The 139215-nt window shown below is 60.1% G+C and overlaps 1 protein-coding gene and 1 pseudogene across 1 annotated transcript; one reads left to right on the plus strand and one right to left on the minus strand.

Annotated features, from left to right (window-relative positions):
- Positions 1–4671: 4671 nt before the first annotated feature.
- On the minus strand, positions 4672–26067 carry LOC130046073 (kinesin-like protein KIF20B; annotated as a pseudogene).
- Positions 26068–30331: 4264 nt separating this feature from the next.
- LOC130046075 (WAS protein family homolog 6-like) lies at positions 30332–52041 on the plus strand. Its single transcript, XM_056138988.1, is given in 13 exon segments — positions 30332–30432; positions 31549–31701; positions 46567–46678; positions 46887–47033; positions 47176–47229; positions 47231–47313; positions 47499–47634; positions 49503–49704; positions 49793–49930; positions 50439–50597; positions 51485–51553; positions 51686–51835; positions 51935–52041. Coding segments are annotated over 13 exon segments (1611 nt in total).
- Positions 52042–139215: the final 87174 nt, after the last annotated feature.

Raw genomic sequence — 139215 nt, forward strand, 5'->3', positions numbered from 1 at the left:
GATAAATAATACAGTTAGGAGTTGGAGGGATAAAACAGTGTGTAAGGCGCTTACATAAGCCTCACTCAGGTTTGACCTCAGGGATTACATCAGGTTCCCTGAGCACAGAGCTAAGAGTAATTCCTTAGCACAGCTATGTATAGCCTTCAGCCCCCCAATAATCTAGTTTTATAATGCTTATAAATACTCTGCACTTATGCAACCTGGAATAAGCTCTGAACACCATCAGGTGAGCCTCTACCACTGGTCCCCCATTGCCCAAAGTACCTAAAATTCAAGTAAAACTTGATTTAACAAAAAACACTATGTCTTGGAGCCGGAGCAATAGTACAGTGGGTAGAGTATCTGTCTTGCATGTGGCTGACCTGGGTTCAATCCCTGGTGGTTCAATCCTCATCATCCTATATGGTCCCCTGAGCAACTCCAGGAGTAATTCCTGCGTGCAAAGCCAGGAGTAACCTCTGAGCACTGTCAGGTATGACCCAAAAAGAAAACAAACAAAAACCACTATGTCTTTAAAAAAAACCAAAGCAACCCAATCGATCTACATAACTCTTACATAAGGTGGTGTTGGTAGTTGAGGAGGTCATTCCTGGCAGTGTCTGGGAGGCCAGGGAGGTTCAGGGATTAAACTCAGGGCATTCTTGGTCCTTTTCCCACTTTTTGTTGTTTTATTTTTTATTTATTTAGTTTTTGGGTCACACCCGGCGATGCTCAGGGGTTACTCTTGACTCTGCACTTAGGAATCACCCTTGGCAATGCTCAGCGAACCATTCACAGTCTTGGGGATTGAACCCAGGTCAACAGCATGCAAGGCAAATGCCCTAGCCACTGTACTATCACTCTGGGGCTCCTCCATGTTTTAAAACTTTTTTTTGCCACACTCTGCAGTACTGAGGGGTTGATCCTGGCTCTGCACTCAGGAATTATACCTGGAGGTGTTAGGGGTGACCATATGATATGTTGGGGATCAAACCTAGGTTTGGCTATATGCAAGGCAAACACCCTACCCACTGTACTATTGCTCTGGCGCTGTTTTAAAACTTCTAAAATCACTGTTTTAGTTAAACTATGGCAGTTCATTCCAGGATTATAAAATATACTTCTAAGATATGTGATTTCATCATTTTAGAATAATGCTAAGTAGGAATGGAGGGGCTAGATCTATAGTACAGAGGGCAGGGTGTTTGCCTTGCACGTGGAAGACCTGGATTCGGTTCCCAGCATCCCATGTGATCCCCTGAGCACCACCAGGGGTGATTCCTGAGTGCAGAGGCAGGAGTAACCCCAGTGCATCGCCAGGTGTGACTCAAAAAAGAAAAAAAAAAGAAAAAAGAAAAAACAAAGTAGGAATGGAGCGACAGTACAGCAGATATGGCATTTGCTCTGCATAAGGTTGACCAGGGTTTGATCCCAAGTATCCCATATGGTCCCCCAAGCTCCACCAGGAGTAATTTCTGAGTGCAGAGCCAGGAGTAACCCCTGATTATTGCTGGATATGGCCTCCCAAGATTCCCCCACCAAAAAAGGAATAAGGAAAGGTATACTAATACTCCTTGTATGAACTCTCACAATTAGTATGTTTTCCCTGTACTAGTGATGTTCTAGCAGCTTTTGAGTTTTTCACAATAAAAAAGTAAATAAGCACATTACAAAAGAAAGTAGTTCTTTGTTTTTTTTCTTAATTTCTGACTCTAGAGACTGAATGTAGATTTAAATCCCCAATCTTTAAAAAACATTTTAAATGTTAATTAATGTTAATTAAAAACATTAATGTTTTAACTAAAAATTAGTTAGAATGTACTTTTAACAAAATGTATAAAAACTTATGTAGTATTTTGTAAATCCCATGAAAAAAAGAGAACCCCATGTTATATTCTATACAGTACGATGAAGCAGAACATGAAAAAGACAAAGATAGTCTTCTTTATAGTCTCGAATATATTATTGTATTTTCATATGTTATATTCTTTTCTTGCTTAAAATTTGAAAAATTTATAATAGTCAAGATGATTTCCTAATGCTCATCTTCTCCATAGCAGTGTTTGATGAGGACGCAGTAAAAAATAGATATACATTCCTAGGCATCTGCTTGAAGAAAATGGAAACTCTAATTTGAAAAGATATATCCATTCTTCTATGTACAGCAGCATTATTCACCATAGTTACCAACATGGAATCAACTGAGATGCCTAATGTCAGATGGCTGGACAAAGAATCTAAAGTACATACATTAAGAATTCCACTGTCATTAGAAAAGATGAAATTGTGCCATTTGGAATAAAATAGCTAGATACTGAGTACAATCAATGAAATAGGAAGTGATAAACAATTATTACATGGTTACACCTGTATGTGAAAAATGAATAAATAAAACAAAGAAGTTGGCAAACAATACCAGACGCACAGAAACCAATCTCGTAATTATCTGGCTCTTGGCAGAAATCCCTCCAGACTTACCTAGTAAAATATCAGAAATCCAAAATCTCAATAGTGGCCGCGTGACATCATATGGTTCTCATAACCAGCTATAGAAAACAAAGTATTTCACAATGCCTTTTCAGCAGTTCTGATTGTTGGGGGGAAATTCTAAACAATAATGGTGCATCTTTTGTTGAAATAATGAATGTAATCAAAGTAGAGAATTAAGTAGAAATCATCTGCCTCACAGGCATTGGGAAGGGTGGGAGGGGGGTATACTGGGGTTCTTGGTGGCGAAAAACGAGTACTGGTGAAGGGAAAGGTGTTTGATCATTGTATGACCGAGACTTAATCTTGAAAGCTTTGTAACTTTTCTTACAGTGATTCAATAAAGGCCCTCCCGTTGATCATCGATTTGCTCGAGCGGGCCCAGTAACATCTCCACTGGAGACTTTGTTGTTACTGTATTTGGCATATCGAATACGTCATGGGGAGCTTGCCAGGCTCTGCCTCGCAGGTGAGATACTCTCGGTAGCTTGCCGGGCTCTCCAAGAGGGGCAGAGGAATCGAACTCGGGTCGGCCATGTTGGCTGCGTGCAAGGCAAACACCCTACCGCTGTGCTATCGCTCTAGCCCTGATTCAATAAATAAATATAACAAAAATAAATGAATAAATAATTAAAAAAAGAAGGGAAATGGGGGGAAAAGTCAGAGGTCTCTTTTTTGATTGTGTGACAGCACTATGGTGAAATGGATGAGGGAAATACTTGTGTGGAGTGTCAATAAAAAAAGAAATGATAATGAAGAACAGGCAATAAGAGAAAAAAAGGTAATTAAAGGATTAATACTGAAATTATGGAAAAAAGACCCAATCATTATGTTTACGTTGACGTTTTGTCACTGTATCTTGAAAATTTCTTCTCCATATTATTTCAATATCTATTACTAACAATTTCTGGCTTTTAACTCACCCATATGTAAGTTAATAATAAAACATACACTGAATTTTCCTCTAATGGAAATACAATCGTCAGATACAGATAAATTTCATACCTGTAACTCATCTTGAAGCTTACTGAGCTTTTTACTAAGTGAATCTTCATTATCCTTAAGTTCTTTATTTGACCTTTGATCTTTTTTGGTTTCCAGATCTTTGTACCTTTCTTTCAATTTCTCCAATTCTGATTTAAAAACAAAATTGTTTTAAAATACACATGGGATACAGACAAGAAATCACCAAAGCCCAGAAGAAGAGACCAAGGAGAACTGATGCAACTGATACAACTCCCAGAGCTACATGTTAAGTTTTTAGGGAAGAACAACTACTACAAGGAACTTTCAGGTACCCACTACATAGTGTTCAGGTATATTATATTTTAAAATATGCCAATCTTAAAAAAATTGTTACTTTTTTGTCTTTGCGCACTACTTGGTAGTGCTGAGGGATGATTTCTGACTGTGTCCAGGGATCACTGCTGGTGGGGCTTGGGGGTACCATATGGGATGGCTGGGGATCAAACCCAGGTCAGCTGTGTACATGGCAAGAGCCCTACACACTATAGACATATTGCTCCAGCTCCCAATATACATGCCAATATTATAAAAAACAGCCTGTAATTCTCAAAAAAAAGTGATGCATTGAGTGATATGATCATACTATTGATTGATCTAAACATTTAAGATGATATAAAGAATGGGACAGAGGTGAGACTTAGTTGAAAAATAATTCTTATTGACAGAAACACTGCAACTTAACATTGTATCTTGAAAATTTCCTCTCCAGTTGCTGGAGCGATAGCACAGCGGGCAGGGCGTTTGCCTTGCATGGGGCCAACCCGGGTTCGATTCCCAGCATCCCAATGGTCCCCTGAGCACCGCCAGGAGTAATTCCTGAGTGCAGAGCCAAGAGTAATCACCGGTGCATTGCCGGGTGGGACCCCCCCCAAAAAAAGCAAATACATAAATTAATTAAATTGAATTTTAAAAAAGCCAAACTTAAAAAAAAAAGTCCAAATCTTGATTGAGGAACCCACTTCGGGGAAACCTCCCTGAGAAATTAACCCAAGATGTATAGAAAGCCCTAATGAGAGATGTTTGGTTGGCCCTGTGATATTTAAGCCAGTGAAAAAAATAAATAAATTAAAAAAAATTTTCTCTTCATATTATTTCAATATATATTAAATATTTGTAACTATATACTAACAATTTCTACCTCTTAAATCACCCACATTTAAGTTAATAATAAAACATTCACTGAATTTTTCTCTAATAGTCAAATACAGATAAAAAAAATCATACCTATAACTCATTTTGAAGCTTACTGAGCTTTTGACACTTATTGTGTCTGTGTCCTCATCTTTTTTTTTAATATACAATTTTACTTAGATAAAACTATTTTTGGGCTGGAGCGATAGCACAGCGGGTAGGGCGTTCGCCTTACAAGCGGCCAACATGGCTGACCCGAGTTCGATTCCTCTGCCCCTCTTGGAGAGCCCGGCAAGCTACCGAGAGTATTCGATATGCCAGACACAGTAACAACAAAGTCTCCAATGGAGACGTTACTGGGCCCGCTCGAGCAAATCGACGATCAACGGGAGGGCCTTTACCTTACCTTTACCTAAAACTATTTTAGGGGCAAAAGTGATACTACAGCAAGTAGGGTGCTTGCCTTGCATGTGGCTGACCTAGGTTCAAAAAAATTAGGGGAGAATATTTTTTAGAAACAGTACTAATACATACTATCCAGATAATTGACTTTTTGAGTTCTAAAGTTAAAACGTAATTTGATTAACTATAAAAAATGTGAATTCCATATAGGTAGAAACTTTGAGTTGTTCGTTACTGAATCCTCAATACTGACAAATGCCGAAAACAATAGATCAAATAAATATCAGCTGTACAGATAGATACAAGAATGATGGCAAAAATAAAAAGGAAAACAAATTTTTAAACAAAAAAAAACTGAGCATAAATCATGAAACTTAGAAAAACTGTTACTTTTGACAGGATTAATTTGACAAAGCTATTATTTTTAATACTAACATTAAAAAACTAAGACTTTTTCCTCCTAAAAACACTTTTAGCCCCAATCTTAAAAAAATCACAGGAATATTTTTCCTTTAAATTTGTTCAATTTTTGGTATTTTTTGCCAGACCTGGTGGTGCTATTTGTGGCTCTATGCATGGGGAACCATGTGTTGCCAGACTGAACTGGGGCAAGCCCCTTTAGCCATTTCCCTGACATGTAATTATTTCTTCTTGAAAATTGTCATTGCTGAATACTTATTACTTTTATAGTTTCTACTTCTGCTCTTCTAGAATGACAGTGCCACAAGTCTTACTAAAGTTGTTTCTGGGGACAGGAGTGATAGTACAGGTAGGGTACTATCTATACTACCGCTGTACTAGAGGGTAGGGTGTTTGCCTGCACGCACTGACCTGGGTTTGATTCTCAGCATCCCCTATGGTTCCCTGAGCACCGCCTGTAGTAATCCTTAAGTGCAGAGCCAGGAGTAACCCCTGTGCATCACTGACTGTGACCCAAACAGTCAAAAAAAAGTTGTTTCTGGGTGCCAGAGTGGATAGGGTGCTTTCCAGGTTGACCCAGGTTGAATACCTGGTACCCCATTTAGTTTCCTCAGCTCTATCAGGAATAATTCCTGAGTGTAAAGCCAGGAGTAATCCCTAAGCATCACCAGTGTAGCTGAACTCCTACCCCCTGAAAAAAAAGTGACATTAAAATGACACAAATCTTCAAATATGATTCCCTTAATTAAGGGCACATAAAGAAGTTAAAACAAAAGAATTACAACAAATCGTATACAAGATTTGCTGTGCCTCATTCCATTGACACCAGACTGCCAGGATGCTAATAAAACAGAATTCCTTTAAGGATTATTAAAGAAGTCTTAATTTTATGTAATTCATTTCCTTCATAAGCATGATTTACAAACAGATTCATACTATGTTACTAATCATAAATTTATTCAAAGACACTCCTTTATTTTTTAAATTATTTTTTGGTGCAAGGCAAATGCTCTACCCACTGTGCTATCACTCCAGGGCTGGAGCGATAGCACAGCGGGTAGGGCGTTCGCCTTACAAGTGGCCAACATGGCCAACCCGAGTTCGATTCCTCTGCCCCTCTCGGAGAGCCCGGCAAGCTACCGAGAGTATTCGATATGCCAGACACAGTAACAACCAAGTCTCCAATGGAGACGTTACTGGGCCCGCTCGAGCAAATCGACGATCAACGGGAGGGCCTTTACCTTTACCTTTTATTTTTTGGTACTGGGGCCACACACCAAAATTGGGATTTACTCCTGACTCTGTGATCAGAAAGCACTACTTGCGAAGTTTGAGGAACATATAGAATGCTGAGGATTGAACCGGAGTCAGCTGCATGCAAAACAAATGCCCTCCCCACTCTGGCCCCCGAACCCTTTCTTTATCTTTACATTTCACACTCAATTAGAAGCACAGACTTTATATTTCACTTCAAATTAATAAAGTGGCAATACTAACTAATGACCATCACCTAAAATTTTATTTATTTATTTAGCTTTTTGGGTCATGCCCGGCGATGCTCAGGGGTTACTCCTGGCTCTGAACTCAGGAATTACTCCTGGCAGTGCTCAGGGGACCATATGGGATGCTGGGAATCGAACCCGGGTCGGTGGTGCATGACAAACGCCCTGCCTGCTGTGCTATAGCTCCAGCCCCACCTATAATTTTAAATGTAGGGTCAGTAAAGGGGGAAAAAAAGATAATGTTATTGCCTCCAAATAACATATCACAAAACAATTCAGAAATATGCAACAAATCAAACAACTTCAATACATTTAAGAGGTAGATATCTTGGGCTGGAGACATAGTATAGAAGGTAAGGTCCTCTGCCTTGTAAGAAGCTGACAAGGATTTGATCTCCAGCATGGAAGATAGTCTTCTAGTATCACCAGGAGTGAGTCAGGAGCACACCAGGGTGTGGCCCAAAAACAAAAACAAAAGTGAAAAAGAAAAAGAGATAGCTATCCCTATGTGTTATCACAGTAGAATAAATGACTGTCAAATGGACAATCAATTATTTACCATCAGAAAGAGAATCACTTAGAACAATAATGTTCTGGAATACTTTCAAGGAGGAAAGGTTTAGAGAATAAATGTTCTTGAGAGAACATATGAGAATAAGTGGTAAGTGGAAAGAAGAACATCACACACTAGAGACAAAAATGTCACATAAACGTCAGGCAAAACAATGGATGAGAAATATTTCGTGATAGTTTGCACTTATTTCCTATCTGTATACCAGTTACATTTAAGACAGTACAGGACAGGAAAGACAGAACAGGGGTTAATGTGCTTGCTTCGCATGTGGCTAATTCTGATTTGGTCCCCGGTACCTCATATAGTCCCGGAAGTCCCTCCAGGAGGGATTCCTGAGCACAGTCAGGTGTAAGTCCTGAGCACAGCCACGGATGGCTCCCAAGTTTTTTTTTTTCTTTAAAAACAAAACAAAACTATAACGGATTAGGGAGGACCATAATCCAACAGGCAATGTCCTTTTAAGAAGGGGTAGGGGCCATGGCCCAGTGGTGCTCAGGGCTATTGCTGGCTATGCGCACAGGAGCTCACCTGGGGGTGTTCAGGGGATCATTGTGGTGCTGGGGATTGGACCAGGATTGGCCAGATGCTATGCAAGTGCCTTAACCCCTATACTCTCTCTCTCTCTGGCTCCTTAAAAGAAGAAAATTTGGGAATAAATATATATTTTTAGTGAAGCAAGATAGTTTTTATTTTTTTGGCTTTTTGGGTCACACCAGCAATGCTCAGGGGATCGATAATGGGACCATATGGGATCAAACCCAGGTTGGCTGCGTGCAAAGCAAATGTACGCTTCACTGTGCTATCCCTCTGGCCCTACAAGGTGATTTTTACTGAACAAAACTTACTTAGAACAAAGGAGAAATATTTCCTCTCCAGAGTGAGTGGGGGAAAAAAAAACTAAGACGCACTGACACAAGCAAGCAAGATGTGTACATATTCAAGGGAGAATATGGGCTTGAAGGAGAAAGGATAAATGCATTTTATTATTGGAATCAGGGATTTGTTTCTGACCTCTGCATACTTTCTCGTACTGTTGAATAGCTTCTTCTGCTTTTTGGTTATTTAACTGCTCCTGAAAAATGAAGCAATATGAATTAAATTAAAATATAACTTAAAACACACAGAAATACTTAACAATGGGACTTTCACTTTGGTAAAAAGGGAGAATGGGAAGTGTAATGGGAAGAAACCCGTTATACTTTATGGATAGGAGACAACTCAGGGCTGAGCATATGCTTTGCATACAGGAGGTCCACACCACCCTGATACCACATAGGGGATTGCCAGTGATCAAACCAGGTTTGGCCGCATTCAAGCCAAGTGCCCTAATGCTATACTACTATTGCAGCCCACAAGACAGTTTTTATTGAAACTTATTTAGAAAGATGTGAGGGGAGGAAAAGCGGTGTGTTTTTAGAATACAGCTTCCCCAGATGGGAAACAAGGAAGCAAAGAGGCAGAGATGTGTTTCAGGGCAAACACGGTCTTGAAGAGCAAGCCAACAGAATCTTTTCAAGCCATTCTTTTTTTTTTTTAACTCTTTTTTTTAAATTTATTTATTTTTTTACAGTTGTAGATTTACAATTTTTTTTGTGCTTGGGTTTCAATTATACAATGATCAGATACCCATCCCTCCACCAGTGCCCGTTTTTCACCACCATGGATAATATCCCTCCCACCCCCATCCCTCCATCCCCCCTGCCTCTGTGGCAGGGCAATCCCCTGTGTTCTCTCTCTCCGTTTGGGTGTTGTGGTCTGCAAAAGAGGCGTTGAGTGGCAAACAAGCCATTCTTAAAAGCAAAATTTACCGTAAGTTGCTGAATGGTTCGCTGTTTCATATCTATTTCCTGGGAACCCTGGTTTTTCTTTTTCTCCAGTTCATTAATTTTAACCCTCATTAATTTCTCTTCATCACGCATTACAGATACCTAGAAAGTAAGATTTATAAGAGATTAAGTATTTTTATTATGAACAAAAATATTCATTATAAAAATTAATAAACGCAACAAGTAGAACTTTTGCGGTAGGTTTTTTTCCCTCTTGGGGTACACCCTGCTCAGGGCTTACTCCTGGCTCTGTGCTGAGCAATCAATCCTGGCAGGCTCTGGAGGCCCTATGGGATGCCAGAGATCAAATCCAGACTGGCCACATACAAAGCAAATGCCCTTCCCACTGTACTCTCTGTACAGCCCTGGCAACAAGTACTTTTATTTTTATATTGGCTTCCTCTACTGTTTTATCTAGATCGTCATCAGTTAGTTCAGTTTCCATACTTGGCTTTTCTTCATTTTTTTCTAGATCTTCAACCAAATCTTCATCTTTCAAGTATTAAATGTAAAAAGATCCACTATTGCATGGGAAAGTAACCTAGAAGATCTCATGCAATAGTGGATCTTTTTACATTTAATACTTTATTTTCTGAATTATTAATGTCTAGTGATACATCTTGAGAAGATCTGATAGATCCAAAATATTTCTCTTGAGAGGAATTTAAAGACTCTGGAACACAAACCTGTCAAAAATTCAAAGGTGATTTTTAATAAATGGAAAGAATTGTCCACTAATAATTAAAAATTTTAAGTAAAATGACAAGTTGATTGCCTTAAAAAAAACCCACAGAACACATAAGGATCAACCCTTGAGAAGGGCAACTAAAAAAAAAGTGAACTACACATGCAAAGTTATGCTCAGAAATATGTACTTTCTTCAGTTAAGTTCTCATCCTAACAGGACCTCCTAATTTATTACTAATGAACCAGAGAGATGGCTAAGTTGAAAATTAGTGTAAGAATATCCATCAATGGTCCCCTGCAGGTATTGCATTTTCCTTGCACGCATCTGTCCCGGGTTCGATTCCCAGCATCCCATATGCTCCCCCAAGCACCGCCAGTTGTAATTCCTGAGTGCAAAGCCAGGAATGACCCCTGAGCATTGCTGGGTATGACCCAAAAAGCAAAACAAACAACAACAAAAATTTCAATAATTTCCTAGGTTTACAATTAAAAGAACAATTTCTTTTTTTTTCCTACACAAAGAAAAACACAATGATATTCTATTAAGTTCTATGGAAACTTGAATATATTTACCTTTTGTGCAATGACTCAGAACTTCAACACATTGAGTGTTTAATCATAGGCAAAACAGCACTGACTGATGTTGACAATCATAGATATTTTCCCTTTACCATTAAAAAAGCTTTGAAAATAGTGAGTCAGTTTACTTTCCCTAAAAGGCACATGTTGAAACCTATGAAAAAAAAGTTTCACAAGAACTTTAAGTTAAAACAAATCAAGTGAGGGGCCGGAGTGATGGTACAGCAGGTAGGGCGTTTGCCTTGCATGCAGCCGACCTGGGTTCAACCCCCGGCATCCCATATGGTCCCCTAAAGCACCACCAGGAGTAATTCCTGACTGTAGAGCCAGGAGTAACCCCTGTGCATTGCCAGGGGTCACACACACACACACACACACACACACACACACACACACACACCCCAAAACATACTCTAGCGAAGTCAAGATTCTAATAAATTTTACAGGGAAGTAATTAATCTATTATAGATTTAAATTCTAGACTAGAAATTAGTTAGTCGTGTAATAATAATTTTTTGCTTACTTATATTTTTAAAAAACTACCACCACAATTAACCCACTAGGCAGAATGTTAAAAAAAAATACCTAACTGGGTTGTGTTCAGCAATGTAGAGCAATTTTATATATATATAATACATATCATTAAACACTTAGAAACAGGCCAGAGAGGTGGCTCAGGGGCCTAGAGCTCATGCCTTGTGGGCAGAACAGATTAAATCACTTGCACTATATGGTTCCCTGAGCACAAGACTGGTGTAATCCTCAAGCACAGCTGAGTGTAGTCCGAAAACTAGTGATGAAGACTAATTCATAATTTACTCAACCTAAAATGCTTAGGCAGAAATCAGTCAATCTAGAGCATAATTATAATGAACAAACCAGCATCATGAAAAGCTTATTAGCTACTGACATATTTTCTATGAAAACCTTTATTTACTTGGCAAATCACTAACATTGAGACTGTGTTCCTTTCTTCTTCTCCTTTTTTTTTTTTTGATTTTGGGCCATACCCATTGATTCTCAGGTTACTCCTGGCTCTATGCTCAGGAATCACCCCTATTGGTGCTAGGGGATACGGGATGTGGAGGATCAACCAGGTTGACTGCGTGAAAGGCAAGTGCCCAACTAGCTGTACATCTCTCTGGCTCTTGTGTTTTATTTCTATCATTAAAAAAAAGCAATCATAAGCCATTGTCATTACATGAAAAAAACAGGTTAAGAAAAAATACTTTCTGGGTTGGGGAGATAGCTCAAAGGGATAATGAATGTTCTGCATGTCCGGGCCCCAGTTTCCATATACTACTTGGTTCCGAGTAGTGCTTGAAGCTGGCAATGCTGGAAGTAGTCTCCAGCACTACCAGGTGTGACCCCCCATGTGAGCCCTCCACAAAGGAAAAAGAACTTCTTAAAAGCTTAAGTATTTTAATACTAAATATGCTAGTAACACTTATAACACTTACTTTGACTTTTCACTATTTTTCAAAACATTAATACACTTTCCCAGAGCCAATAAAGAAGTGTTGATGTTCCCAGTTTCTCTTAACCTTTCACCTTCATTTTGTGTCTTCATGCTTCTTTTTGAACCAGCAAGATCACACAATGACAGTCTGAGTGAACCAAAAAGAAAGAAAAAATAACAAAAATAACTTTAAAGTTGGCGAAGGACAGGCGGGCGTTACGAATACTTTTCCCGGCTTCTGCCGCATCTACCAGTACTTCTGCTCTTCTCTCTTTGAGGTCTTCCTTGATCGCATCTCTGCACTGCTTTGCAAGCTCGGACGTTAGCTTGCGGTTGCCTGAGGCATGCGCCAAACCACGCTGGCGAATTAGCTCAAGAGTTTTCGAAGATAGGCGACTTTTTGTGGCTATCTCTCTCTTGGCGTTCCTCGCACATTCATGGAGGTGCTGAACCAGTTGATCGTATTCCTCGTCAATGTTGTCAACAATGGCATCTTCCCATGTTGCCGCAATAGTACCAAAGAGTTCCCAGTTGGTGGTCGTTCTGGGAGTTCTCTTTTTGAACTTTGCAGCCCTTTCTCCCCGCTCTGTGAAGTAGAATTTTGCACGAAGGAGACGGTGGTCCGATCCCGTTCGAAATTTTGGGACAACAGCGACATCAGTCAGGCAAAACCGTTGATTGAATATGATGTGGTCTATTTCGTTGTGGAATCATCCACCGGGAGACTCCCATGTCCATCGTTTAGATTCTGCCTTCTGGAACTGTGAGTTACCATGAATGGTCTTGGTCGACATGATGAACTCAGACAGTCTCTCACCCTGTTCGTTCCATTCTAGGCCATGGGTTCCGATGTGAAGTTCTTCAGCTGATCTTCTCGGTCCTATCTTGGCATTAAAATCACCCACAATGATCTTGTAGAAGGTGTGGTCTTCTTTATAGAACTTCTCTAGCTCCATGTAGAACTTCTCGATTTCTCTTTCATCATAATGAGATGTTGGTGCGTAGACAACGAAGATAGAAACTGCAGGCAGTGAGCCACATCTATTCAAATGTAAACGTCCGATTCGGGTTGTTAGGCATTCGAATGAATCAATGCTCTTGGCCAAGTTTGTGTTGACAAGGACACCGACGCCTCCAACACCTCTTTTATCGCATGTTCCGAGGAACAATTCTTCTCCAGTGTCGAAAACGGCATGGTGAGATTCGTGTCTTCTTGTCTCGGTCAGACCAATGATGTCGTACTTGATCATTCGCGCTTGTACCATCAGGTCCTCGATGGATGCATCTGATGCTAGCGTACGTGCATTGAAAGTACAGACGATCATTTTTGTCTTCCTTCGTTGTGGCAGCCTAGGTCGGCCTTGAGATTTTGTCGGCCTCTCCTTTCTCATCCTTCTCAGTGCTGCCATGTCGGTGAAGCCTTCAGGGTCAGGTGAATGAGACCAGTTGTAGTTACTGGTTTTGGCATATCGAATACACAGCGGATAGCTTGGCAGGCTCTTCCGTGCGGGCGGAATACTCTCGGTAGCTTGCCAGTCTTTCCGAGAGGGATAGAGGCTTTTGGGGTGACCTCTAATCACCCTTGTAGGTGTTACCATATTTGAACCCTATCAAATATGGTACGACAATTCCAGAAGACGGGTATTTAGTGTCTTATGATGTGTCGCGCGGCCGCTTGCGGCCGCGCGGGTCCGGAAAGTGTCCTGGAGTGTGGCGACGGCTGGGTAGTGGAAGTAGTGTCGAGAGTGGAAGTCTGCCAGTGGGGTATTTATCTGGGTAGGGTGGGTCTCCTGTGCACAATTCGATCCCTGGGTGGTTGATGGAAGCAGACAGGGCAGGGTAGGGTGGGGCTCCTGATTAGAATCCCTTTGTCACCTGTGGTGGTGGGAGCAAGCAGAGAAGCTCTGTCCCTGGGTCCGCCGAGCCTGGAGTCCAAGGTCTCAGAGAGTTCCGCTTACCTTGTTCTGTGGGTCTTCAGTTGTGCGTGGGTCTCGGCCGGAGCTGCCGCGCGAGTCCGGAAAGCGTCCTGGAGTGTGGCGACGGCTTGTTCTGTGGGTCTTCAGTTGTGCGTGGGTCTCGGCCGGAGCTGCCGCGCGAGTCCGGAAAGCGTCCTGGAGTGTGGCGACGGCTGGGTAGTGGAAGTAGTGTCGGGAAAAGTATTCGTAACGCCCGCCTGTCCTTCGCCAACTATAAGACCAAGATGACTGCCCTCCGACGTCCTGATGGATCCATCACATCCTCCAGAACGGCAATGGAGAAGATTATCCATGACTTCTACTCAAATCTCTTCGATAGCCATGTCCACTTGCCGACATACCAAATTCCACAGGATGGGTATGTCGTTCCCAACGTTCTCCCTTCCGAAATCCGACACGCCATTTCGTCAGTAAAGAAGCAAACAGCACCCGGCCCAGACAAGGTCAGACCTGAACACCTGAAGAACCTGCCGTCAGTACTCATCAATACACTGGCTCGGCTCTTCACTCGCTACCTGTCTGAATGCAAGGTTCCATCTCAATGGAAAACCAGCAGGACCGTACTACTGTTCAAGAAGGGAGACATCCATGACATTGGCAACTATCGCCCGATCTGCCTATTGTCTGTCATCTACAAGTTGTTCACTCGAGTCATCCTGAATAGGATTGGCAGAACACTAGATGAAGGACAACCATGTGAGCAAGCAGGGTTCCGCAAAGGATTCAGCACCATCGACCATATCCACACGATAACCAAACTCATTGAGGTTTCTCGGGAGTTCAAGATGCCGCTCTGCTTAACGTTCATTGATTTAAAGAAGGCCTTTGATTCTGTTGAGACGGAAGCGGTCATTGAAGCCCTAGCCAATCAGGGCATTCAAGCCCAATACATCAGGATCCTCCGTGAGCTGTATTGCGGATTCACTACCAGGATCTCACCATTCTACAAAGAAGTGATCGTTGATGTCAAGAGAGGGGTGCGGCAGGGTGATACCATGTCACCAAAACTCTTCAGTGCCACCCTCGAGAACATCATGCGACGACTGGAATGGGAAGGAATGGGAGTGAAGATAGATGGTCGGCAACTACACCACCTCCGCTTTGCTGATGACATTGTTTTAATAACACCAAACATCAGCCAAGCGGCACAAATGCTGGCCGACTTTGACCGTGAGTGTGGAAAGGTAGGACTACAGCTGAATCTTACGAAGACAATGTTTATGAGAAACAGCCTTGTTCCTGACGCCCCATTCACTCTCAATGGAACGACCATCTCCGAATGGAACAGCTATGTGTACCTAGGTCGAGAGGTCAACATGACAAATGACCTGGCACCCGAGCTGCGCAGGAGGAAGAGAGCGGCTTGGAACGCCTTCAAGAACGTCGAAGAAATAGCTAAGAGGACGAAGAACCTCCGGCTCCGGGCACATCTCTTTGATTCCACTGTTCTTCCTGCATTAACATATGCCTCAGAGACCTGGGCCCTACGCAAACAAGATGAGAACGCCATTCAGGTCTCCCAAAGAAGAATAGAAAGAGCTATGCTTGGAATATCACGTTTCACTCAAATGAGAGAACGAATCCGGAGTTCTGACATCCGTCGACGATCAAGGATCAGGGACGCTGTCTCATTTGCCAAGGTGTCTAAAATCAGATGGGCTGGTCACGTAATGAGATTTAAAGACGACCGCTGGACTAGAGCTGTTACTGATTGGATTCCACGGCATGTCAAGAGACCACGTGGCCGCCCACCTACCAGATGGTCAGACTTCTTTGTCAAGGTCATGAACGATCGGTTTGAGGCCCTCCATGTTCCCGGAGCGAAGAGATGCCATTGGGCTACACTAGTACGCGACAGGGACAAATGGAGACGTTACTGGCGCCCGCTCGAGCAAATCGACGACTAACGGGAAGTTAAGTGATAAGTTAAGTGATAACTTTAAAGGCTTTTCAAACAGAACAACTCAAAATAATAAGAATTTAAAGTATGACCAACTTACTCACTGACTTGTGTTACATGAGGCATCTCAGAATCTTTGATCTGCAATATTCGTATAGTAAATATGCTGTGACTAAAAGAAAGATCAAATGTTATCTTTTATTCGTAATTTTGGCATTAAAATATTCTAGGAGGCAATTAACTAAATAAGAAATCTATTTATGTCCTGATACAAGTCATGGTTCCAGTAGTATATTTTCTAACTAGCTGCCAGAGAGCTCACTTCAGTACTTGGGTGTCACCTATAACATCCACCCGTATAAAATGAAATCTTTCATTTCACTTAGCCCACATGCCTTAAACTGAGTAACAATAAAATCTCAATTTGCTTGCAAAAGATCATACTCTTAGTTTAAATGGTATTTATTATATACAGTTCTCTTAGAATTATGCCATTTGACCTATATATATGCTTATCTGGATTATATATCCTCACGATGTACTGAGAAAAGAAGGACAGGATTATTTACATTTTAAGAGAAATCTGTTTGAAGTATCTCATTGCTGAAACTTGTTTTAACTTTGTCTCACATTCTAACTCCTTCCCTCTTTCCTTAACCTCAAGATCTGGGCAAATCCAGGTTGCAGAAAAGCTATGTTCATGGGATAACTGCAAAAAAAAATTCACCAATACTTGCAACTCTGAAAGGAATAAGCTTAGATATTAACATAAAGAAAAGCACCTGGGAGACAAATTAGTAAATCCAAGAATAAATGTTCCTGATAAGTTTTATTTTTAGAGTGCACTTCATGTTACAGTATTCTGCACATCTGTGAAAAAACTTAACAGCAGATAACCTCCTACTTACTTTAATCTTAATTAGTTTTATTTAAATTAGCATAGAATAGTCTAGGTGCTTTGGGTTTATGCCAAAGGATGCCTTCTTTACCTTCTACTTGAAGCACTGTTCAGTTTAGTAAAGGTAACACTCCGATTCTTTATTCCTAGTTTTAAAAGTTTGTATGCTTCTTTGGAATCACACACTTGAATCCAATGTAGATCTTGATAAAATAAAGAAGGTACAGATAAAAAAAAACACACACAGCATTTGTCATATAACATAAAGTCATATAAATATATGCCCTAGAGGTAGAATCAACTCAGCTTTTCACTATTTTATTAGAAGGTATAGAAAAGGAAGACATAATGTCACAGACATCAAGTCAAAGTTTTTTTTTTAATTTTTATTAGTGAGACATCATGAGGTACAGTTGTAGACTTACAAACTTTTGTGCTTGGGTTTCAATTAAACAATGATCAAATACCCATCCCTCCACCAGTGCCCATTTCCCACCACCATGGATCCCAGTATCCCTCCCACCCCCCATCCCCTCCATCCCACCCTGCCTCTGTGGCAGGGCATTTCCTTTTATTCTCTCTCTCCTATTGGGTGTTGTGGTTTGCAAAAGAAGCAATGGGTGACAAAGTTAAAGTTCTTAAATAGTCTGACAAACAGAAAATCTTTTCCTTAGAAGTAGAATCCAGAACATAAAAGAAAAATACAGTACAGCTTAAGCCTATAGCGGTGAGACAATGCAGATTCAAATTAGGCAGTCATAAAACAAAATTTACTCAGTCATAGTCAGTATTATGTAAAATTAAGTTAAAAAAGGTGGGGCTGGAGAGACAGCTGATGTGACAAAGAGCACAGGCTTTAAGCTCTAGCACCACCTGGTCCTTCAAGCACTGCAGAGTGACTCCTGAGCACTAGGCTGGGAGCAGTCCTTGAGCACTGCCCAGTATTGCCCCCAAATCAAAATTATTATATTACTACAAAGGTTATACTTTATCGTAAATAAAATCTGAGGCATAAATATACATGCATGTATTAGTGTGCATATTTATATAGATATATAGGTACTAAGTCATGACAGTATTGATACGTAGGTATTGACGCTGTGAGTAGGATTTTCTATCACCTCTCCTTCTCTCCCTCTCTCTAAGAGCCAAATCCAGGGCCTCACTATCAAAACATGCACTCGACCACTGCTTTGAAAACAGGTCACTTTATTTTTCTTTTTGTTTTTGGGCCATACCAGAGATGCTGAGGGCCTACTCCTGGCTCTGTGCTGGAGTAGGTGGGTGCTGTCCTCCCGGTGGGTGCTGGGACCACATGGGGCTCCTAGAATTGAACCCAGGTGGGCTGCATGCAAGGCAACCTACTATACTATCATTTTGGCCCCTATCTAAGCATTTAAAATGGCCTGTTCAGGGGCTGGAGCAGGTTGGGAGAATAGCATTTCGATAGTTGTCAATTTGGACACTGTTATAGGGCAGAATAATATGAAAACTCACAGCTTTTCCCACTTGTGAATCCAATTAGGGATATTTGGCAACGCTATGGCAACACTCAAGTAGAGCCCTTTATATTCAGGTTTAATTAACATACTTCCTAAACACAATCTTTTTATCTTGAATTTTAAAAGAATAAAATAATTTCAATTTCTGGTTTGATTTTTTTGAGGGGGATCATTATGATCGGGGTTACTAATGCGCTGCACTCAGGAATAACTATTGGCAGTGCTTGGGGGACCATATGGGGATGTCAGGGATCAAACTCAGGTTAGCTGCATGCAAGGAAAATTCCTTACCCACTGTACTATTGATCTATTCCTTGGTTTGATTTCTTATAGCTTTAACAAAATCTAGAAAGGAACTTTGAATCAATAAATAAAATAAAAAGTACTCATTACTATACCTTTTATAAAAGAATAGCCCTTTACATCCTGAGAAAGGCGTAGCATATTTCTCTTTAGGAGCTTAGAAGATACAGGAACAAACTAGTCATAAATACATTCATTGTAAATCTCAAAGAAAGAAATCCAAATAGAAAACTTTATGCTATCATCCATGTTCAAGCAGGACTGTTCACAGTCTTTCATAAATTCTTCAAACTCTGAAGTACTCAAAGAGTTCATCGAACTCCCTACAAAAATTTTTAAAAAGGATAATCACAACAATTCAGCAACTCATTAAAAACAAGATAACAGGATAGAACAAGCCTCCTAGACTTGAAAACTAAGTATTCTTAATCATTTAACAGCAGCTCATAGATTTCAGATGAAACAGATATCTGTTTGTCAACTAAAGTTTGGCTTATCTTTCTTTTCCTTTTGGAAATATTCTAATGAACCAAACTGAAACCAAAGTCAAAGGACAAAGAAAAAAAATTGTCTTGTGAATTTAAGATATTTGAACTAGTAAAGGGCTATTTATGCTCTAAATAAAACTTTAGATTGACATTTCATACTAAGTATCATTTTCTAGATTTGTACTGTCACTAAAGAAATTAAATCAATAGGAATGATTAAAATTTAAAAGCTTTTCATGTATTTCTTCAGACAATACACATTTTAAAGATTAGTGAAAAAGGACACCTTACAATGAAGAGCATCATAACTGTCATGATGCATAGCAGCCTGAAAATATAAGATTAAAAAAACTTTAAAACCATGTTAAGATAGTTGATCTATTAAATTTTCCAGCCAATCAAAAAAGTACATTCTCAGGCCAGAGAAACAATATAGGGGTTACAGAATGTACTTTGCGTTCTGCCAACACTGGTTCTAATTCTGGGCACCAAATAGGGTCTCCTGAGTATTGCTAGGAGTTACTCTTGCACACAGAGCCTTGGAAAGTCCTTGAGCACTGCAGGCTGTGGCCCAAGTCACTCCCAACCCCTCATAAAGGGAAAGCTGGAGAGACAGTACAGGAGATATGGCCAAAGCATCTCCTACTCCTCCCCCCCTCAAAAAAAGGGGGGGGCTGGAGAGATAGGACAGGACTAGGCACTTAGCCTTCCATACTGTTGCAGCAAAAAGTACTAAATTACTGGTTTGAATTCTTGATACTATGTGTGGTTCCCTGAGTAACACTTCTTAGCAGAGCCCAGAATAGCCTCTGAGTTACGATGGCTATGATCCCCACCCCCTAGAAAAGGGGTCCAGGGATAGTGCATTGGGTAAGGTGCCTGCCTTGCATGCAATTATTGGCACCCCATATGGTTCTGAGTGATCCCAGGAGTAAGCCCTGACTGCAGTTGGTAAAGGCCAGAAAACAAAGCAAAACAAAACTAAAAACCACCCAAAAATACAAACAAAAAAAGAAAATCTCTATCAATCCCAAGGCAAGTGTCCAACCCACTGTACTATCTATCGCCCTGGCCCTATAGAAAATATTCTGTTAAAGACTTTTACAAAACTAGATACACGGGGGCCGGAGAGGCAGTAGAGCAGAGAGAGCACATGCCTTGTATATAGCCAACATGGGTTTGACTCCAAACATTTTATATGGTCCCCAGAACACCTCCAGGGGTAACTCCTAAGTGCAGAATCAGGTGTAACCCTTAAGCATCACTGGGTATGGCCCCCCCAACCAAAAAAAAAAAACCAAAATAAAACACAAAAATACATACAAAAACTTTTTTGTAAGTTCTTTCTGTATAATATGAATAGTTTCTAGTCTGGTAACTTTGTTCTTTAGGAAGAGAAATGTTCACTTTATATTTTACACATACAAATTACTTCTACAATTAAGAAGTAATTTTAAGGGCACCAGAGCGATAGTACAGTGGGTAGGATGTTTGCTTTGTATATAGCTGACCTGGGTTTGATCCCCAGCATCCCATATGGTCCTCTGACCACTACCAGGAGTAATTCCTGAATGCAGAACCAGAAGTAAACCCTGAGCATGAATGGGTGTAGTCCAAAAACCAAACCAAACAACAAAACCTGCCCCCCCCCCCCAATAGCCCCGATTACCATCATACTTTCCACTATAGGCTAAAACAAATGATGGAACTTTAAAAAGGCTATAGTGTGTATATTATATACTAAGACAACTCCAAACCTCTTTAATTTGCCGAAGCAATGCACTTTTGCTAGTAACTTCTTCTTTCTCTTGATCTGGTGACAATTGTAAATATTCTCTGGCTCTATGTGGTTTAAGATTCATTTTCGTATATAGTCTTGCCCGAAGAGTGTCAAATAGTACATTCAAAGTCCGAGACAGGATGCCAACATTCTCTTTCGTGCCTGTGGAAAGAATTTTTGTCTTGTTTTCTCTCAGAGTACTGTGAAGGAAAAGAATTTCTGCACTATTGGGGTTCCTTTTATGTCACCAATAGGCACGGTAGCACTGTCCTTCCGTTGTTCATCAATTTGCTCGAGTGGGCCCAGTAATGTCTCCATTGTGAGACTTGTTACTGTGTTTGGCATATCGAATACATCACGGGTAGCTTGCCGGGCTTTGCCCTGTGGGCGAGATACTCTCAGTAGCTTGCTGAGCTCTCCGAGAGGGGCAGAGGAATCAAACCCAGCTTTGCCGGGCCGGTTGCGCACAAGGCAAATGCCTTACCGCTGTGCTATCGCTCCAGTCCAATAGCCAAAAAAACAAAAACAAAAACAAAAAACAAAGAAACAAAACCCTACAGCAAAAGCAAGGAGTTAAAGGATTACTAATTTTTCTTTCACTCTGGTCTCTGTTGTACAAACAACACTTTTAAAACTATTATTCTGATACAAAACCTGAAATTTTACATTCAGAGCAAGACTTAAAAAGTGCAACCACTCATAATTATAAAATATAAAATGTTTTTGCTTCTTTGCTCTGCTTAATTCACTATGTTGTATCAATCCTTTTACTGGTTTCTGTTTTTGATTTTTTTTCTGGTTTGGAAGTGTTTACCCGCTGCATAACACAGCAAGTAGGGTGTTTGCCTTGCACACTGCAGACCTGGGTTCGATTTCTCCTCCCCTCTCAGAGAGCTCGGCAAGCTACCGAGGGTATCTCGACCGCATGGCAAAGCCTGGCAAGCTACCTGTGACGTATTCGATATGCCAAAAACAGTACCAACAAGTCTCACAATTTGTTGTGAGATGTTACTGGTGCCCGCTGGATCAAATCAACGAACAACGGGAGGACAGTGTGACAGTGCTTGGAGGTGTTTAGGGTTTACTTCTGACACTGTGCTCAGGGATTACTCCTGGTGGTATTTAGAGGGATTTTATGTAGCGCTGAACTTCAAGTACTGTAAATCAAGTGTCTTACTGGCGTTACTACCTCTCTAGTTCCCTATTTTTAGTATTATCTACGTCTCTTTTTGGTTTTTTTTCAGGGCACACCCAGTCCTGACTTTGTTCTAAGAGATCATTCCTGGAGGTGCTCAAGAGATACAATCAGAGTCAGCTAAATGCTAGATAAGCAAGCACCTTATCTCTCTTCAACTCCCCTCATCATCAAACTCTTTCATATAGGTAGTTGTACTAATTAAAAAAAATCAAACTGGGGGCTGGAGCAACAGTACAGCGGGCAGGGCATTCGCCTTGCATGTGGCTGACCCAGGTTCGATTCCCAGCATCCCATATGGTCCCCCGAGCACCACCAGGAGTGATTCCTGAGTGCAAATCCAGGAGTAACCCCTGAGCATTGCTGGGTGTGAACCCCCCCCCAAAAAAAACCCCAAAAACCCAAACGGAATTAAAAGTCACTAGCAATACATATTCAATATACTTAAAAATGGAATATACTAGATAGTGAAAATATAATTATTAACAAGTATATAAAAATCTGTATTGGTTCTTCTTTATTCTTTCCTGAATAAATAAAACAATTACCCTGAAAAGTATATGTTTTTCCAGAAGTTGTTAGCCCATAAGTAAAAATCTCCTTTCTCCTTTCAAGAGGTCTTTTATTTGCTGCAGAGTACAATCTCGGAAGAATTCCTTCTGTGTAGTTTCTGGGCCAAAAACCTAAAAAATTTTTAAAAAGAAGACCTTTAAAGAAAATTTCAGGACTCACAAATGAATCTTAGAAAAGAGCAGCATGCTGCAGAGATAGATATCTCCCCACCACTCACCAGGCTGATTCCACCGGGTACATAGGAGGGGGGCAGGTGTGTCCATGTGCCTGCCCCAGATGAACCCGAGCAGCCTCAAACCTCCAGAACCTAATCCCCGCCATGCTCACAGCAGACCTTCACAGGTTCTTCCCTAGGGAGCTCCCTTTGCATGAGAATGAATCTGCTAATACCCAGGAATGCAGGAACTGTGACTGAAACCCCAGGCTTCATGAAGTCAGGAATGGGCAAACCCCCCCCCACCCACCCACCATATCCCTGCCCTTCTGGTTTCCTGGAAGGCACCACAGAGATGCCTCTGAATCCCAAATATTTAAAATTTTAGAATTCTAGGAGCACGAGGCCACTTTCGTGGCCATGCAACATCTCATACTATTCACAACAAGCAATACAAAATAAATTAAATTTAGCATCTGCCTGTGTGGCAGGCTTGGGTATTAGTGGGAAAATTCAAATAATGGGGGTGAGATTGGAGTTGAAATACTAAATGTCATCAATTATTGTGAATAGCTTTATGAAGATAAAAAATTTAAAAATTTAAAAAATAAAGAAAAATTTAATAGTTACTATTAACAATGGATTCCTCCCTATCCGTCACTCATACTTCAAAAATTAAAATAATTTGTTTTAGAAGATTCATTCTTAATATAGTACCGTATCCCTAACTCTTACAAATATACTTGATAAAATTGTTTAAGGACCACACACTGATTTGTTCACTACCATTATACATGTATTAAATTTGGCATTTGAGTCCAAGGCTTGAGAAAAAAAGTACTGGTGCTTAAGATCTAAGTTCCACAACCACATAATACACACACACACACACACACACAGAGCAGTCAATATACACAATTTTGTAATAAATCTGCCAAAGTTTCCCTCTATTAAAAGAAGACTTTTCAAGTTCACCTTTTCCAGTGTACCTACCTTAGAGAAACCGAATTTCTGTGCCATCTGCGTAGAACTTTTCTCACTTAACCTACCAGGGATGCTTTGAGGATCTTTCAGCATAATAGTCTGGGAGTCTAAACTATAAACACAACCCTAAATAGAACACAACACGTAAAATTAAACATAACAAATAAATGAAAATAATGGTATTTTGTCCATTCAATACAAAAAGTAAAAGAATAAACCCCAAGCAAACTCAACACAAACCTGAGTCTCATGTTCTTTTTCTTTTTTTTTCCTTTATTTTATTTTATTTTATTTTTTTTAAAGTTGTAGATTTACAATTTTTTGTGCTTTGGTTTCAATTATACAATGATCAGATACCCGTCCCTCCACCAGTGCCCATTTTCCACCACCATGGATAATATCCCTCCCACCCCCGTCCCCCCATCCCCCCTGTCTCTGTGGCAGGGCAATCCCCTGTGTTCTCTCTCTCCTTTTGGGTGTTGTGGTCTGCAAAAGAGGCATTGAGTGGCAAACATGTTCAGTCCATAGTCTACTTTCGACATGCATCTCCCCTCCTGGGAGGATCTTCCAAACATCCTTTATTTGGTGCTCCCTTCTCTATCTGAACTGCCCTTTCCTCTAGGATACCCGGCTGGCCTCTAAGTTATGGAGTAATCCTCCTGGTGCTGATCTCAGCTATTCTTGGGTATTAATCTCATACTTTGTTACTTTATATCCCCCAGATGAATGCAATCTTTCTATGTCTATCCCTCTCTTTCTGACTCATTTCGCTTAGCATGATACTTTCCATATTGTACCACTTGTATGTAAATTTCATGACTTCATCTTTTCTAAGAGCTACATAGTACTCCATTGTGTAGATGTACCAAAGTTTCTTTAACCAGTCCGAATGGCAAAAAAGCACATGAGAAAATGCTCTACATCATTAATCATCAGGGAGATGCAGATCAAAACCACAATGAGATACCATCTCACACCTCAGAGACTGGCCCACATTCAAAAGAACAAAAGCAACCGATGCTGGCGTGGATGTGGCGAGAAAGGGACACTCCTTCACTGTTGGTGGGAATGTCCACTGGTTCAGCCCTTCTGGAAAACAGTATGGACGATTCTCAAAAAATTAGAAATTGAGCCATTTGACCCAGCAATACCACTCCTGGGAATATATCCCAGAGAGGCAAAAATGTATAGTCGAAGTGACATCTGCACTTGTTTGTTCATTGCAGCACTCTTTACAATAGCCAGAAACTGGAAGAAATCATGTTCTTTTTCTGATTGTGTGAATGGTCTCACTCGAAGCTAAACTTGGAGATAATCTATGGGTTCCAAACTGCTTGTCTTAAAAAAAAAGGGAGCAAGATAACTTTATTTTAAAGATACAAAATAGGGCTTTTCATAGGTCATCTTTCTTTAAAGTGGGCTGTAAAGACATTATAGAGGGATAAGGCACTTGCCTGCATGTGACTAACCCTTTTTCAATCTATGGCACCACAATCCCATATTCCTAATTTGGAAAATGAATGGGTGGGGGAGGAGTAGAAGTGGGTAGTAAGAGACACTCATAACAGGATCTATAAAAAGTGTCTAGATCTATTAAGTGGAACACCTTTTCCTCCCCAGATGTCTAAAGATACACCACCTGATGTATCTGTTGAATGTAATCAATTATTGCGAATAGGTTTATGAAGATAAAATTTAAAAATTTAAAAAATAAAAAAATTTATAGTTACTATTAACAATGAACACATCAACAGGACTGTAAATCATGGTATCTCAATTGGGAGTAAACCATGAAAAAGTTACTAAAATGGAAGGTTGCCTCAAATCTACAGATTTTTTACTGTTATTTTTTGGGGAACGGTGGTGCTCAGGGGCTACATTCTGGTTTGTACTCTGGTGGTGCTTTGTGACCATGTCAGACCAGAGTTTAATCCAATTTTCCTGCATGCAAACGATGCATTCAGTCTGCTGAGCTACCTCTCCGACCCAAAATCCAGCCAGAAAAGCTCTATTCTAGATCTACCATATTTCCATGCAGACACACATTTCCACTCAACTAAGATACTCAAAACAGTGCTTTTCTTGTACTCACCTCATTGTTCGAAGCAACTAAGGAAAATTTATGTGAGAGATCAAGCTTAATGGCATCAAAATTTATTTCTGAAGGTCTTACCTCTGGGTCAGCACTAATAACATCAGATAGTCCAGGCAATTCATCTTGATTTAAATTGGACGCCATCCTGCAAGAGTAACAACCGTGTTAGTCGACTTTATTTATTTTTTGGTCACACCTGGCGATGCTCAGGGGTTACTCCTGGCTCTGCACTTAGGAATTACTCCTGAGTGCAGAGCCAGGAGTGCTTGGGGAACCATATGGGATGCTGGGAAATGAACCCGGGTCCGGCTGTGTGCAAAGCAAACGCCCTACCCACTGTACTATCACTCCAGTCCCTTGTTGGACAACTTTAAACCAACACGTATGCCACAATAATTTTGAAAGTCTGACTTGAGCAACCACTGCAAATGATATTCTAATGACATGCTGAACATTGGTGTGTTTTCGGAAGGCCAGCGGCACTCTATCTCTCCCACCGCCCATGTTCGGTAGCTCGAGCCATTTCCCCTACCCCAGGGAGGTCGATGGTGATGGGCAGGCGAGGGAACGAACGAGGGCCACGCTGGCCGGTCGTATTAATTGTTGTTTTTTCCAATCTTCACCCACCCCTCTCTCTCTTCTCTCTCTCAAGCCTAAGCCCCTCTCACCTCTGACTCTTTCCTCTGGGGCCCAGCCTCCTCCTCAGGCTGAGCTTTCTCCCGCCTGCCTGCACCTTCTAACTCCCCCCGCCCCCCCCCCCCCCGAGCTTACAGTCTTAGTTTATATAGCAATCATATGGGGTGGTGACACAAAGGTGGGTTGAACATTAACAAATCAGCAAAGGGAGGTAAGACCACTCCTCGAGGAGATTAACTCACGGATAAAATCTCATCTAAAGAGATTATTCCAGATTACTAGGAGATCTGCTCAAAGGTGGGATCCCAACAAGGGTGTGTTCTTTCCTCAGCTAGTACTTTCAATATTTCTAGCAATGTCATTCTGTATGAACACAGTAAGAGATATAAACTTACAGTTTGGTTCTTCCTGAGGACATCTCACCATATATTCCGCAGTCCTCAGGCCAGGTTAGTCTTCCTAGCCCCAGCAGGGTCCTATTCTCGTCATTACTTACTTTTGGATCATGACAGCATTTGTCCATAATCATGCCCTCAACTTATCTCACAACTTGCCCTGGGTCCCTCGTCAGGACCCTGCTTTAGGGGTGCTAGGAACTAAGGGAAACTGAGTATTATTCGGAGTCAATTAACTCCCAAGTTACAAAGCATAATATTAATTGTCTTCCTGTGTCCATACCGAAAGGACATTGCTTTAAGGTAAATTATAGGAAAGACATAATTTACAATACGAGTTCAGTGTCCTTAGAAGGATCTGATCTTACAAGCTAACATAATCTGATTAGGGAGAAAAGGTGATCAACTGGCTAGGGAGGAGAGCACAGAGAAGAGTTTACAGATAAACAAAGGAAAGGGAGTGACTTAGGAGCACTGTGATGGGTGCTACTTGTGGCAATGGAGAAAGGACAAGCCAAAGTTATCTTACAAACATTGTTTATAATTTTGATAGAAAAAAGCAATCTCCATGTGTCATGCTGAACAAAGGATGTTTTTGAAGATCTGCTTTTTTAATGTCATTTTCCATAAGTCAAAGTCTTTAAGAGCCTCCTGGCAACTTTGAGTGAAGAAGTACTGTTATTAGATCTTCAAAGGAAAACACAAGACGACTGATCTATAATGACCCATGGAAAAAGCAAAAGGTTAACTAATTTACAGATTTTAAGTCATATAATAACACCTACTAGTATTATTTATGTAATCTAATCTCTACATGTAAATTCATCTAGAGATTTAATGAATAATCTGTCAACAGAGGAAAACTCTGAATCCCTACATGCATGTCTCAAACATGGAGGTGGAAAATTCTCTCTAAATGAAATAGAAAGAAGATGGTTAAGAAAATTACGACACTGGTCCTTCACGTCCTACCGAGGTTACGAGTTGCCCCCCACAAGCGGCTCTCTGGCACGGCCATGACTCCAGAGGCAAAAGGACTTAATCCAGAGCCTGGAAGCTTGCGGCAGAAAAGTGAATGGACCATGCGTTAAATTACAGGCTCCATGCTCCCCCAGGAGGGAAAGGATGTTGCTCCCTTCCACCTCCCCCCCCCCACCGGCAGCAAGGTGGCCGCTACCTCAGAGTGTATTGGAAAGCCAGATATGAGCTGGCAGTGATGGGGCAACTGCAGTCTCATGGGAAGGGGGACAGTACCAGCACGTCCTTCACGCCCTACCGAGCTCATGAGTTACCTCCCACGAGCGGTTCTCTGGCATGGCCATAACACTGGACACACAGAAACCAATCTCATAATTATCTGGCTCCTTAAAGAAATCCAAAATCGTGGCCGCGTGATTATATGATTATATGATTCTCATAACCAGCTATAGAAAACAAAGTATTTCACAATGCCTTTTCAGCAATTCTGATTGGGTGGAAATTTTAAACAATAATGGTGCATCTTTTGTCGAAATAATGAATGTAATCAATGTAGAGAAGAGTTAAGTAGAAATCATCTGCCTCACAGGCATTTGGAGGGTTGGGAGGGGGGGTATACTGGGGTTCTTGGTGGTGAAAAATGAGTACTGGTGAAGGGAAAGGTGTTTGATCATTGTATGACTGAGACTTAAGCCTGAAAGCTTAGTAACTTTTCCCATAGTGATTCAATAAATAAATATAAAGAAAAAAATAAATAAAATAATTAAGGTGGAGTTCATGCCCAATTCAATCAGCTAATCAGTGGCTGAATAAATAGCAGTACTCCTACAAAAAAAATACAAAAAACAAAACCATTGTGGTTGAATTTGAAATCTTTAAAAAAAGAAAAGAAAATTACGACAATTGTGTGGTTATACTTATTCTGTCTTCTGAAGGATATTACAGATTTTGTGTGAAATTTGTTAGCACTTAACAGTTAAACTGTTTTTTTTTCTTCTTCTTTTTTTTTTTTTTTTTTTTTTTTTTGCTTTTTGGGTCATACCTGGCAATGCACAGGGGTTACTCTTGGCTCTGCACTCAAAAATTACTCCTGGTTGTGCTTGGGGGACCATATAAGATGCTGGGAATTGAACCGAGTTGGTAGCATGCAAGGCAAATGCCCTACCTGGTGTGCTATTGCTCCAGCTCCTTGGTTAACCTGGGTTTAAAGAGGTTAAGTGTTTAGACAGTTAAAAGTCTAGAGAATTACTTACAAGCAAATTCTTCTAAATAAGACATGCAAAATGTCAAACTTTATCAGTGTATTCAAAACAGGCCTAGAGGGGCCAGATAGAAAAGGGAGTAAGGCCTTATGAAGGGTCTTGCTTTCTGCAGCCAATTCCATCCCTGGCCCCTTATGGTTCCCAGAGCTTTGCAGAGAGTGACTAGATCTCAGGAGCTTAACAGGACCCTCCACATTCCAGGTCTTAAATCAAGGTGAATACATAACAGTGCATCAGTAAATTATTACAGCCTAATTAACACCCAAGTCACAAAACCTAAAGATAAATTTAGGGGTAAGCTTTAGTTTTAAAAAAAAAAAAGATAAGTACCAGGCGGATTACTCCATGGCTTTGAGGACAACTGCACATGCTAGGTGAAAAGGCAGCTCAGACAGAGAGGGGAGCACCAAATATCGAGTGTTGGGAGGTTCCTCTCAGGATGGGAAATGCATGATGAGAGTAGACTATAGTCTGAACAAGACTGCCACTCAATATCTCTTTCGCAAACCACAGCACTCAAAAGGAGAGAGATAACAAAAGGGAATGCCCTGCCACAGTGGTAGAGTGGGATGGGGGAAGGGGGGTGGGAGGGACACTGGGACCGTTGGTGGTGGAGAATGGGCCCTGGTGGAGGGATGGGTATTCGATCATTGTATAACTGAAACCCAAGCACAAACATTTGTAAGTCTACAACTGTACCTCATGGTGTTTCACTAATAAAAATTTAGGGAAAAAACCCCACAACACAGGCCCTCCCCTACCCCCCACCCCACCCTCTGCAAAAATCAAAAACACGTGATGGGGCTGGAGGGATAGTACAGCAGGTGAAGCAGTTAATTGCCTTGCATGTTACAGACCCCTTGGTATTCCATAAGGTCCATCGAGTACTGCCAGGAGTAACCCCTGAGTATCGTTCGGTGAGGACCGCCCCCACCCCCCAGCCTAAACATTCAAATATTGACTGAGAACCTACTTGTGGGCAAAGCCAAGGAGAAAGGGAGGGAACTCGCTGCAGTCTTTGACGTGATTTTAAAATATCCAGAACAGCGAGTTCTAAACTAAGGTTCCTGGTTCAGAAAGGTGGAAATGATGATACAAAGATGTTACTATGTAAAAGAGTCAAAGAGGGTACCTGAGATGGACCTGCGGTGCTGGGACTCCAACCTGGACCTCCTGCGAGCAGAGCAGGTGGAGCGCTTTGTCCTGCCCACGCTGCCTTGTTTGAAACACAAAAACGAGCCCGTGGTTTTATCACCTTAAGCAATGATTAAAACCGAGGCTAGTTCATAAACTGCGTCAATTAATCTTTCAAGCAGTCAATATTGGAATCACTGAATCAGGAAGCCAGACGACAGGGGAATCCTGTTAAAGGGGGAGGTGGCAGCAATCACTGCCTTCCCACACCGTGTCTCCACCCCGCTGCGTTCGCTGTGGCCAAGAACAAGGACAAGCCCCAGGCACCGTGACAGCCCGGTATTAAGTGCCTGGAGGGGTGGCAAACAGGGTCTCCCAACGTGAGAGCACGTCGCCTTTCAAGGGAACCTCATCTCAAGAATGCGGGCACAGGGGCTGGAGCGATCGCTTGACGGGGAGGGCGTTTGCCTTGCATGCGGCCTGACTCGGGTTCAATTCCCAGCATCCCATAGGGTCCCCCGAGCAGGGCCAGGAGTAATTCCTGAGTGCATGAACCAGGAGGAACTCCTGTGCATCGCGGGGTGTGACCCCCGAAAAAAGCAAACATAAATAAAGAATGCGGGCAGCTGGGCTCCCGTGACAGCGCCTCACCAACAGAGCAATTAACAAGAAAAACATTCAAGACTGCGAAGAGTGACTGCCGTACGCCGCACTTTATGACAGCCTCCTAGCGTTTTTTATTATTATAATCCTCGTCGGAGGGGCTGGAGCGATAGCACAGCGGGTAGGGCGTTCGCCTTACAAGCGGCCAACATGGTCGACCCGAGTTCGATTCCTCCGTCCCTCTCGGAGAGCCCGGCAAGCTACCGAGAGTATTCGATATGCCAGACACAGTAACAACAAAGTCTCCAATGGAGACGTTACTGGGCCCGCTCGAGCAAATCGACGATCAACGGGAGGGCCTTTACTTTACTCGTTTAACGTATCAACAAAATGAGACCCTCGAGGGATTTGGTTTTTTTTGGGGGGGCATACCCGGCGGGAGCTCAGAGCTTCCACCGGTGCGCTGGATCATTCCTGGCGGGGTGCGGGGGGCCCGGCGGAGGACCACAGCGGTGCCGAGGCTGACCCGGGGTCGGCGGGACACAACGGGAGACATTCAACACGGGGACTGCGTCATTCTGCTCGCGGACTGCGTCATTCTGCTCGTGTGTGTTCAGGGAGACACTCAAACCTCAGGCCGAGTCTTGGTCCAAGCAGCCCGAGCGCACACGAAGCCCCAGGCACCCCCAACGCGCCTCCGACAAGCCTCGTAAGAGCGCAGCCAGCACCTCCTCACCTCCGAATGCCCGCCTGCCCAGCCCGAGTAGCGGGTAGCCCCACGCTGTTTTGTTTTCAAATTCAAACAATGCCAGCCAGGGCGCCGCACGGAACGCTGAGAGGGAGCGGGGCTTCGCGAGCACGGCCAGGAGGTGTCCGCGGACGCGCTGAAGACACTTTCAAACCTGGGGGCGGAGCTCAGAGCGTGACTGGCCAATGGGCGTGGGCGGGTGGAGGGCGGTGGGCAGGTGCTCTACCTGAGTTTCCAGCTGGGCCGCGCAGCGTCGGGTAGGCTCTGGCTCTTTCGACGTGGTGGGAGCCACTCCCGGTCTCAGGATTCAAAAAAACCAACTTGGGTTATGCCGTTGTGCACTGCCGCCACACTTTGCTCCGTGCGACCCTAGAGACGGGCGGAGCTCTTGCGGGCTGGCAAGGGCCTGTCCCCTGGGCTGGCTAGGCACTGCGTCCCAGAGTCTCTGTGGCCCGCACGGATAAGATATTTAAAAAATTTCACTCATGAAATGAAAATTCTTTTTTTTTTTTTACTTTAAATACATATAAAGTAAATGTATTTAGCTGTTGTAAGGCGGGGAAGGATAGTGAAGTCAACATTTTAATGTCAATAGAAACATTCCTAGGAAGTTCTTTTGGTTCCCAGAGTTACCTAATTGTTTTTATTTATTTATTTATTTATTTATTTATTTATTTTTTGCTTTTTGGGTCACACAGGGGTTACTCCTGTCCCTGCACTCAGGAATTACTCCTGGTGGTGCTCAGGGGACCATATGGGATGCTGGTAATTAAACGCTGGTCAGCAAATACCCTATCCGCTGTGCTATCACTCCAGCTCCAACCTAATTTTTTTTTCATTTTTTTTATTAGTGAAACTCCATGAGGTACAGTTGTAGGCTTACAAATTTTGTGCTTGGGTTTCAATTATACAATGATCAAGTGCCCATCCCTTCACCAGTGCCCGTCATCCATCACCAGGATCCCAGCATCCCCCCCACCCCCCATCCCCCCCGTCCCATCCTGCCTCTGTGGCAGGGTATTCCCCCTTGTTCTCTCTCTCTTCTTTTGGGTACTGTGTTTTGCAAGAGAGGCATTGAGTGGCAATCATGTTTGGTCTATAGACTACTTTTAACATGCTTCTCCCACCCTGGGAGGGTCCTCACAACGCCCTTCATTTGGTGCTCTCTTCTCTATCTGAGCTTCCTTTTCACCTAGAGCGTGTGGCTGGCCTTCCATTCATGGAGCAAAATTCCTGGTACTAATCTCAGCCATTCCTGGGTGTTAGTCTCCCTTTTTGTTGCTTTATGTTTGTTCCCCAGATGAATGCAATTTTTCTGTGTCTATCCTGCTCTTTCTGACTCATTTCACTTAACATGATACTTTCCATGTAGTACCACTTGTATGTAAATTTCATAACTTCATCTTTTCTAACAGCTACATAGAACTCCATTGTGTAAATGTACCAAAGTTTCTTTAACCAGTCATCTGTTCTCGGGCACTCAGGTTTTTTTTTCAGATTCTGGCTATTGTAAAGAGTGCTGCAATGAACAAACAATTGCAGATGTCACTTCGACTATACCTTTTTGCCTCTCTGGGATATATTCCCAGGAGTGCTATAGCTGGGTCAAATGGCAGATCAAATTCTAATTTTTTGAGAATCGTCCATACTGTTTTCCAAAAGGGTTGGACCAGCCGGCATTCCCACCAGCAGTGAAGAAGGGTCCCTTTCTCGCCACATCCGCGCCAGCATTGGTTGCTTTTGTTCTTGTGGATGTGGGCCAGTCTCTGTGGTGTGAAATGATATCTCATTGTGGTTTTGATCTGCATCTCTCTGATGATTAGTGATGTAGAGCATTTTCTCATGTGCCTTTTTGCCATTTGAATTTCTTCTTTGCGAAAGTTTCTGTTCATTTCCTCATCCCATTTTTTGATGGGGTTGGGTGATTTCTTCTTGTGTAGTTTAACCAGTACCTTGTATATCCATGATATCAACCCCTTGTCGGATGTGTACTTGGTGAATATCCTTTCCCATTCTGTAGGCTGTCTTTGTATTTTGGTCACTGTTTCTTTTGAGGTGCAGAAGCTTCTTAGTTTAAGATAGTCCCATTTGTCTAACTCTGTTTTCACTTGCTCGGCCAGTGGCGTGACATCTTTGAAGATACCATTAGCTTCAATATCATGGAGAGTTTTGCCGACTTTGTCTTCAATAAACATTATGGATTCTGGTCTGATGTTGAGGTCATAAATCCATTTTGATCTTACTTTTGTGCATGGTATTAGGCAGAGATCTGAGCCCACTTTTTTGCATGTAGCCGTCCAATTTGGCCAGCACAGTTTATTGAAGAGGCTTTCCCTGCTCCATTTCACTTTTCTTTCCCCCTTATCAAAGATTAGATGATTATATGTTTGGGAGGAAATATCAGTATGTTCAACTCTGTTCCATTGGCCTGCAGTTCTGCTTTTGTTCCAGTACCATGCTGTTTTAATAATTACTGCCTTGTAGTAGAGTTTGAAGTTAGGGAGGTTGATTCCTCCCATTTTCTTTTTCCCGAGAATTGCTTTAGCTATTCGTGGGGACTTATTGTTCCATATAAATTTCAGGAGTGTTTGCTCCATTTCTTTGAAGAATGTCACGGGTATCCTTATAGGGATTGCATTGAATTTGTACAGTGCTTTGGGAAGTATTGCCATTTTGATGATGTTGATTCTCCCCATCCATGAACAGGGGATATTTTTCCATTTCCTCGTGTCCTCTTTTATTTCCTGAAGTAGCATTTTGTAGTTTTCTTTGTACAGGTCCTTTACTTCCTTAGTTAAGCTGATTCCTAGATACTTGATTTTCTGGGGCACAATTGTGAATGGGATTGTTTTTTTTTATGTGAAAGCCTTTTTATTTATTTATTTATTTTTTATTTAATCATTTTTTTATTAGTGAAAAACCATGAAGTACATTTATAGACTTATAAATTTTTGTGCTTGGGTTTCAGTTATACAATGATCAAGTACCCATCCCTCCACCAGGGCCCATCCTCCCCCACCACGGGTCCTAGCATCCCTCCCACCCCCCATACTCCCCCATCCCACCCTGCCGCTGTGGCAGGGCATTCCCCCTTGTTCTCTCTCTCTCTTCTTTTGGGTACTGTGTTTTGCCAGAGAGGCATTGAGTGGCAATCATGTTTGGTCTATAGACTACTTTTAGCATGTCTCTCCCACGCTGGGAGGGTCTTCACAACACCCTTTATTTGGTGCTCTCTTCTCTATCTGAGCTTCCTTTTCACCTAGCACATGTGGCTGGCCTTCAAGTCATGGAGCAAAATTCCTGGTACTAATCTGAGTCATTCCTGGGTGTTAGTCTCCCGTTTTGTTGCTTTATGTTCCCCAGATGAATGCAATCTTTCTGTGTCTATCCCGCTCTTTCTGACTCATTTCGCTTAGCATGATACTTTCCATGTAGTACCACTTGTATTTAAATTTCATAACTTCATCTTTTCTAACAGCTACATAGTACTCCATTGTGTAAATGTACCAAAGTTTCTTTAACCAGTCATCTGTTCTCGGGCACTCAGGTTTTTTCCAGATTCTGGCTATTGTAAAGAGTGCTGCAATGAACAAACAATTGCAGATGTCACTTCGACTATATCTTTTTGCCTCTCTGGGATATATTCCCAGGAGTGCTATAGCTGGGTCAAATGGCAGATCAAATTCTAATTTTTTGAGAATCGTCCATACTGTTTTCCAAAAGGGTTGGACCAGCCGGCATTCCCACCAGCAGTGAAGGAGGGTCCCTTTCTCGCCACATCCGCGCCAGCATTGGTTGCTTTTGTTCTTGTGGATGTGAGCCAGTTTCTGTGGTGTGAAATGATATCTCATTGTGGTTTTGATCTGCATCTCTCTGATGATTAGTGATGTAGAGCATTTTTTCATGTGCCTTTTTGCCATTCGGATTTCTTCTTTGCAAAAGTTTCTGTTCATTTCCTCACCCCATTTTTTGATGGGGTTGGGTGATTTCTTCTTGTGTAGTTTAACCAGTACCTTGTATATCCTTGATATCAACCCCTTGTCAGATGTGTATTTGGTGAATATTCTTTCCCATTCTGTAGGCTGTCTTTGTATTTTGGTCACTGTTTCTTTTGAGGTGCAGAAGCTTCTTAGTTTAAGATAGTCCCATTTGTCTATCTCTGTTTTCACTTGCTTGGCCAGTGGCGTGGCATCTTTGAAGATACCACTAACTTCAATATCATGGAGAGTTTTGCCAACTTTGTCTTCAATAAACATTATGGATTCCGTTCTGATGTTGAGGTCATAAATACATTTCGATCTTACTTTTGTGCATGGCGTAAGGCAGAGATCTGAGCCCACTTTTTTGCATGTAGCCGTCCAGTTTTGCCAGCACAATTTATTAAAGAGTCTTTCCCTGCTCCATTTCACTTTTCTTGCCCCCTTATCGAAGATTAGATGATTATATGTTTGGGAGGAGATGTCAGTATATTCAACTCTGTTCCATTGGTCTGCAGCTCTGCCTTTGTTCCAGTACCATGCTGTTTTGATTATTACTGCTTTGTAGTAGAGCTTGAAGTTAGGTAGGTTGATTCCTCCCATTTTCTTTTTCCCAAGAATTGCTTTAGCTATTCGTGGGGGCTTATTGTTCCATATAAATTTCAGGAGTGTTTGCTCCAATTCTTTGAAGAATGTCGTGGGTATCCTTATAGGGATTGCATTGAATTTGTACAGTGCCTTGGGAATTATTGCCATTTTGACAATGTTGATTCTCCCCATCCATGAACAGGGGATATTTTTCCATTTCCTCGTGTCCTCTTTTATTTCCCGAAGTAGCGTTTTGTAGTTTTCTTTGTACAGATCCTTTACTTCCTTAGTTAAGGCGATTCCTAGGTACTTGATTTTCTGGGGCACAATTGTGAATGGAATTGTTTTCTTCATGTCACTTTCTTCTCTTTCACTATTTGCATATAGGAAAGCCATGGATTTTTGGGTATTGATTTTATAGCCTGCCACTTTATTATAAAAGCCTATTGTTTCTAGGAGTTTCTTGGTAGAGGTTTTATGGTTCTCTAAGTATAGTATCATGTCATCTGCGAATAGTGAGAGCTTAATTTCTTCTTTCCCTATCTGGATGCCCTTAATATCTTTTTCTTGCCTAATCGCTATTGCAAGTACTTCCAGTACTATTTTGAACAGTAGTGGAGAGATTGGGCATCCTTGTCTCGTCCCTGACCTTAGGGGGAAGGGTCTCAGTTTTTCCCCATTGAGGATGATGTTTGCTGTAGGTTTGTGGTAGATGGCTTTAACTATATTGAGGAAAGTCCCCTCTATCCCCATTTTGGCAAGGGTTTTCATCATGAATGGGTGCTGGATCTTGTCAAAAGCTTTCTCTGCGTCTATTGATATGATCATATGATTTTTATCTTTTCTTTTGTTGATATGATGGATTATGTTGATTGATTTCCGAATGTTGAACCATCCTTGCATCCTTGCATCCTTGGTCATGATGTATGATCTTTTTGATGAGTTGTTGTATTCTATTGGCTAGTATTTTGTTGAGAATCTTTGCATCCGTGTTCATCAGGGATATTGGCCTGTAGTTTTCTTTTCTTGCGGTGTCTTTGTTTCCTTTTGGTATTAGAGAGATATGGGCTTCATAGAAGCTGTTTGGGAGAGTTTCTGTTTTTTCAATTTCCTGGAAAAGCTTGAGAAGAATTGGCAATAGGTCCTCTTTAAATGTTTGGAAAAATTCGCTAGTAAATCCATCTGGGCCTGGGCTTTTGTTTTTGGGAAGACTTTTGATTACAGTTTCAATTTCCTTGATGTGAATAGGTCTATTCAGGTACTCTATATCTTCTTGATTCAGCTTTGGGAGATGGTAGGAATCCAGGAATTTATCCATTTCTTCCAGGTTCTCGTGTTTCGTGGCATACAGACTTTCAAAGTAGTTTCTGATGATCTCTTGAATTTCTTTAGTTTCTGTTGTGATATCCCCATTCTTATTTCTGATTCGATTTATTAGGGTTCTCTCTCTCTGTTTCTTTGTGAGTGTTGCTAGTGGTTTATCTATCTTATTTATTTTCTCGAAGAACCAGCTCTTGGTTTCATTGATCTTTCGGATTGTTTCTTTGTTTTCCATGTCGTTGATTTCTGCTCTAAGTTTTATGATCTCTTTCCTTCTGCCTGATTTAGGCTCTTTCTGTTGATCCTTTTCTAAGGTCTTGAGCTGTGAGGTCAAATTGTTTATGTGCATCGTTTCTATCGACTTAAGATATGCTTGCAGAGCTATAAATTTTCCCCTTAATACAGCTTTCGCTGCATCCCATAAGTTCTGGTAGTTTGTGTCTTCATTCTCATTTGTTTCCAGGTATCTTTTGATTTCATCCTTGACTTCATTCCTGACCCACTCATTGTTCAGCATCGAGTTGTTTAATTTCCAGGTGTTTGATTTGGTTCTCCGTGTCTTTGTGTGATTCACTTCTATCCTTAGTGCATCATGGTCTGAAAAGATGGCTGATACTATTTCTATCTTCTTGATTCTGTTGAGGTATGTTTTGTGTCCTAGCACATGGTCTATTTTGGAAAATGTTCCGTGCGCACTGGGGAAGAATGTGTATTCTTTCTTTTTTGGGTGTAAAGCCCTGTATAAGTCCATAAGCCCTTTCTCTTCTATTACTTCTTTCAAAGCCAATAATTCCTTGCTGGGTTTTGTTCTTGTTGATCTATCCAGAGGTGATAAGGCGATGTTGAAGTCTCCAAGTACTATTGTGTTGGTAGTGATGTCCTCCTTAAAATCTGTTAGCAGTTGTTTTAAATATTTAGCTGTTCCCTCATTAGGTGCGTATACATTTAAGAGTGTGATTACTTCCTGTTGTACGTATCCCTTGATGAAGAGAAAATAGCCTTCACTGTCCCTTCTAATCTTTTTCAAAGTGAAATTAATGTTGTCGGATACTAATATGGCCACCCCAGCTTTTTTGAGGGAGTTGTGTGCTTGCAGGATTGTTTTCCATCCTTTGACTTTGAATCTGTGTTTGCTCTGGCTGTTGAGGCAGCAGAATGTTGGGTTCTGTCTCTGTATCCATTTTGCCACTCTGTGTCTCTTAACTGGTGAATTTAGACCATTGACATTGAGAGAGAGAATGGTTATGGGGTTTGTGTCATCTTTCTGTGCGGGTGTGTTGTGGTTGTAGGGTTTGTCTTTTCTTATAGTAGCCCCTTTAGGCCTTGCTTTAGGTTTGGTTTTGAGTCTATGAAGTTCCTGAGCTGCTGTTTATCTATAAAATAGTGTACAGTTCCTTCGGTTTTGAGGGAGAGTTTAGTCGGATAGAGTATTCTTGGCGAAGCATTCATTTCCGTGAGTTTTTTGACTATATCTCGCCACTGCCTTCGGGCTTGTAGGGTTTCCTCTGATAGGTCTGCTGTGAATCTAAGGGATGCTCCTTTGTATGTGATTTCCTTCTTTGCTCTTGCTGCTTGCAGTATTGTGTCTCTATTGGTAGTATCGATCATTCTAACTATGATATGTCTTGGAGTGTTTTTGTTGGGGTCTCTTTTAGCTGGCACCCTTCGGGCTCCTTGAACCTGAATGGCTGCATTGTGCAGCTCTGGGAAGTTTTCAGCAATGATTTGTTTGACGGTGTTTTTTTTTTTGTTGGGATTGTTTCCTTGAACTTCAGGTAGTCCCATGATTCTAATATTGTTCCTCCTGAACTCATCTGCTAGGACTCTGATTCTCTGTAGAGCCATTTTGAGGTCCCTTGCCACTGTTTGTTGTTGCATGTTGGCTTGTTGCAGCTGATCTTCCAGGTCACTGATTCTCTCTTCAGCTGTGGTCATTCTATTTTTAAGAGAAGAAACTGAGTTTCTCATTTCATCTATGGAATCTTTTAATCGTGACATTTCTGCTCTCATTTCTTCTCATAATTTGTCTATTTTTTCTGTGGTGTTACTGGCTGTCTGTCTGACTGTTTCATTGAGTTGATTGAACATCTTCATGACTTCGTATCTGAATTCTATGTCAGAGAGGTCCTTTAGGTGAGCTGTATTGACAGAATGTTCTAGATTGTTTTCGTTGTTCTCCCCTTGTGGTGGGGATTTTCTTTGTTTCTTCATATTGCTGAGTAGGTTGGGATCTAGATTCCTTGGGGAGTAGTTTCCTTAGTATGGGAAAACAACCTGCGTCCGCGTGAGCGGCCGCCCGCCAGAAATTAAGTCATGGCCACTTTTGAGGCCACGCCCACTTTTGAGGAGGCCACGCCTCTACAGATTCCTGGGTTTGGGATGAGATGGGTGCCGTGGTCAGGAGTGAAGAGGGCAGGGCAGATGCTCAAAACTGCTTCTTTTCAGGCATCTCGGGGGATATCTGGGGTCCTGCAGGGAAAGATGGAGGTCCCAGGGTCGTGAGCCGGTAGTTGTGCTGACCTGGATTTAAGATGAAATGGGCATCGTGGTCAGGAGTGAAGAGGGCAGGGCAGATGCTCAAAACTGCTTCTCTTCAGGCATCTCGGGGGACACCTGGGGTCCTGCAGGGAAAGATGGAGGTCCCAGGGTCGCGAGCCGGCAGTTGTGCTGACCTGGATTTAAGATGAAATGGGCGCCGCGGTCCATAAGTCTCTATTTAAAAGGCCTTGGTCAAAATCTCCTCAGGACATTTTAAATTCTAAATATTTCTATTCTGTTGCTGATGGAAAGAAGAGAAAGATCTCATCTGGAGGAGAGATCTAATCTAGAGGAATAGGGATTGCACCTTGGTAGTGGCTTTGGAGGGCAAGAAATGCTACTAGAGGGAAAACTGGATTTATGTGAACTAGAAAATTTTGCTCTTCCCAAGACACTCCCCCTTCATGATAGTACACTGTCATAATACATTGATTCTAACACAAAATATTTTGCTTTCATTTGAAGAAAATGGTGATAATGAGCAAACAAATGTATGCTATTTAAAGTCTAAAAGCTCCTCTTACTTCTGGCATCACTGAACATGGCACCTCCTACACCAAGGAATGTGGCAGCCTGATTAGAATACCCGGGTTCGATTCCCACCATCCTATATGGTCCCCCGAACACCGCCAGGAGTGATTCCTGAGTGCAAAGACAGGAGCCAGGAGTAACACCTGAGCATTGACGGGTGTGACCCAAAAAGAAAAAAAAGACAGAAAATATGCATATATTCTGTTTCTCATCAAAGTTTGTCTCAATAATTTTACCATTCACTGATGATTTCTTACCTATGATAATTATCACTCTTTGACAATGAGCAATAGTAAGACCAAGTTTGAGCTTTAAAATAAAGTTTTGTTTTGAAAGAGTGTCCAGAAGTCTGTGAGAAATGTCTTATAATTCAACAACATAAACTGATGACTTAGAACAGTTTTACTGTCAAACAGATCAAGATTCAAATATTGGTTATGTGAACCTTAAATAAATTTATTTCTCTGTACTCAGTTTCCTTATTGGTAATGTAGAGTGTGGAGTCTGCCTTATTAAGGTCTTTCTTTGTTTTGGTTTTGGGCTCACACCCAACGGTGCTTAGGGCTTCCTTTTGAGTCTGTTGCTCAGAATTACTGCAGATGATACTTGGGGAACCATATGCAGTGCTAGGGATCGAAACAAAGCTAACTGCATGCGAGAATCTTACTCCCTATACTATCTCTTTGGCCCCTTGTTTATTTACTTTTGATTTTTTTTGTGGCCATACTCAGTGGTGCACAGGGCTTAGTCCTGGCTCTGCACTCAGGGATCACTCCTAGCAGGGCTCAGGGTGTTGGGGATTGGATCCAGGTCAACTGCATGCAAGGCAAGCTTCCTGCTCACTCCTGCCCCCTCGATGATGATGATGATGATGATGATGATGATGATGATGATTTTTAGCAGTGGTTTCACTCCTGCTCTCAGTAGTAGATACCTCTGTTGTATTAGTACATGGGAATGTGCACAACTTGAAATGCAATCTTTATTTTTCAGGTTCTCTGGCAATCCATGTTAGCTAATATTGATGTAGGCAGGATAGGGAAGGCCCCCTCCCAAGGCAATGGCAGAAACCAACCTTGCAGAAAACGGGAAAAATAGGAACTAAGAAGGCCTGGCACATATGTTGCCTGCATCTCCCCTCTTGAGATGTGTACTTTCATGCTTTCATGTCTAATGCTGGGATGTGTGTGGGGGGGCTCTCTCTGGCCTTGGAGAAGACTGCGTTCTCTCTTGAGCACGTTTCTCTCTCTCTTTCACTGTCTCTCCCTCCACACCTTAAAACCCTCCAAATAAAAAACCTGTTTTACTTCACTGCTTGTCTACTCCTGAAATTATTTTCTGCGAGTGAGAAAAGAACTCCAAAAACATTGGATAAGACCTGGGTAAGGCCTGGAACTGTCCTGTGCTTTCCTGCAAAGAGCAAATCCTCGCTCCAGCCTGAGTCTGTGGCTCCAGGAGAAATTGGGTGGTTGGGCCTGGCAGATCAAGCGGACTTCAGGTGTGGACTGATGGCCACTTGGTGGGGTTGGAGGGGCTGAGGCCTACGCCAGAGCAGGGGCTCATTGCAGACTTTACCAGTCCTAGTCTTCCCAGTGGGACTCGGGTGGCAGAGGTGGAGTGGGAGAAGGTGACCGTCTTTTTCTCCTCAGGACTCACGTGAGCCACCCGTGGGGTTTAATGACATCAATATGACCAATAAGCAAAGATATAAAAATAATACCTCTAGGTTGCTGGAGCAATAGTACAGCAGGTAGGGTGTTTGCCTTGCATGTGGCTAACCCAGGTGCGATCTCCGTCATCTCATGTGGTCCTGCCCAAGCACTGCCAGGAGTAATTCCTGAGTGCCGAGCCAGGACTAACCCCTGAGCATCACTCGGTGACAACCAAAAAGTGAACAAAAAAAAAGAAAAGAAAATGTATGACCTCTAGACAAGCTATTAAATTGAATTTTGAAGAAAGATCCTAACTTGGCATGTCCCTTTTAGCTTATACTTTCCTTCCTTATTCTGATTGCAGTTCAGAAGTAATTCTTGTAGTGGTAGGGGCCATCTTGTAACTGGAGGGCTAAGAGCCACACAGTAAACATGGTAGAGCTGGAAAATGAAAGGAGCTTTGTTCCTTGTGACATTAAGCAAATTATTCATTTTCTCTTCAGCAATGCAGCTGGGATGCAAATCAATGTCTGCATGATTCTACTGAAGTATTTTCTACTATAGTACAAAGTTCCTGTGAGGACTGTGTGCTTAAAAATCCAGGAGGCAATTAAAAAAGCAAAACTTGCATGTTTGGGATCAAAGAATTGCAACGTGGGGAACACAGATTTACATTAAAAACTCAAAATGTGTCTCAAAGAGAAAATACAGGATGGTAGGAAGATTCGTATGGAGGGAAAAAGAGGAAAGTGGTCAGGTGAAGAATATAAAAATGAAAATGGTCAGGTGGAGGGATTGCAAAGCAGATGGAGGCATAAGTTCTTAACAATACTCTCACACAGCACGGGCTTCTTAGAATATTTTCAGTTTGACTTAGTCCAGGGGGTTGAAACTGGTAAAGCAACTTTTTCTGCAGTGGTTTGCTCTGGCCCTATTTTGTTTTAAAATGGTGCCAATAGTGTCAAAATTTCAGAGAATGAACATATTTCTAACTCTTTTTTCCACACACACATTGTGAAAGCAAAGTAGGATGGATAAATAAAGTAAGCTATACCCCTGATGACAGAGCTACAAACATAACTCACAACGCTGGCTGATCAGCGACAGGACCGGCAGGGTCTCCAGCCAAATCAGAAAAAAGAGGCTGCAAACAATGGGAAGTAACACATGATAAACAGCACCAACAAGTAGTTGGCATTCAGGCCTGGGCCGGGGAGACAGCTCACAGAGCCTGCTTTGAGTTAGATCCCCTGCACTTTATGGTCCTGTAATACCACGGGAAATAACCCCCAGAATACCACTCCAGGACTTTCCCCCAAGCCCTATTAACAAAACAAAACAAAATAACATGGACTAAAGCCCAGGTCAAAGAGCCCTCCCTAAAGAGATGGTAGATGTGTTCTGATTGGTGGCATAGATATTTAATAAACTGTTTAAACTAGTAACTAGCACGTTATAGTTGAGAGTGCTCACTGCTCATATAAAATTCTGAATTCTTGGGTGACAATAATTCACTGAATCTGTTCCCTTTAGAACACTATTATGCATGAGACAGAAGAATGGCTACTGTAAATGTGGACACAACTGACTCAGATAAGGAAGGAATCAGAAAGTTTTGAATTTTATGGAAAAAATTCCCCGCAAAGTTTCATAACTACAATATGTTATATCCTTATATCCATCTGTTTGTTTCTACAAAAACTGGTAACTACTCTACCCTATACTTGAACATGTCAATATTAATCTTAGCCCTTTCCATCTTTGATCATTTCCCATAATTGACCAGGTTTTTCTGGCAAGCATGAACACAAATCCCAGAAGACGAATATGATTCTGTCAATAGAGTTAATGAGCTACAAGTGCCCATCATCAAAGTGTGAACACATTTACAATATGAAGGTCACACTCATGTCATGACCTGGTGAGTTGCCTTTAATGAGAATGGTGCTTTGAAGGCAAGAAATCAATACCCCATAAATCTCCGTATTTTCTGAAATTCCACGTATTCTTCACTGTTTATGAATTTACTGCAATTCTGTAGGTATATACAACCTAAAGTTGGTGAAGAAATAGTGCTAATCTCTCTAGAATATGTCCATATTCTGACTCTTTCTGAATATACTATTTTTTCCCCCATAACATACAACTTTAAACTTATTTACTTAGGCTTTTGAACCACATCTTGCAATGATCAGGGGTGCCCAGCTCAGTGCTTGGGGCTTGCTTCTGGAGGTACACAGGAGACAATAGGGTAGACTGAACCTGAAAGCGAGTACTTCAGTCCTGCAGGGGGCCCCGATAACCACTCTCTGGCCCGCGGAGGTGGCCCGAGGATTGATCTGATGGTGCAAGGAGGAACCAACTGAATGAACACGAGACACAAGAGAGAGAGTACAGTTTAGAAACAGAGAGAAAAAGGGACAGGCTTTATTGAGGGATACAGGCTGTTTATATAGGGTCCGGGCAGCTCAATCAGGAGCAGAAGCAATATAACCATATATGGTAAGGTCAGCAACAAGAGCTTTACCTAACATTCAAGATAGACATTTGTACATCAAAGGGTCTGGTTGCACTCACGCCCCCCACCCCCCCATACACACATGGTGGTTTACGACCCCCTCTTCTTGCTGAAAAGGTGGTGCTTCTCATGTGGGGGCTCTATTCTCGCAGAGGTGGGAAACAGTTCCTTCTGTGCATTGGCCCCACCCAGGCCCATATGTCCAGGAGATTCCAGCTGCTTTGCAGGCCAAACCCACCTCATGGAGCCCCCTGCCTTGTGTGGAAGCAGGAAGTGATTGGGAGTGAAACCCCAGGGCTGGGAGATTGACTGGTTGGGAATGTTTGGGGGGTGCGGGTAGTTTGGGGAGGTTGCGCCAAGATGTTGACTGACCATTCCAACCTTGGTTGTTCTTGTGGGTTGTCACACAGGCAGCACCCAGGGGCTGCTCCTCATGCTGCACTCAGAGGTCTCTCCCAGCCATACTTTGTGCGTGGGGGTGGCGTCATGCAGTGCTAGGGACCAAACACGGGCCTCCTGTATACAAAGCATGCACATTAGCACTTTAAGCTCTCTCCCCCTCGTTTTGCCCTTTAAGGAAACCCTAGTCCCAGACCCTGTATTCTTCAGCCCCCTAAATATCATGGCCCCTTTGACCGAAATTCCCCCATCCCGTCCCTTTCCCCTTGAACTTGACATTCCATTTGGCTTCCCTTGTGCACAGGCGTATGCCACAGGAACGCAGAGCTGAAAGGCCCTGGGCATGGGGCCATTGGCGCTGGGGTTGGAGTGGCTGGGAGAATGCGCTCAGATGCGCGGATGCAGGGACCAGTCACTGTCGTCCCGTAAGCGCAGCCCCCCCCCCCCCCAGAAGCACCAGACTCTGCAGCACACCCTGGCAGTACAGGTGGGAGCAGAACCAAGCTAGAGAAAGAGCCCAGCGGGCAGGACGCTGGGCCTGGGGTTAGCATTCCATGTGGTCCCCCAAGTGCCACCAGGCGTAATTCCTGAGTGCAGTGCATCACTGGGTGTGGCCTCTAATCCCCGAAATAAGAAACAAATCCCACGAAAACCACACTGGAGCTGCTGGGCCCGAGAGACGCGTGGTCATGTGATCATGTGACCCACAGGACGAAAGGGGACAGGGCGGGAAGTGCAGGTGCATGTTCTTCCCACAGAGAGGAGGGGCTCAGCGAAGAAGGGTCCTGCAGATGTCTGGGGGGCTTGCATGTCTTTGACGCTCAGGCCACAAGCCAAGAACGCAGATGTCGCCTTCTGGGGATGGTGGGGGGGGGGGGTCCCTGGATCCCAGCGACCAGGGGCGTGGGCAAGGAAGCTGGTGAGGCATCTAGCCATGGAGGGCCCCAGGAAGGACTTCAGCTTTCCCCACACCAGCCTTTCCCGTGCACAGGGGCAGTGCTCACAGGATTTGGCTTTGGGCCCGGCATTGCAGGTCACCTGGCCCGGCCCAGCTCCGGTTTTCCCACTGGCAAACAGGCGAATCTGTCTGGGGAAGTACTGGCAATTCTCTCTCTGCTTGAGGGTGAGCTCGGGGTCATAGGAACCCTGTCCCTGTGGATGGGCACGTCCAGTGACACTTGGGACTAGAGTGGCTGACCATGTTTCCAGCTCACAGGAGTTGACTAAATATCATTCCTGCACCGTGCCATGGATCAACCCGGTCAAGGCTACTATGCAGTTCTGGAGTCCGATGGGCAGCCCCCTGTTAGCAGCACGGGGGGGGGGGGGACAGTCCCCAGCCTGTGGCCTTTCTCTCTATGCAGGATCTCCCAGCGTGTGGAGCAGAGCCGGAGCCAGCTTCAGGCCATTGAGGAAAGGGTCTCCTTGGCCCAGGCCAAGATAGAGAAGATCAATGGCAGTAAGAAGGCCATTAAGGTAGGCGTTTGGCCCCGTGGCCTCCACTCTGGCTCAGAGTCTGCCCTGCCCACATTCCTGTGCTATGGAACTTGCCTGCCCCCTGCCCTTGCTTACCGACCCCTCCCCAGGGTTCCCTCCCGCCCAGACTTCTCTGCAGCCAGTCCTTGGCCCACTGGGCTGTCTCAGGCTCCTGGACCACGGGACTCAGGTTCCCCCGTGCCTGCAGGTGTTCTCCAGTGCCAATTACCCAGCTCCCGAGCACCTGCGGGAGTATGGCTCCATCTTCACGGGGGCCCAGGACCCCGGCCTGCAGAGATGCCCCCGCCACAGGATCCTGAGCAAGCACCAGCCCCTGGACGAGTGGGCCCTGCAGGTCTGTGGGCACTCAGCTCCCGTGGGCTACTGTGCCCAGTGGCCCCCACGTTAGGATTCCAGTCCCCCAGAGCATGGACTGGGACGGGATGGAGGTTGCTGGGCCTAATGCAGAATTCAGCATCCCTCTGTCCCCCCTCCAGGAGAAGCTGAAATACTTCCTCGTGTGTGTGACCACCAGTCTGGAACCCAAGGATTGAGACCGAGGAGGACCTGGGGGGTCTTCCCAACAACATCAGCTCAGTCAGCTCCCTGCTGCTGTTCAACACCACCGAAAACCTGTACATCTGGTGGGGGGGGGCTGGGGCTCCCCTGCAGGGTCCCCATCGGTGGCTTAGCCCTGTGGGTGGCTTCGGAAGTCTGTGCTTTGGGAATCCATACACCAACTCGAGGGCGCTCCTGGAACAGCACAGGGGGGTCAGGGCCACGGACCTCCGCAGGTTGAGCCTGGCACCCACCTCCACAGGTACAAAAAGTACGTCTTCCTGGACCCCCTGGCCGGCGCGGTCACCAGGACCCACGTGTCGCTGGGCACCGAGCCGGAGGAGAAGCCTGTCGACGCGCTGCTCTCCATCAGCAAGAGGGAGCAGCTGGAGCGGCAGGTGGGCAGCGAGCTGTAGATGGCGGGCGGCGGGCGGGCCCAGGGCGCCGCTCACAGCTGGCCCTCCCCCCCCCCCCCCAGGCCCGCGAGAGCTACTCCTACGTGCCCGACCTGGGCCAGGTGCCCGAGATCGACGTGGCGTCCTGCCTGCCCGACCTGCCGGGCATGGCCAACGACTTTGATGATATGCACAGTAATACAGCATCCACAATCAATTTTATTATCTCCCAAGTAGCCAGTGGTGACATCAACACAAGCATCCAAGCTCTGACTCAGATTGATGAAGTCCTGAGACAAGAAGACAAAGCTGAAGCTATGTCTGGCCATATTGATCAGTTTCTCATAGCCACGTTCATGCAACTGAGACTCATTAACCACACACACATGGCAGATGAGAAATTGGAGAAGGATGAAATCATCAAATTGTACAGCTGTATCATTGGCAATATGATTTCGCTGTTTCAGATAGAGAGTCTAGCCTGGGAGGCCTCCACTGGAGTGCTAAAAGATCTGATGCATGGCCTCATCACCCTAATGCTGGACTCTCGAATTGAAGATCTGGAGGAAGGACAACAGTTGATCCGATCTGTGAACCTCTTGGTGGTGAAGGTTCTGGAGAAGTCAGATCAAACCAACATTTTGAGTGCCCTACTTATTTTGCTTCAAGACAGCCTACTAGCAACAGCCAGTTCTCCCAAATTTTCAGATCTTGTTATGAAGTGTCTCTGGAGAATGGTCCGATTGTTACCTGATACCATCAACAACATTAATCTAGACAGAATTCTTTTAGATATACACATTTTCATGAAGGTCTTTCCCAAAGAGAAATTGAAACAATGCAAAAGTGAATTTCCCATAAGGACCCTAAAAACATTGCTGCACACTCTATGCAAATTAAAAGGACCCAAGATCCTTGACCACCTCACAATGATCGACAACAAGAATGAGTCGGAGCTTGAGGACCACCTCTGCCGCATGATGAAGCACAGTATGGACCAGTCAGGGAGCAAGTCTGACAAGGAAACCGAAAAGGGAGCATCTCGAATAGATGAAAAATCATCAAAGGCCAATGTGAATGACTTCTTAGCTGAGATATTTAAGATTGGTTCTAAAGAGAACACGAAAGAGGGCCTAGCAGAGTTGTATGAATACAAGAAGAAATATTCAGATGCTGACATTGAGCCATTTTTGAAAAACTCCTCACAGTTCTTCCAGAGCTATGTTGAGAGAGGCCTCTGGGTGATCGAGATGGAGAGGGAGGGCAAAGACTGGATTCCCACTTCAACAGGCATCTCCCCGCAGATGGAGGTCTCATGCATGTCTACCACCACAGGCACAGTGTCCTCCATCGTGAACTCGAATGGAGAGGAAGTGGGGCCCTCCGTCTACCTGGAAAGGCTGAAAATCCTGTGGCAGCGCTGTGGTCTGGACAATACCAAGCAGCAAGATGACCGGCCTCTGCTCACTTCTCTGCTCTCCAAGCCAGCCGTCCCTCCCGGCGCCGGGCACCATCACCCCGAGCTGCCCGCCTTTGCCATGGAGCTGGCAGCGCCCGCCAAGCCCAGTGAGCCATACACCAACTCGAGGGCGCTCCTGGAACAGCACAGGGGGGTCAGGGCCTCCGCAGCTGGAGCCTGGCACCCACCTTCACAGGTACAAAAAGTACGTCTTCCTGGACCCCCTGGCCGGCGCGGTCACCAGGACCCACGTGTCGCTGGGCACCGAGCCGGAGGAGAAGCCTGTCGACGCGCTGCTCTCCATCAGCAAGAGGGAGCAGCTGGAGTGGCAGGTGGGCAGCGAGCTGTAGGCGGCAGGCGGCGAGCGGGCCCAGGGCGCCGCTCACAGCTGGCCCTCCCCCCCCGCCCCCAGGCCCGCGAGAGCTACTTCTACGTGCCCGACCTGGGCCAGGTGCCCGAGATCGACGTGGCATCCTGCCTGCCCGACCTGCCGGGCATGGCCGACGACCTCACCTACAGCGCCGACCTGGGCCCGGGCATCGCGCCGTCAGCGCCGGGCACCATCCCTGAGCTGCCCGCCTTCGCCATGGAGCTGGAGATGCCCGCCAAGGCTGGTGAGCCGGGGGCCGGGTGGGGATGGGCTCCTCGGCGCCCCCCCGCCCCCTTCCCGGGCACACTGGCCTTTCTGCCTTTCTGTTTCAGACCTAGATGGTGGCGTTCTTGCAGCGCTGCCGCGGCCTCCACCACCGCTGGCCCCGGCCGTGCTGGTCAGCAACCCCCCCGCCCCCGCTGCCCCCTCAGGAGGCCGCCGCCTCGATGCCGCCGCGTCGCGGGCAGCGCGGGGCCCCAGGCAGGTAGGAGCAGCGACCTTCGGCTCTCCCGCCCGCCCCTCTGTCTGCTTTCTGGCTCCAGGAAGGCCTCTCCTGGCCTGCTAAATGGCCTTTCGCTCCCGGTCTTGGGAGCAGTGCTGAGTCCAAATATCTTGTTCCACTGGAATCCTCAGAGGGGATGGTGGAGCCCCACAGGTACAACCCTGACTCCTGCAGGACTCCAGGGGGTCCCCCCTTCTGGTATACCCTGCAGGGAAAGGGGCTTCCTTAACAGCGGAAGCAGAGCTCCCACACCCAGAGGGCACACCTGTCTCAGGGGCACCTCTGGCACTGGCAGTACCTGGCCGCCTCTGCAGGGTGACACACCCCCCAGTTAGGACACGGAGGACACAGCTAGCACCCAGGTCCCCAAGTACCAGCTCCCTCACCCCAGAACCCCAGCGAGGCTGGGCAGCGCTGTCCCCCAGCCGAGTCCCTGCCCAGGCCACTTCTCTTCCTTACACCCTTGCCTACCCCAGCGCCGGTCCAGGGAGCCCCCAAGGAAGTCATGGACCCGTCTAGTGGCCGGGCCTCTCTGCTCGAGTCCATCCGCCAGGCTGGGGGTATTGGCAGGGCCAAGCTGCACAGCGTCAAGGAGCACAAGCTGGAGAAGAAGAATCAGAAAGAGCAGGAACAAGGTGAGGAGACGCTGAGGCAGCTCGTGGGGGTGCTGGGGGGAGGAGGGAAGGGTGTCTTCAGTCCCAGTCTCCTGCTGTCCCCGCGGATCAGTGGTCAGTGCCCCCTCTGCGGTGAGTCTAAGCCCTGGGGCTCCCCGCTTCACCCCCCACATCCTCCTACCTGATCCCATTTTTGGAACTTGCTTAGCTGAACTTGCCTCTCTGAGCTGGTAGGAGACAGCCTCATCAAAAGATGAGAGAATAGAAAATTTTTTTTTTTTTTTTTTTTTTTTTTTGGTTTTTGGGTCACACCTGGTGATGCTCAGGGGTTACTCCTGGCTTTTCACTCAGGAATTGCTCCAGGCGGTGCTGGGGGCAGTACTATGGGATGTGGGGAATCGGACCTGGGTTGGCTGCATGCAAGGTAAACGCCCTCCCCACTGTACTTTTGCTCCAGCCCCAAATGTTCTGTTTGAGATAGAGGACACAGAGGTTAGCTCCAGCGGCTTCTCACAGCTGCTTGCGGCCACAGCTCCTGTGCACTGCAACTCCCAGACCTATCGGGTCAACCTTGGGCACAGAGCTGCAGCCACAGGCCCAAATCCCAGAACCCCATGAGCTCTGCACGGGAACCCCTCCTGGGGCTAGTTTTGTGCCCAGGCAGGGGACAGCTCGACTTGCCCTTTTGGCACATGGAGGGCTATGATAGTGCCAGGAGAATCACATTTCAGGTGAGTTCCCTAGAGCTGAACCCAGGAGAGACCGAAGCTCCAGGAGCCTGGGGGAGCGAGCCCTGTGAGCAGAAAAAGCGGGTAGGGCCCTGAGGAAAGCTGAGCGACACGCGTAGGGCGCCTGGTACTTGGTGCCAACCCCTGACTTGTCATGGTGTTCCGGTGTTCCTGTTGCAGCGAGGGCCACCAGCCACGGTGGGGACCTGATGTCAGATCTCTTCAACAAGCTGGCCATGAGGCGCAAAGGTCAGAGGCAGCGTGAGGCGGTGTAGGGCCCACCCTGCCCTGCACTTCATGTTTTTCTGTCTCTAGCGGCTGGGGGAAGCGGGGCCCCCAACCAGCCCCCTCACCCCTCCCCCTCCCCCTTTTCCCTCCCAGGTATTTCCGGGAAAGGACCTGGGGCAGGGGCCAGCGAGGGGCCAGGTGGAACCTTCGCCCAAATGTCAGACTCCATCCCGCCTCTGCCACCCACACGGCCACCCCCAGGAGAGGGAGAGGAGGATGAGAATGACTGGGAAACCTACTCTGGTGCCCCACACCCAGGCTCAGGCTAGTGCCCTCTCGAGGGGCCGACAGCCAACACGGCGACTGTGCCTGCCGGACCCCTCGGCCCCTGTGTCCCTGGAGGAACTGCAGAGAACTGCCCAGGCCTGACCTTCGAGGAGCTCGGGCTGACAGCATGGGGTGGGGAGGAGGCCATGGCTCTGTCGCCGCACTTCGCCGAGGAGACTTGAAGACTCATTGCGGATTAATAAATGGCAAGAACACAGCCTCGACCCTTAGCAGTGCGCTTTGAATGAAGTGCAGAGTGCAAACATGCCACCTTGTCCTCCAGGCATCCCACGCCTCTTCCCCTGGGGTCAGGGTGAGCAGGGGAGGGCAGTCAGGGTCAGCAGGGGCAGCTGCTGCAGATTGGAGGGGGGAATTTTCACACAGGAAACAAAAATGGGTGACAGATATAGAGTTTCTAAAAAAGGTCACGTGGCGTGCCTAATGGCCCTGGGTGCAACTGCCCATGTCAGAACAGGTGTCTGGAGGCTGCTTAAGTGGCTGAGAGGGATGGTAGGCAGGACCAGGAGAGGAGGCCAGGGAGAGCTGACGAGGGGTGCGGCATGGCTTCAGGGAGGGGGGCCTGTGGCCGGACCTCGCAAGAGGCTCCCTCCCAGGGCCAGGGTGCTGCTTGAGGGAACAAAGTCCCCATCCAGGAAGAGCCCTGTGGGCTCGGGCTGGGCATGGGGAACGTTTATCATTCCCAGGAGAGAGGGAAAGGTCTGGGTCTGCTGGTTTTAGCTAGAAAGAAGAAGGGGAGATGCAGGCTGGTAAAAGGAAGCTGGTTCCGAGGAAGTGGGTGAGGACCAGGTGCAGCCTGGGGGCGGCAGGAGCCCCTGTACCTGAGGTCCGACAGTCTGGTGTGGTAGGCCCAAGACATCTCTGAAGCCGCGGGGTGCTGTGTTCACACGTGTGTGGCGGGGACTGTGGCTGCTCACCTTTTCCTGGCAGCTCCTCAGCCCAACCGGTCACTCTTCTGCCAGCAGGCGTGGACCTGGTGCTGATTCCCACAGGAGGGAATGACACCAGCCCCCGGGACACCACAGCACACAGGCTATAGAGAATGTGGCCCATCCCAGGCAGCTGAGGGAGACAAGGCGGCTGGAGAGCGAGAGCAGTGGGTAGGGAAGTGCGCCTGCTTGCCCGACATGCTGCCAACCCCAATTCAATTCCTGGAACCCCGTATGGTCCCCCGAGTTCCATCAGGAGTGATCCCTGAGCACAGAACCAGGAGTCATCCAGGAGCACTATACCTTCCCATGGGCAGTGGACTCCGAGAAGCAGACGATGGCCAGGTGGCTCCTCCGGGGTGGAGCTTGCCAAGCACACCCAGTGATGCTTCTGGTGAGTGGAAGCGCCTGGGGCAGACCACAGAGCTAACAGCACTCAGGGAAGGCCACCGAGTCCTTCCTTTTCTCATGGTCAGTGTCCAGGTGGGCAGTAGGGGACTGAAAGGCTATTGTAGCCTACTGGGCACTTAAAACTCTGGGTATGACCAACACCTGCGCAGAAACTAAGGGGCTGGGGATTAAGGTACTTGATTTGAGACTTAAAACTCTGGGTATGACCAACACCTGCGCCGAAACTAAGGGGCTGGGGATTAAGGTACTTGATTTGAGTTGATTAGATTCACACTCCAACAGGCCCCACTCTGGCACCCCAAATGGTTCCCTGGGCACTACCAGGGGTGATCTCTGAGTGCAGAGCCAGGGCTACCTCCTAAATACTTCCGCGTGTGCCTCTCTACCCCACCCTCCATATAAATGTGGATGTGGACGTACAGCTTGACCCTGAGAAGCAGACCGTTCCTCCCCCCACCTTCACCCCTCGTCCCTCAAGTGTCTCTCCTGCCCAGGGAAAGACAAGCTGGCAGCTCCTAACTGAGGCAGCTCCATGCTCTGCTGTGTGGCCTCCAGCTGCCGGGAGGAGGGTCCAGTGCAGAGTCGAGGATATTGTCTGGGGGATCATGTGAGCTGGTTTGAGCCCCAGTGGGGGGCTGAAAACTGGAGGTGCAGGTTCTTCTGAAAGGCAGGGCCCAGAAAGGGCACCCCCAGACCCATCTCAAAATGAAACAACCCAGAGTGTAACACCCCATCCCCACCATTTCCACCATGGCATTGGATGGTGTACCCCACCCACTGTAGGTGGGGGGGTTGTCGGGGGACACAGCGGATGAGGGCAGAGGGCTCAGACTGCAAACACTCAGACCCCACCTCAGGATCCTCCCACCTAGAGGGGTTCCAGCCCCCCACTGGTCCCTGGGGTCTGAGGCGTCACAAGGCAATGGAGCAGGTGGCCCCTAGTGGCTCATGACAAGTCTCTACAGGAGCTGCAGCCTGTCCGCTTGCTGGGTCCTGCTATCCAATGTGGGTTTTGCCAGTCCTGCAGGAAGGAGCTCCCTGATCTGCTGAAGATCCTGAGTGGTGAGGCTTGGGTTGGGAGGAGGAGCAGGGGGCCAAGGGCAGATTCCGGGAGATGAGACCTGAGGAGTAGGAGGGACTTGTGGTGAGAAGAGAATGGGGGCCAGCCCTGTGTCCCCAAGAGGCCGAGTGCATGGGTCTCCTTCAATCAGCCATTTCCTTACTTTACACTGAACAGAGTTGTGGGGCAAGTTCTCAGGAGTACTGCTGGAACTCTTCTGGGTGGGCAAGCAGGATTTAGCAACCCAAGAGGCCTGGGTTTGCATCCTTGAGCCCTTTATCTGACACTGACCATTTGAAAGGCTGCACCATTGTGTCCATCTGACCTTTGGGAAGGGCCCATCGATGCAGTCAAGTGGGCACATAGTTGTGTGTGGGGTTTATGAAGAGGATGGGATGAGGTGATGGAAAGGCAAGCCTGGGCTATTCCTTGTGTGGGCTCCTGGCCTGGCCTGGCCCTTCTGACCTTGGGGTGGGGGGTTCCCTGTGCTCTTCTTTCCTAGATAATGATAAAACATCATTAAAGAAAAGGGGATGGGAGCGCAGGCTACTGGAAGTGAGCACTCCCCAAGCATTCATTCTCCACAGCTGCCCCCTTCCCTTCCCTTCCCCGGGGTGAAGAACTGGGCTCAGCTGCCTACAAGTCTCTGGGAAGGAGGAGAAGCCCTGGGAACCCCATGCAAGGAGGAGCCCCCTATCATGCTGCCTGCCAGCCCACCTCCCTATGCTCATGGGGATACTTCCCTGGTCCCGTGTCCTCTCCCCTGCATCAGCGTCTCTTACACCTTCTATTCACCTCTGAACCCACTTTCAGGAGGTGATAGGGGTCAAGGCTTTGCTGTGTCCTCATGTAGGTTGTTGGTCTTGGCCACCCATGCGTCATCTGTGCTATGGGAAATCTCCTCTCACCCAGAGTAACCTGGCAGTCTGGTGACCGGGAAAGGGCTCTAGCCAGTCAGGGGCATTCCTTACCCATGTTCACGTGTTGTCGTTCTCAAGTCCTGATGAAGCCCATCTTGGGTTTTGACTTTCCTCACTGCCTGGACCCTTTATCTGCATGTACACATCCTGCCACCTGTTACAGCTTTTTTCTTTTGACCCACTTCATGGGCGAGAGGAGCTGTCCCCCTCCCCTAGGACCCCCCTTTCCCTTCTTCAATTTTCCAGGCAGTTCTTGGTGACCATCAATGATGACTTGGCTAAAGGGCATTCTTCTAGTTTTCTTAAAGAAAGATAACTATTTCAACAAAATGAGGTTGTTTGGGGGAAAAAGCTGTGTGTGGGTTTGGGTTTATTTGCAAGAGACCCACTGGGAAAGGTGGGGTGGAGGAGACTGGGGGAATGTCCCTGAAATGCAGGCCTTGGAGAAGACGAACCACTTCAAGAAGATATTTTTTGTCTCATAGCCTTGTTTATTAAGACACGGGCTCTAGGACCTTTGAAACACATCCCTGGCACTGTTTAAAAATTCTGTTTGGGCCATAGTATGATTTTCGCCAATTGAGCCAGTGCTCAAAGATTGTTGCAGGTGGTGCTGGGGGAGCACATTGTGTGAGGGATAGAATCTAGACCTCCTGTGTGCAAAGCATGTGTCCAGGTAAACGAGCTACTTCTTTGTTTTTCATTTTTAATTTAATTTATTTTTTTAAAGTTGTTCACAATAATTTATTACATTCAATTTTTTCAACACCAATCTTGACACCATTACACCATCCCACCACCATTATTTCAAATTTTCCCATCACCACCTCAAACTGCCCCTAGAGCACGTACTATATAAGTTATTTTGTATCGCTTGTTATGAATAATCTGCTAAAAATGATCCCCAAAAAGTTTCCTTAGAGGAAAGTGTATGAAGAGTGTTATATCTTGCCCTGGAGTAATTAAGTCCTTGTATAAAAGATTACTAACATGTTACAGGTTGCCCCTTCTGTGCTAATATATAGTATATATATATATGTTGCATATATATATATGTTGCATTCTACATTACACACCATTAAATGTGGTGTGCTACTCTTGGTACATCAGTGGGGCAGAGTATGGGCAGAGTATGGGATGTCATGTGACCGCACGCTCCAGGAATTCTAACGAGCCACATCTGAGCTTCCTCAGAAGGGAGCACCAAATAAAGAGTGTTGGGAGGATCCTCTCAGCATGGGAGAAGCATGCTGAGAGTAGACTATAAACATGATTGCCACTCAATGTCTCTCTGGCAAACCACAGAACCCAAAAGGAGAGAGAGAGAACAAAAGGGAATGCCCTGCCACAAAGGCAGGGTAGGATGGGAGGGATGGGGGGTGGGAGGGATACTGGGACCCGTGGTGGTGGAAAATGGGCACTGGTGGAGGGATGGGTGTTTGATCATTGTATAACTGAAACCCAAGCAGAAAAATTTGTAAGTCAATAACTGTACCTCATGGTGTTTCACTAATACAAAAAATAAAAAAGATTAAAAAAATAAAAATACTCTAATACAGGAATACCAATTCTATTACGACAAAAACCTGTGCAGGCAGCCAGATGCTGAACAAAGAGCACGGCTTTCCTGAGGTTTATTCCTAACATGTTTCCACTTCATGGGAGTGGAATATTTTGCTATGGTGGACAAGGAGAGGTTAGGGAAAACATTATGGCATTTAAAATAACAATTAAGAAACCCTGGTTACAGAGAACTTTTGAGAGAGATAGCTAAAATAAATTTCTCCACACCTAAAAAAAAGTTTTGAGCACTAACTAAATGTCTTATTTTGTGGAAATAATAAATTAAAATTATTAGGTAGGGGTCACACCCACCAGCTGCCGCCAGCACCAGGTTGGTCCCATCAACGGCCAAGACTATAAAACCCAGCTGCTGGAGGAGCACAGCGCAGAGTCTCCTGCCCCCCGCGCCTGGCTGTCCTCACCAGGGCCCCTTGGAGGGGGGAGGGTTGAGTTTCTCTCCCCCCACCTCAGCAGAGCCCCAGCAGCTGAGGATCTCTGGAGCCAGCCAAGACCATGCTGGGACCACTCTCCACACGTCCCAATGGGCCTCATGCATGAAAGAACTGGCAGAGGAACCCAGGCATGCGGGTCCCGGGGCTGAGGTCTCCAAGCCTTCTTGGATCGGGACTGGGCCTTCTCCACCCAGACCCCCCATCTTCCAGTAGGTAGGCATCACACCCACCAGCTGCTGCCAGCGCCAGGTTGGTCCCATCAATGGCCAAGACACAGAGACTATAAAACCCAGCTCCCAGAAGCGCACGGTCGTGAATAATAATGACATCTTTTTATCTTATTTTTCCTTTGGAGAACCTGACAGGCTACCAAAAGTATCCTGCCCACACGGCAGAGTCTGGCAAACTTCCCATGTCATACTCAATATGCCAAATATCAGTAACAAAGATGGGTCTCATTCTCCTAATCCTGAGATTTAAAATCTCAGGGCTAGGATGAAGGAGACGTTACTGGTGCCTGCTCGAGGAAATCGACAAACAACAGGATGATCGTGACCGTGAATAAATTAAAATATTTATGAAAAGTAAATTAAAAATTATGGACATATATAAAATGTAAAAAATAAAAATGATTCATTTGATAAAAAAATAAAAGCAAGAAATGATATTTTGCTCTATCAATAATTTATGGCATGCATTAAACTATAATTTATATTAAAGCATGAAACTAATAAAAAAATAAAGAGCTACCTCTTTGGCTCCTCTGTGACACAATTATTGTTTTCTCAGACTAAAGTCTCTTACATGTAAGGCAAGTTCCCTACACACACACAAAAACCAGAAGCCCCTGTTAACTGAAACAAATCGGACTCTCTGAGCCTCAGGTTCTCCAGGAAGAAGTCAGGAAAAGAGAATTCTGCAGTTTCTTGTCACAGTCAGCAGATTTGGGCACTGCGCACTTTGGATTTCAGTAGAGGAGAGCATTCCACTTGAACGAAAGTCAAAGCATTGACAGTGTGAGCTGGGGGAATTCATTTCTGCCCAGTTCATGTGCACCACACCCTGTGAGAAATAACTTAACTGTTTGACCAGAGTGATATGTGATTCCCCCATTTTAAACTCTTCTCTGTGGAGGGCTAGCTCAGGGTGGAAGATGTGTGCTGAAAGTTGAGTGTGGACTGAACATGATGGCCACTTAGTACCCGTATTACAAACCATAACACCCAAAAGGAGAGAAAGTGAAAGGGAATGTGCCTGCAGGGGGGGAGGGGGAGTTGTGTGTGGGAGGCATGGGTAAAGGAGGTTGCTGAAGAAATACGGGGAACATTGGTGGTGGAGGATGGGCACTGGTGGAGGGATGGGTACTCGACCATTGTATGACTGAAATGTAATCACAAAAGTTTGTAAGTCTGTAACTGTATCTCGTGGTGATTCATTAAAAGAATAAAATTTAGGAAAAAAATTAAAAATTGAAAAAAAAATTAAACTCTTCTCTAGAGGAGCCGCTCTCTCAGAGGAAAACCTGCCTGTCTGACTGTGAGTTTGAATCCTGTCTAACTTGAGACCTTTCATTTCACACTCATAGGCATCTGGATGCCACAGCATCCCGTCCATCAAGAGGGGTTTGGGGATGCGGCCTGACTGACCAAGCCACAGAGAAGACCTTGGGCTTATCTGGGGGTCTCTGGTGGGCAATCAGCCCACTGGTCCGCACAGGAGGGCAAAGGACCCGGGCTCGGAGAGTAGAGCCTGCACTGGGTGTGGGCAGCGTGCTGAACTGAGCCGAGGGCAGTGGGGGTCAGGAACCAGCCGTGCCCAGGCCCTGGGGCGTGAGCACAGCTGGACTTCTTCAGAGCTGCTCGGGACCCCTCTGGCCTGTGGGAGAGGGGAGGGTTCCAGTTCCGCTCCACCTGGGGGCGCGCGTCTGTCTCTCCTCTGGCCTCCGCTGGCAGCCGGGTGAGCAGGAGACAGTGCAAGGAGGAGGTGGGGAAGCGGGATGCGAAAGGGCAGACCGCGTGGGAAGTGAAGCCAACAGACTGGCCTGCAGCTGGCAGGGGCGAGGCGGGCGGGGGTCCTGCGGGGGCGCCACGGGGGGGGGGCGCCTGGGGGCTGAAGACTGGGGCCCAGTGTGTGATTGGCAGGTGATGAGCCCCTGTAAGGAGCGAGGACGCCGATGTGGGCGGGACCTAGAGTTGCAGGAGGGGCTGCTGGAAAGTCTTTCCTGACCTGGGGACTGGGATTTGTCCACCTCTTCTAAGGTTTTTGTGAGTTTTTTCTTTCCCATTTTCTTTGTTTTCTTTACTGATATAGGGGGCAAGGGCGGTAGCACAGCGGGCAGGGTGTTTGCCTTGCACGTGGCCAACCGGGTCCGATTCCTCCATCTATCTCAGAGAGCCCGGCAAGCTACCAAGAGTATCCCGCCCGCACGGCTGAGCCTGGCAAGCTACCATGGCGTATTTGATATGCCAAAAACAGTAACAACAAGTCTCATCATGGAGATGTTACTGGGCCCACCTGAGCAAATCGATGAACAGCAGGAGGACAGTGCTACAGTGCTACTGATATAGGAGCAGATTCCCCATTCCCACTGCCCAGGGGAGACCCCGGAACTCTGGCTCACGGGCGGCTTGAGCCCGGAGGAGAAAGATCTCAGAGTGTGGCTGGAACAGGCAAGTTGCTGGTGGAGCATCACCGTGGCTGTCTGTTGGCGATTTCCCCTCAGGAAGCGAGTGAAGGCCGAGAGCCTCACGAACACCAAGCAGGTCTTCAGTGTTGGACAAGTCTGTGGCTGTCTTGGGTGGTGAGGAGCCTAGCGCCCGCCTGCACCCCATTTGGGCTGGATTCCCTGGAGATCTGTCTGGACAAATTTGTTTGGCTGTTGATGACGAAAAGTTCTTTTTTCTAACGTACTTGACGGTCAAGGTTGCTTTAGAGCCCTAGCGTCTTTGCCCCTGTTCTGCATCCTTGGTCATTTTCTTGACTCCTGCTCCATCAGTAATAGTAGTTATAATCATCCTCACCGTCAGGCTGGAGAGATGAATTCGAGGTGCAGGGGGGTAAGACTTTTGCCTTGCACGTGGCTGACCCTGGGTTCATCTCCAGCATGCCTCGGGGTCCATGAGCGCCACTGGCTCAGACTCCCCAGGCCCCTTACAGGATAATCAGGTTCTTCTAAAGGCATGAGCAGAGGGTGCCAGCTGCCCTAGAGTCTTGATCTTGAGCGCCTGTGAGGGCAGCCGCAGAGCCCAGCACCCTACAGATGTGCGAGTGATGGCCTGGCCCCCACCCAGGCTCCCACCTGGCCCTGGCTGCAGTGCTCTGCCTGCCTTCTGTCTGCAGCTCCCGCCTCCTTCCTGTGGGTAGAGGCTGCACCAGCCCAGCCCACGCCCCCCTATTGGGGACCGAAGGCTTCCTGGGAGCTCTCAGGCAGCACCCACCGGGACACAGGGCCATCCTGAGAAGCCGGGGAGGAGCCGGCCAGACTGGGGAAGGCAAGTGCGATGGGCTCCGGGCCTTGCTGCCATGTTGCTGGAGAGGAGGGCTGGGGGTGAGCGTGCTGCAGGGTGCTGGGTGCTGGGTGGTTTCAGGGATGGAACGAGAGGCGCCTGTGGTGGAGGGTGGCTGAGGTGGCTCTGGCCTGAGCCCTGGCGCAAGCCCTGTCCCTGGACCCCACTCCTCTGTGGGTTGAGGGCTGACAGAGGGTCCTCCCGGAGAGAAGGGGGATCTCCTGGAAGAGACTGTCCCTGCTCGGATGCCACCAGGGGCCCGGCCTCACAGCGAGGGGGCGTCTGGTGCGTCCAGCTAGCTCTCCTGTCTGTTCTGGGCAGCCGGGTCAGGGCGCTCTCAGATTCTTGTGCCAGAACGCAGCCGTGCTCTTCAGCCAGGCGGTGAAAGGGGCGGGCCCGGGTGACGGCAGGGGGCACCGTGCAGCTGGTCAGGCCCCAGGTGCAGCCCTTTGCTTCTGGCAGGGACAGGACGGGTGGATGCTGGATGCTGGATGCCCAGGATGGATGCACTTGGGCCCCTCTGGGTCTCCAACCATAGAAGGGCGTGGATGCGCAGACTGCACTTGTCCACTAGGTGGCGCCACGGTCCTGTGTCATTGCGGCCTGGGCCTGTGCTCCTCTCAGCTCACTGTCCTGGGGCCTCTGGGCACACTTCGGAGAAGCCCTTCCGGGGGTCCACCCTCTCCAGTGGGGCCCCTGGGGCCATTTTCTCCTGTCCTCCCATCGGGAGAACTCTCTCCTTTGCCCATTTTCCCCTTTTTGCGGGGACCTCCCGGGCAGTGCCGGGAGCCCTTGGGGTCACTCCCAGTGGTTGCGGATGCCCAGAGCCAGACTCAGAGCCAAGCGCCAATGATGCCATGCTGCCAGGCCCTGTGGTGCCAGGGGTTCCCTGGAACCCCCTGCGGTGCTTGGGAGCTGCCAGGGCTGACTCCAGTGATACTGGGGGACCTTGTGGTGCTGGAGATTGAACCGGGTCAGCTGCATGTAAGATAAGTGCCTTCTCCTGTCTTTCCAGCTCTCTTCTCGAAATTTTTATGTATGTATACAGTTTTGGAAAAGTAGTAATACATTGTAATTGTAAAAAGCAGAAACAAACAAAAAGCAGGAAAAATATTGGTTTACTTTCACCAGCAAAAAGACTTTGTCATCATATTGTACTAGTTTTCAGCAATGATTTTTATAAATACACATACATATTTAAAGACCAATACAGAAAATATCTCTCCATGCTGTTATAATTTACTTTTTTTCTGCACTCACCCTCCAAAAGCCAAAAACATGTTTCCTTGTTATCAATTACATGTTTCTTTGATGGAGTCCAATATCTGCACGCGTTGTATTATAAAACCTCTCTTCTTGGATATTTTGGCAGTCTCCAGGTTTTTTTTTTCTGTTTGAAGTATCAGAGTGATAAATAGGACCAAATCTCTGCCCAGTCTTTGTCCTCCGTGTCCCTTCTTGGGAAAGGGCCTAAGGTGAGGGGCTTGCTGTGTGCTCCCAGGCCTCTGTTCCCAGCCCCAGGCCACAGTGAGAGTCAGCTTGGAGCTTCCCTGTATTTCCATTTTCCACTGATGTGTGTGGCTGGGGTGATAGCACAGCAGGTAGGGCGTTTGCCTTGTATGTGGCCAACCTGACCAACCCGGGTTCAAGTCCTCCGCCCCTCTCAGAGAGCCCAGCAAGCTACTGAGAGTATCCCACCCCCACGACAGAGCCTGGCAAGCTCCCCGCGGTGTATTCGATATGCCAAACACAGTAATGACAAGCCTCACAATGGAGACATTACTGGGCCCGCTCGAGCAAATTGATGAACAATGGGAGGACAGTGACAGAGACAGTGTGTGGACTTGTACATTTTATTGACTCGTTTGTTGAAATAGCATATCATGGGTTTCCCTGTGAGTTCTCGGAACCCGGGGCCAGTTCTGGGACAATATTCATTCAACTTAACCAAACAGTTCAGTGTTCAGGCCCTGCCGTGTTGTGCTATGGGGCTTTCCAGGGTCACACCAGTGATGCTGGGGTGGGTGCTAGTCAGTGGCATGGACTGTCCTTGGGACTTGCCCAAGGCAGGACTGCCGTCCTGACTGTTGAGCTACCTCCCTGGCCGTGGACTTGTGCCTGAGGTTCACATTAACTCATGCTTACCCGGCGGACCCTTCATGCTTGTCTGGTTCACGATTTTGGGGTGCATAGTAATATGTCCCTAGCTTATCTAGAACATTGCCTGCTCCAGATCCAGAGTCGATTGTTTGTCCAATCCTCCCCCGACCCTGGTTTCTGGGGATTGATATTCAAAAACCAAATCCTGCGTGCTAGGCTCACCCTCCCCACTGTCTCTGTTTATAGGCAACTTCTAGCAGACCTAGACCAAGTGTCTTCAGAATGCAGGATTGCATGTCGCCGTGTCTAAGTGTCAGTCTGTTTTGATGACTCATGCCATGACTCTTCTCTTAAACTGAACTTTGGGATTTCTTGTTTCATTTGAGCTTTTTTAGGTATTTAGGTATTTTTAGGTATTTTTATCGCCCAAAATACCCAACATCATTTCTGACTGCGAAACTTCTGATAGAGGGGCTGAAGAGATAGTACAAAGGGTACAGCACCTGCCTCAAACACCTGCCTCAAAAACTCAAAACGATCCAGGATGAATAATCAGAGTGAAAGAGGAAGCCTTAGTCTCCCCTTGCCAGATGCTGCTGAGCACCTCCATTTGAACTGTCTCCATTCCAACATTACTGCAAAATCTTGGGCTCTTCCTGAGAAAGGAAAGTTTAGTCATTTCCAAAGACCCTAATTTCTGTGCCAGAGCTTCAGCTCACCAATGACAAAGACAATGAGCAGGACCTAAGGCAAATAGTCAACTAGGGAACCCAACAGACCCGAACTAGCCAGAACACTCTGGAGGATCCTGGCATCCTCTATAATATTGCTTGTCCCTGACAAGTGAACACACACACGCGTGTGCGCGCATACACACACACACATATACAAATGCAGCAAAGTTATCCTATAAAATCCCACAAAATGAGCCTTACTTATTTCTCTACTAAGTTCCTCCCCACTTGGGGAGTTTCTTTTCTTTTCTTTTTTTTTAAAATTTTTTATTTTATTTTATTTTATTTATTTATTGAATCACCGTGGGAAAGGTTACAAAGCTTTCAGGTTTAGGTCTCAGTCATGCAAACATCAAACACATTTCCCTTTACCAATACTTATTTTTTTACCATGAAGAACCCCAATAAAACCCCACCCCCCACCCCTCACCATCCCTGTGAGGCAGATGAATTCTAGTTAACACTCTATCTGCTTTGATTAGATTCATTGTTTCAATAAAAGATTCACCACTATTATTTAGAGTTTACCCCCCCCCCCAAATCAGACATGCAGAAAAAGCATTGTGAAGTGATTTGCTTTCTACAGCTGGGTTCAAGAATTAAATGTTGCTTTTGGATTTCTGCTATTTTACCTATTGACCCTGGAAGTATTTCTACTGAAAGTCAGATAGTTAAGAAATTGGTTTCTGTGTTCTGGAGTCGTGGCCGTGCTGGAGAGCCGCTTGTGGGGGGCAACTGGTGGCCTCAATAAGGCGTGAAGGGCGGAGCGAAACGCCCCCCTTCCCATGAGGTTTTAGTCGCCCCCATACTCCCGGCTCATACCTGCTGTCCACAAGGCTCCCATGTGGCCGCCATCTTTCTTTCCAGAGAGGAGAGGGCGAATGGGGCAACACCCTTTCCCCTCCGGCAGACTTGATGGCCTGGATTAACGCATAGTCCGTTCACTTTTCTGCTCCAAGCTGCCGGGTTCTGCATTAAGTCCTTGTGCTTCTGGGGCCGTGGCCGTGCTGGAGAGCCGCTAGCGGGGGGCGACTGGTGACCTCGGTAGGGCGTGAAGGATGGACCGGAATGCCCCCCAACCCATGAAGTTTTAGTCACCCCCACACCCCCGGCTCATACCTGTTGTCCACAAGGCTCCCATGCGGCCGCCATCTTTCTTTCCAGAGGGAGGAGGGCGGAAGGGAGCAACACCCTTTCCCCTCTGGGCAGACATGATTGCCTGGATTAACGCATAGTCCTTTCACTTTTCTGCTCCAAGCTGCTGGGTTCTGCATTACGTCCTTGTGCTTCTGGGGCTGTGGCCGTGCTGGAGAGCCGCTCGTGGGGGGCAACTGGTGACCTCGGTAGGGCGTGAAGGACGGACTGGAACGCCCCCCTTCCCATGAGCTTCTAGTCACCTCCACACCCCCGACCCATACCTGCTGTCCACAAGGCTCCCATTCGGCCGCCATCTTTCTTTCCAGAGAGGAGAGGGCAAATGAGGCAACACCCTTTCCCCTCCGGCAGACTTGATGGCCTGGATTAACGCATAGTCCTTTCACTTTTCTGCTCCAAGCTGCTGGGTTCTGCATTAAGTCCTTGTGCTTCTGGGGCTGTGGCCATGCTGGAGAGCCACTCGTGGGGGGCAACTGGTGACCTCGGTAGGGCGTGAAGGACGGATCGGAATGCCCCCCTTCCCATGAGGTTTTAGTCGCCCCCACACCCCCGGCTCATACCTGCTGTCCACAAGGCTCCCATGCGGTCGCCATCCTTCTTTCCAGAGAAGAGAGGGCGAATGGGGCAACACCCTTTCCCCTCTGGGCAGAAATGATGGCCTGGATTAATGCATAGTCCGTTCACTTTTCTGCTCCAAGCTGCTGGGTTCTGCATTAAGTCCTTGTGCTTCTGGGGCTGTGGCCGTGCTCCAAACTTAACTCTGATTTTCAGGGAGAAAGATTGGGTGGTTTACTTCCCATTGATCACTTTGTATATAGAGAGATGTCGTGTGGCTGTGTAAGCGGCTGCGCGGTTTTGAGAAAAAGTCCTAGTTCCCGCATACTCGAGCTGTGTTTGTAGAGGCTTCTGGTCACCGGGGTTCCATCTGGGGGAGGCGGGATGCGGCACCTACCCCATCTGGGACTTGCTGGTGATCTCGGCTCTTTTTGGAACCTGTTTTTTTTTTTTCTCCGGGATCTGTGGTTCCCGCACCCTCCATGTGGTCCTTCTCTTAGGCTGGATGCTGCAAAGATGGCGCTGGGGGGCGGGCTGTGGGCGTGACTTCCGGAATCAGAGGTTACCTGGGAGCTGTAGTCCGGCAGATTTGAGAAAAAGTCCTAGTTCCCGCATACTCGAGCTGTGTTTGTAGAGGCTTCTGGTCACCAGAGTTCCATCTGGGGGAGGCGGGATGCGGCACCTACCCCATCTGGGACTTGCTGGTGATCTCGGCTCTTTTTGGAACCTGTTTTTTTTTTCCCTCCGGGATCTGTGGTTCCCGCACCCTCCATGTGGTCCTTCACTTAGGCTGAATCTCTTTTCTTTTCTAGTTGCCAAAAGACTGTTCTAGTTTCTCCCTTAGAGCCTGAGCCTCTCCCTGGTAGAAATATTGAAGAACCTGGGGGCTGTGGCAGGACAGAGGCCCGCCATCACTGCTCCTGCGTCCAGCCGAGCATCGTCAGCGCTCCCTGCCCCGTGCACCCTGAGCCCTGGCCCTACCTCAGGCTGGTGCAAGGCTTTGGCTTGGCTTTGGCAAAGAGCTGGGCAAAGTGGGATGCAGAGGTGGGGTGGGGCTACGGTCTGGTGTGCCGGGTGCTGGCCGTGTCCTGCTGGTGTGACCAGGTGCCTGCCCAGCAGGCCAGCTCCAGCTGCAGCTGCCACTGGGTGTCCTGGTGGCAGGCAGGCATTCGAGATAACCAGTGGCCCTGTGTCAGGAGACCCGAGTCATGTGGGCAGGCAGGAAGCACCTCTAGAGGCTGCCAGTGTGGCACCAAATGTGACTTTGTGTTCGACTGGGCCTAACCTAAAAAGCAGCAGCAAAGCTGCTGGTAGAACACGTTATTCTCCCCAATATCCAGTTTGTGAATGTTGCAACACATCCCTGAGAAATCCCGGGGCCGTTGAAAATTGGGCCTAGTTGAACTTGGGCTCACAGAGGCAAGGCCTGTGCTCTATCACTGAGCTACATCCCCGGGCCCTCTTGGCCTATTTTTCTTTTTGAAAAACTTTTAGTCCATCCCCAGAGGTGCTCAGGGCTTCCTCCTGGCTCTCTACTCAGGGATGACTCCTGGTAGGGTTCAGGGACCATAGGTGTATCCCAGGATTGAACTCGGGCCAGCCACTTGCAAGGTGCTGTGCTATCACTGTTCTATCACTCCGGCTCCTCAGAGTGTTCTCTCAGTGGCATTCTAGCAGTCTTTCACTTCCGCTATTGTCTGACCCACTCGGCATGACTGCAGCGGTCTCGTGAAGAGTATGATGCCTCCGTGTCTCCTCTGAGGGCAGAGGGAAGCCAGCCCAGACGTGAGGGCCGGAGGGCCCCTTCCCTCCCCTGGAGGCACGAGCTGGCCCGGGAACGCCTTCAGCATGGGGGTGGCTTCTGTCTCGCAGTTCCTGCAGGCGACCGTGGGGGTGCGAGGATGATGATGGATTCTCTGAAAGACCGTTTTCCTGTGCTTGGTCCCCTGCCCTAGAGGGAGGCTGAGGCTGTTGCGGAGCCAGACACGGGTGCCCCTCGCAGGAACTTTGCGCAGCAGAGACGCTCAGGAGACATGAACCATGGCCGTGGTGGTGGCCTGTCCCCCAGTGGAGGTGGGGACAGTGGCACTCTGCAGTGCGGCCTGGGAGTGGGATCCACTGTCTGGGCTCTGGGGTGGGAAGATTTGAGAGGATGTGCCACTTACTCGGGCTTGGCTGGATGTGACAGGAGGCTTCACCCCTGCAGTCGCTCCTGCCCAAGCCCGGAGTTGGCCCTCTAGTCCTGCCCGACCTCCTGGTCATTCCTAGGCCTGGGCTCCCTTCAGTAGCTGTGGGTGGCCCTCTGATGAAAGCGCGCTGAGGGTCGTCAGAACAAAGTCTCTGAGGCCCGAGGGGATGTCGGCTGGGGAAGAATTTCTGTGGGGGCCACTTTCTCTGAAGAGATCTTAGGGAGCCAGGCCCTGGGCTGTGCTCCCTAGAGTTAGATTCTTCCTTCTGCTCCATGGCCAGATGAGGCCTGTCGGGTGGAAGATCCCCTAGAGCTCTGGGAGCAGAGTTGGGGGCAGGAGGTGGGCGGCACCTGCCTGTCTTCTGGGTCCGGGGCTGAGTCTTGAGCTGGGACTAGTCCTGTCCCTGAGAAGCGTCTCCTGCGTTGCTTGCCCACGGGCCCTGCTTATACCAGATTATGGAGTGTCTCTGTAATCCCGATCCTTTATGCCCTCTGCACCAGAGGCCATGCCCCCGGAATGCTCAGGGACATTTCAGGAGCATGATTTCCCGTCCTGGCATGGACCAGTCCCTCCCCACCCTGCCGTGTCCATCACAGGCTGCGCCTTTGTTGCCATCAGACTGGAGAGCACTGGGCCTCTGCAATCTGGCCTGTTGGCCTCCCTGGATCCTTCCCGGGCGAGGGTCTCCACAGGCGCCGCTCCCTGGCCGCTAGTTCTCGCCGAGGAGGGTCCCGGGGACTGAGCTCAGACCCAGCACCAGCTTCAGTCTCCTAGCTTTCTGCCTGCTGTCTCCGCAGGAAGTCCTCCAGCACTGATTCTCATGAGCCTGCCCCACGTTTGGGGGATTGGCAAAGTCCCACTGTCTGTGAGAGGCCGGGCCATGAGCATCTGTGGGCCGAGGGGCTCTGGCTCTCGGCAGCCAGCACCTGGAGAGCACACCGCCGTGCGGGGAGAGCTTAGGGATTGGGGCTCCTGCCTGGAGCTTGTTTCTAACTTATTGAACTGGCCCCTTGGATGTGAGCACAGTGTGGACAGGAGCTGGGAGTCTCCCGTGAAACAAGCCCTCATGGCACATGGGCACTCCCAAGTGGATGTGGACTGGGGGGTTGTGAGCTCTCCCCTTTCAGCATGAACGGGTGGCAGTGGGGCCAGGCATTAAGGTGCTTGCTTTGTATGTGGGTAGCTGCACATTTAACCCAAGATCAACCTTGGTGAGATCCCCTGCACCGCCTACGGCCTCTGAGCACTGCCGGGAGTGCCCAAACATAGAGCCAGGAATAGCCCCTGAGCACTACTAGGTGTGCCCTCTTTCCCCTCCCCCAACTAAATACAGAAAATGTGTGTGTGGTTGGGGAAGCACGGCCTGTCCCTGAGAAATATGCCCCATGTTTTAGCATATGTTTAGTGCACCTCAAGTGGCGCTCGGGACCAGGAAGGCCCCTGTGTCTGCCTTGCTCACTGGTGCAGGCCTGAGGGTTCGGTGTGTGGGCCTGGCGGGGCAGGGCTGCTCCTGGAGGCTAGGCCTGTGCTCTGCCACTTGATCAACACCCCCAGCCACTCCTTCAGGTATTATGTACCTGGTTCCTTTCTGATAATCTTCGTCTTTTAAAATGAGGCATTTAGAACATTGTGATTCTTTTAAGGCTAGGACCAAACCAACCACTTGTCTATTACATTTATCCTACGTCATTTGCTGTATTCCCATTCCCCACACACCATCACCACCACAACCACCGATTTTTATGCCTCCTTTGAATGCTTTTTAGCTTTGAGGTCCCACCAATCAGTGCTCAGGGCTCACTCCTAGCAGGGCTCAAGGGACCAGATGTTGTGCCAGGGTTCAAACCAGGGTCAGTTGCAAGTAAGGCAAGAGCTTTAACACTTTAACCCTTGAGTGATTTTTATAATTCCATGTTTATCCTTCTGAGGTTTTTAACTACAAAGCTGTCATGATTTTGTGATTTCAAGAAGATGTCTAAAAACCCTCTAACTTAGCCTGGTCAAAATTCAAGTGATCACTATATCACTTCATATATATGAGCTTACTTTTATTTACTTGGTATTACTGCTGCCATGCACTTACTTTAATGTGTTATAAACTCCATAGTAATTCTTATACAGTTTATTTGGTCGGTTATCTTTGTTATTAATGAGGAATTCCCACACAGTGCTCAGGAGCCCAAGGAGTACTCAATGGTACTTAGTTAACCAGTCCTGATGGTCCTAAGCTGGTTGAACCCAGTATGTAATGATGTGGTGCTCCTCCAGCTTGTCAAGAAAAGCCAGCACATGTGGGACAGGTCAACTCCTCACGCCCCACAGAAAGCACATGGAACACAGACCATATTGACTGTTGCTTTCAAAATTGTGCCCTAGGGTCAGGAGATGGCTCAAAGGGTTGAAGCAGGCAAAGGATTTTGACCCACAGCACCTCATGATTGCCGGAGCACCCTCAGTGTGACCCGAGCAATGCCAGCTGTGTCTCTGCTCTGTCTTGCCTCTGCCTCCTCTATTCCGGCTCTGGGAGGAAATTAGCATAGCGGTAAGGCGTTTGCCTTGTGCACCGCCAGCCTGGATGAGTTGGGTTCGATACCTCGCCCTGTCAGAGAGCCCGTAAAGCAACCGAGAGTATCTGGACGGCACGGCAAAGCTTGGCAAGCCACCCGTGACGTATTCAATTTACCAAAAACACAGTCATCGCAAGTCTCCAAACGGAGGACGTTACTGGAACCACACCAGCAAATCAATGAACAATGGGAGGACAATGACAGTGAGAGTGATCCACACTGCCTAGTCTTGAATTCATCTCAATCTCCAATGTAGCAGGCCTGCTTTTCATCTCGTTCTCCACAAAATCGAGTCGAATTATAAATCTGCCAAGTGTGCATTTGCTGTAACCTCTCCCCAGTCCTGCCGTTCATCTGCCTAGCCACTCTAACATAGTATTGTGTTTATTAACCTTGCCACACTACCGAGCGTCTTGAGTTCATCTAAATATCAACATCTACATATCTGGTGTTCACCTGCCTGTTCATTCAATCAAGCCGAAGTTTTCATCATCCCTGTCCACTCTATCCAGGTCTAGTGTGCATCGACCTCTGACTCAATCGAGACGATATGTTCCTCTCCCTGTCCACTGCACCCCGTCGTGGTGATGATCTGATGCCTCTAAAACTATTCAGGGCTGGTATTCATCTGCATGTCCAACCTACACAATCCTGGTGTTCAGCAGGCTGGTCACTTTCCGCAGGCGTGGTCTTCACTGGCTATTCACTCTACCCTGGTCAGCTGTTCATTTTCCTGTCCACACAACCCAGACTTTGGAAATCATTGGAATCTCCGCTACATAATCTTCCGTTCATTTACTGCGAGTCTGGAATTCATCTGAATCTCCACTCTATGCAGGCCTTCGTTTCTCCACTGGTGACTCTACCGAGAGACTTGAAGTCATCTGAATCTCCACTCTACAATCCTCCATGGTCTTCTTTTCATTTTCCTATCCACACTGCCGGGCTGGAGCAATAGCACAGCGGTAGGGTATTTGCTTTGCATGCCTCCAGCCTGGCTGAGCTGGGTTCAATTCCTCGCCCTCTCAGAGAGCCTGGCAAGCTACCAAGAGTATCTGCCCCACACGGCAAAGCCTGGCAAGTTACTTGTGACTTATTCAACATGCCAAAAACACAGTCAGCACAAGTCTCCAAACGAAGACATTACTAGAACCACACCAGCAAATCAATGAACAACGGGAGGACAGTGAGAGTGAGAGTGATCCACACTACCGAGTCTTGAATTCATCTCAATCTCCAATGTAGCAGGCCTGCTTTTCATCTAGTTCTCCACAAAATCGAGTCGAATTATAAATCTGCCAAGTGTCCATTTGCTATAAACTCTCCCCAGGCCTGCCGTTCAGCTGCCTATCCACTCTAACGTAGTATTGTGTTCATGAACCTAGCCACTATAATGAGCATCTTTAATTCATCTAAATATCAACATCTATATATCTGGTGTTCATCTGCCTGTGCACTCAATCAACCCAAAGTTTTCATCGTCCTGTCAACTCTACCCGGTACTGGTGTGCATCGACCTCTGACTCAATCGAGACGATATGTTCCTCTCCCTGTCCACTGCACCCCGTCGTGGTGATAATCTGATGCCTCTAAAACTATTCAGGGCTGGTATTCATCTGCATGTCCAACCTACACAATCCTGGTGTTCAGCGGCCTGTTCACTTTCCGCAGGTGTGGTATTCACTGGATATCCACTGTACCCTGGTCAGCTGTTCATTTCCCTGTCCACACAACCCAGACTTCTGAAATCATGGGAATCTCCACTACATAATCTTCCGTTCATTTACTGCGAGTCTGGAACTCATCTGAATCTCCACTCTATGCAGGCTTTCGTTTCTCCACTGCTGAGTCTACCAAGAGAGTTGAAGTCATCTGAATTTCCACTCTACAATCCTCCATGGTCTTCTTTTCATTTTCCTATCCACACTGCCCGGCTGGCGCGATAGCACAATGGTAGGGCGTTTGCCTCGAGAGCCGCCATCCTGGCCATGTAGAGTTCGATTTCTCGCCCTTTCAAAGAGCCCCGCAAGCTACAGCTGAATCTCGAACGTGAAAGCTTTGTAAGTGTATCTCACAGTGATTTAAAGAAAAAAAAGTAATGTCGAGTTCTTCAGCCATTCAATCAGTTTAATCAATGGCTGTTAAATAGCAGTACTACATAAAAAAAAAAAGCAATCTTGGCTGGTGCCGCAGACTGGCTCGGTCGAAGACCACCAGGCTGAGGGGAGACCAGGCGAAGGTGCACAGGAAAGCAGGAGATTCGACGCGTTGGACAGACAGACACCAACACAAGAAAGGCTGAGTGCTGCTGCGGTTTATTGCATCCAGAGTTCTTCTTTATATACAGCTACAGAAACAACGTGGCAAAGCACACATTACATCAGACCATGGGTCATGTTCCCAAAACATCAAAGGGCACGTAAATATTCCGCTTTAAGATTAGGGCAGAAGATCCGCTTGTCCCAATAAAATATCTGGGTGAAATATTATGTTCCTTATAATTTCTTTATTGTCTACTTTTACTGACATTTAAGTTTTTATTCCCCTAAAGACGCCTACCCATAAACTAAAAAAATGTCAGGACTTTACAAAAGCTAATATTAACTCTACTTTACTAGCAGGCATATAAAAATCAGGATTTTACAAAAACTAATATTATCTCTACTAGCAAGCATCTTTCCAAGGCCAAAAGTTAAATCAAGATATCTAACAAGCAGGCTCCAACTCCCACAGAATGGCAAGTGAAGACTGCATGTCAGAGGCGCCTAGAAAACAGAGAAAGGGGGCTGCCGGAGGCATAGACCCGTGGGCCGCGAACCTCCCATTCCCAGGGACCCAGGCCCTTGCCTGAGCCCCCTTGCAGCATGTTGCTACGTGGGCGACGCCGTTGCCGGCGTGGCAGACTGGAAAGATACTTTGATACTTTTTACATGAATATGAAAGAGGCAATTCATGACACCCCAGATTATGCACACATGCAAGAGAAGATAGAATTCTATAAATGTTGACATCATTTTCTCAACATGTGTATTTTGTAAGTTAACTGTCCCAAAGTACTTAGAGTACTCACTGCCACTGTATATGGATATAGACTGTAGTGAGTGGATCATGAAATAACGGAAGTTCCCTATGTAAAATGATGACCGATTTTTCCAGTAGTGAATCCATGAAACTTTCTGTGCCCACACCAGCACAAGGAGGCGTGGCCCACCTGTCCCCAGACATCATTTGGCTTGAGCAGCACTCAGTTCATGTTCCCAAACAAGTAATAATTTTCCAACCAGATGTATCAACGTCATTGGGAGTAGCCACAGTTTCCCAAGCATTGCCCAGAACACGAATGGGAGAAGTGTAGAGGGAAACTTTGGACAATGATTCCTGGAGGTGGGGTCAAACGGAAACATTCAGGCTGAAGGTATACGGGAATATTGCCAGCAGCTGTACTCACTAGAGGCTAAAGGCAGAGGCAAGTCAGAGGTCACCTATGAAGATGTGAATCAAATGGGGAAGGTCGGGAAACTACAAAAGGATTCAGGACACCAGAACTAAAATGAAATGGCCCCACTGCTGGGGTGGAAAGCACCATATTCAAGAATGAGGGGCCGCTGGTTCATGTGTGAACAGAGAGATGGAAGAAAACCCTGCTTGAGTGTTTGACATAGCAATAACCTAGCTGATGGAGGTGACTAGCTGCAGAGCTCCCTAGTGAAATCTCAGCTACTAAGAAGTAGATAAACAGACTTCAGAATAATCCTACTTTTCCATAGTTAGGAAATGGATAATGATAGTTCATGACAGCAGGCAGAGTCATATTTTAATAATCACATAAAATTAACCAGAAATTGTAATGACTGCTACGAAAGAACTGCAATTCATAAACCTAATTTCAGAACAGCAATTCTATCATCACATTAATTTCACCAGAACCCATTGAATGACCATTACTGACAACTGTACTTTTAAGTACCATTAATTGAAAAGAATACTTCTATCTAATCAGCTCCACAGAAAACTGCTAGACATGGTGAAGAATCAAAGGGTGCAGCGTTTATTCTGCTCTGAAGCAACTGCTGTCTCAAAAACAATACAGGGGTGCTGAAACAATAGTAGAGCAGATAGAGTGTTTGCCCTGCATGTGGCCGACTTGGGTTCAATTCTCTGAATCCCATTATGGTGTCCTGAGCACTTCCAGGAGTAGTTCCTGTGGCAAAGCCAGGAGTAACCCCTGTGCATCGCTGGGTGTTACCCGGAGAGCCCCCCCCCAAAAAAAAAACAATGTGGGAAATGCAGTCAGGTCAGAATCAAACATAATGTGAGACTCGGAGAGAGGAAGAGAAGAAACAGTGTACCCAGAGACTTGGCATGGGCCCTAGTCACCTGTGAAGATGATCCTGAGTGGGGCCTCCACCCTCAGCGCCCAGGACACCAGTTGTGCCACAGGTCCTACCTGATGGGCCGACTGGCAGTGCTGTCTCCAAGGGGCGCTGCTCCCCTTGAAACACAACAGGGCCTGAATAGGCAAATGCTACAGGAAGTCCCAGGTCCCTCTCTAAATGCCTTTTGTTGGAGAAAATAGTGCTTTCAGGACCAGTAGTTAGTGGTCAGGGGTCTATGTGTAGTTCTTGAGAAAACTGCCCCCTGTCACTTCCCCATTACGGACACATTGCCACCTTTGGAAACCACTGATCTGTTGTTGAGAAAACAATGTATGAGATAAACAAACCAGCTACTATTCCAGCTACTATTCCAGCAAGGTATTGGAACAAATGCAGATCCACAGACCAGTGCAATAGGGTTGAATCTCCTTACACAAATAGACGATCATCTAATCTTTGATAAGGGAGCAGGAAATGTGAAGTGGAGCAAGGAAAGCCTCTTTAACAAATGGTGCTGGCCTTTATGTTCATTGAAGCACTCTTCACAAGAGCCAGCATCTGGAGACAACCCGAGTGCCCAAGAATAGATGATTGGTTAAAGAAACTTTGGAACATCTACGCAATGGAATAATATGCAGCTGTTTGAAAAGATGAAAGCATGAAATTTTTATGTAAGTGAATCAACCTGGAGAGTATCAGGCTAAGTGAAATGAGTCAGAAAGAGAGAAACAGACATAGAAGGACTGCACTTATTTGTGGACTATAAACTAACATAATGGGAGACTAACACCCAAGGATAGTAAAGATAAGGGCCAGGTGGATTGTTCCATGGCTTGGAAGCTGATCTCATGTGCTGGGGAAAAGGCAGGTGGGATGAAGAAAAGACCACTAAGTAAATGATGGTTGGAGGGATAGCTCAGGATGTGAGACGTGTGCTGAAAGTAGACTATGGACCAAACATAATAACTGCTAAGTACCTATTTTGCAAACCATAACACCCAAAGGGAGAGAGAGAGATAGAGATAGAGAGAGAGAGTAAGAAGGAAAGTGTCTGCCACAGAGGCAGGGGGTGGGAAGAGGTGGGGGTAGCAGAGGGACACTAGGAACATGAGTGGTGGAGAATGGGCACTTTGTTTTTTTTTTAAATGTAGGAGTACTGCTAATATTCAGCCACTGATTAGCTGATTGAATTGGGCATGCACTCCTCCTTACTTTTTTTTCATAGTTTTATTTATTTATTTATTTTTCGTCTTATATTTATTTATTGAATCACTGTGGGAGAAGTTACTAAGCTTTCAGGTTTAAGTCTTGGTCATACAATGATCAAACACCTCTCCCTTCACCAGTACTCATTTTTCCCCACCCAACAATTAGAATTGCTGAAAAGGCATTGTGAAATACTTTGTTTTCTATAGCTGGTTATGAGAATCATACAATGATTTTGGATTTCTGCAAAGAGCCAGATAATTATGAGATTGGTTTCTGTGCATCTGGTGTTATGGCTGTGCCGGAGAGCCGCTCGTGGGGGGCAACTCAGGACCTTGGTAGGGCATGAAAGACGAGCTGGTACCATCCCCCTTCCCATGAGACTGTAGTTGCCCCATCACCGCCGGCTTTCCTTTAAGCTCTGAGGTGGCGGCCACCTTGCTGCCGGGGAGAGGGGGAAAGGCAGAAGGGAGCAACACCCTTTCCCTCCCGGGGAGGCATGGTGCCATAGTTTAACGCATGGTCCATTCACTTTTCTGCCACAAGCTACTGGGCTCTGGATTAAGTCCTTTTGCCTCTGGAGCCATGGCCGTGTATGCAGTCCAGATGCATTTCTGCCAAAAGTTGCTGAGTTTCGAGAGTTGTTTCTGAGTCTCTGGGATCATGGCCATTAATCAGCTTGGTTAGGAGCCAGAGAGGCCGTTTGTAGGCGGTGACTCGAGGTCTGGCTAGGATGGGGAGGAAAGGGCCAGTTCCACCCCCATCTGGTGAGGACCCAACTGTCTCATTACTGCAGGTCCAAACCTGACTGTCCAGTGGCCTCTGGAGGATGACGATCACCGGGCCGCCAAGGGAAACAGGCCAAGGCATGAAACCTATTCCCACCTGAAGTGGCCCGGCCCCAGTAACCTACTTCAGGAACAGGATGCATTTCTGCCAAAAGCCTTTGGGTTCCGAGATTTGTTTCTGAGTCTCTGGGATCATGGTTGTTAAGTAGTTCAATTAGGAACCAGAGATGCGATGCTTCCAATTATATAGCTGAGCCAGAAGTGGTTTGTGTGTGTGTCTCCCACATACCTAACTTTTGGCTGTTTACTTTCTTGGTAAACTTTTCCCCAAGTTTTTGTGGTCTGGCCAAAGGCACAGCAGCAATTTTGGGGTATCTGAAAGTCTGACCTGCTGGCGGCACCATACCCCCAGAGAATGGGCACTTTGGAGGCGTGGGTACTCAACGAACATTGTTTGATTGAAACATAATCACAAACACTTGTAAGTTTGTAACTTTATCTCATGGTGATTCTTTAAAATTAAAAAAATGGGTAAAAAAAGAAGACAACGAAGAAAATGGACCGAAGAGATAGTACAGTGGGTGGGCACTTTCCTTGCATGCAGCCAAGCCAAGTTCAATCCCCAGAACCCCATAGTGTCTCTTGAGCCGACCAGGGCCAACCCCTGAATGAAATGGAGTAAACCCTGAGCGCCTAAGGCTGTGCCCCACCCCTAATGAATTAAAATAAATCTGCCCAACCCATTCAAGCCTGAAGAGCAAGACTTCCTTACAGCACTTCCAGGATCTGAATTTTTCTTAGACACAAGACAACACCATCAGAGCTACATGACCACAGAACAGGGAGATCTCTCTGCAAGCTGGACATTGCAAGTTCCCAGAGCAATGACTGGGGTGAAAACTTACCCACACCCTCACCTCCCCAACCCTCACACCCCACATCACCCCACCCACACAGAGCCTTTGGTGAGTAGTCCCTGAGCACTGCTGTATGAGGTCCCCAAACCAAAACAAATAAATAAATAGAACAAAGCAAAACAAAACTGAAAGGCTGCAACAACTGACATTAGGGACTCCATGTTAGTAATGGCTCCACATTGAAGAGGCTTAGTGAACAGGATGTCTGGGTTTATCTTTAACCGAGCTGAGACAATCACTGGCATAAGTCCTGGGAAGGCATGGAAAAGCAGAAGAATAAGCAACAGTCCAAAACCATAAAAGGCAAAGCACCCAGCAGCTGAGAAAGGAAGTCAGGTAACCTGAGTTGACAGGTCAGGGTTGCAAGAAAGGTATAAGCCAATCAGAAAAAAACTCGACCCTGGGGTCCTTGGAGGGAGCCAGTTCAAGGCAGGCAGGTGCTAACCTGAGAGAGGGCATAAAAGGGGACACTTACAGTGAGACAGGGTTGCCCTTTGATGCAGGGGACCCCGGTCGACCAGTTACATATGCTTGGCACAAATAAAGAAAAATTTTGCTCACAATTTTAACTCTTTTTTGTTCCTTGGATCATGGGCCCTAACAAAAACCAACCACAAAGTAAGCTCCAAGAGACAGGTGGAGGGAGTGGATGGTTCACAATGTTTTTCAAGCAGGGAGGGTTGCTCAGGGTTCTGGAATATCTGACGAAACAGTTTCCTGGCTGGCAGGGCAGACTTGGAGTACCAAGTCACAGAGTAAAGATAGGAGTATAGAAACAATTCTTTCGATGTTCTCCTAAATTCTGAAACCGGAAGAAAAGAGGTTTTAGTTAAAGGATGGAGGTCCCCATGTTGTGATGCAGTGGCAGGATGTGTATGAGGCTGTGGAGAATCAAAGTCAAAGGAAGAGTTCAAATCCAGAGGAAGAGGAGTGGAAGGGAAGGAGGAGGAAAGGAAGAGAAGGAGAGAGACAGGGGGCAGGTGGGATGGAGGGGAATGAAGGGGGATGGAAGGAATGGAGGGAATGGATGGAGGAGAGAGAGGGAGGGAATGGAATCTTGTGACAGGAGGTGGCACGTAGTAAGTTGTGTAAACACAAAAGGACAACAGTGGTCTCTCTTTCCTGCTGCCGGTGTTCAGTAGTCTCAGGCCGTTTCCCCACTCCAGGGAGGTCGATGGTGATGGGCAGGCGAAGGAAGGAAATGAGAGACCGGCTGGTTGGTCTTAGTTGCAGTTTATTCTAATCCTCTCTACATTTACTCCCATCTCTCCTCTGCCTCCCCCAGCCCACATTTACAGTCTCATTATATCCCATAAAAGAAATTTATGTCGTGGAGCACCCAGGTTCTCTCAGACCTGTGACCCCTGGGATCTTCAGCCTGTATTCCCCTTGTTCTCTCACGCCTGTGTTCCCCACGTTCTCTCAGGCCTGTGTTCTTCCTAGAGAGCCCCCAAATATCCTTTTATTGATCATGGTACCCCTAAAGGGCACAATGCAGTGACTTCATCAAAAGGAGTCACAGAAAGAACATTGAGGCAGCAAAACATACATTGTTTCTTTATATCTGCAGGCCAGTAATTTTGGCCTCTGGAAAGAAGATACAAAACCAAAACTGAAACCTTTCTTGGGCTACAAGCACTTGGATTTGCATCCCAAGATCAGGCCTGGCTAGCATCTGAGATCTACATATCTAAGACTAGCCAGGTTTCTGTGAGAAAAGGAAAACTACCTCTTACAATATGCTGAAATCATTTACTGAAGGCAATTTGAAAGGGAAGGATGCTCAGCCTCATCCAAACTAGTCAGGACACACGGGAAAGCTGCTTCTAGGACAGATTCTCATTGAGCAGATAGTACTCATTGCCCTGCAGAAGACCCTGACCAACCCTCTCACTCCTGTACCCTGCAGGTGTAATCCGGGACAGGACTGGGGCAGGAGGAGGGGGATTCCCCCACCAGGTGCAGGCATCCCGGCTGAGGTAGCCCTGACCAGAGGGCCAGGGGTTGGGTGAGCTCCCCTAGCAGGGTCCCATTCAACTGGTGGCTGCACAGGACTGGGGGCTGCAGGTACTGCCAGGGGGATGTGCTGCCCAGCTGCCTGGGTCCAGCTCTGCTCCTGTACCCGCACCCCACCTTCTGCTTAAGGTGGGCCCAGGAGGGTCTGTCTAGACACTGTCCACCTAGGACCAATGGGGCTGTCAGTGTGCCGAGCACCCGCCCGGCTGCCACACTGTGAGGGACTGCAGGCAGCTGGACCCCTTCAGTCTCAGCCCGCAGCCCAAAAACCAGCTCACCCTGCAGGCCAGACATGCAGGCTGGGTGTACAGGCATACGGATTCACATGCCTTGGCAGCGTTCCAATGAGAGCACACACGAGAACACGGACCTGCTGTCAGGTCGAGTGCTCAGGCACTATTCAACTAGGCTCCCTCACCCAGGCCCAGAAACCTGAGTGGGCCCCCACCCCCATCCTAGGTGGCCTCCTCCAGGCCTATTTCATCTATCACTGGCTGAGGATAGCAATTGTATCAGGAAACGCACTTCAGGGTGATAGATGAGGGAGCTGGGCAGGGGTCCCCACACTGCCTGGAGGTGATCCCAGCTTTGTTCTGGACTTGAACTGAGCTTCTTCCTCTGACGCCCACACAGCAGTGAAGCACCATGAGCTCCCCTGTTCATCCAGGTGTGCCCCACTGTGCCTGGCACCAGTGCTGACTCACTGCTGTAGGAGGAATCAGGGAGGGAAATTCCTGTGTGCCACAGGCATGCCACTAGCCATTCCAGGGACCATGGTCTCTCCCTCCTTGAGGCCTGGAGATGGGACTAGCCAGGGGTAGGCCACCTTGCTTCAGGAATGGGAATTCCCAGGCCCTGACCCTGGCACCTCCTCTTAATATAGGCAGGTAGAGAGAAAAGGCCCCTGCCCAAGGCAATGGCAAAAGCCAGCCCTGCAGAAAACAGGAACTAAGGTCTAATAAGACCCTCACCTGGCTTCAGCAACAGACCCAATGAAGTTCCTGCGGGAACAAAAGGCCAGGAAAGGAATTTCAAAGAAGACCATCACCATTTCCAACCTCCCTGGTAACCTCCTTAGCAACGAACTTTGACCAAGGAGGAAGCCCCACGTGGGGGCAGGTTGGAGAAACCCTAAAAAGGCCACCTTGAATAAAGGAGGGACTCACATATGCTGATTGAGCCCACATGGTGCTTGCACCCACGTGGCCTACATCTCCCTTCTTGAGATGTGAACATTCATGCTGGCAGCGGCCTGGAGTGGGGCCGAGGGCCGGGCAGGACGCAGGGTGGCCAGGGCGCGCGGCCCGGCCCTCGGCCGGCGGGTGCCGCGGAGGTAAGCCCCGGGGTCGGCAGCAGCCCAGAGCGGGTCCGTGGGCTGGGCCGGGCACGGGGCGGCCGGGGAGCGCGGCCCGGCCCTCGGACAGCGGGTTCCGCAGAGCTAAGCCCCGGGATCAGCAGCGGCCTGGAGCGGGGCCGAGGGTCGGGCCGGGTGCGGCGCGGCCCGGGAGTGTGGCCCGGCCCTCGGCCGGCGGGTGCCGCAGAGCTAAGCCCAGGGGTCGGCAGCGGCCCGAAGCGGGGCCACGGAGTGGCGGGGGCGCGCGGACTGGCCCTCGGCCTGCGGGTGCCGCGGAGCTAAGCCCCGGGGTCGGCTGCGGCAAGGAGCGGCGCCGAGGGTCGGGCCGGGCGCGTGGCGGCCCGGATGCGTGGCCGGCTCTCGGCCGGCGGGTGTCGCGGAGCTACACCCCGGGGTAGCAGTGGCCCGGAGCGGGGCCGAGGGCTGGCCCGGCCGCCGGGCACGGCCCTCGGCTGGCGGGTGCCGCGGAGCTAAGCCCCGGGGTCGGCAGCGGCCAGGAGCGGGTCCGAGGGCTGGGCCGGGTGCGGGGCGGCCCGGGCGTGCTACCCGGCCCTCGGCCGGCGGGTGCCGCGGAGCTAAGCCCCTGGGTTGGCAACGGCCTGGAGCGGGGCCAAGGGCCGGGCCAGGTGCGGGGCGGCCCGGGCGCGCGGCCCAGCCCTTGGCCGGTGGGTGCCGCGGAGATATGCCCCGGGGTCGGCAGCGGCCGGAGCGGGGCCGAGGGCCGGGCCGGGCGCGGGGCGGCCCTGGCGGACGGCCCGGCCCTCGACAGGTGGGTGCCGCGGAGCTCAGCCCAGGGGTCGGCAATGGCCCAGAGTGGGGCTGAGCGCCGGGCCAGGCGCGGGGTGGCCCAAGCGTTCGGCCCGACCCTTGGGCTGTGGGTGCCGCGGAGCTAAGCCCCGGGGTAGGCAGCGGCCCGGAGCGGGGCCGAGGGCCAAGACGAGCGTGGGGAGGCCCTGGCTGGCGGCCTGGCCCTCGGCCTGCGGGTGCCACGGTGCTAAGCCCCGGGGTCGGCAGCTGCCCGGAGCAGGACTGAGGGCCGGGCATGGCGTGGGGCGGCCCGGGCGCGCGGCCCGGCGCTCGGCCCGCAGGTGCCGCGGAGTTAAGCCCCGGGGTCGGCAGTGGCCTGGAGCGGGGCCGAGGGTCGGGATGGGCGTGGGGCGGCCGGGGCGTGCGGCCCTGCCCTCTGCCAGCGGGTGCGGAGGAGATATGCCCCGGGGTCAGCAACGGCCCGGAGCGGGACCGAAGGCCGGGCCTGGCTTGGGGCGACCTGGGCGGTAAGCCCCGCCCAAGGCCGGCGGGTGCCGCAGAGCTAAGCCCCGGGGTTGGCAGCGGACCGGAGCGGGGCCAAGGGCCGGACCGGGCGTGGGGCGGCCTGGGCGGGCGGCCCGGTCCTCGACCGGCGGTTGCCGCGGAGCTCAGCACAGGGGTCGGCAGCGGCCCCGATTGGGTCCCAGTGCTGGGCCAGGCGCGGGGCAGACCGGGCATGCGGCCCCGCCCACGGCCTGCGGGTGCCGCGTAGCTAAGCCCCAGGGTCGGCAGCGGCACAGAGCGGGGCCGCGGGCGGCCCGGGCGCGTGGCTGGGCCCTCGACCTGCGGGTGCCGCGGAGCTAAGCCCCGGGGTCGGCAGCGGCCTGGAGTGGGGTGGAGGGCCGGTCCGGCTGCGGGGATGCCCGGGCGCGTGGCCCGGCCTTCGGCCGGTGGTTGCCGCATAGCTAAGCCCCGGGGTCGGCAGGGGCCAGGCACAGGGCCGAGGGCCGGGCCGGGCGCGGGGAGGCTCAGGCGCGCGCCACGGCCCTCCGCCGGCGGGTGCCACGGAGCTAAGCCCCGGGGTCGGAAGCGGCCAGAAGCTGGGCCGCGGGTGGCCCGGGCGCGCGTCCCGGACCTCGGCCGGTGGGTGCCGCGGAGCTAAGCCCTGGGGTCGGCAGTGGCCCGAAGTGGAGCCGCGGGCGGCCCGGGTTCGTGGCGCGGACCTCGGCCGGCGGGTGCCGAGGAGCTAAGCCCCGGGGTCGGCAGCGGCCCGGAGCAGGGCCGAGGGCCGGGCCGGGTGCGTGGCGGCCCGGGTGCTCAGCAAGGCCGTCGGCCGGCGGGTGCCACGTAGCTAAGCCCCGGTGTTAGCAGCGGCGCGAAGCGGGGCCGCGGGCGGCCTGGTCGTGCGTCCCGGACCTCTGCCGGCGGGTGCCGCGGAGCTAAGCCCCGGGGTCGGTAGCGACCCGGAGCAGGGCCTAGGGACGGGCCGGGCGCGGGGCGGATCCGGTGCGCGGCCCGGCCCTTGCCCCGCAGTGCCGCGGAGCTCCGCCCAGGGGTTGACAGGAGCCCGGAGTGGGGCCGCGCGCCGGGCCGGGCTCATGGCAGCCCCTGCGTTCGGCTCGGCCTTCAGGCTGCGGGTTCCCCGGAGCTAAGCCCCAGGGTCGGCAGCGGCCTGGAGCGGGGCCTTCGGCCGGGCCGAGCGCGGGGCCGCACGGGCGCGCTGCCTGGAAATCGGCCGGCGGATGACGCGTAGCTAAGCCCTGGGGTCGGCAACGACCCGAAGCGGGGCCGCGGGGTGGCCCGGGCGCGCGGCCCGGCGCTCGACCGGCTGGTGCCGTGGAGCTAAGCCCCGGGGTCGACAGTGGCCCGGAGCGGGGCCACGGGGCGGCCCGGGTGTGCGGCCCGGCCCTCAGCCGGCGGGTGCTGCAGAGCTACACCCCGAGGTGGCTGTGGCCCAGAGCGGGGCCTGGGGCGGGGCCGGGCGAGGGGCGGTCCGGGCTCGCAGCCCGGCCCTTGGCAGGTGGGAGCCGTGGAGCTAAGCCCTCGGGTCAGCAACGGCCCTGAGTGGGGCCAAGGGCCGGCCCGGCCACGCGGCCTGGCCCTCGGCCGGTGGGTGCCATGTAGCTAAGCCCCGGGGTCGGCAGCGGCCCGAAGTGGGGCCGTGGGCAGCCCGGGCGCGCGGCCCTGCCCTTGGCCGGCGGGTACCGCGGAAGCTAAGCCCCGAGGTCGGCAGCGGCCCAGAGCCGAGCCGTGGGCTGGGTCAGGCGCGGGGCGGCCAAGGGCGTGCGGCCTGGTCCTCGGCCGGCGGGTGCCGTGTAGCTAAGCCCCGGGGTCGACAGAGGCCCGGAGCGGGGACGCAGGCGGCAGGGGCGCGCGGCCCAGCCCTCGGCCGGCGCGTGCCGTAGAGCTAAGTCCCGGGGTCGGCAGCGGCCTGGAGCAGGGCCAAGCGCTGGGCCGGGCGCAGGGCGACCCGTGATTGCAGCCCAGCCCTCGGCCTGCGGGTGCCGCGGAGCTAAGCCCCGGGGTCGCCAGCGGCCCGGAGCGGGGCTGAGGGCCGGGCCGGGTGCGGGGCGGCCTGGGCGTGCGACCCGGCGCTCGGCCGGCAGATGCAGCGGAGCTCAGCCCCGGCATCGGCAGCGTACCAGATCCGGGCCGTGGGCTGGGCCAGGCGCGGGGCGGCCCGGGCATGATGCCCGGTCCTTGGCCGAAGGGTGCCGCGTAGCTAAGCCCTGGGGTCGGCAGAGGCCCGAAGTGGGGCCGTGGGCGGCCCAGGCGCGCGGTCCGGCCCTCCGCCAGCGGGTACCGTGGAAGCTAAGCCCCGGGGTCGGCATCGGCCCGGAGTGGGGCCGAGGGCCGGGCCAGGTGCGGGGCGGCCCGGGCGCGCGGTCCAGCCCTTGGCCGGCGGTTGTCGCGGAGCGAAGCCCCGGGGTCGGCAGCGGCCAGGAGCGGCGCCGAGGGTCGGGGCGGGCGTGTGGCGGCCTGGACGCGCGGCCCGGCTCTCGGCCAGCGGGTGTCCCGTAGCTATGCCCCGGAGTCCCAGCGGCCGGAGCGGGGCCGAGGGCAGGCCCGGCCGCCGGGCACGCCCTCGGCCTGCGGGTGCCACGGACCTAAGCCCCGGGGTCGGCAGCGGCCAGGAGCGGGGTCGAGCACCGGGCCGGGCGCGGGGCGATCCGTGAGTGCGGCCCGGCCCTCGGCCTGCAGGTTCCGTGGAGCTAAGCCCCGGGGTCGCCAGCGGCCAGAAGCTGGGCCGCGGGTGGCCCTGACACGCATCCCGGACCTCGGCCGGCGGGTGCCTCGGAGCTAAGCCCCGGGGTCGGCAGCGGCCCGAAGCGGGGCCGAGGGCCGGGCTGGGTGCGAGGCGGCCCGGGCGCTCGGCCAGGCCGTGGGCCGGCGGGTGACACGTAGCTAAGCCCCGGGGTCAGCAGCGGCGCGAAGCGGGGCCGCGGGCGGCCTGGTTGCGCGGCCCGGACCTCTGCCAGCGGGTGCCGCGGAGCTAAGCCCTGCGGTCGGTAGCGGCCCGGAGCAGGGCCTAGTGCCGGGCCGGGCGCGGGGCGGATCCGGCGCGCGGCCCGGCCCTTGCCCGGCGGGTGCCGCGGAGCTCCGCCCAGGGGTTGACAGTGGCCTGGAGTGGGGCCGCACGCCAGGCCGGGCTCGGGGCAGCCCCTGCGTTCGGCCCGGCCTTCGGCCTGCGGGTTCCCTGGAGCTAAGCCCTGGGGTCGGCAGCGGCCGGAGAGGGGCCGAGGGCTGGCCCGGCCACCGGGCACGGCTCTCGGCCGGTGGGTGTCGCGTAGCTACACCCCGGGGACGCAGCGGCCGGAGCGGGACCGAGGGCTGGCCCGGGCGCGGGGCACGGCTCTCGGCCGGAGGGTGCTGCGGAGCTAAGCCCCGGGGTCGGCAGCGGCCCGGAGCGAGGCCAAGGGCCGGGCCGGGTTCAGGGCGGCCCGGGCGTGCGACCCAGCCCTCGGCCGGCGGGTGCCGCGGAGCTCAGCCCCGGCATCGGCAGCGTACCGGAGCCGGGCCGTGGGCTGGGAGAGGCGCGGGGCGGCCCGGGTGTGCGGCCTGGTCCTTGGCCTGCGGTCGCCGCGTAGCTAAGCCCAGGGGTCGACAGTGGCCCGGAGCGGGGACGCAGGCGGCAGGGGCGCGTGGCCTGGCGCTCGGCCGGCCGGTCCCGCGGAGCTAAGCCCCGAGGTCGGCAGCGGTCCAGAGCGGGGCCGCGGGGCGGCCCAGGCGCGCGGCCCGGCCCTCGTTCAGCGGGTGCTCGGAGTTAAGCTCTGGGGTCGGCAGCGGCCAGGAGCAGGGCCGAGGGCTGCCCAGCCCTCGGCCGGCGGGTGCAGTGGAGCTCAGCCCCGGCATCGGCAGCGTACAGGAGCCGGGCCGTGGGCTGGGCCAGCGCGGGGTGGCCCAGGTGCACAGCCCGGCACTCGGCCCACGGGTGCCGCGGTGCTAAGCCCCGGGGTCGGCAGTTGCCCGGAGCGGGGCCGAGGGTCGGCACAGGCTTGGGGCGGCCCGGGCGCGCGGCCCTACCCTCTGCCAGGGGGTGCCGTGGAGATATGCCCCAGGGTCAGCAAAGGCCTGGAGCAGGGCCGAGGGCCGGGCCGGGCTCGGGGCGACCTGGGCGGGAGGCGCCGCCCGAGGCCGGCGGGTGCCGCGGAGCTAAGTCCCGGGGAGGCAGCGGACAGGAGCGTGGCCAAGGGCCGGACCGGGCACGCGGCGGCCCGGGTGGGCGACCCGGTCCTCGACCGGCGGGTGCCGCGGAGTTCAGCACAGGGGTCAGCAGCGGCCCCGAGCCAGGCCCAGCGCCGGGCCAGGCGCGGGGAGGACCGGGCGTGCGGCCCGGCCCTCGGCCTGCGGGTGCCGTGGAGCTAAGCCCCAGGGTCGGCAGCGGCACGGAGCGGGGCCACGGGTGGCCCGGGCGCGCGGCCGGGCCCTCGACCTGCGGGTGCTGTGGAGCTAAGCCCCGGGGTCGGCAGCGGCCTGGAGCGGGGCGGAGGGCCGGGCTGGGTGCGGGGCGGCCCAGGCGCGCGGCCCGGCCTTCTGCCGGCGGTTGCCGCATACCTAATCCCCGGGGTCGGCAGCGGCCAGGAGCAGGGCCGAGGGCCGGGCCGAGTGCGGGGTGGCTCGGGCGTGCGCCAGGGCTGTCCGACGGCGGGTGCCGTGGAGCTAAGCCCCGGGGTCGGCAGCGGCCCGGAGCGGGGCCAAGGGCCGGGCCGGGTGCGGGGCGGTCTGGGCGTGCGACCCGGCCCTCGGCCTGCGGGTGCCGTGTAGCCAAGCCCCGGGGTCGACAGCGGCCCGGAGCAGGGAAGCAGGCGGCAGGGGTGCGTGGCCTGGCCTTCGACCCGCTGGTGCCGCGGAGCTAAGCCCCGAGGTCGGCAGCGGCCCGGAGCGGGGCGGCGGGGAGGCCCGGGAGCGCGGCCCAGCCCTCAACCTGTGGTTGCCCCGGAGCTAAGCAACGGGGTCGGCAGCGGCCTGGAGCGGGGCGGAGGGCCGTGCCGGGTGCGGGGCGGCCCTGGCGCGCGGCCCGGCCTTCGGCCGGCATTTGCCGCATAGCTAAGCCCCGGGGTCGGCAGTGGCCAGGAGCAGGGCTGAGGCCCGGGTCAGGCGCGGGGCGGCTCGGGCGCGTGCCACGTCCCTCCACCGGCGGGTGCTGCGGAGCTAAGCCCCGGGGTCGGCAGCGGCCAGAAGCTGGGACGCGGGTGGCCCGGGCGTGCGTCCCGGACTTAGGCTGCTGGGTTCCCCGGAGCTAAGCCTCGGGGTTGGCAGTGGCCTGGAGCGGGGCCTTCGGCCGGGCCGAGCACAGGGCCGCACGGGCGCGCTGCCCGGAATTCAGCCGGCGGAAGCCGCGTAGCTAAGCCCCAGGGTCGGCAACGACCCGAAGCGGGGCCGCGGGGCGGCCCGGTGCTCGGCCGGCGGGTGCCGCGTAGCTAAGCCCCGGGGTCGACAGTGGCCCAGAGCGGGGCCACGGGGAGGCCCGGGTGCGTGGCCCGGCCCTCAGCCGGCCGGTGCCGCGGAGCTAAGCCCCTTGGTCAGCAGCAGCCCGGAGCTGGGCCGAGGGCCGGGCCGGGCGTGGGGCGGCCCGGGCGCACGGCCCAGTCCTCAGCCGGCGGGTGCCGCAGAGCTACACCCCGAGGTCGGCTGTGGCCCGGAGCGGGGCCTGGGGTGGGGCAGGGCGAGGGTTGGTCCGGGCTCGGGCCCGGCCCTTGGCAGGCGGGAGCCTTCGAGCTAAGCCCTCGGGTCAGCAACGGCCCGGAGCGGGGCCAAGGGCCAGCACGGCCACGCGGCCCAGCCCTCGGCCGGCAGGTGCAGCGTAGCTAAGCCCCGGGGTCGGCAGTGGCCCGGAGCGGGGACGCGGGCGGCAGGGGCGTGCGGCCCAGCCCTCGGCCGGCGGGTGCCGAGGAGCTAAGCCCTGGGGCGGGCAGGGGCCCGGAGTGGGGCCGAGGGCGGGGTCGGGCGCGGGGCGATCCGGGCGGGAGTGTCCGCCCTTGACCGGCGGGTGCTGCGGAGCTAAGCCCCGGGGTCGGCAGCGGCCCGGAGCAGGGCCGATTGCGGGCCCGGGTGCACGACCCGGCCCTCCGCCGGCGGGTATCCCAGAAGCTAAACCCCGGGTTCGGCAGCGGCCCGGAGCGGGGCCGGACCGGGAGCGGGGCGGTCCAGGCGGGTGACCGGGCCCTCGGCGGGCGGGTGCAGCGGAGCTCAGCCCCGGCATCAGCAGCGTACCGGAGCAGGGCCGTGGGCTGGGCCAGGTGCGGGGCGGCCAAGGGCGTGCGGCCTGGTCCTCGGCCTGAGGGTGCCGCGTAGCTAAGCCCCGGGGTCGACAGCGGCCCGGAGCGGGGACGCAGGCGGCAGGGGCGCGCGGCCCGGCCCTCGTTCGGCGGGTGCTCGGAGCTAAGCCCTGGGGTCGGCAGCGGCCCGGAGCGGGGCCGCGGGGCGGCCCGGGCGCGCGGCCCGGCCCTCGTTCGGTGGGCGCTCAGAGCTAAGCCCTGAGGTCGGTAGCGGCCCGGCCCTCAACCTGCGGGTGCCGTGGAGCTAAGCCCCGGATTCAGCAGCAGCCCGGAGTGGGGCCGAGGGCCGGGCCGTGTGTGGGCGTCCCAGCACGCGGAACAGCCCTCGGCCAGCGGGTGCCGCAGAGCTACACCCCGAGGTCTGCTTTGTCCCGGAGCGGGGCCTGGTGCAGGGCAGGGCGAGGGGCGGTCCGGGCTCGCGGCCTGGCCCTTGGCAGGCGGGAGCCGCGGAGCTAAGCCCTCGGGTCAGCAACGGCCCGGAGCGGGGCCAAGGGCCTGCCTGGCCGCGCGGCCTGGCCCTCAGCTGGAGGGTGCCCCGGAGATACACCCCGGTGTCCTCAGCGGCCCGGAGCGTGGCCGAGGGCCGGGCCGGGTTCGGGTCGGCCCGCATGCGCGGCCCGGAACTTGGCCGGCCGGTGCCGCGAAGCTAAGCCTCGGGGTTGGCAGCGGCCCGGACCGTGGCTGAGGGCCGGGACTGGTGCGGGGCGGCCAGGGCGCGCAGCCCGGCCCGCGGCCGGCGGGTGCCGAAGAGCTAATCCCCGGGGTCGGCAGCGGCCCATAGCGGGGCCGAGGGCTGGCCCGGTCGCGGGGCACGGCCCTCGGCCAGCGGGTGCCGCGCAGCTAAGCCCTGGTGTAGGCAGCGGCCCGGAGCGGGACCGAGGGGCGGCCTGGGCACGCGGCCCGGCCCTCGGCTGGCGGTTGCGTGGATCTAAGCCCCGGGGTCGGCAGTGGCCCGGAGCGGGGCCGGGTTCGGAGCCGGGCGTAGGGCGGCCCGGACGCGCAGCCCGGGCCTCGGCCGACGGGTACCACGAAGAAAAGACCTGGGGTCGGCAGCGGCCCGGAGCGTGGCCGAGGGCCGGGACGGGTGCGGGCCGGCCCGGGAGCACGGCCCGGCCCTCGACCGGCGGGTGCTGCGTAACTAAGCCCCGGGGTCGGCTGCGGCCCGCGGCAGGGCCTCAGGCGGCCCGGGCACGCGGCCCGGCCCTCGGCCGGCAGGTGCCACAGAGCTAAGCCCCAGGGTCAGCAGCAGTTCGGAGCAGAACTGCAGGGCGGACCTGGCGCACAGCCCGGACCTCGGCCGGCAGGTACCGCAGAGCTAATCCCCGGGGTCGGCAGCGGCCTGGAGCGGGGCCACGGGCGGCCCAGGCTCGCGGCCCCGACCTCGGCCAGGGGGTGCCACGGAGAAAAGCCCTGGGGTCGGCAGCGGCCCGGAGCGTGGCCGAGGGCCAGGACGGGTGTGGGGCGGCCCGGGCCCACGGCCCGGCCCTCGGCCGGCGTGTGCCACGGGTCTAAGCCCCGGGGTCAGCAGCGGTCCGGAGCGGGGCCGTGGGGCGGACCTGGCACACGGCCCGGACCTCAGCCTTTGGGTGCCACAGATCTAATCCCCGGGGTCGGCAGCGGCTCGGAGCGGGGCCGCGTGGTGGCCCGGGCGCGCGGCCAAGCCCTCAACCTGCGGTTGCCCCGGAGCTAAGCCCCGGGGTCGGCAGAGGCCCGGAGCGGGGCGGAGGGCCGTGCCGGGTGCGGGGTGGCCCGGGGGCGCGGCCCGGCCTTCGACCGGCGGTTGCCGCATAGCTAAGCCCCGGGGTCGGCTGCGGCCCGCGGCAGGGCCTCGGGCGCCCAGGGCGCGCGGTCCGTCCCTCGGCCGGCAGGTGCCACAGAGCTAAGCCCCAGGGTCAGCAGCAGTTCGGAGCGGGGCCGCAGGGCGGACCTGGCGCACAACCCGGACCTCGGCAGGCGGGTACCGCAGAGCTAAGCCCCGGGGTCGGCAGCGGCCTGGAGCGGGGCGGAGGGCCGTGCCGGGCACGCGACCCGGCCCTCGTTCGGCGGGTGATCGGAGGTAAGCCCTGAGGTCGGCAGCGGCCCGGCCCTCAACCGGCGGGTGCCACGGAGCTAAGCCCCGGGATCAGCAGCAGCCCGGAGCAGGGCCGAGGGCCGGGCCGGGTGTGGGCGTCCCGGGCGTGCGGCCCAGCCCTCGGCCGGCGGGTGCCGCAGAGCTACACCCCGAGGTCGGCTTTGGCCCGGAGCGGGGCCTGGTGCGGGGCAGGGCGAGGGGCGGTCCGGGCTCGCGGCCTGGCCCTTGGCAGGTGGGAGCCGCGGAGCTAAGCCCTCGGGTCAGCAACGGCCCGTAGCGGGGCCAAGGGCCTGCCTGGCCGTGCGGCCCGGCCCTCGGCCGACGGTTGCCGCATAGCTAAGCCCCGGGATCGGCAGTGGCCCGAAGTGGGGCCGTGGGCAGCTCGGACGCGCGGCCCGTCCCTCGGCCGGCGGGTGCCGCGGAGCGAAGCCCCGGGGTTGGCAGCGGCCCGGTGTGGGGCTGAGGGCGGGGCCGGGGGCGGGGCGGTCCGGGCGGGAGACCCCGCCGTCGGCCGGCGGGTGCCGAGGAGCTAAGCCCCGGGGTCGGCAGCGGCCTGGAGTGGGGCCGAGGCCCAGGTCCGGTGCAGGGCGGCCCGGACGTGCGACCCGGCCCTCGGAGGGTGGGTGCAGCGGAGCTCAGCCCTGGCATCGGCAGCGTACCAGAGCCGGGCCGTGGGCTGGGCCAGGCGCGGGGCGGCAAGGGCGTGCGGCGTGGTCCTCGGCCTGCGGGTGCCGAGTAGCTAAGCCCCGGGGTCGACAGCGGCCCGGCGCGGGGACGCAGGCGGCAGGGGCACGTGGCCCGGCCCTTGGCCGGCCGGTGCCGCGGAGCTAAGCTCCGAGGTCAGCAGCAGCCCAGAGCGGGGCCAAGGGCCGGGCCGGGCGTGGGGCGGACTGGGTGCGCGGCCCAGCCCTCGGCCGGCGGATGCCGCGGAGCTAAGCCCCGGGTGCGGCAGCGGCCTGGACTGCGGCCCGAATGTCGGGACGGGAGCGGGCCGGCCCATGCGCGCGGCTCCAACCTTGGCTCGCGGGTGCCGTGGAGCTAAGCCCTGGGGTCGACAGTGGCCCGGAGCAGGGCCACGGGGAGGCCCGGGTGCGCGGCCCGGCCCTCAGACGCCGGGTGCCGCGGAGCTAAGCCCCGGGGTCAGCAGCAGCCCAGAGCGGGGCCAAGGGCCGGGCTGGGCGTGGGGCGGCCTGGGCGCGCGGACCAGCCCTCGGCCGGCAGGTGCCGCAGAGCTACACCCCAAGGTCGGCTGTGGCCTGGAGCGGGACTTGGGGTGGGGCCGGGTGCTGGGCGGTCCAGGCTCGCGGCCCGACCCTTGGCAGGCGGGAACCGCAGAGCTAATCCCTCGGGTCAGCAACGGCCCGGAGTGGGGCCAAGGGCCGGCCCGGCCGCGCGCCCTGGCCCTCGGCAGGTGGGTGCAGCGGGGCTATGCCCCTGTGTCGGCTGAGGCCTGGAGCGGGGCCGAGGGCCGGGACGGGCGCGTGGCGGCCCTGGCGTGCAGCCCGGCCCTCGGACTGCCGGTGCTGCGGAGATACGCCCAGGTGTCCGCAGCGGCCCGGAGCAGGGCTGAGGGCCAGGCCGGGTTCGGAGCGGCCCGGGTGCGGGGTCCGGAACTTGGCCGGCCGGTGCCGCTAAGCTAAGCCTCGGGGTCAGCAGCGGCCCGAAGCGTGGCCGAGGGCCGGGACTGGTGCGGGGCGGCCAGGGCGCGCAGCCTGGCCCTCGGCCGGCTGGTGCCACAGAGCTAATCCCCGGGGTCGGCAGCGGCCGGTAGCGGGGCCGAGGGCTGGCCTGGCCACGCGGCACGGCCCTCGGCTGGCGGGTGCCGCGCAGCTAAGCCCTAGGGTAAGCAGCGGCCCGGAGCGGGGCCGAGGGCCGGCCCGGGCGCGCGGCCCGGCCCTCGGCCGGCGGTTGCCGCGGATCTAAGCCACGGGGTCGGTAGTGGCCCGGAGCGGGGCCCGGTTCGGAGCCGGGCGCAGGGCGGCCCGGACGCGCGACCCGGGCCTCGGCCGACGGGTGCCACGAAGAAAAAACCTGGGGTCAGCAGCGGGCCGGAGCGTGGCCGAGGGCCGGAACGGGTGCGGGGCGGCCCGGGAGCGCGGCCCAGCCCTCGGCCGGCGGGTGCCGCGTCACTAAGCCCCGGGGTCGGCAGCGGCCCGCGGCAGGGCCGCGGGCGGCCAGGGCACGCAGCCCGGCCCTCGGCCGGCAGGTACCACAGAGCTAAGCCCCAGGGTCAGCAGCAGTCCGGAGCGGGGCCGCAGGGCGGACCTGGCGCACGGCCCGGACCTCGGCCAGCGGGTACCGCAGAGCTAATCCCCGGGGTCGGCTGCGGCCCGGAGCGGGGCCACGGGCGGCCCGGGCTCGCGGCCCGGACCTCGGCCGGCGTGTGCCACGGAGCTAAGCCCCAGGGTCAGCAGTGGTCCGGAGCGGGGCCGCGGGGCGGACCTGGGGCACGGCCCGGACCTCGGCCTTCGGGTGCCGCAGAGCTAATCCCCGGGGTCGGCAGCGGCACGTAGTGGGGCCGAGGGCTGGCCTGGCTGTGCGGCACGGCCCTCGGCCAGCGGGTGCCGCGCAGCTAAGCCCTGGGGTAGGCAGCGGCCCAGAGCGGGGCCGAGGGGCGGCCCGGGTGCGCGGCCCGGCCCTCGTCCGGCGGTTGCTGCGGATCTAAGCCACGGGGTCGGCAGTTGCCCGGAGCGGGGCCGGGTTGGGAGCCGGGTGCAGGGCGGCCCGGACGCGCGGCCCGGGCCTCAGCTGATGGGAGCCGCGGAGCTAAGCCCCAGGGTCGGCAGCGGTCCGGAGCGGAGCCGAGGGCCGGGCCGGGCTCGGGGCGTCCCGGGGGGGCGGTCCCGCCCTCGGCCGGCGGGTCCTGCGGAGCTAAGCCCCGGGGTTGGCAGCGGTCCGGAGCGGGGCTGAGGGCCGAGCCAGGTGTGGGGCGGCCCGGGCAGTCGGCCCGGCCCTTGCCCGGCGGGTGTGGTGAAGCTAAGCCCCGGGGTCAGCAGCAGCTCGGAGTGGGGCCGAGGGCCAGGCCGGGCGTGGGGCGGCCTGGGCGGGCGGCCCGGACCTCGGCCGTCGGGTGCCGCTTAGCTAATTCCCGGGGTCTTCAGCGGCAAGAAGCGGGGCCGCGGGCGGCCCAGGTGCGCGGCCCGGGCCTCCCTCGTCTGGTGCCGCGGACCTAAGCCCAGGGGTCAGCAGCAGACCGGAGCGGGGCCGAGGGTCGGGCCAGGTGCAGGGCGGCACGGGCGCGCGGCCCAGACCTCGGCCGGCTGGTGCCGCAGACCTAAGCCCCGGGGACGGCAGCGGCCCGTAGTGGGGCCGAGGGCTGGGCCGGGCCTGGGGCGGCCCAGGCATGCAGCACGGCCCTCGGCTTGCAGGTGCCAAGGAGCTAAGCCCCGGGGTCGGCAGTGGCCTGGAGCAGGGCCAAGGGCCAGGCTGGGCCCAGGGCGGCCCGGGCTTGCGGCCCGGCCCTAGGCTGGCGGGTGCGGCGGAGCTAAGCCCCGGGGTCGGCAGAGGCCCGAAGTGGGACCGAGGGCCGGGCTGGGTACGGGGCGGTCCGGGCGTGCGGCCTGGCCCTCCGCCGGCGGGTGCCGCAGACCTCAGCCCATGGGTCGGCAATGGCACAGAACGGGGATGAGCGGCAGGCCGGGCGCGGGGCGGCCCGGGCGTACGGTCCGGCCCTCTGCCCGCGGGTGTGGCAGAGCTAAGCCCCGCGGTTGGCAGCAGCCCGGAGCGGGGCCAAGGGCTGGGCCGCGCGCGGGGCCGCCCTGGCGCGCAGCCGGGCCCTCCGCAGGCGGGTGCGGCGGAGATATGCCCCGGGGTCGGCAGCGGCCCGCAGCGGGGCAGAGCGCCGGGTCGGGCGCGGGGCAGCCCAAGCGTTCGGACCGGCCCTCGGGCTGTGGGTGCCGCGGAGCTAAGCCATGTTAGGCAGAGGCCCGGAGCGGGGCCGAGGGCCAGGACGGGCGAGGGGAGGCCCGGGCAAGAGGCCCAGACATCAGCCTGCGGGTGCCGCAGTGCTAAGCCCCGGGGTCGGCAGCTGCCGGAGCGGGACCGAGGGCCGGGCTGGGTGCGAGGCCGCCCAGGCGCACGGCCCAGCCCTCGGCCGGCGGGTGCCGCGGAGCTAAGCCATGGTGTCGGCAGGGGACCGGAGCCGGGCCGTGGGCCGGGCCAGGAGAGGGATTTCACGGGCTTGTGGCCCGGCCCTCGGCCTGTGGGTGACGCGTAGCTAAGCCCCGGGGTCGGCAGCGGCCCGAAGATGGGCCGCGGGGCGGCCCGGTTGCGCGGCCCGGCCTTCGGCCTGCGGGTGCTGTGTAGCTAAGCCCCGGGTTTGGCAGCGGTCCGGAGTGGGGCCGCGGGCGGCCCTGGCGCGCGGCCCGGCCCTGGGCCAGCGGGTGCCGCTGAGCTAAGCCCAGGGGTCGGCAGCGGCCCGGAGCGGGGCCGCGGGGTGGACTGGGCGTGCGCTCCAGCCCTCGGTCGGCGGGTGCTCGGAGCTAAGCCCCAGGGTCGGCAGCGGCCCGGAGCGTGGCCGAGGGCCGGTCCGAGCGCGGGGCGGCCCTGGCGCACGGCCCGTCCCTCGGCCTGCCGGTGCCGCGTAGCTAAGCCCCGGGTTCGGCAGCGGTCCGGAGCGGGGCCGCGGGCGGCCCGGGCGCCCGGCCCGGCCCTTGGCCGGCGGGTGCCGCGGAGCTAAGCCCCGGGGTCGGCAGCGGCCCGGAGCGCGGCCGAGGGCCAGGCCAGTTGTGGGGCGGCCCTGGCGCATGGCCCGGCCCTCCGCCGGCGGGTGCCACGGAGATATGCCCCGGGGTCTGCAGCGGCTCGGAGCAGGGCCGAGGGCCGGGCCGTGCGCGGCGGCCCGCTTGGGAGGTCCAGCCCTCGGCCGGCAGGTGCCGCGGAGCTAAGCCCCGGGGTAGGCAGCGGACCGGAGCAGAGCCGAGGGCCATGCCGAGCGCCCGGCAGCCTGGGCGGACGACCCGGCCCTCGACCAGCGGTTGCCGCGGAGCTCAGCTCAGTGGTCGGCAGTGGCCCGGAGCGGAGCCGAGGGCCGGGCCGGGTGTGGGGCAGCTCGGGCACGCGGCCCAGCCCTTGGCCGGCGGGTGCCGCAGAGCTACACCCCGAGGTCAGCTGTGGCCCGGAACGGGGTCTGGGGCGGGGCCGGGCGAGGGGCGATCCGGGCTCGCGGCCGGGCCCTTGGCAGGCGGGAGCCTCAGAGCTAAGCGCTCGGGTCAGCAACGGCCTGGAGCGGGGCCAAGAGCCTACACGGCTGCTCGGCCCTGCCCTCGGCCGGCAAGTGCCGCGTAGCTAAGCCCCGGGGTCGGCAGCGGCCCGAAGTGGGGCCGTGGGCGGCCTGGGCGCGCGGCCCGTCCTTCGGCTGGCAGGTAACGCGGAAGCTAAGCCACGGTGTCGGCAGCGGCACGGAGCGGGGCCGAGAGCCGGGCTGGGTGCGGGGCGTCCCGGGCATGCAGTGCAGCCCTCGGCCGGCGGGTGCCGAGGAGCTAAGCCCTGGGGCGGGCAGGGTCCCGGAGTGGGGCCGAGGGCGGGGCCGGGCGCGGGGCGGTCCGGGCGGGAGGCCCCGTCCTCGGCCGGCGGGTTCCGCGGAGCTAAGCCCCGGGGTCGGCAGCGGCCCGGAGCGGGGCCGAGGGCGGGCCCGGGCGCGCAGCCTGGCCCTCCACCGGCGGGTACCGCGGAAGCTAAGCCCCGGAGTCGGCAGCGGCACAAAGCGGGGCCGAGGGCCGGGCCGGGTGTGGGGCAGCCCGGGCGTGCGACCCGGCCCTCGGCGGGCGGGTGCTGCGGAGCTCAGCCCCGGCATCGCCAGCGTACCGGAGCCGGGCCGTGGGCTGGGCCAGGCACGGGGTGGCCAGGGCGTGCGGCCTGGTCCTCAGCCTGCGGGTGCCGCGTAGCTAAGCACCAGGGTTGACAGCGGCCCGGAGCGGGGACGCTGGCGGCAGGGGCGCATGGCCTGGCCCTTGCCCAGACAGTGCCGCAGAGCTAAGCCCTGGGGTCGGCAGCGGCCCGGAGCGGGGCCGAGGGCGGGCCCGGGCGCGCGGCCCGGCCCTCCGCCGGCGGGTACCGCGGAAGCTATGCCCCGGGGTTGGCAGCGGCCCAAAGCGGGGCCGAGGGCCGGGCCGAGTGCGGGGTGGCCCGGGCGTGCGACACGGCCCTCGGCAGGCAGGTGCAGCGGAGCTCAGCCCCAGCATCGGCAGCGTACCGGACCCTGGCCGTGGGCTGAGCCAGGCGCCGGGCGGCCAAGGGCGTGCGGCCTGGTCCTCGGCCTGCGGGTGCCGCGTAGCTAAGCTCCGGGGTCAACAGCGGCCCGGAGTGGGCACGCGGGTGGCAGGGGCGCTCGGCCCGGCCCTTGTTCGGCGGGTGCTTGGAGCTAAGCCCTGGGGTCGGCAGCTGCCCGGAGCGGGGCCGAGGACGGGCCGAGCGCGGGGCGGCCCTGGCGTGCGGCCCGGCAATCGGCCCGTGCGTGCCGCGGAGCTAAGCCCCAGTGTCGGCAGTGGCCCGGAGCGGGGCCGAGGGTAGGGACGGGCGTGGGGCTGTCCGGGCGCGCTGCCCCGCCCTCTACCAGCGGGTGCCGAGGAGATATGCCCCGGGGTCAGCAACGGCCCGGAGTGGGGCCTTCGGCCGTGCCGAGCTCGGGGCGACCTGGGCGGGAGGCCCTGCCCTAGGCCGGCGGTTGCCGCATAGCTAAGCCCCGGCGTCGGCAGCGGCCTGGAGAAGGGCCGAGGGCCAGGCCGGGCTCAGGGCGACTCGGGCGCGCCCCAGGGCCCTCCGCCGGCGGGTGCCGCAGAGCTAAGCCCCGGGGTTGGCAGCGGCCCGGACCGGGGCCGAGGGCCGGGCCGGATGCGGGGCAGCCCTGGCGTGCGTTCCGGCCCTTGGCGGGCGGGTACAGCGGAGCTCAGCCCCGGCACTGGCAGCGTACCGGAGCCGGGCCATGGGCTGGGCCAGGCGCGGGGCGGCCAAGGGCGTGTGGCCTGGTCCTCGGCCTGCGGGTGCCGTGTAGCTAAGCCCCGGGGTCGACAGCGGCCCGGAGCGGGGCCGCGGGGTGGCCCGGGCGCGCGGCCCGGCCCTCGTTCGACGGGTGCTCGGATCTAAGCCCTGGGGTCGGCAGCGGCCGGGAGCGGGGCTGAGGGCCAGGCCGGGCGCGAGGCGGCCCGGGCCCGCGGCCCGGCGCTCGGCCCGCGGGTGCCGCGGAGCTAAGCCCCATGTTCGGCAGTGGCCCGGAGTGGGGCCGAGGGTCAGGACAGGTGTGGGGCGACCTGGGCGGGAGGCCCCGCCCTTGGCCGGCGGGTGCTGCGGAGCTAAGCCCCATGTCCGGCAGCGGCCTCGACCGGGGCCCAAGGCCAGGACAGGCGCGGGGCGGACCGGGAGTGCGGCCCGGCCCTCGGCCTGCGGATGCCGCGGAGTAAGCCCCAGGGTCGGCAGCGGCATGGAGCAGGGCGGCGAGCGGCCTGGGCGCGCGGCCAGGACCTCAACCTGTGGGTGCCGCGGAGCTAAGCCCCAGGGTCGGCAGCGGCCTGGAGCGGGGCGGAGGGCCCGGCCGGGGGCGGGGTGGCCCGGGCGCGCGGCCCGGCCTTCGGCCGGCAGTTGCCACATAGATAAGCCCCGGGGTCGACAGCGGCTAGGAGCAGGTCCAAGGGCCGTGTTGGGCGTGGGGCAGCTCGGGCGCGCGCCACGGCCCTCTGCCGGCGGGTGCCGCGGAGCTAAGTCCCGGGGTCGGCAGCGGCCAGAAGCTGGGCCGCGGGTGGCCCGGGCGAGCTTCCCAGACCTCGGCCGGCGGGTGCCGCGGAGCTAAGCCCCGGGGTCGGCAGCGGCCCGAAGTGGGGCCTTTGGCCGTGCCGAGCGTGGGGCGGCACGGGCGCGCTGCCCTGAAATCGACCGGCGGATGCCACGTAGCTAAGCCCCGGGGTCGGCAACGAACTGAAGCGTGGCCACAGGGCGTCCCGGGCGCGTGGCCTGTCCCTCGGCCGGCGAGTGCCGAGGAGCTAAGCCCTGGGGCGGGCAGGGGCCCTGTGTGGGGCCGAGGGCGGGGCCAGGCGCGGGGCCGTCCGGGCGGCAGGCCCCGCCCTCGGCCGGCGCGTGCCCCGGAGCTAAGCCCCGGGATCGGCAGCGGTCCAGAGCGGGGCCGAGGGCGGGCCCGGGCGTGCGGCGCGGCCCTCCGCCAGCGGGTACCGCAGAAGCTAAGCCCCGGGGTCGGCAGCGGCCCAGAGTGGGGCCGAGGGCCGGGCCGGGTGCGGGGCGGCCCGGGTGTGCGACCCGGCCCTCGGCGGGCGGGTGCTGCGGAGCTCAGCCCCGGCATCAGCAGCGTACCGGAGCCGGGCCGTGGGCTGGGCCAGGCGCGGGGCGGCCAAGGGCGTGCGGCCTGGTTCTCGGCCTGTGGGTGCCTCGTAGCTAAGCCCTGGGGTCGACAGCGGCCTGGAGCGGGGACCCTGGCGGCAGGGGCGCGTGGCCCGGCCCTTGGCCGGATGGTGCCGCAGAGCTAAGCTCCGAGGTCGGCAGAGGCCTGGAGCGGGGCCGCGGGGCGGCCCGGGCGCGGGGCGGCACGGGCGGGCGGCCCGGTCCTCGACAGGCGGGTACCGCGGAGCTCAGTACAGGGGTCGGCAGCGGCCGCGAGCGGGGCCCAGCGCCGGGCTAGGCGCAGGGCGGATTGGGCGTGCGGCCCGGCCCTCGGCCTGCGGGTGCCGTGGAGCTAAGCACCAGGGTCAGCAGCGGTACGAAGCGGGGCTGCGGGCCGCCCGGGTGCGCGGCTGGCCCTCGAACTGCGGGTGCCACGGAGCTAATCCCTAGGGTCGGCAGCGGCCCGGAGCGGGGCCGAGGGTGGGCCCGGGCGTGCGGACCGGCCCTCCGCCGCGGTACCGCGGAAGCTAAGCCCCGGGGTCGGCAGCGGCCTAGAGTGGGGCCGAGAGCTGGGCCGGTTGCGGGGAGGCCCGGGTGTGCGACCCGGCCCTCGGTGGGCGGGTGCTGCGGGGCTAAGCCCCAGGGTTTGCAGCGGCCCGAAGCGGAGCCACTGGCGGCCAGGGTTCGCGGCGCGGACCTCGGCCGGCTGGTGCCGCGGAGCTAAGCCCCGGGGTTGACAACGACCCAAAGTGGGGCCTCGGGGAGGCCCGGGCGCGCTGCCCGGAAATCGGCTGGCGGATGCCGCGTAGCTAAGCCCCGGGGTCGGCAACGACCCAAAGCGGGGCCACAGGGCGGCCCGGGTGCGCGTCCCCGCGCTCGGCCAGTGGGTGCCGCAGAGCTAAGACCCGGTGTCGACAGTGGCCAGGAGCAGGGCCACGGGCAGGCCCGGGCTCGCGGCCAAGCCCTCGGCCTGCGGGTGCCGCGGAGAAAAGCCATGGGGTCGGCAGCGGCCCGGAGCGTGGCCGAGGGCCGGGATGGGCGCGGTGCGGCCCGGGCGTGCGGCCCGGCCCTCGGCCGGCGTGTGCCACGGAGCTAATCCCCGGGGCCGGCAGCGGCCCGGAGCGTGGCCGAGGGCTGGCCCAGCTGCATGGCACGGCCCTCGGCTGGCGGGTGTCGCACAGCTAAGCCCTGGGGTAGGCAGCGGCTCGGAGTGGGCTGAGGGCCGGGCCGGGCTCAGGGCGCGCCCCAGGGCCCTCCGCCGGCGGGTGCCGCAGAGCTAAGCCCCGGGGTCGGCAGCGGCCTGGACCGGGGCTGAGGCCCGGTCCGGGTGCGGGGCGGCCCGGGCGTGCGTTCCGGCCCTCGGCGGGTGGATGCAGTGGAGCTCAGCCCCGGCATTGGCAGCATACCGGAGCCGGGCCGTGGGCTGGACCAGGCACGTGGCGGCCAAGGGCGTGTGGCCTGGTCCTCGTCCTGCGGGAGCCGCGTAGCTAAGCCCCGGGGTCGACAGCGGCCCAGAGCGGGGCCGCGGGGTGGCCCGGGCACGCGGCCCGGCCCTCGTTCGGCGGGTGCTCGGATCTAAGCCCTGGGGTCGGCAGCGGCCCGGAGGGGGGCTGAGGGCCAGGCCGGGCGTGGGGCAGCCCGGGCCTGCGGCCCGGCGCTCGGCCCGCGGGTGCCGCGGAGCTAAGCCCCATGTTCGGCAGTGGCCCGGAGTGGGGCCGAGGGTCGGGACGGGCGTGGGCGACCTGGGCGGGAGGCCACGCCCTTGGCCGGCGGGTGCTGCAGAGCTAAGCCCCATGTTGGGCAGCGGCCTCGACCGGGGCCCGAGGCCGGGCCAGGCGCAGGGCGGACCGGGCGTGCGGCCTGGCCCTCGGCCTCCGGATGCCGCGAAGCTAAGCCCAAGGGTCGGCAGCCGAACGAAGCGGGGCTGCGAGCGGCCCGGGGCGCGGCCGGGCCCTCGACCTGCTGGTGCCGCGGAGCTAAGCCTCGGGGTCGGCAGCGGCCTGGAGGGGGGCGGAGGGCCGGGCCGGGGGCGGGGCGGCACGGGAGCGCGGCCCGGCCTTCGACTGGCGGTTGTCACATAGCTAAGCCCCGGGGTCGGCAGCGGCCAGGAGCAGGGCCAAGGGCCGTGTCGGGCGTGGGGCGGCTTGGGCGCGCGCCACGGCCCTCTGCCGGCGGGTGCCGCGGAGCTAAGTCCCGGGGTCGCCAGCTGCCAGAAGCTGGGCCGCGGGTGGCCCGGGCGAGCTTCCCAGACCTCGGCCAGCGGGTGCCGCGGAGCTAAGCCCCGGGGTTGGCAGCGGCCCGCAGCGGGGACTTCGGCCGTGCCGAGCGCAGGGCGGCACGGGAGCGCTGCCCTGAAATCGGCCGGCGGATGCCACGTAGCTAAGCCCCGGGGTCGGCAACGAACCGAAGTGGGGCCACGGGGCGTCCCGGGCGCGCGGCCCGTCCCTCGGCCAGCGGGTTCCGAGGAGCTAAGCCCTGGGGCGGGCAGGGGCCCAGTGTGGGGCCGAGGGCGGGGCCGGGCGTGGGGCGGTCCGGGCCCGAGGCCCCGCCCTCGGCCGGCGGATGCCGCGGAGCTAAGCCCTGGGGTCGGCAGCGGCCCGGAGCGGTGCCGAGGGCGGGCCCGGGCGTGCGGCGCGGCCCTCCGCCAGCGGGTACCGCGGAAGCTAAGCCTCGGGGTCGGCAGTGGCCCAGAGTGGGGCCGAGGCCCGGGCCGGGTGCGGGGCGGCCCGGGCGTGCGACCCGGCCATTGGCGGGCGGGTGCTGCGAAGCTCAGCCCCGGCATCAGCAGCGTAGCGGAGCCAGGCCGTGGGCTGGGCCAGGCACGGGGCGGCCCGGGCACGCGGCCCGGCCACCGTTCTGCGGGTGCTCGGAGCTAAGCCCTGAGGTCGGCTGCGGCCCGGAGTGGGGACGCTGGCGTCAGGGGCACGTGGCCTGGCCCTTGGTCGGCCGATGCCGCGGAGCTAAGTTCCGAGGTCGGCAGCGGCCCGTAGTGGGGCCGTGGGGCGGCCTGGGCGCGCGGTCCAGCCCTCGTTCGGCGGGTGCTCGGAGCTAAGCCCTGGGGTCGGCAGCGGCCCGGAGCGGGGCCGAGGAACGGGCTGGGCGCGGGGCGGCATGGGCGCGCGGCACGGTTCTTGGCCCGCGGGTGCCGCGGAGCTAACCCCGTGGTCGGCAGCGGCCCGGAGCGTGGCAGAGGGCCGGGACGGGTGTGGGGCAGCCCGGGCACGCGGCCCGGCCCTCGGCCGGCGTGTGCCACGGAGCTAAGCTCCGGGGTCAGCAGTGGTCGGGAGCGGGGCCGCGGGCAGACCTGGCGCATGGCCCGGACCTCGGCCGGCGGGTGCCACAGAGCTAATCCCCGGGGTAGACAGCGGCCCGTAGCGGGGCCGAGGGCTGGGCTGGGCCTGGGGCGGCCCGGACATGCGGCACGGCCCTCGGCTTGCAGGTGCCGTGGAGCTAAGCCCCGGGGTCGGTAGCGGCCCAGAGCGAGGCCGAGGGCCGGGCCGTGTACGGGGCGGCCCGGGCGCGCGGCCTGGCCCTCCGCCGGCGTGTGCCGCAGAGCTCAGCCCAGGGGTCGGCAATGGCACGGAACGGGGATGAGCGGCGCGCCGGGCGCGGGGCGGCCCCGGCTTGCGGCCCGGCCCTAGGCTGGCGGGTGTGGCAGAGCTAAGCCCCGGGGTAAGCAGCGGCCCGGAGCGGGGCCAAGGGCTGGGCCGGGCGCGGGGCAGGCCTGGTGCACAGCCGGGCCCTCCGCAGGCAGGTGCCATGGAGATATGCCCCAGGGTCGGCAGCGGCCCGCAGTGGGACCGAGGGCCGAGCCGGTTGCGGGGCGGCCCGGGCAGGCGGCCCGGCCCTTGCCCGGCGAGTGCGGTGAAGCTAAGCCCCCGGGTCAGCAGCGGCCCAAAGCGGCGCCGAGGGCCGGTCAGGGTGCATGGCGGCCCGGGTGCACGGCCTGGACCTTGCCCAGAGGGTGCCGCGGAGCTAGGCCCCGGGGTCTTCAGCGGCAAGAAGCGGGGCCGCGGGCGTCCAGGCACGCTGCCCGGGCCTCGGCCTTCGGGTGACGCGGAGCTAAGCCCAGGGGTCAGTAGTGGACTGGAGGGGGGCCGAGGGCCATGCCAGGTGCGGGACGGGTGCCGCGGACCTAAGCCCCGGGGACGGCAGTGGCCCATAGCGGCGCCGAGGGATGGGCCGGGCCTGGGGCGGCCCGGACATGCGGCATGGCCCTCGGCTTGCAGGTGCCATGGAGCTAAGCCCCGGGGTCGGTAGTGGCCCAGAGCGAGGCTGAGGGCCGGGCCGTGTACGGGGCGGACCGGGCACGCGGCCTGGCCCTCCGCCAGCGGGTACCGCAGAGCTCAGCCCAGGGGTCGGCAATGGCACGGAACGGGGATGAGCGGTGCGCCGGGCGCGGGGCAGCCCCGGCTTGCGGCGCGGCCCTAGGCTGGCGGGTGCGGCGGAGCTAAGCCCCGGGGTCAGCAGCGGCCTGGAGCGGGGCCAAGGACTGGGCCGGGCGCGGGGCAGCCCTGGTGCACAGCCAGGCCTTCCGCAGGCAGGTGCCGTGGAGATAGGCCCCAGGGTCGGCAGCGGCCCGCAGCAGGGCCGAGGGCTGAACCGGTTGCGGGGCGGCCCGGGCAGGCGGCCCGGCCCTTGCCCGGCGAGTGCAGTGAAGCTAAGCCCCCGGGTCAGCAGCGGCCCAAAGCGGCACCGAGGGCCGGGCAGGGCGCATTGCGGCCCAGGCGCACGGCCCGGACCTTGCCCGGCGGGTGCCGCGGAGCTAGGCCCCAGGGTCTTCAGCAGCAAGAAGCGGGGCCGCGGGTGGCCCAGGCACACTGCCCGGGCCTCGGCCTTCGGGTGATGCGGAGCTAAGCCCAGGGGTCGGTAGTGGACTGGATGGGGGCCGAGGGCCATGCCAGGTGCGGGATGGGTGCCGCGGATCTAAGCCCCGGGGACAGCAGCGGCCCGTAGCGGGGCCGAGGGCTGGGCCGGGCCTGGGGCGGCCCGGACATGTGGCACGGCCCTCGGCTTGCAGGTGCTGTGGAGCTAAGCCCCGGGGTCGGTAGCGGCCCAGAGCGAGGCCGAGGGCCGGGCCGTGTATGGGGCGGCCCAGGCACACGGCCTGGCCCTCCGCCGGTGGGTGCCGCAGAGCTCAGCCCAGGGGTCAGCAATGGCACGGAACGGGGATGAGCGGCGTGCCGGGCGCGGGGCAGCCCTGGCTTGCGGCCTGGCCCTAGGCTGGCGGGTGCGGTGGAGCTAAGCCCCGGGGTCAGCAGCGGCCCGGAGCGGGGCCAAGGGCTGGGCCGGACGCAGGGCAGCCCTGGTGCACAGCCGGGCCCTCCGCAGGCAGGTGCCGTGGAGATATGCCCCAGGGTCGGCAGCAGCCCGCAGCGGGGCCGAGGGCAGAGCCGGGTCTGGGGCGGCCTGGGCATGCGGCACGGACCTCGGCTTGCAGGTGCCGTGGAGCTAAGCCCCTGGGTCGGCAGCGGCCCGGAGCGGGGCCGAGGGCTGGGCTGGTTCAGGGGCGGCCCGGGCTTGCGGCCCGGTCCTAGGCTGGCGGGTGCGGCGGAGCTAAGCCCTGGGGTTGGCAGCGGCCCGGAGCAGGGCCGAGGGCCGGGCCGGGCGCACGGCGGACGGTGTGGGAGGTACCGCCCTTGGCCGGCAGGTGCCGCGGAGCTAAGCCCCGGGGTAGGCAGCGGACGGGAGCGGGGCCGAGCGCCGGGCCGGGCACGGGGGTCCCGGGCGTTCGGCCCGGCCGTCGGCCTACAGGTGCCGCGGAGCTAATTCCGGAGGTCGTCAGCGGCCCAGAGCGGGGCTGAGGGCCGGGACGGGCGCGGGGCGGCCTGGGCAGGCGGCCCGGACATCGGTCTGCGGGTTTCGCGGAGCTAAGCCCTGGGGTCGGCAGCGGCCTGAAGCGGGGCCGCGCGCGGCCGGGGAGCGTGGCCCCGACCTTGGCCGGCTAGTGCCGCGGAGCTAGGCCCCGGGGTCGGCAGCGGCCAGGAGAGGCGTCGAGGGCCGGGCCGGGTGTGTGGCGGACCGGGCGCGCTGCCCGGACCTTGGCCGGCGGGAGCCGCGGAGCTAAGCCCCATGTTCGGCAGTGGCCCGGAGTGGGGCCGAGGGTCGGGACTGGCGCGCGGCGACCTGGGCGGGAGGCCCCGCCCTTGGCTGGTGGGTGCTGCGGAGCTAAGCCCCATGTTCGGCAGCGGACTCGACTGGGACCCAAGGCCGGGCCAGGCGCAGGGCGGACCGGGAGTGCGGCCCGGCCCTCGGTCTGCGGATGCCGCGAAGCTAAGCCCCAGGGTCGGCAGCGGCACGGAGCGGGCCTGTGAGCGGCCCGGCGCGCGGCCGTACCCTCGACCTGCGGGTGCCGCGGAGCTAAGCCCCGGGGTCGGCAGCGGCCTGGAGCGGGGCGGAGGGCCGGGCCGGGGGCGGGGCGGCCCGGGCGCGCGGCCCGGCCTTCGGCCGGCGGTTGCCACATAGCTAAGCCCCGGGGTCGGCAGCAGCCAGGAGCATGGCAAAGGGCCGGGTCGGGCGTCGGGTGGCTCGGGCGCGCGCCACGGCCCTCTGCCGGTGGGTGCCGCGGAGCTAAGTCCCGGGGTCGGCAGCGCCCAGAAGCAGGGCCACGGGTGGCCCGGGCGAGCTTCCAGGCCCTCGGCCGGCTGGTGCCGCAGAGCTAAGCCCCAGTGTCGGCAGCAGCCCGGAGCGGGGCTTTCGGCCGTGCCGAGCGCGGGGCGGCACGGGCGCGCTGCCCTGGAATCGGCCGGCGGATGCCACGTAGCTAAGCCCCTGGGGTCGGCAACGAACCGAAGCGGGGCCACGGGGCGTCCCGGGCGTGCGGCCCGTCCCTCGGCTGGTGGGTGCCGAGGAGCTAAGCCCTGGGGCGGGCAGGGGCCCGGTGTGGGGCCGAGGGCGGGGCCGGGCGCGGGGCGGTCCGGGCGGGAGGCCCCGCCCTCAGCTGGCGGGTGCCGTGGAGCTAAGCCCCGGGGTCGGCAGCGGCCCAGAGCGGGGCCGAGGGCCGGGACGGGTGCGGGGCGGCCCGGGAGTGCAGCCCGGCCCTCGGCCGGCATGTGCCACGGAGCTAAGCCCCGGGGTCAGCAGTGGTCCGGAGCGGGGCCGTGGTCGGACCTGGTGCATGGCCCGGACCTCGGCCGGCTGGTGCCGCAGAGCTAATCCCTGGGGTAGGCAGCGGCCCGGAGAGGGCCGAGGGGCGGCCCAGGCGCGCGGCCTGGCCCTCGGTCGGCGGGTGCCACGGAGCTAAGCCCCGGGATCGGCAGTGGCCCGGAGCGGGGCCGGGTTCAGAGCCGGGCGCAGGGCGGCCCGGACGCGCGGCCCGTGCCTCGGCCGACCGGAGCCGCGGAGCTAAGCCCCGGGGTCGGCAGTGGCCCGGAGTGTGGCCGGGTTCAGAGCCGGGCGCAGGGCGGCCAGGACGCGCGGCCCGGGCCTCGGCCGACGGGAGCCGCGGAGCTAAGCGCCGGGGTCGGCAGCGGCCCGGAGCGTGGCCGAGGGCCGGGCCGGGCGCGGTGCGGCCCGGGGGGGCGGTCCCACCCTTGGCCTGCGGGTCCTGCGGAGCTAAGCCTCGGGGTCTGCAGCGGCCCAAAGCGGCGCCAAGGGCCGGGCAGGGCGCATGGCGGCCCGGGCGCCAGGCCCGGCCCTTGCCCAGCGGGTGCCGCGGAGCTAGGCCCTGGGGTCGGCAGCGGCCCGGAGCAGGGCCGAGGGCCGGGCCGGGCGCGTGGCGGCCTGGGTGGGAGGCCGGCCCTCGGCCAGCGGGTGCCACTTAGCTAAGCCCCGGGGTCTTCAGCAGCAAGAAGCGGGGACGCGGGTGGCCCAGGCGCGCGGCCCGGGCCTCGGCCCTCAGGTGCCGCAGAGCTAAGCCCAGGGGTTGGCAGCGGACCGGAGCGGGGCTGAGGGCCGGGCCAGGTGTGGGGCGGCCTGGGCGCGTGGCCCGGACCTCGGCCAGCGGGTGCCGTGGAGCTAAGCCCATAGCAGGGCCGAGGGCTGGGCCGGGCCTGGGGCGGCCCGGGCATGCGGCACGGCCCTCGGCTTGCAGGTGCCGTGGAGCTAAGCCCCGGGGTTGGCAGCGGCCCGGCGCGGGGCCAAGGGCCGGGCTGGGCCCGGGGCGGTCCGGGCTTGCGGCCCGGCCCTAGGCTGGCGGGTGCGTCGGAGCTAAGCCCCGGGGTCAGCAGTGGCCCAGAGTGGGGCCGAGGGCCGTGCCGGGTATGGTGCGGCCCGGGCGCGCGGCCTGGCCCTCCGCCGGCGGGTGCCGTAGAGCTCAGCCCATGGGTCGGCAATGGCACGGTACGGGGATGAGCAGTGCGCCTGGCGCGGGGCGGCCCAGATGTGCGGTCCGGCCCTCTGCCCGCAATTGCGGCAGAGCTAAGCCCCGGGGTCGGCAGCGGCCCGGAGCGGGGCCATGGGGAGGCCAGGGCACGCGGCCCAGCCCTCGGCCTGCGGGTGCCGCAGAGCTACACCCTGAGGTCGGCTGTGGCCCGGAGTGGGACCTGGGGCGGGGCCGGGCGCTGGGCGGTCCGGGCTCGCGGCCCAGCCCTTGGAAAGCGGGAGCCGCAGAGCTAAGCCCTCTGGTCAGCAACGGCCCGGAGTGGGGCCAAGGGCCGGCCAGGCCGCGCGGCCCGGCCCTTGGCAGTTGGGTGCAGCGGAGCTATGCCCTGGTGTTGGCTGAGGCCTGGAGTGGGGCCGAGGGCCGGGATGGGCACGTGGCGGCCCGGGCATGCGGCCCGGCCCTCGGCCTGCAGGTGCCGCGGAGATACGCCCCCGGTGTCCGCAGCGGCCCGGAGCGGTGCCGAGGGCCGGGCCGGGTTCGGGGCGGCCCGGGCGCGTGGCCCAGACCTTGGCCGGCCGGTGCCGCGAAGCTAAACTTCGGGGTCGGCAGCAGCCTGGAGCGTGGCCGAGGGCCGGAACGGCTGCGGGGCGGCCCGGGCGCATGGCCCGGCCCTCGGCCGGCGGGTGCTGCGTCACTAAGCCCCGAGGTCAGCAGCGGTCCGGAGCGGGGCCGCGGGGCGGACCTGGCGCACGGCCCGGACCTCGGTCGGCGGGTGCCACAGAGCTAATCCCCGGTGTCAGTAGCGGCCCGGAGCGGAGCCACGGGCAGCCCGGGTTCGCGGCCCGGACCTTGGCCGGCGAGTGCCGCGGAGAAAAGCCATGGGGTCGGCAGCGGCCCGGAGCGTGGCCGAGGACCGGGACGGGTGCGGGGCGGCCTGGGTGCGCGGCCCGTCCCTCGACCGGCGGGTGCCGCGTCAGTAAGCCCCGGGGTCGGCCTGGAGTGGGGCGGAGGGCCGGGCCGGGTGCGGGGCGGTCCGGGCGTGCGGCCCGGCCTTCGGCCGGCGGTTGCCGCATAGCTATGCCCCGGGGTCGGCAGCGGCCAGGAGCAGGGCCGAGGGCCGGGCCGGGCGCGGAGCGCCTCGGGCGCGCGCCACGGCTCTCCGCCGGCGGGTTCCCTGGAGCTAAGCCCCGGGGTCGGCAGCAGCCAGAAGCTGGGCCGCGGGTAGCCCGGGCGTGCGTCCCCGACCTCGGCCGGCAGGTGCTGCGGAGCTAAGCCCCGGGGTTGGCAGCGGCACGAAGCGGAGCCGCGGGCGGCCAGGGTTCGCGGCGCAGACCTCGGCCGGCGGGTGCCGCGGACTTACGTCCCGGGGTCGGCAGTGCCCCGGAGCGGAGCCGAGGGCCGAGCCGGGTGCGGGGCGGCCTGGGCGCGTGGCCAGGCCGTCGGCTGGCGGGGGCCGCGTAGTTAAGCCCCGGGGTCAGCAGCGGCGCGAAGCGGGGCCGCGGGCGGCCTGGTCGCGCGGCCCGACCTCTGCTGCGGGAGCCGGGGAGCTAAACCCCGGGGTTGGTAGCGGCCCAGAGCAGGGCCTGGGGCCGGGCCGGGTGCGGGGCGGCACTGGCGCGTGGCCCGGCCCTTTCCCGGCGGGTGCCGCGGAGCTCCGCCCAGGGGTTGACAGCGGCCCGGAGCGGGGCCGCGCGCCAGGCCTGGCTCGGGGCGGCCCCTGCGTGTGGCCCAGCCCTCGGCCTGCGTGTTCCCCAGAGGTAACCCCTGGGGTCGGCAGCGGTCCGGAGCGGGGCCTTTGGCCGGGCCGAGCGCGGGGTGGCACAGGCGCGCTGCATGGAAATCGGCCGGCCGATGCTGCGTAGCTAAGCCCCCGGGGTCGGCAACGACCCAAAGCGGGGCCGCGGGGCGGCCCAGGTGTGCGGCCCAGTGCTCGGCCGGCAGGTGCCGCGGAGCTAAGCCCCGGGGTCGACAGTGGCCCGGAGCGGGGCCACGGGGAGACCCGGGCACGTGGTCCGGCCCTCAGCCAGCAGGTCCCGCGGAGCTAAGCCCCGGGGTCAGCAGCAGCCCGGAGCGGGGCCAAGGCCGGGCCGGGCGTAGGGCGGCCCGGGCGCGCGGCCCAGCCCTCGGCCGGCGGGTGCCGCAGAGCTACACCCCGAGGTCGGCTGTGGCCCAGAGCGGGACCTGGGGCGGGGCCGGGCGCTGGGCGGTCCAGGCTCGCGGCCCGGCCCTTGGCAGGCGGGAGCCGCAGAGCTAAGCCCTCGGGTCAGCAACGGCCCGGAGCGGGGTCAAGGGCCGGCCCGGCCGCGCGGCCCGGCCCTCGGCAGGCGGGTGCCGTGGACCTAAGCCCCGGGTACGGCAGCGGCCCATAGCGGGGCCGAGGGCTGGGCCGGGCCTGGGGCGGCACGGGCATGCGGCACGGCCCTCGGCTTGCAGGTACCGTGGAGCTAAGCCCCGGGGTCGGCAGCGGCCCGGCGCAGGGCCAAGGGCCGGGCTGGACCCGGGGTGGCCCGGGCTTGCGGCCCGGCCCTAGGCTGGCGGGTGCGGCGGAGATAAGCCCCGGGGTCAGCAGCGGCCCAGAGTGGGGCCGAGGGCCGGGCCGGGTACGGGGCGGCCCGGGCGTGCGGCCTGCACCTCCGCCGGCGGGTGCCGTAGAGCTCAGCCCAGGGGTCGGCAATGGCATGGTACGGGGATGAGTGGCGCGCCGGGCACGGGGCGGCCCGGGCGTGCAGTCTGGCCCTCTGCCCGCGGGTGTGGCAGAGCTAAGCCCCGGGGTCGGCAGCGGCCCGGAGTGCGGCCAAGGGCAGGGCCGGGCGCGGGGCAGCCCTGGCACGCAGCTGGGCCATCCGCAGATGGGTGCCGCGGACATATGCCCCTGGGTCGGCAGCGGCCCGCAGCGGGGCCGAGGTCCAGGACGGGCATGGGGAGGCCCGGGCGGGCGGCACGGACATCGGCCTGCGGGTGCCGCGGTGCTAAGCCCCGGGGTCGGCAGCTGCCCGGAGCGGGACCGAAAGGCCAGGCCGGGTGCGGGGCGGCCCTGGTGCGCGGCCCGGCCCTTGGCCGGCGGGTGCCGTGGAGCTAAGCCCGGGGGTCGGCAGCGGACTGGAGCGGGGATGAGGGCCGGATCGGTCGCGCCGCCCCGGCCCTTGGCTGGGGGATGCCGCGGAGCTAAGCCACGGGGTCGTGAGCGACTCGGAGCGGGGCCGAATGCCGAGCCGGGCGCCGGGCGGACCGGGTGTGCGGCCCGGCCCTTGGCCGGCAGGTGCCGCGGAACTAAGCCCTGGAGTCTGCAGTGGCCTGCAGGGGGCCGAGGGCCTGGCCGGGTGTGGGGCAGCCTGGGCACGCGGCCCGGCCCTCGGTCGGGGGATGCCGCGGAGCTAAGCCCCGGGGTCAGCAGCGGCCCAGAGCGGGGCCGAGGGCCGGGCCGGGCACAGGGTGGGCCGGGCGTGCGGCCCGGTCCTCGGCGGGCGGGTGCCGCGGAGATAAGCCCCAGGGTTAGCAGCGTCCCGGTCCAGGGCCGAGGGCCGTTCCGGGTATGGGGCGGCCTGAGTGCGTGGCCCGGCCCTCCGCTGACGGGTTCCGAGGAGCTAAGCCTCGAGGTCGGCAATGGCCTGGAGAGGGGCCGAGGGCCGGGTCCCGCGCAGGGTGGCCCGGGAACGCAGCTGGGCCCTCGGTCCATGGGTGCCGTGGAGCTAAGCCCCGGGGTCGGCAGCGGCCCGGAGTGGGGCCAAGGGCCGCGCTGGGCGCAGGGTGGTCCGGGCGCGTGGCCCGCCCTCGGTTGGCGGATGCCGCTGAGCTAAGTGCCAGGGTCGGCAGCGGCCCAGAGCGGGGCCGAGGGCCTTGCCTGGCGTGGGGCGGCCGGGGCGCGAGGCCCGGCCCTCCGCCGGCGGGTGCCGCGTAGCTAAGCCCCGGGGTCGGTAGCGGACCAGAGCGGGGCCGAGGGCCGGGCTGGGAGCGGGGCGGCCAGGAGCGCGGCCCGGCCCTCGGCCGTCGGGTGGCGCGGAGCTAAGACCCGGGGTGGCAAGCGGCCCAGAGCGGGACCGCGGGGCAGACTGGGTGCGCGGCCCGCCCTCGGGCTGCTGGTGCTTCGAAGCTAAGCTGCGGGGTCGGCAGTGGCCTTGAGAGGGGCCGAGGGCCAAGACGGGAGTGGGGCGGCCTGGGCGCGCGGCCTGGCCCTCGGCCAGTGGGTGCCGCGGAAATAAGCCCTGGAGTCGGCAGCGGCCCACAGTGGGGCCGAGGGCCTGGCCGGGTGTGGGGCGGCCCGGGCGCGTGGCCCGGCCCTCGGTTGGGGGATGCCGCGGAGCTAAGACCGGGGGTCGGCAGCGGCCCGGAGTGGGGCCGAGGGCCAGGACGCGCGCAGGGTGCCCCGGGAATGCGGCCGGGCCCTCGGCCTTTGGGTGCCGCGGAGCTAAGCCCCGGGGTCGGCAGCAGCCCGGAGCGGGGCCGAGGGCTGGACCGGGCACGGGGCGGCTTGGGTACGCGGCCCGGCCCTCGGCCAGTGGTTGCCACGGAGTTAAGCCCCGGGGACGGAAGCGGCCCAGAGCGAGGCCGAGGGCCGGGCCGGGCGCGGGGCGGCCCGGGCGCGCTCCCGGCCCTCCGCCGGCGGGTGCTGCGTAGCTACGCCCCGGGGTCAGCAGCGGCCCGGAGCGGGGCCTCCCGGCCGGCCCTCGGCCAGCGGGTGCCACAGAACTAAGCCCCGGGGTCGGCAACGGCCCGGAGCAGGGCCGCGGGGCGGCCCGTGCGCGTGGCCCAGCTCTCTCCGGCTGGTGCCGTGGAGCTAAGCCCTGGGGTTGGCGGCGGCCCGGAGAGGGGCCGAGGGACGGGCCGGGCGCTGGGCGGCCCAGGCATGCGGCACGGCGCTTGGCCCGCGGGTGCCACATAACTAAGCTCCGGGGTTGGCAGTGGCCCGGAGCGGTGCCGAGGATCGGGACAGGCGTGGGGCTGTCCGGGCGCGCGGTCCCGCCCTCTGCCATCGTTGCCGGGGAGATATGCCCCGGGGACAGTAACGGCCCGGAGCGGGGCCGAGGGCCGGGCCCGGCTTGGGGCGACCTGGGCGGGAGGCCCCGCCCTAGGCCGGCGGGTGCCGCGGAGCTAAGCCCCGGGGTTGGCAGCGGACCGGAGTGGGGCCGAGGGCCGGGCCGGGCGCACGGCGGCCCGGTAGCGTGGCCCGGCCCTCTCACGGTGGTTGCCGCGTAGCTCAGCCCCGGGGTCGGTAGCAGCCTTGAGCGTGGCCGAGGGCCGGGTCGGGTGCAGGGTGGCCTGGGCGCTTGGCCAGGCCCTCGGCCGGCGGATGCTGCAGAGCTAACCCCGGGAGTTGGCAGCGGCCCGGATTGGGGCTGAGGGCCGAGAAGGGCACGGGGCGGCTGAGCAGGCAGCCCGGCGTCGGCCCGCGGGTGTCGCGGAGATAAGCCCCAGGGTCGGCAGCGGGCCGGAGCGGGGCCGAGGGCCTTGCCTGGCGTGGGGCAGCCAGGGCACGCGACCCGGCCCTCCTCCGGCGGGTGCCGTGTAGCTACGCCCCGGGGTCGGCAGCGGCCCATACCGGGGCCTCCCGGCCTGGCCCTCGGCCGGCGGGTGCCACGGAACTAAGCCCCGGGATCGGCAACTGATCGGAGCGGGGCCGCGGGCCGGCTCGTGCGCGCGGCCCGGCTCTTTCCGCCTGGTGCCATGGAGCTAAGCCCTGGGGTTGGCGGCGGCCCGGAGCAGGGCCGAGGAACGGACCGGGCGCGGGTCGGCCCGGGCGAGCGGCACGGCGCTTGGCCCGCGGGTGTCTCATAGCTAAGCCCTGGGGTTGGCAGTGGCCCGGAGTGGTGCCGAGTGTCGGGATGGGCGTGGGGCGGTCCGGGCGCGCGGTCCCGCCCTCTGCCATTGGTTACCGGGGAGATATGCCCCGGGGACAGTAACGGCCCGGAGCGGGGCCGAGGCCCGGGCCCGGCTCGGGGCAACCTGGGCGAGAGGCCCCGCATTAGGCCAGCGGGTGCTGCGGAGCTAAGCCCCGGGGTTGGCAGCGGACCGGAGCGGGGCCAAGGGCCGGGCCAGGCGCGCGGCGGCCCGGGTTGGCGGCCCGGGCCTCGACCGGCGGGTGCCACGGAGCTCAGCACAGGGGTCGGCAGTGGCCCCGAGTGGGGCCCAGCGCCGGGCTAGGTGTGGGGCGGACTGGGCATGTGGCCCGGCCCTCTGCGTACGGGTGACGCGGAGCTAAGCACCAGCATCGGCAGCGGTACGAACCGGGGCCGCGGGCTGCCCGGGTGCGCGGCCGGGCCCTCGACCTGCGGGTGCTGCGGAGCTAGCCCCGGGGTCGGCAGCGGCCTGGAGTAGTCCCATGGGCCGGGCCAGGTGAGGGGCGGCACGGGCGCAGGGCCTGCGGGTGCCGCGTAGCTAAGCCCCGGGTTCGGCAGCGGTCCGGAGCGGGGCCGCAGGTGGCCCTGGTGCGCGGCCTGGCCCTTGGCCGGTGGGTGCCGCGGAGCTAAGCCCCGGGGTCGGCAGCGGACCGGAGCGGGGCCGAGGGCCTGAACGGGAGCGCCGCTCCAGCCCTCGGCCGGGGGATGCTGCGGAGCTAAGCCACGGGGTCGTGAGCGGCTCAGAGTGGGCCGAATGCCGAGCCGGGCGCGGGGCGGAGCGGGTGCACGGTCCGGCCCTCGGCCGGGAGGTGCCGCGGAACTAAGCCCTGGAGTCGGCAGTGGCCCGCAGGGGGGCCGAGGGGCAGCCTGGGCGCACGGCCCGGCCCTCATTTGGGGGATGCCGCGGAGCTAAGCCCCGGGGTCAGCAGCGGCCTGGAGCGGGGCCGAGGGCCGGGCCGGGCACGGGGTGGGCCGGGCGCGCAGCCCGGTCCTCGGCCGGCGGGTGCCGCGGAGATAAGGCCCGGGGTCAGCAGCGACCTCGAGAGGGGCCGAGGCCGGGTCCCGCGCAGGGTGGCCCGGGAACGCGGCCGGGCCCTCGGCCCGTGGGTGCCATGGAGCTAAGCCCCGGGGTCGGCAGGGGCCCGGACCGGGGCCGAGGGTGGGACAGGGCGCAGAGCGGCTTGGGTGTGCGGCCCGCCCTCGGCCAGTGGGTGCCACGTAGCTAAGCCCCGGGGTCGGCAGAGGACGGGAGCGGGGCCGAGGGCCTTGCTTGGCGTGGGGCGGTTGGTGCGCGGGGCCCGGCCCTCCGCCGGCGGGTGCCGTGTAGCTAAGCCCCGGCGTCGGTAGCGGACCAGAGCGGGGCCGAGGGCCGGGCCGGGCGTGGGGCGGACCAGGAGCGCGGCCCGGCCCTCGCCCGTCAGGTGGCGCGGAGCTAAGCCCCGAGGAGGCAAGCAGCCCAGAGCGGGACCATGGGGCAGACTGGGCGCGCGGCCCGCCCTCGGGCTGCTGGTGCTTCGAAGCTAAGCTCCGGGGTCGGCAGTGGCCCTGAGAGGGGCCAAGGGCCAAGACGGGAGTGGGGTGGCCCGGGCACGCGGCCTGGCCCTCAGCCGGCGGGTACCGCGGAACTAAGCCCTGGAGTCGGCAGCGGCCCGCAGTGGGGCCGAGGGCCTGGCCGGGTGTGGGGCGGCCCGGGCGCGTGGCCCGGCACTCGGTCGGGGGATGCCGCGGAGCTAAGCCCCGGGGTCAGCAGCGGTCAGGAGCGGGGCTGAGGGCCGGGCCAGGCGCTGGCCGGGCTGGGCGCACGGCCCCGCCCTTCGCCAGTGGGTGCCGCGGAGATAAGCCCCGGGGTCAGCAGCGTCCCGGACCGGGGCCGAGGCCGTGCCGGGTGCGGGCCGGCCCGGGCGCGTGGCCCCGCCCTCCGCTGACGGGTTCCGCTGAGCTAAGCCCAGGGGTCGGCAGCGGCCCGGAGTGGGGCCAAGGGCCGCGCCGGGCGCAGGGTGGTCCGGGCGCGTGGCCCGCCCTCGGTTGGCGGATGCCGCTGAGCTAAGTGCCAGGGTCGGCAGCGGCCCAGAGCGGGGCCAAGGGCCGCGCCAGGAGCAGGACGGCACGGGCGCGCAACCCTGCCATCCGCCGGCGGGTGCCGCGGAGCTAAGCCGCGGGGTCAGCAATGGGCCAGAGTGGGGCCGAGAGCCGGGCTGGACGCGGGGTGGCCCGGGCGCGCGGCCCGGACCCCCGCCAGCGGGTGCCGCGGAACTAAGCCCTGGGATCGGCAGCGGCCCTGAGCACGGTCAAGGGCCTGGCCAGGCGCGGAGCGGCCGGGGCGTACGGCCCGGCCCTCGGCCCGCATGTGCGCGGAGCTAAGCCCCGGGGTCCGCTGCGGCCCGGAGTGGGGCCGAGGGGCGGGCCGGGCGCGGGAAGGCCCGGGCGTGCGACGCATCCCTCCGCTGGCGGGTGCTTCGGAGCTAAGCCCCGGGGTCGACAGTGGCCCGGAACAGGGCTGAGGGCCGGGAGAGGCACAGGGTCGCCTGGGCGCGTGGCCCGGCCCTCGGCTGGCGGGTGCCGCGGAGCTAAGCCCCGGGATTGGCAGCAGCCAGGAGCGGGACCGAGGGCATGGCCCTGCGCGGGGTGGCCCGGGCGCTTGGCCCAGCCCTCGGCCGGGTGGTGCCGCGGAGCTAAGCCCCGGGGATTGCAGCGGCCCGGAGTGGGGGCCATTTTCGAGGCCGGGGGCGAGGTGGCCCGGGCCCGCGGCCCGGCCCTCGGCCGGGGTATGCCGCGGAGCTAAGCCCAGGTGTCGGCAGCGGCCCAGAGAGGGGCCGAGGTCCGGCCCGTGCGCGTGGTCCGGCCCTCTCCGACGGGTGCCACGGCGCTACGCCATGGCGTCGGCAGCTTCCCTGAGCGCAGCCGAGGGCCTTTCCGGGCGCGGAGCGGCCGGGTCGCACGGCCCGGCCCTCCGCCCGCATGTGCCGCAAAGCTAAGCCCTGCGGTCGGCTGCGGCCCGGGCGTGGGCGTCCCAGGCGGGCGGAACGGCCCTCCGCCGGTGGGTGCCGTGGAGCTAAGCACCTGGGTCGGCAGCGGCCCGGAGTGGGGCCGAGAGCCGAGCCGGACGCGGGGTGGTCCTGGCGAGCGGCCCGGCCCTCCGTCGGCGAGTGCCACGGAGCTAAGCCCCGGGGTCGGCAGCAGCGCAGAGCGGGGCAGAGTGCCGGGCCGGGCGCGGGGCGGCCCAGGCGCGCGGCCCCCCCCTCTGCTGGCGAGTTCCGTGGAGCTAAGCCCCTGGGTTGGCAGCGGCCCGGAGCGCGGGCGAGGGTCGGGAGGGGAGCGAGGCAGCCCGGGCGCGTTGCCCGGCCCTCGGCTCCCGGGTGCGGCGGCACTATGCCCCGGGGTCGGCAGCGGGCCAGAGTGGGGCCGAGAGCCGGGCCGGACACGGGGTGGCCCGGGCGAGCGGCCCGGCCCTCCATCAGCGGGTTCCACGGAGCTAAGCCCCGGGGTCGGCAGCAGCGCAGAGCGGGGCAGAGAGCCGGGCCGGGCGCGGGGCAGCCCGGGCGTGCGGCCCCCCCCTCTCCCGGCGGGTTCTGCGGAGCTAAGCCCCGGGGTCGGCAGCAGCCCATAGCGCGGACGAGTGTCGGGAGGTGAGCGAGGCAGCCCGGGCCCGTGGCCCGGCCCTCGGCTCCCGGGTGCGATGGAGCTAAGCCCCAGGTTCAGCAGGGGCCCGGAGTGGGGCCGAGGGCTGGGCTTGCGTGGGTCGGCCCGGGCGCCCGGCCCGGCTTTCCAACGGTGGGTGTCGTGGACCTAAGCCCCGGGGTCGGCAGCGGCCCGGAGCGGGGCTGAGGGTCGGGCTGGGCGCGGGGCGGCACGGGCGCGTGGCCCGGCCCTCCGCCGGCGGGTTCCGCGGAGCTAAACGCGGGGTCGGCAGCGGCCCGAACGGGGGAGCGGGGCAGCCCGGGCGCGTGGCCCGGCCCTCGGCCGGCTGGTGCTTCGGAGCTAAGCCCCGGGTTCGGAAGTGGCCCGGATCGGGGGAGCGGGGCGGCCCGGGCGCTTGGCCCAGCCGTCGGCCGGCTGGTGCCGCGGAGCTAAGCCCCGGAGATTGCAGCGGCCCGGAGTGGGGCCGTTTTCGAGGCCGGTGGCGGGGCAGCCCGGGCGCGCGGCCCGGCCCTCGGCCGGGGTATGCCGCGGAGCTAAGCCCAGGGCTCGGCAGCGGCCCAGAGAGGGGCCGAGGGCCGGCCCGTGCGCGTGGTCCGGCCCTCTGCCGACGGGTGCCACGGCGCTACGACATGGCGTCGGCAGCTTCCCCGAGCGCAGTCGAGGGCCTTTCCGGGCGCGAAGCGGCCGGGGCGCACGGCCCGGCCCTCCGCCCGCATGTGCCACAAAGCTAAGCCTCGGGGTTGGCTGCCGCCCGGGCGTGGGCGTCCCAGGCAGGGGGAACGGCCCTCCGCCGGCGGGTGCCGTGGAGCTAAGCCCCGGGGTCGGCACCGGTCCGGAGCGGGGCCGAGGGCCATGCCAGGCGTGGGGCGGCCCGGCTTGCGGCCTGGCCCTCGTCCCGTGGGGGCCGCGTAGGTAAGCCCCGGGTTGGCAGCGGCCCGGAGCGGTGCCGAGGTCCGGGCCAGGCGTGGGGCGTCCCAGGCGCGCGGCACGGCCCTCCGCTGGCGGGTGCCGCGGAGCTAAGCCCAGGGGTCAGCACCGGTCCGGAGCGGGGCCAAGGGCCGTGCCAGGCGTGGGGCGGCCCGTGCTTGCGGCCTGGCCCTCGGCCGGCTGGTGCCGGGGAGCTAAGCCCTGGGGTCGGCAGCGGCCTGGAGCGGAGCCGAGGGCCGGACAGGGCGCGTGGTGGTTTGGGCGCGTGGCCCGGCCCTCGGTTGGTGGATGTCGCAGAGCTAAGACCCAGGGTCGGCAGTGGCCCGGAGCGGGGCCGAGTTCCGGGCCGGGCGCGGGGCGCCCTTGGGCGCGCGTCCCCCCCCTCTGCCGGCGGGTTCCGCGGAGCTAAGCCCCGGGGTCGGCAGCGGCCCAGAGCACGGACGAGTGTCGGGACGGGAGCGAGGCAGCCCGGGCGCGTGGCCCGGCCCTCGGCTCCCGGGTGCGGCGGAGCTAAGCCCCGGGTTCGGCAGGGGCCCGGAGTGGGGCCGAGGGCCGGCCTTGCGTGGGTCGGCCCGGGCGCCCGGCCCGGCTTTCCAATGGTGGGTGTGGCGGACCTAAACCCCGGGGTCGGCAGCGGTCCGGAGCAGGGCTGAGGGCCGGGCTGTGCGCCGGGCAGCACGGGCGCGCGGCCCTGCTCTCTGCTAGCGGGTGTCTTGGAGCTAAAATCAGGGGTCGGAAGCGGCCTGGAGCTGGGCCGAGGACAAGGCCGGGAACTGAGCGGCACGGGCGGGCGGCCCGGTCCTCGGCCGGCAGGTGCCTCGGAGGTAAACCCCGGGGTCGGCAGCGGCTCAGAGTGGGGCGGAGGGCCGGGCCAGGATCGGGGTGGCCCGGGCGCGCGGACCGGACCCCGGCCGGCGGTTGCTGCTGAGCTAAGCCCTGGGATCGGCAGCGGCCCTAAACAATGCCGAGGGCCTGTCCAGGCGCGGAGCGGCCAGGGTGTGCGGCCCGGCTCTCGGCCTGCATGTGTGCGGAGCTAAGCCCTGGGGTCGGCTGCGGCCCAGAGTGGGGCCGAGGGGCGGGCCGGGCGCGGAGCGACCCAGGCGCGCGGCCTGGCCCTCCGCCGGCGTGTGCTGTGGAGCTAAGCCCAGTGATTGGCAGCGGCTCGGAGCGGGGCCGAGGCCCGGGCCAGGCACTGGGTCACCCAGGTGTGCGGCCTGGCCTTCGGCCGGCGGGTGCCGAGGAGCTAAGCCCCGGGGTTGGCAGTGGCCTGGAGTGGGGCGGAAAGCTGGGACGGGTGCGGGGCGGTCAGGGCGCATGGCCCGGCCCTCCGCCGTCGGGTTCCGTTGAGCTAAACCCGGGGTCGGCAGCGGCCCTAAACAACGCCGAGGGCCTGTCCAGGCGCGGAGCGGCCAGGGTGTGCGGCCCGGCTCTCGGCCTGCATGTGTGTGGAGCTAAGCCCTGGGGTCGGCTGCGGCCCAGAGCGGGGCCGAGGGGCGGGCCGGGCGCGGAGCGACCCAGGCGCGAGGCCTGGCCCTCCGCCGGCGTGTGCTGTGGAGCTAAGCCCAGTGATTGGCAGCGGCCCGGAGCGGGGCCGAGGCCCGGGCCAGGCACTGGGTCACCCAGGTGTGCGGCCTGGCCTTCGGCCGGCGGGTGCCGAGGAGCTAAGCCCCGGGGTTGGCAGTGGCCTGGAGCGGGGCGGAAAGCTGGGACGGGTGCGGGGCGGTCAGGGCGCCTGGCCCGGCCCTCCGCTGGCGGGTTCCGTTGAGCTAAACCCGGGGTCGGCAGCGGCCCGGAACGGGTGAGCGGGGCAGCACGGGCGTGTGGCCCGGCCCTTGGCCGGCTGGTGCCGCGGAGTTAAGCCCCGGGTTCGGCAGCGGCCCGGAGCGGGGAAGCGGGGCGGCCCGGGCGCGTGGCCCGGCCCTCGGCCGGCTGGTGCCGCGGAGCTAAGCCCCGGGGAATGCAGCGGCCCAGAGCGGGGCCGAGTTCGAGGCGGGGGCAGGGAGGCCCGGGCGCGCGGCCTGGCCCTCGGCCGGGGTACGCCGCAGAGCTAAGCCCAGGGGTCGGCAGCGGCCCAGAGCGGGGCCGAGAGGCGGGCCATGCCGCGCGACCCGGGCCTTGGCCGGGGGATGCCACGGAGCTAAGCCCAGTTGTCGGCAGCGGCCATGAGCGTGTCCGAGGGCCGGCCTGGGCGCATGGCCCGGCCCTCTGCCGACGGCTGCCACGAACTAAGCCCCGGGGTCGGCAGCGGCTCGTAGTGGGGCCGAGGGCCGGGCTGGGCTCGGGGTGGCCCGGGCGCGCGGCCCGGACCCCGGCCTGTGGGTGCCGCGGAGCTAAGCCCTGGGATCGGCAGCGGCCCTGAGCACGGCCGAGGGCCTGGCCAGGCGCGGAGTAGCCGGGGCATGTGGCCCAGCCCTCGGCCCGCATGAGCGCGGAGCTAAGCCCCGGGGTTGGCTGTGGCCCGGAGTGGGGCCGAGGGGCGGGCCGGGCGCGGGGAGGCCCAGGCGCATGACCCGTCCCTCCGCCGGCGGGTGCCGCGGAGCTAAGCACCAGGGTCGGCAGTGGCCCGGAATGGGGCTGAGGGCCGGGCCAAGCACGGGGTCGCCAGGGCACGTGGCCCGGCCCTTGGCCGTCGGGTGCCGCGGAACTAAGACCCGGGATCGGCAGCGGCCAGGAGCGGGGCCAGGGCGCGAGGTATGGCTCTCCGCCGGAGGGTGCAGCGGAGCTATGCCCCAGGGTCGGCAGCGGCCCGAGGTGGGGCCGAGGACCGGGCCGGGTGCGGGGCGGCCCGGCCCTCCGCCGGCTTGTGCCATGTAGCTAAGGCCCGGGTTCAGCTCCGGCCCGAGTTTCGGAGTCGGCAGTGGCCCGCAGGGGGGCCGAGGGCCTGGCCGGGTGTGGGGCAGCCCGGGCGCACGGCCCGGCCGTCGGTCGGGCGATGCCGCGGAGATAAGCCCCGGGGTCAGCAGCGTCCCGGACCGGGGCCAAGGGCCGTGCCGGGTGCGGGGCGGTCCGGGCGCGTGGCCTGGCCCACCGCCGACGGGTTCCACGGAGCTAAGCCCCGGGGTCGGCAGGGGCCCGGAGCGGGGCCGAGGGCCTTGCCTGGCGTGGGGCGGCCGGGGCGCGCGGCCCGGCCCTCCTCTGGCAGGTGCCGCGAAGCTAAGCCCTGGGGTTGGCAGCGGCCCGAGCGGGGCCGAATGCCCAGCCGGGCGCGGGGCAGACTGGGTGCACGGCCCCGCCATCGGCCGTCGGGTGTCGCGGAGCTAAGCCCCGGGGCGGCAAGCAGCCCAGAGCGGAACCGCGGGGCAGACTGGGCGCGCGGCCTGCCCTCGGGCTGCGGGTGCTGCGGAGCTAAGCTCCGGGGTCGGCAGTGGCCCTGAGAGGGGCCGAGGACCAGGACGGGTGCGGGGTGGCCCGGGTGCGCGGCCCGGCCCTCGGCCAGCGGTTGCCGCGGAACTAAGCACTGGAGTCGGCAGCGGCCCGCAGTGGGGCCGAGGGCCTTGCCGGGTGTGGGGCGGCCCGGGCGCGTGGCCTGGCACTCAGTCGGGGGATGCCGCGGAGCTAAGCCCCGGGGTCAGCAGCGGCCAGGAGCGGGGCCGAGGGCCAGGCAGGGCGCGGGGCGGGCCGGGTGCGCGGCCCGGCCCTCGGTCGGCGGGTGCCTCGGAGCTAAGACCGGGGGTCGGCAGCGGCCCAGAGTGGGGCCGAGGGCCGGGACGTGCGCAGGGTGTCCCGGGAAAGCAGCCGGGCCCTCGGGTTGTGGGTGCCACGGAGCTAAGCCCCGGGGTCGGCAGCAGCCCGGAGCGGGGCTGAGGGACGGACCGGGCACGGGGCGGCTTGGGTGCACGGCCTGGCCCTCGGCCAGTGGGTGCCACGGAGTTAAGCCCCGGGCTCGGCAGCGGCCCAGAGCGGGGCCGAGGGCCGGGCCGTGCACGGGGCGGCCTGGGCGCACTCCCGGCCCTCCGCCGGCGGGTGCCACGGAGATAAGCCCCGGGGTCGGCAGCAGCCCCGAGCGTGGGCGAGGGTCGGGACGGGTGTGGGGCGGCCCGGCGCGCGGCTCGCGTTCGGCCCACGGGTGTCGCAGAGATAAGCCCCGGTGTCGGCAGCGGACCGGATGGGGGCCGAGGGCCGGGACAGGCGCAGGGCGGCCCGGGCGCGCGGCTGGCCCCTCGGCCGGTGGGTTCCGCCCAGCTAAGGCCCGGGGTCGGCAGCGGCCCGGAGCGGGGCCGAGGGCCGGGCCAGGCGAGGGGCGGCCCGGTAGCGTGGCCCGGCCCTCTCGCGGTGGTTGCCGCGTAGCTCAGACCCGGGGTCGGAAGCAGCCTTGAGCGTGGCCGAGGGCCGGGTTGGGTGCAGGGCGGCCCGGGCGCGTGGCCAGGCCCTCGGCCGGCGGATGCTGCGGAGCTAACCCCGGGAGTCGGCAGTGGCCCGGATTGGGGCCGAGAGCCGAGAAGGGCGCGGGGCGGCTGAGAAGGCGGCCCGTCGTTGGCCCGCGGGTGTCGCGGAGATAAGCCCCAGGGTCGGCAGCGGCCCGGAGCGGGGCCGAGGGCCTTGCCTGGCGTGGGGCAGCCAGGGTGCGCGACCCGGCCCTCCTCCGGCAGGTGCAGCGTAGATAAGCCACGGGGTCGGCAGCGGACCAGACCGGGGCCGAATGCCGAGCAGGGCGTGGGGCGGACCGGGTGCGCGGCCCGGCACTCGGCCGGCAGGTGCCGTGGAACTAAGCCCTGGAGTCGGCAGTGGCCCGCAGGGGGGCCGAGGGCCTGGCCAGGTGTGGGGCAGCCCGGGCGCGCGGCCCGGCCGTCGGTCGGGCGATACCGCGGAGATAAGCCCCGGGGTCAGCAGCGTCCCAGACCGGGGCCAAGGGCCGTGCCGGGTGCGGGGCGGTCCGGGCCCGTGGCCCGGCCCACCGACAACGGTTTCCACGGAGCTAATCCCCGGGGTCGGCAGGGGCCCGGAGCGGGGCCGAGAGCCTTGCCTGGCGTGGGGCGGCCGGGGCGCGCGGCCCGGCCCTCCTCTGGCGGGTGCCGCGAAGCTAAGCCCGGGGGTTGGCAGCGGCCCGAGCGGGGCCGAATGCCCAGCCGGGCGCGGGGCGGACTGGGTGCGCGGTCCCGCCATCGGCCGTCGGGTGGCGCGGAGCTAAAGCCCCGGGGTGGCAAGCGGCCCAGAGCGGGACCGCGGGGCAGACTGGGCGCGCGGCCCGCCCTCGGGCTGCGGGTGCTGCGGAGCTAAGCTCCGGGGTCGGCAGTGGCCCTGAGAGGGGCCGAGGGCCAGGATGGGTGCGGGGTGGCCCGGGTGCGCGGCCCGGGCCTCGGCCGGCGGTTGCCGCGGAACTAAGCACTGGAGTCGGCAGCGGCCCGCAGTGGGGCCGAGGGCCTGGCCGGGTGTGGGGCGGCTCGGGCGCGTGGCCCGGCACTCGGAAGGGGGATGCCGCGGAGCTAAGCCCCGGGGTCAGCAGCGGCCCGGAGCGGGGCCGAGGGCCGGGCCAGGCGCTGGCCGGGCTGGGCGCGTGGCCCCGCCCTTGGCCAGCGGGTGCCGCCGAGATAAGCCCCGGGGTCAGCAGCGTCCCGGACCGGGGCCGAGGCCGTGCCGGGTGCGGGCCAGCCCGGGCGCGTGGCCCCGCCCTCCGCTGACGGGTTCCGCGGAGCTAAGCCCAGGGGTCGGCAGCGGCCCGGAGTGGGGCCGAGGGCCGCGCCGGGCACAGGGTGGTCCAGGCGCGTGGCCCGCCCTCGGTTGGCGGATGCCGCTGAGCTAAGTGCCAGGGTCGGCAGCGGCCCAGAGCGGGGCCAAGGGCCGCGCCAGGAGCAGGACGGCACGGGCGCGCGACCCTGCCATCCGCCGGCGGGTGCCGCGGAGCTAAGCCGCGGGGTCAGCAATGGGCCAGAGTGGGGCCGAGAGCCGGGCTGGACGCGGGGTGGCCCGGGCTCGTGGCCCGGCCCTCCGTCAGTGGGTGCCATGGAGCTAAGACCCGGGGTCGGCAGCGGTGCAGAGTGGGGCAGAGTGCCGGGCAGGGCGCAGGGCGGCCCGGGCGTGCGGCCCCCCCTTCTGCCAGCGGGTTCTGCTGAGCTAAGCCCGGGGGTAGGCAGCGGCCCGGAGCGCGGGCGAGGGTCGGGAGGGGAGCGAGGCTGCCCGGGTGCGTGGCCCGGCTCTCGGCTCCCGGGTGCGGCGGAGCTAAGCCCCGGGGTCGGCAGCGGCCCGGAGCGGGGCCGAGAGCTGGGACGTGCAGGTGTTGGCCCGGGCGCGCGCCCCGGCTTTCCAACGGCGGGTGCCGCGGACCTAAGCCCCGGGGTCGGCAGCGGATCGGAGCGTGTTCGAGGGCCGGGCTGGGCATGGGGCGGCACGGGCACGCGGCCAGGCTCTCCGCCAGAGGGTGTCGTGGAGCTAAGCCCAGGGGCCGGCAGCGGCCAGGAGCGGGTCCTAGGACAAAGCTGGGACCTGGGCGGCCCGGGCACGCTGCCCGGGCCTTGGCCTGGGGATGCCGCGGAGATAAGCTCAGGGGTCGGCAGCGGCCCAGAACGGGTCCGAGGGCCGGCCTGGGCACGTGGCCCGGCCCTCCGCCGACGGCTGCCACGAACTAAGCCCCGGAGTCGGCAGCGGCTCAGAGTGGGGCCGAGGGCCGGGCCGGGCTCGGGGTGGACCAGGCGCACGGCCCGGACCCCGGCCGGCGGGTGTCGCGGAGCTAAGCCCTGGGATAGGCAGCGGCCCTGAGCACGGCCAAGGGCCTGGCCAGGCGTGGAGCAGCCGGGGCGTACGGCCCGGCCCTCGGCCCGCATGTGCTAAGCCCCGGGGTCCGCTGCGGCCCGGAGTGGGTCCGAGGGGCGGGCCGGGCGCGGGAAGGCCCGGGCGTGCGACCCGTCCCTCCGCTGGCGGGTGCTGCAGAGCTAAGCCCCAGGGTCGACAGTGGCCCGGAACGGGGCTGAGGGCCGGGACAGGCACGGGGTCGCTGGGGCGCGTGGCCCGGCCCTCAGCCGGCGGGTGCCGCGGACTAAGCCCCGGGATTGGCAGCAGCCAGGAGCGGGACCGAGGGCATGGCCGTGCGCGAGGCAGCCTGGGCCCGCTGCCTGGGACTCGGCCGGCGGATGCCTCGGAGCTAAGACCCGGGATCGGCAGCGGCCCAGAGCGGGGCCGCGGAGAGCTCCGTGCGCGCGGCATGGCCCTCGGCCCACATGTGCTGCGGAGCTAAGCCCCGGGGGTGGCTGTGGCCCAGAGCGGGGCCGAGGGGCGGGCCGGGCGCTGGGTCACCCAGGTGCGCGGCCTGGCCTTTGGCGGGCGGGTGCCGAGGAGCTAAGCCCCGGGGTCGGCAGTGGCCCGGAGCGGGGCCGAAAGCTGGGACGGGTGCGGGGCGGCCCGGGCGCGTGGCCCGGCCCTCCGCTGGTGGGTTCCGCGGAGCTAAACGCGGGGTCGGCAGCAGCCCGGAGCGGGGGAGCGGGGCGGCACGGGCTCGTGGCCCCGCCCTCCACTGACGGGTTCCGCAGAGCTAAGCCCCGGGTTCGGAAGTGGCCCGGAGCGGGGGAGCGGGGTGGCCCGGGCGCTTGGCCCAGCCCTCGGCCAGCTGGTGCCGCAGAGCTAAGCCCCGGGGATTGCAGCGGCCCGGATTGGGGCCGTTTTCGAGGCCGGGGGCGGGGCGGCCCGGGCGCTCGGCCCGGCCCTCGGCCAGGGTATGCCGCGGAGCTAAGGCCAGGGGTCAGCAGCGGCCCAGAGAGGGGCCGAGGGCCGGCCTGTGCGCGTGGTCCGGCCCTCTGCCGACGGGTGCCACGGCGCTACGTCCTGGCGTCGGCAGCTTCCCCGAGCGCAGCTGAGGGCCTTTCCGGGCGCGGAGCAGCCGGGGCGCACGGCCCGGCCCTCCGCCCGCATGTGCCACAAAGCTAAGCCGCGGGGTCGGCTGCGGCCCGGGCATGGGCGTCCCAGGTGGGTGGAACGGCCCACCGCAGGCGGGTGCCATGGACCTAAGCCCCGGGGTCGGCACCGGTCCGGAGTGGGGCCGAGGGCCATGCCAGGAGTTGGGCAGCCCGGGCTTGCGGCCTGGCCCTCGGCCTGTGGGTGCCGCGTAGCTAAGCCCTGGGGTTGGCAGCGGTCTGGAGTGGGGCCGAGGTCCGGGCCGGGCGTGGGGCGTCCCAGGCGCGCGGCACGGCCCTCCGCCGGCGGGTGCCGCGAAGCTAAGCCCAGGGGTCGGCACTGGTCCTGAGCGGGGCCAAGGGCTGTGCCAGGCGTGGTGCGGCCAGGCTTGCGGCCTGGCCCTCGGCCGGCTGGTGCCGCGGAGCTAAGCCTTGGGGTCGGCAGCGGCCTGGAGCGGGGCCGAGTTCCAGGACAGGCACGGGGCGGCCCTGGCGCGCGGCCCCACTCTCAGCCGGGGGATGCCGCGAAGCTAAGCCCAGGGGTCGGCAGAGGCCCAGAGCGGGGCCGAGGGCCGGGCAGGGCGCGGAATGGACTAGGCGCGTGAACCGGCCCTCGGTTGGCGGATGTCGCAGAGCTAAGACCCAGGGTCCGCAGTGGCCCGGAGCGGGGCCGAGTTCCGGGCCGGGCGCGGGGCGGACCGGGCACGCGACCCAGCCATCCGCCGGCGGGTGCCGCGGAGCTAAGGCCCGGGGTCGGCAGCGGCCCGGAGTGAGCCAAGGGCCCGGCAAGGAGGGTGGCGGCCCGGGCGCGCGGCCAGGGCCCCCGCCGGCGGGTGCCGCGGAGATAAGCCCCAGGGACGGCAGCGGCCCGGAGCAGGGCCAAGGGCCTTGCCTGGCGTGGGGCAGCCATGGCGCGCGACCCGGCCCTCCTCCAGCAGGTGCCGCGTAGCTAAGCCACGGGGTCGGCAGCGGACCGGAGCGGGGCCAAATGCCGAGCAGGGCGTGGGCGGACCAGGTGCGCGGCCCAGCACTCGGCCGGCAGGTGCCGCGGAACTTAGCCCTGGAGTCGGTAGTGGACCGCAGGGGGGCCGAGGGCTTGGCCGGGTGTGGGGCAGCCCGGGCGCGCGGCCCGGCCGTCGGTCGGGCGATGCCGCGGAGATAAGCCCTGGGGTCAGCAGCGTCCCGGACCGGGGCCAAGGGCCGTGCCGGGTGCGGGGCGGTCCGGGCGCATGGCCCGGCCCACCACCGACGGGTTCCACGGAGCTAAGCCCCGGGGTCGGCAGCGGCCCGAGCGGGACCGAATGCCCAGCCAGGCGCGGGGTGGACCGGGTGCGCGGCCCCGCCTTCGGCCGTCAGGTGGCGTGGAGTTAAGCCCCGGGGTGGCAAGCGGCCCAGAGTGGGACCGTGGGGCAGACTGGGCGCATGGCCTGCCCTCGGGCTGCGGGTGCTGCGAAGCTAAGCTCCGGGGTCGGCAGTGGCCCTGAAAGGGGCCGAGAGCCAGGACGGGTGCGGGGTGGCCCGGGTGCGCGGCCCGGCCCTCGGCCGGCGGTTATCGCGGAACTAAGCACTGGAGTCGGCAGCGGCCCGCAATGGGGCCGAGGGCCTGGCCGGGTGTGGGGCTGCTTGGGCGCGTGGCCCGGCACTCAGTCGGGGGATGCAGCGGAGCTAAGCCCCGGGGTCAGCAGCAGCCCGGAGCGGGGCCGAGGGCCGGGCCAGGCGCTGGCCGGGCTGGGCACGCGGCCCCGCCCTTGGCCTGCGAGTGCCGCGGAGATAGGCCCCGGGGTCAGCAGCATCCCGGACCGGGGCCGAGGCCGTGCCGGGTGCGGGCCGGCCCGGGGGCGTGGCCCCGCCCTCCGCTGACGGGTTCCACGGAGCTAAGCCCAGGGGTCGGCAGCGGCCCGGAGTGGGGCCGAGGGCCGTGTCGGGCGCAGGGTGGTCCGGGCGCATGGCCCACCCTCGGTTGGCGGATGCAGCTGAGCTAAGTGCCAGGGTCGGCAGCGGCCCAGAGCGGGGCCAAGGGCTGCGCCAGGAGCAGGACGGCACGGGAGCGCGACCCTGCCATCCGCCGGCGGGCGCTGCGGAGCTAAGCCGCGGGGTCGGCAATGGGCCAGAGTGGGGCCGAGAGCCGGGCTGTACGCGGGGTGGCCCGGGCACGTGGCCCAGCCCTCCGTCAGCGGGTGCCACGGAGCTAAGACCCGGGGTCGGCAGCGGTGCAGTGTGGGGCAGAGAGCCGGACGGGCGCAGGGCGGCCCGGGCGTGCGCCCCCCCCCCCTCTGCCAGCGGGTTCCGCTGAGCTAAGCCCGGGGGTAGGCAGCGGCCCGGATCCTGGGCGAGGGTCGGGAGGGGAGCGAGGCTGCCCGGGTGCGTGGCCCGGCCCTCGGCTCCCGGGTGCGGCGGAGCTAATCCCCGGGGTCGGCAGCGGCCCGGAGTGGGGCCGAGAACTGGGCCGTGCAGGTGTCGGCCCGGGCCCGCGGCCCGGCTTTCCAACAGCGGGTGCCGCGGACCTAAGCCCCGGGGTTGGCAGCGGCCCGGAGCGTGTTCGAGGGCCGGGCTGGGCGCGGGGCGGCACGGGCACGCAGCCAGGCTCTCCGCCAGCGGGTGTCATGGAGCTAAGCCAAAGGGCCGGCAGCGGCCCGGAGCGGGTCCTGCGACAAAGCTGGGACCTGGGCGGCCCCGGCGCGCTGCCCGGGTCTTGGCCGGGGGATGCCGCGGAGCTAAGCCCAGGGGTCGGCAGCGGCCCTGAACGGGTCTGAGGGCCGGCCTGGGCACGTAGCACGGCCCTCCGCCGACGGCTGCCACGAACTAAGCCCCGGGGTCGGCAGCGGCTCGGAGTGGGGCTGAGGGCCGGGCCGGGCTCGGGGTGGCCCGGGCGCGCGGCCCGGACCCCGGCCGGCGGGTGCCGCGGAGCTAAACCCTGGGATCGGCAACGGCCCTGAGCACGGCCAAGGGCGTGGCCAGGCGTGGAGCGGCCGGGGCGTACGGCCCGGCCCTCGGCCCGCATGTGCGTGGAGCTAAGCCCCGGGGTCAGCTGCGGCCCGGAGTGGGTCCGAGGGGCGGGCCGGGCGCGGGAAGGCCCGGGCTTGCGAGCCGTCCCTCCGCTGGCGGGTGCTGCGGAGCTAAGCCCCGGGGTCGACAGTGGCCCGGAACGGGGCTGAGGACCGGGACAGGCACGGGGTCGCCTGGGCGCGTGGCCCGGCCCTCGGCCGGCGGGTGCCGCGGACTAAGCCCCGGGATTGGCACAGCCAGGAGCGGGACCGAGGGCATGGCTGTGCGCAGGGCGGCCCGGGCGCACTGCCCGGGACTCGGCCGGCGGATGCCGCGGAGCTAAGACCCGGGATCGGCAATGGCCCAGAGCGGGTCCTACGAAAAGCTGGGACCTGGGCAGCACGGGCGCGCTGCCCGGGCCTTGGCCGGGGGATGCCGCAGAGCTAAGACCCGGGATCGGCAGCGGCCCAGAGCGGGGCCGCGGAGAGCTCCGTGCGTGCGGCATGGCCCTCGGCCCACATGTGCTGCGGAGCTAAGCCCCGGGGGCGGCTGTGGCCCGGAGCGGAGCCGAGGGGCGGGCCAGGCGCTGGGCCACCCAGGCGTGCGGCCTGGCCTTTGGCCGGCGGGTGCCGAGGAGCTAAGCCCCGGGGTCGGCAGTGGCCCGGAGCGGGGTCGAAAGCTGGGACGGGTGCGGGGCGGCCCGGGCGCGTGGCCCGGCCCTCCGCCGGTGGGTTCCGCGGAGCTAAACGCGGGGTCGGCAGCGGCCCGGAGCGGGGGAGCGGGGCGGACTGGGCGCGTGGCCCGGCCCTTGGCCGGCTGGTGCCGCAAAGCTAAGCCCCGGGTTCGGAAGTGGCCCGGAGCGAGAGAGCGGGGTGGCCCGGGCGCTTGGCCCAGCCCTCGGCCAGCTGGTGCCGCGGAGCTAAGCCCCGGGGATTGCAGCGGCCTGGGGTGGGGCCGTTTTCGAGGCCGGTGGCGGGGCAGCCCGGGCGCGCGGCCCGGCCCTCGGCCGGGGTATGCCGCGGAGCTAAGCCCAAGGGTCGTCAGCGGCCCAGAGAGGGGCCGAGGGCCGGCCCGTGCGCGTGGTCCGGCCCTCTGCCGACGGGTGCCACGGCGCTACGCCATGGCGTCGGCAGCTTCCCCGAGCGCAGCTGAGGGCCTTTCCGGGCGCGGAGCGGCCAGGGCGCACGGCCCAGCCCTCCGCCCGCATGTGCCACAAAGCTAAGCCCCGGGGTCGGCTGCGGCCCGGGCATGGGCGTCCCAGGTGGGCGGAACGGCCCACCGCCGGCGGGTGCCGTGGACCTAAGCCCCGGGGTCGGCAGCGGTCCGGAGCAGGGCCGAGGGTCATGCCAGGCGTGGGGCAGCCCGGGCTTGCGGCCTGGCCCTCGGCGGGTGGGTGCCGCGTAGCTAAGCCCCGGGTTGGCAGCGGCCTGGAGTGGGGCCGAGGTCCGGGCTGGGCGTGGGGCGTCCCAGGCGCGCGGCACGGCCCTCCGCCGGCGGGTGCCGCGGAGCTAAGCCCAGGGGTCGGCACCGGTGCGGAGCGGGGCCAAGGGCCGTGCCTGGCGTGGGGCGGCCCAGGCTTGCGGCCTGGCCCTCGGCCGTCTGGTGCCGCAGAGCTAAGCCCTGGGGTCGGCAGCGGCCTGGAGCGGGGCCGAGTTCCAGGCCAGGCGCGGGGCGGCCCTGGCGCGCGGCCCCAGTATCGGCCGGGCGATGCCGCGGAGCTAAGCCCAGGGGTCGGCCGAGGCCCAGAGCGGGGCCGAGGGCCGGCAGGGCGCGGAGTGGTCTGGGCGCGTGGCCCGGCCCTCGGTTGGCGGATGTCGCAGAGCTAAGACCCAGGGTCGGCACTGGCCTGGAGCGGGACCGAGTTCCGAGCTGGGCGCGGGGCGGCCCGGGCATACGACACAGCCATCCGCCGGCGGGTGCCGCAGAGCTAAGGCCCGGGGTCGGCAGCGGCCCGGACTGAGCCGAGGGCCGGGCAAGGAGGGTGGCGGCCCGGGCGTGCGGCCAGGGCCCCCGTCGGCGGGTGCCGCGGAGATAAGCCCCAGGGTCGGCAGCAGCCCGGAGCACGGCCGAGGGCCTTGCCTGGCGTGGGGCAGCCAGGGCGCGCGACCCGGCCCTCCTCCAGCGGGTGCCGCATAGCTAAGCCACGGGGTCGGCAGCGGACCGGAGCGGGGCCAAATGCCGAGCAGGGCGCGGGGCGGACCGGGTGCTTGGCCCAGCACTCGGCCTGCAGGTGCCGCGGAACTTAGCCCTGGAGTCGGCAGCGGCCCGCAGTGGGGCCGAGGGCCTGGCTGGGTGTGGGGCGGCTCGGGCGCGTGGCCCGGCACTCGGAAGGGGGATGCCGCGGAGATAAGCCCCGGGGTCAGCAGCGTCCCGGCCCGGGGCCAAGGGCCGTGCCGGGTGCGGGGCGGTCCGGTCGCGCGGCCCGGCCCACCGCCGACGGGTTCCACGGAGCTAAGCCCCGGGGTCGGCAGCATCCCGGACCGGGGCCGAGGCCGTGCCAGGTGCGGGCCGGCCCGGGCGCGTGGCCCCGCCCTCCGCTGACGGGTTCCGCGGAGCTAAGCCCAGGGGTCGGCAGCGGCCTGGAGTGGGGCCGAGGGCCGCGTCGGGCGCAGGGTGGTCCGGGCGCGTGGCCCGCCCTCGGTTGGCGGATGCCGCTGAGCTAAGTGCCAGGGTCGGCAGCGGCCCAGAGCGGGGCCAAGGTCCGCGCCAGGAGCAGGACGGCATGGGCGCGCGACCCTGCCATCCGCCGGCGGGTGCCGTGGAGCTAAGCCGCGGGGTCGGCAATGGGCCAGAGTGGGGCCGAGAGCCGGGCTGTACGCGGGGTGGCCCGGGCGCGTGGCCCAGCCCTCCGTCAGCGGGTGCCACGGAGCTAAGACCTGGGGTCGGCAGCGGTGCACAGTGGGGCAGAGAGCCGGGCCGGGCGCAGGGCGGCCCGGGCGTGCGGCCCCCCGCTCTGCCAGCGGGTTCCGCTGAGCTAAGCCAGGGGGTAGGCAGCGGCCCGGAGCGCGGGCGAGGGTCGGGAGGGGAGCGAGGCTGCCCGGGTGCGTGGCCCGGCTCTCGGCTCCCGGGTGCGGCAGAGCTAAGCCCCGGGGTCGGCAGCGGCCCGGAGCGGGGCCGAGAACTGGGCCGTGCAGGTGTCGGCCCGGGCGCGCGGCCCGGCTTTCCAACGACGGGTGCCGCGGACCTAAGCCCCGGGGTCGGCAGCGGCCCGGAGCGTGGTCGAGGGCCGGGCTGGGCGCGGGGCGGCACGGGCACGCGGCCAGGCTCTCCACTGGCGGGTGTCGTGGAGCTAAGCCAAAGGGCCGACAGCGGCCCGGAGCTGGTCCTATGACAAAGCTGGGACCTGGGCGGCCCGGGCGCGCTGCCCGGGCCTTGGCCGGGGGATGCCGCGGAGATAAGCCCAGGGGTCGGCAGCGGCCCTGAACGGGTCCGAGGGCCGGCCTCGGCGCGTGGCCCGGCCCTCCGCCGACGGCTGCCACGAACTAAGCCCCGGGGTCGGCAGCGGCTCGGAGTGGGGCCGAAGGCCGTGCCGGGCTCGGGGTGGCCCGGGCGCGCGGCCCGGACCCCGGCCGGCGGGTGCCGCGGAGCTAAACCCTGGGATCGGCAATGGCCCTGAGCACGGTCAAGGGCCTGGCCAGGCGCGGAGCGGCCGGGGCGTACGGCGCGGCCCTCGGCCCGCATGTGCGCGGAGCTAAGCCCCGGGGTCGGCTGCGGCCCAGAATGGGGCTGAGGGCCGGGAAAGGCACGGGGTCGCCTGGACGCGTGGCCCGGCCCTCGGCCGGCGGGTGCCGCGTAGCTAAGCCCCGGGATTGGCAGCAGCCAGGAGCGGGACCGAGGGCATGGCCGTGCGCAGGGCGGCCCGGGCGCGCTGCCCGGGACTCGGCCAGCGGATGCCGCGGAGCTAAGACCCGGGATCGGCAGCAGCCCAGAGCGGGGCCGCGGAGAGCTCCATGCGCGTGGCATGGCCTTCGGCCCTCATGTGCTACAGAGCTAAGCCCCGGGGGCAGCTGTGGCCCGGAGCGGGGCCGAGGGGCGGGCTGGGCGCTGGGTCACCCAGGCGTTCGGCCTGGCCTTTGGCCAGCGGGTGCCGAGGAGCTAAGCCCCGGGGTCGGTAGTGGCCCGGAGCGGGGCCGAAAGCTGGGACGGGTGCAGGGCATCCCGGTCGCGTGTCCCACCCCTCCGCCGGCGGGTTCCGCGGAGATAAACGCGGGGTCGGCAGCGGCCCGGAGCGGGGGAGCGGGGCGGCCCGGGCGCGTGGCCCGGCCCTCGGCCGGCTGGTGCCGCGGAGCTAAGCCACGGGTTCGGAAGTGGCCCGGAGCGGGGGAGTGGGGCGGCCCGGGTGCTAGGCTCATTCCTCGGCCGGCTGGTGCGTGGAGCTAAGCCCCGGGGATTGCAGTGGCCCGGAGCGGGGCCGTTTTCGAGGCCGGGGGCGGGGCGGCCCGGGCGCGTGGCCCGGCCCTCGGCCGGGGTATGCTGCGGAGCTAAGCCCAGGGGTCGGCAGTGGCCCAGAGAGGGGCCGAGGGCCGGACCTTGCGCGTGGTCCGGCCCTCTGCCGACGGGTGCCACGGCGCTACGCCATGGCGTTGGCAGCTTCCCCGAGCACAGCCGAGTGCCTTTCCGGGCGCGGAGCGGCCGTGGCGCACGGCCCGGCCCTCCGCCTGCATGTGCCGCAAAGCTAAGCCCCGGGGTCGGCTGCGGCCCGGGCATGGACGTCCTAGGCGGGCGGAACGGCCCTCCGCCGGCGGGTGCCGCGGAGCTAAGCCCCGGGATCGGCACCGGTCCGGAGCAGAGCCGAGAGCCATGCCAGGCGTGGGGCGGCCCGGATTTGCGGCCTTGTCCTCGGCCCGTAGGGGCCGCATAGCTAAGACCCGGGTTGGCAGCAGCCCGGAGAGGGGCCGAGGTCCGGGCCGGGCGTGGGCGTCCCAGGCGCGCGGCACGGCCCTCCGCCGGCGGGTGCCGTGGAGCTAAGCCCAGGGGTCGGCACCTGTCCGGAGAGGGGCCAAGGGCCGTGCCAGGCGTGGGGCGCCCCAGGCTTGCGGCCTGGCCCTCGGCCGGCTGGTGCCGCGGAGCTAAGCCCTGGGGTCGGCAGCGGCCTGGAGCGGGGCCGAGTTCCAGGCCAGGTGCGGGGCGGCCCTGGCGCGGGGCCCCAGTCTAGGCCGGGGGATGCCGCGGAGCCAAGCCCAGGGGTCGGCAGAGGCCCAGAGCAGGGCCTAGGGCCGGGCAGGGAACGGAGTGGTCTGGGCGCGTGGCCCGGCCCTCGGTTGGCGGATGTCGCAGAGCTAAGACCCAGGGTCGGCAGTGGCCCGGAGCGGGGCCGAGTTCCGGGCTGGGCGCGGGGCGGCCCGGGCGCGCAACCCTGCCATCCTCCGGCGGGTGCCGCGGAGCTAAGGCCCGGGGTCGGCAGCGGCCCGGAGTGAGCCGAGGGCCGGGCAAGGAGGGTGGCGGCCCTGGCGCGCGGCCAGGGCCCCCGCCGGCGGGTGCCGCGGAGATAAGCCCCAGGGACTGCAGCGGCCCGGAGCAGGGCCGAGGGCCTTTCCTGGCGTGGGGCAGCCAGGGCACGCGACCCGGCCCTCCTCCGGCGGGTCCCGCGTAGCTAAGCCACGGGGTCGGCAGCGGACCGGAGCGGGGCCAAATGCCGAGCATGGCGCGGGGCGGACCGGGTGTGCGGCCCTGCACTCGGCCGGCAGGTGCCGCGGAACTTAGCCCTGGAGTCGGTAGTGGACCACAGGGCGGCCGAGGGCTTGGCCGGTTGTGGGGCAACCCGGGCGCGTGGCCCGGCCGTCGGTCGGGCGATGCCGCGGAGATAAACCCCGGGGTCAGCAGCGTCCCGGACCGGGGCCAAGGGCCGTGCCGGGTGCGGGGCGGTCCGGGCGCGTGGCCCGGCCCACCGCCGACGGGTTCCACGGAGCTAAGCCCCGGGGTCGGCAGCGGCCCGAGTGGGACCGATTGCCCAGCCAGGCGCGGGGTGGACCGGGTGCGCGGCCCCGCCATCGGCCGTCAGGTGGCGCGGAGCTATGCCCCGGGGTGGCAAGCGGCCCAGAGCGGTACTGCGGGGCAGACTGGGCGCACGGCCTGCCCTCGGGCTGCGGGTGCTGCGGAGCTAAGCTGGGGGTCAGCAGTGGCCCTGAAAGGGGCCGAGGGCCAGGACGGGTGCAGCGTGGCCCGGGTGCGCGGCCCGGCCCTCAGCCGATGGTAACCGCGGAATTAAGCACTGGAGTCAGCATCGGCCCGCAGTGGGGCCGAGGGCCTGGCCGGGTGTGGGGCGGCTCGGGCGCGTGGCCCGGCACTCGGTCGGGGGTGCCGCGGAGCTAAGCCCCGGGGTCAGCAGCGGCCCGGAGCGGGACCGAGGGCCGGGCCGGGCGCTAGCCGGGCTGGGCGCGCGACCCCACCCTTGGCCAGCGAGTGCCGCGGAGATAGGCCGCGGGGTCAGCAGCATCCCAGACCTGGGCCGAGGCCGTGCCCGGTGCGGGCCGGCCCGGTCGCGTGGCCCCGCCCTCCGCTGACGGGTTCCGCGGAGCTAAGCCCAGGGGTCGGCAGCGGCCCGGAGTGGGGCCGAGGGACGCGCCGGGCGCAGGGTGGTCCGGGCGCGTGGCCCACCCTCGGTTGGCGGATGCCGCTGAGCTAAGTGCCAGGGTCGGCAGCGGCCCAGAGCGGGGCCAAGGGCCGCGCCAGGAGCAGGACGGCACGGGCGCGCGACCCTGCCATCCGCCGGCGGGTGCCGCGGAGCTAAGCCGCGGGGTCGGCAACGGGCCAGAGTGGGGCCGAGAGCCGGGCTGGACGCGGGGTGGCCCGGGCGCGTGGTCCAGCCCTCCGTCAGCGGGTGCCACGGAGCTAAGACCCGGGGTCGGCAGCGGTGCAGAGTGGGCCAGAGAGCCGGGCCGGGCGCAGGGCGGCCCGGGCGTGCGCCCCCCCCCTCTGCCAGCGGGTTCCGCTGAGCTAAGCCCGGGTGTAGGCAGCGGCCCGGAGCGTGGGCGAGGGTCGGGAGGGGAGCGAGGCTGCCCGGGTGCGTGGCCCGGCCCTCGGCTCCCGGGTGCGGCGGAGCTAAGCCCCGGGGTCGGCAGCGGCCCGGAGCGGGGCCGAGAGCTGGGCCGTGCAGGTGTCGGCCCGGGCGCGCGGCCCGGCTTTCCAACGGCGGGTGCCGCGGACCTAAGCCCCGGGGTCGGCAGCGGCCCGGAGCGTGGTCGAGGGCCGGGCTGGGCATGGGGTGGCACGGGCACGCGGCCAGGCTCTCCGCCGGCGGGTGTCCTTGAGCTAAGCCAAGACCCGGGCCGGCAGAGGCCCGGAGCGGGTCCTACGACAAAGCTGGGACCTGGGCGGCCCGGGAGCGCTGCCCGGGTCTTGGCCGGGGGATGCCGCGGAGCTAAGCCTAGGGGTCGGCAGCGGCCCTGAACGGGTCCGAGGGCCGGCCTGGGCACGTAGCCCGGCCCTCCAAAGACGGCTGCCACGAACTAAGCCCCGGGGTCGGCAGCGGCTCGGAGTGGGGCCGAGGGCCGGGCCGGGCTCGGGGTGGCCCGGGCGCGCGGCCCGGACCCCGGCCGGCGGGTGCCGCGGAGCTAAACCCTGGGATCGGCAATGGCCCTGAGCACGGCCAAGGGCCTGGCCAGGTGTGGAGCGGCCGGGGCGTACGGCCCGGCCCTCGACCCGCATGTGCGCGGAGCTAAGCCCCGGGGTCAGCTACGGCCCGGAGTGGATCCGAGGGGCGGGCCGGGCGCGGGAAGGCCCGGGCTTGCGAGCCGTCCCTCCGCTGGCGGGTGCTGCTGAGCTAAGCCCCGGGGTCGACAGTGGCCCGGAACGGGGCTGAGGGCCGGGACAGGCACGGGGTCGCCTGGGCACGTGGCCCGGCCCTCGGCCGGCGGGTGCCGCGGACTAAGCCCCGGGATTGGCAGCAGCCAGGAGCGGGACCGAGGGCATGGCCGTGCGCAGGGCGGCCCAGGCGCGCTGCCCGGGACTCGGCCGGCGGATGCCGTGGAGCTAAGACCCGGGATGGGCAGCGGCCCAGAGCGGGTCCTACGACAAGCTGGAACCAGGGCGGCCCGGGCGCGCTGCCCGGGCCTTGGCCGGGGGATGACGCAGAGCTAAGACCCGGGATCGGCAGCGGCCCAGAGCGGGGCCGCGGAGAGCTCCGTGCGCGCGGCTTGGCCCTTGGCCCACATGTGCTGCGGAGCTAAGCCCCGGGGGTGGCTGTGGCCCGGAGCGGGGCCGAGGGGCGGGCCGGGCGCTGGGTCACCCGGGCGTGCGGCCTGGCCTTTGGCCGGCGGGTGCCGAGGAGCTAAGCCCCGGGGTCGGCAGTGGCCCGGAGCAGGGCCGAAAGCTGGGACGGGTACGGGGCGGCCCGGGCGCGTGGCCCGGCCCTCTGCCGGCAGGTTCCGCGGAGCTAATCGCGCGGTCGGCAGTGGCCCGGAGCGGGGGAGCGGGGCGGACCGGGCGCGTGGCCCGGCCCTCGGCCGGCTGGTGCCGCGGAGCTAAGCCCCGGGTTCGTAAGTGGCCCGGAGCGGGGGAGCGGGGCGGCCCGGGCGCGTGGCCCGGCCCTCGGCCGTCTGGTGCCGTGGAGCTGAGCCCCGGGTTCGTAAGTGGCCCGGAGCGGGGGAGTGGGGCGGCCCGGGCGCTAGGCTCATTCCTCGGCCGGCTTGTGCCGTGGAGCTAAGCCCCGGGGATTGCAGTGGCCCGGAGCGGGGCCGTTTTCGAGGCCGGGGACGGCGCGGCCCGGGTGCGCGGCCCGGCCCTCAGCCGGGGTATGCCACGGAGCTAAGCCCAGGGGTCGGCAGCGGCCCAGAGAGGGGCCGAGGGCCGGACCGTGCGCGTGGTCCGGCCCTCTGCCGACGGGTGCCACGGCGCTACGCCATGGCGTCGGCAGCTTCCCCGAGCACAGCTGAGTGCCTTTCCGGGTGCGGAGCGGCCGGGGCGCACGTCCCGGCCCTCCGCCCGCATGTGCCGCAAAGCTAAGCCCCGGGGTCGGCTGCGGCCCGGGCATGGGCGTCCCAGGTGGGCGGAACGGCCCACCGCCGGCAGGTGCCGTGGACCTAAGCCCCGGGGTCGGCACCGGTCCGGAGCGGGGCCGAGGGCCATGCCAGGCGTGGGTCAGCCCCGGCTTGCGGCCTGGCCCTCGGCCTGTGGGTGCTGCGTAGCTAAGCCCAGGGTTAGCAGCGGCCTGAAGTGGGGCCGAGGTCCGGGCTGGGCGTGGGGCGTCCCAGGCGCGCGGCACGGCCCTCCGCCGGCGGGTGCCGCGGAGCTAAGCCCAGGGGTCGGCACCGGTCCAGAGCGGGGCCAAGGGCCGTGCCAGGCGTGGGGCGGCCCAGGCTTGCGGCCTGGCCCTCGGCCGACTGGTGCCGCGGAGCTAAGCCCTGGGGTCGGCAGCGGCCTGGAGCGGGGCCGAGTTCCAGGCCAGGCGCGGAGCGGCCCTGGCGCGCGGCCCCAGTATCGGCCGGGGGATGCCGCGGAGCTAAGCGCAGGGATCGTCAGAGGCCCAGAGCGGGGCCGAGGGCCGGCAGGGCGCGGAGTGGTCTGGGCGCGTGGCCCGGCCCGGGGTTGGCGGATGTCGCAGAGCTAAGACCCAGGGTCGGCAGTGGCCCGGAGCGGGGCCGAGTTCCGGGCCGGGCGCGGGGCGGCCCGGGCACGCGACACAGCCATCCGCCGGCGGGTGCTGCGGAGCTAAGGCCTGGGGTCAGCAGCAGCCCGGGGTGAGCCGAGGGCCGGGCAAGGAGGGTGGCGCCCCGGGCGTGCGGCCAGGGCCCCCGCCGGCGGGTGCCGCGGAGATAAGCCACAGGGTCGGCAGCAGCCCGGAGCAGGGCCGAGGGCCTTTCCTGGCGTGGGGCAGCCAGGGCGCGCAACCCGGCCGTCCTCCAGCGGGTGCCGCGTAGCTAAGCCACGGGGTCGGCAGCGGACCGGAGCGGGGCAAAATGTCGAGCAGGGCGCGGGGCGGACCGGGTGCGCGGCCCTGCACTCGGCCGGCAGGTGCCGCGGAACTTAGCCCTGGAATCGGCAGTGACCCGCAGGGGGGCCGAGGGCTTGGCCGGGTGTGGGGCAGCCCGGGCACGCGGCCCGGCCGTCGGTCGGGCGATGCCGCGGAGATAAGCCCCGGGGTCAGCAGCGTCCCGGACCGGGGCCAAGGGCCGTGCCGGGTGCGGAGCGGTCCGGTCGCGCGGCCCGGCCCACCGCCGACGGGTTCCACGGAGCTAAGCCCCGGGGTCGGCAGCGGCCCGAGCGGGACCGAATGCCCAACCGGGCACGGGGTGGACCGGGTGCGCGGCCCCGCCATCGGCCATCAGGTGGCGCGGAGCTAAGCCCCGGGGTTGCAAGCGGCCCAGAGCGGGACCGCGGGGCAGACTGGGCGCACGGCCTGCCCTCAGGCTGCGGTTGCTGCGGAGCTAAGCTCCGGGGTCGGCAGTGGCACTGAGAGGGGCCAAGGGCCAGGACGGGTGCGGGGTGGCCAGGGTGCGTGGCCCGGCACTCGGTCGGGGGATGCTGCGGAGCTAAGCCCCGGGGTCAGCAGCGGCCCGGAGTGGGGCCGAGGGCCGGGCCGGGCGCTGGCCGGGCTGGGCGCGCGGCCCCGCCCTTGGCCAGCGGGTGCGCGGAGATAGGCTCCGGGGTCAGCAGCATCCCGGACCGGGGCCAAGGCCCTGCCGGGTGCGGGCCGGCCCGGGCGCGTGGCCCCGCCCTCCGCTGATGGGTTCCGCGGAGCTAAGCCCAGGGGTCGGCAGTGGCCCGGAGTGGGGCCGAGGGCCGTGCCGGACGCAGGGTGGTCCGGGCGCGTGGCCCGCCCTCGGTTGGCGGATGCTGCTGAGCTAAGTGCCAGGGTCGGCAGCGGCCCAGAGCGGGGCCAAGGGCCGCGCCAGGAGCAGGACTGCACGGGCACGCGACCCTGCCATCCGCCAGCGGGTGCTGCGGAGCTAAGCCGCGGGGTCGGCAACGGGCCAGAGTGGGGCCAAGAGCCGGGCTGGACGCGGGGTGGCCCGGGCGCGTGTCCCAGCCCTTCGTCAGCGGGTGCCACGGAGCTAAACCCGGGGTCGGCAGCGGTGCAGAGTGGAGCAGAGAGCCGGGCCGGGCGCAGGGCGGCCCGGGCGTGCGGCCCCCCCCCTCTGCCAGGGGGATCCGCTGAGCTAAGCCCGGGGGTAGGCAGCGGCCCGGAGCGCGGGCGAGGGTCGGGAGGGGAG

This window comes from Sorex fumeus, unplaced genomic scaffold (genome assembly GCF_029834395.1).
Source record: "Sorex fumeus unplaced genomic scaffold, SorFum_2.1 ptg000131l, whole genome shotgun sequence".
NCBI classification, from domain to species: Eukaryota; Metazoa; Chordata; class Mammalia; order Eulipotyphla; family Soricidae; genus Sorex; species Sorex fumeus.